The 124,512-nt window shown below is 38.4% G+C and overlaps 2 protein-coding genes, 1 long non-coding RNA gene and 1 other non-coding gene across 7 annotated transcripts; 3 read left to right on the top strand and 1 right to left on the bottom strand.

The window, feature by feature from the left end:
• Positions 1–23,824: 23,824 nt before the first annotated feature.
• RPRD1A (regulation of nuclear pre-mRNA domain containing 1A) lies at positions 23,825–92,338 on the top strand. Of its 4 annotated transcripts, XM_045459550.1 has the most exons (8): positions 23,844–24,164; positions 47,395–47,524; positions 50,444–50,550; positions 50,631–50,728; positions 53,658–53,784; positions 53,893–54,068; positions 88,836–89,033; positions 91,550–92,338. In XM_045459550.1, the coding sequence occupies exons 1-7, from the start codon at positions 24,014–24,016 to the stop codon at positions 88,983–88,985; spliced, it is 939 nt and encodes a 312-aa protein (XP_045315506.1). In that variant the 5' UTR covers positions 23,844–24,013; the 3' UTR covers positions 88,986–89,033; positions 91,550–92,338. The 4 variants fall into 4 exon arrangements, with proteins under 4 accessions (XP_045315507.1, XP_045315506.1, XP_045315509.1 ...); XM_045459551.1 differs by having other exon boundaries at positions 23,825–24,164; positions 88,836–92,338; XM_045459553.1 differs by lacking the exons at positions 88,836–89,033; positions 91,550–92,338 and adding an exon at positions 66,905–68,090.
• Positions 92,339–97,393: 5,055 nt separating this feature from the next.
• LOC123588097 lies at positions 97,394–106,297 on the top strand. Its single transcript, XR_006707698.1, has 3 exons — positions 97,394–97,404; positions 103,844–103,848; positions 106,078–106,297. It is a non-coding gene; the product is annotated as an uncharacterized LOC123588097 (long non-coding RNA).
• Positions 106,298–110,233: 3,936 nt separating this feature from the next.
• Positions 110,234–117,466, bottom strand: CD3H18orf21 (chromosome D3 C18orf21 homolog). Its single transcript, XM_045457033.1, has 5 exons — positions 117,288–117,466; positions 117,185–117,207; positions 114,774–114,973; positions 113,339–113,535; positions 110,234–111,362 (listed from the first exon to the last, which is right to left on the bottom strand). Exons 1-5 carry the CDS (start codon positions 117,362–117,364, stop codon positions 111,212–111,214), a joined length of 648 nt encoding a protein of 215 aa, XP_045312989.1. The 5' UTR covers positions 117,365–117,466; the 3' UTR covers positions 110,234–111,211.
• A 2,655-nt stretch (positions 117,467–120,121) lies between these two features.
• Positions 120,122–120,232, top strand: LOC123588616. The gene has a single exon (XR_006707938.1). It is a non-coding gene; the product is annotated as a U6 spliceosomal RNA (small nuclear RNA).
• The last annotated feature ends 4,280 nt before the right edge of the window (positions 120,233–124,512 follow it).

The raw sequence follows: 124,512 nt of genomic DNA, 5'->3' as shown, positions 1-124,512 counted from the left end.
TTGGTATCAATTGATATGATAATGTAATTTCAATATGGTAGGTTAATTAATTTTTAAATGAACCAGCCTTGCATTCTTAAAATAAATCCCATTGTAGATGATATGTTATCTTTTTTGTGTATTGCTGAGTTCAGTGTGCAAATATTGAGTATTTTTATTCTGTATTTGTTCATGATGGATATTGGTCTGTAGTTTTCTTGCACTTTCCTTGTCTGGTGTCAGTGTTAGAATAATGCTGGCTGCATAAAATGAGTAGGAAAGTGTTTTCTCCTCTTTTATTTTCTGGAAGTGTTTGTGTAGAAATGGTATTGATATTTCTTCCTTAAAATATTTGTTAGAATTCACTCCTAAAACAATCTGACCCTGGAGTTTTTAATCTCTGTATTCAATTTATTTAATAGATACAAGAATATTCAGATTTATTTCATCTTGAGTGAGTTTTGGTACTGTGTGTCTTTCAAGGGATTAGTCCCTTTCATCTAAGTTGCAAATTTATAGGCACAGAGTTGTTCAAAGTATTCACTTATCCTCCTAATAACAGCAGTAGGTTAGTAGTGATACCATTGCTATTATTGATAACGTGTCTCTTCTTTTTTCTTGATCAGTCTGACTACAGGTTTATCAACCAATTTTTGTGATTTTCACAAAGAATACACTTTTTTGTTTCATTGATTGTCTCTATTGTTTATCTGTTTTCAATTACATTAATTTTGGCACTTTTTAAAATAAGTTTTGGGTTTATTTTGTTGTTTCCTAATTTATTTAAGTGGAATTTTAGATTATCGATTTGAAACACGTCTACTTATCTTCATTTAATATCATAAATTTCTCTCTGAATACTGCCTTAGCTACAACCTACACATTTTAATATGTTGCCTTTTCATTTTTAGTTCAAAATAAAGGATCAAGGAAAACTATATTCACAAAAATTTGGCAACTTAGAGCAAATAAACCAATTCCTAAAAAACTACAAATAAACAAAATTCACCCAAGATGAATAAGCAACCTAAATAGTACCATAACTGTTAAAGAAATTGAATTTGTGGTTAAAACCTTCTGAAAACAAAACAAAATGAAAAACAAATAAACAAAAAAACCTTCTGAAAACAAATATTCCATGCTGAGATCATTTCAGTGGTGAATTCTCCAAAATATTTAAAAAAGAATAATGCCAACAGTAAATGATCTCTCTTAGAAAATAGGAGGGAACACTTCCCAACTCATTTTATGAAGCCAACATTACTCTGATACTGAAACCAAGAAAACTACAAGAAAGAAATGATCATATCAATTGATGCAGAAAAGATATTTGACAAAGGTTAACAACCATTTATGATTAAGAAAAAACAATAAAATGATAGCTTACATCATACCTATTAGTCAAAGAATGAATGCTTTTCCCCTAAAATTGGATATTAGGCAAGGATGTCCACTCTCAGCACTCATTTTCAACATCTTGCTGGAACTCCTAAACAGTACAATAAGGCAAGAAAAAAATTAAAGTGCATATGAATTGGAAAATAAGAGATAAAAATTTTTCCTAACCACAGATGACATAATTATCTACATACAAAATTCCAAGAAATCTACAAAAATGTTTCCAAGAACTAATAAGCAGTTTCAGCAAGGTTACTGTATACAGTGTCAACAAACAAAAGTTAATCATATTTCTATTTTTGGCAATGAACAATTGGAAACAAATTTAAAAATAAAATTCCACTTACAATGGCTCCCCTCAAAATGCAACCCTTAGTTACAAATCTTAACAAAATATGCTGAAAACTAGAAAATGCATTAAAAAAAGAAAAAAAAATAAGAAACATACCATGTTCATAGATTGGAAAGCTGGACATAAAATTAAGTCCATTTCAGTCAAAATTCCAGCAGGATCTTTTAAGGTAGACAAGCTGATTCTAAAATTTATATACAGGCCACCTGGATAGCTCAGTCGCTTTAAGCATCCAACTCTTGATTTGGGCTCAGGTCATGATCTCGCGGTTCATGAGGTCATGCCTTGTGTCAGGCTCTGCACTGACAGAGCAGAGCCTGCTTAGGAGTCTCTATACACCCCTCCCCCACCTATGGGTGCGTGCTCTCTCTCTCTCTCTCAAAATAAATAAACATTAAAAAATAAAATGTCTATAGAAAGGCAAAGGAACTAGAGTAACCAAAGCAATTTTGAAGAGTAAAGTTGATGGAATCATACCATCTGACTTTATGACTTACTGTAAACCTACTATAATAATTACTCTGGTATTGGCCAATGGATAAACACATAAATTAATGCAATAGAATAGAGGGTCCAGAAATAGACCCATACAAAGATGGCCACTTGCTATTTACAAAAGTGAGAAGACAGTTTAATGGAGAATAGAGTAGTCTTTCCAACAAATTGAACATTTGGAGCAAAAATAAATAAATATCTACCTAAACCTCACAGCTTGTACAAAAATTTATCTGAAATGGGTCATAGACATAAACCGATGAAACTTATAGAAGAAAATCTTCAATACCTGAGGTTAGGCAGTGTTCTTAGACATGACACCAAAGCACTAGATAGATAGATAAATAGATGGGTAGATAGATAGATAGATAGATTTTTAAAAAACATAATTTGAACTTCATAAATATTGAAATATTTTGTGAGAATGCAAAAGAGAAACAGACTGGGAGAAAAATATTTGCAAATCACATGTTCAAAAAGTTACTTGAATTTAGAGTGTGTAAGGAGCTCTCATAACACAAAGGGGGAAAAAAGCAAAAATTTTTAAAGTGGATAGAAGACTCGAACAGATATTTCACCAAAGAGGATGTATGGTGGCAAATAAGGGCATGAAAAGATGTTGAACATAAATAATCATTAGGAAAATACAAACTAAAACCATAAGTAAAAACCAGTGACAGAGAAAATAGACCAATAATAGATAAAATCAGTAAAACCAAAAGCTGTTTTTTTTTTAATTTTTTAATTTTTTATTTTAGAGAAAGTGAGTGTGAGTGGGGGTGGGGGGAACAGAGGGGTGGAGAGAGAGAGAGAGAGAGAGAGAGATAGAGAGAATCTCAAGCAGGCTCCACACTCAGTACAGAGCCCAACTCAGGGCTCCATCCCATGACCCTGGACCATGACCTGGACCGAAATCAAGAGTCAGATGCTCAACCAACTGAGGCCACCCAAGCGCCCTAAAAGATCTTTCTTTGTAAAGATCAGTAAAATTGATAAGCTTCCGGGGCGCCTGGGTGGCATAGTCGGTTAAGCGTCCGACTTCAGCCAGGTCACGATCTCGAGGTCCGGGAGTTCTAGCCCCGCGTCGGGCTCTGGGCTGATGGCTCAGAGCCTGGAGCCTGTTTCCGATTCTGTGTCTCCCTCTCTCTCTGCCCCTCCCCCATTCATGCTCTGTCTCTCTCTGTCCCAAAAATAAATAAACGTTGAAAAAAAAAAAATTGATAAGCTTCCTAGCCAAATTGATCAAGGAAAAAAACATGACAGAAACTCCCAATGTTTTAAATTAAAGTTAGATCCTATGGAAGTCAAAAGGATAAGAGAATGTTATAAGCAAAATATGGCGATAAATTAGACAATTTACATAAAATAAGCAAATAGTATAGAGTAGTGGTTCTCTAATAGTCCAACAGTAATGTGTCACATTGTTACTATTAGTTAAGAGCCTTTCTGCAAGTAACATGTTTCCAATGATGGTTAAAAATAATACAATCTGGAAGTAACTTACTTTTCAAAAAAATTTTTTAACGTTTTATTTATTTTTGAGAGAGACAGAGACAGAATGTGAGCGGGGGAGGGGCAGAGAGAGAGGGAGACACAGAATCTGAAGCAGGCTCCAGGCTCTGAGCTGTCAGCCCCGATGTGGGGCTCGAACTCACGAATCGTGAGATCATGACCTGAGCTGAAGTCGGACGCCCAACCGACGGAGCGACCCAGGTGCCCCAGTAACTTACTTTTCAAAAATAAATTGGGGGGCGCCTGGGTGGCGCAGTCGGTTAAGCGTCTGACTTCAGCCAGGTCACGATCTCGCAGTCTGTGAGTTCGAGTCCCGCGTCAGGCTCTGGGCTGATGGCTCAGAGCCTGGAGCCTGTTTCCGATTCTGTGTCTCCCTCTCTCTCTGCCCCTCCCCCGTTCATGCTCTGTCTCTCTCTGTCCCAAAAATAAATAAACATTGAAAAAATAAAAAATTTAAAAAAATAAATAAATAAAAATAAATTGGGAGTAGATTCATAGTCAATACTATAACATTATGAAATTACATTTAGTAATTTATGTACATACAGTACTGAGAAAGATTAAAAGCCATAGTCTATCTTATTCATGTCTCTGTTACTACTTGAGAGAGTGTCCCACACATGAACATCCTCTATCATGAGTTGTAGCAAAAAAAATTGTTCGAATATCTCCCAACTATGGAAGTATCCTATACAAATTAGTAAATCATGTCAGGGGTAGAACAATGTTTTTGAAATGTTATTGGCTGTTTTGGAAGAAGTTCTTACTGAGTTCTGAAACTAGTAGCATATTTCTAGTGGCAAGGCTTAAGAAATGCCAAATGCTTATATCTAGAAAAAACTAGAAATACAACCATAAATGCTGTATACTAAGTTGAAAGAGTAATGCTAGCCTCTTAGAAATATTTCCTCCTCTGCAGTTTTCTGGAACAGTTTGTGTAGAATTTGTATTGTGTCTTTTTTATTTACAAAGCTTTTTTTACCTTTGTTTATTTTTGAGAGACAGAGCACAAGCAGAGGAGGAGCAGAGAGAGAGGGAGACAGAGAATCCCAAGCAGGCCCCACGCTGCCAGCACAGAGCCCAACGTGGGGCTCGAACTCAGGAAACCATGAGATGAAACCGCGAGATCATGACCTGAGCAGAAACCAAGAGTCAGACGCTTAACCAAATGAGCGCGCCGAGCACGCCAAGCACGCCAAGAAAAATTATTTCTTATCAAAATATTCCCTTTAAAGATCCATAGCACACAACTTTTAAAAATGATTTTTAAGGGGGTCCTGGGTGGTTCGGTCAGTTGAGCATCCGATTTCAGCTCAGGTCATGATATCATGATTCATGAATTCAAGCCACACACCAGGCTCTGTGCTGACAGCTCGGAGCCTGGACCTTGCTTCAGATTCCATGTCTCCCTCTATCTCTGCCCCTCCCCCGCTTGCACTTTTTGTCTCTCTCTCTCTCTCTCTCAAAAATAAATAAACATCAAAAAGTTAAAAACAAAAAATGATTTTTAAAAACCATGATATAGGGGCGCCTGGGTGGCGCAGTCGGTTGAGCGTCCGACTTCAGCCAGGTCACGATCTCGCGGTCTGTGAGTTCGAGCCCCGCGTCGGGCTCTGGGCTGATGGCTCAGAGCCTGGAGCCTGCTTCCGATTCTGTGTCTCCCTCTCTCTCTGCCTCTCCCCTGTTCATGCTCTGTCTCTCTCTGTCCCCCAAAAAATAAATAAACGTTGAAAAAAAAATTAAAAAAAAAAAAAAAAACATGATATCACTACTCACCTACTAGAATGGCCAAAATAAAAAGTATTGGCAGGACACCTGCCTGGCTGAGTTGACTCTTGATCACAGGGTCGTGAGTTCAAGCCCCACGTGTGGTGTCAAGTTCACAATAAATAAATGAATAAATAAATAAATAGCAATTACTGGCAAGGATATAGCACAACTGGAACTTTCATACATTGCTGGTGGGTATGCAAAATGGTATGCGCCACTATGGAAAACCTTTTGGCAATTTCTTATGAAAGTAAACATGCACCCACATCATGACCCAGCAATCCCTCTCCTGTGTATTTACCCTAGAGTAATTGAAACACATTTTCACAAAAAGCTGCATAGCAGTTCTATTCATAACTGCAAGAAACTGGAAACCACCCAAATGTCCCTCAAGTGTTGAATGAATAGCCAACACTGGTGTATTTGTTCAATGCAATACTGCTCAGTAATGAAAAGAACGAACCATTGATACAGGCAACAACTTCCATGAATGTGAAAGGCATTACGCTAAGCAGAAAAAGACAGATACAGAAGGTTACCTATCGGACGTTGCCATTTACATAACATTCTGGAAAAAATAGTAAGATAGGGAGAATACATGAGTAGTTTCCCAAGGTTAGCATTCAGAGGGAAGGTATGACCATGAAGTGGTAACACAAAGAGTTTTTTGAAGTGACAGACCATTCTGTATTCTGATTCTTGTGGCAGTTACACAAATCTATATTGTATTAGAATGAATAGAACCGTACTGAAAATTTTTAAAGTAAATTGTCCTGTATGTTAAACTTTTTTGGTGGGGAGTGGGGGGCTGTGGAGAGGGTGGGCAGTGCCTGGGTGGCTCAGTCCTTTAAGCGTCTGACTCTTGATTTCAACTCAGGTCACGATCTCACTGTGAGATGAAGCCCGAGTCAGGCTCTATGCTGACACCAGAGCCTGCTTGGGACTCTGTCTCTCCCTCTCTCTCTCTCTGCCCTCCCCCACTCTCTCTTTCTCTTTCTCAAAATAAATAAATAAAATTAAAAAAAAAAAAAACAGAACAAAACACAACAAAACTTTTTTAAAAAGATTTTATTTTTCAGTAATCTCTGCACCCAGTTTGGGGCTCAAGCCTACAATCCCAAAATCTAGATTCACACGCTCCACTGACTGAACCAGCCAGATGCCTCAAACTTTTTTTTCCAAAACAAGGGTGAGGTAGATTTTTGTCTCTTAAACTAGTTACCCAATTTAAAATGTCAAGTTTTCGGGGCACCTGAGGTTCAGTTAGGTGTCCAACTCTTGGTTTGGGTTCAGGTCATGTTCTCGTGGTTTCAATGTAAAGTTCTATGATTCTATTACAACTAATTTAATGGTAAAAGTTGTCAACTAGATTTGTAAAGTTGTTTCTGGGAGAAAATACCTTCATAGATTCCCTTTGTTGGCTTAAAAATTTGTTTTATACTTGGGGATGCCAATATTGGGAATATCTAGAAGGTATTTAAAAATCAGTGCATTGAGGCCAATTTAATGGAACCAGTCTGCCGCCTTGTGGAATTTTACTGCAACTTAAATTGTACAAATTGAGAGGATGACTAGAATTTATAGATGATGCTCTCTGTGTTCAACTATTAGGTTTTTCTCCTGTGTTAAATTTAAAGAACCAGTTTTATTTAATGTATCTGTGCAAGATCTATGGGAAGATAAAAGGCTGCTAATGGACACAAATATTTGAATAAACGTAAAGGTATTTCCTGTTCTTGGCTAGGAGGAAGTCACAAATGACATGAATTGTGGGGTCACGGGCAAAGATTCAAATCGCTCTTCATTGTATAAAAAATGACGTATTGCAAAATTTCTCACTCATGAGAAAAAATACAACTCAAAAATTTCACTGTCTACAGTATGGATGAACCATGATGAGAACATTATGCGAAGTGAAATACACCAGACACAAAAGGACACAAACCGCATTTGTGCCTTTTTATTGTATGATGTTACTGGAAAAAAAAAAAAAAAAAGCTCTCTGCTTCCACTTTATCATGGCTGAAGACACTTGGCAAATGGGAAGGGGTTATGAAGTAAAAATGATAGCGTTTATTAAAGTCTCTTGTAGGCTTATTCATAATCCTCTCAATCTTTATGACAACCCTGCTGTATAGACCTGATCAGTTACAAGTCGCAGATGAAGAAAATGAAGTTCGGTTAGATTCATTGGTTTGACGAAAGTCTCAATGCCACGTGATGCCACAGAAGAGGCTTAAACTCCCATTAGCCTCAAAAGCTGAAAAATTTGGGAGTTCAGGTTGGGCACCCTTGTCTTAAAAGAGATTTCCCCATCTGATGTCCAATGTCTTTTTTTCTCCATTTCCTCTGAAACATGTGATTCCATTATTAGAGATGAGGAACATACCCTGAGCTCTGTGGGGTTGGCTGGCTATGGATTTGTTTTTCTTCAGGTCAGTAGAAGTACACGGTGCCAGATAGGGAGGCATGAGGTTGCAAGGCGATTGTCCGCCAGACAGGCTGAGCTTGCCATAAAATGCGAGGCTATAAACAAAGGAGAACCACCTTAGTATTTTAAGACTTATCTAGAACATATTCTAATAGCTTCAGAGAAACATTGCCAAACAAGCGTGTTCATAAATGTCAGACCAACATAATGATGGATCTGAAAACCATTCATTCAACAAATATTTATTGAGCTCCTACTATGACCAGATGCTGCTCTATGCAGTATTTTGTTATTTAGCAAAATAGATAAAAATTCCTGCCCTAGTATTTATTTTATTATTCTAGCAAAAATAGACAGACAAGAAGATAAATAAGCAACTTATGTAGCGTATTAGAAAGTGATATTTGGGGGCATCTGGCTGGCTTAGTTGGCGGAGCAGGTGACTTGATCTTGGGGTCATGAGTGTGAGCCCCATGTGGGGCACCGAGCTTACTTTTTTTAAAAAAATGATATTTTACAAAGAAAGGCGGGGGGGGGGGGTGGGAATAATGGAATAAAATATTCTCCTGAAAAGAAACGTCCCAAGGAAGATAGTGCTAAATCTCAACTCTCATCCTTATCTTGGTCTATTAGCAACATTTGACACTTGATCATTCCCTTTCAAATGCGTTCTTCTGATTTCTAGGATTCCACATTGCTAGTTTCTTATCTCAATGGCAATTCCTTTGGATATGTTTAGCTTCTTTCTTTGCCTTTCCCCAACGTCTAAATACTGGAGTGCCCTGAGTTCAATCCCTGACCTTCTCTGTTACCCTGCATTCCCAACTGGCTGCCCTCATGCAGTCTCAGGACTTTAAATACTGTCCATCACCAAACTCAGAGGTTATAACTCCAACCCAGATCTCTCTTCTGGATTCTGGGCTATTCGGTTGCCTGCCCAACATCTCCACTGGTAATTGCAAATGTTATGTGAATTCCTATTCTTTCCTCCTAAAAAACCTGCTGTCCCACTATTCTTCCTCAGTCAATGGTAACTCCCTGCCTTCCAGTTGTAACTCTTCTCTCTTTCACTCCTACCCCCTACCAGTAAATCTGGCCTGCTCTACTTTCCAAATAGATCTAGAATCTGTCAGCTTTTCATCTCCTGTGTTTCTAGCCTGGTCCAAAGCACCATCAACTCTCACTGGGTTATTACAAGTACTGGTCTCCTCGCTTGCTGCTACCCCTCACCTGGTGACTCCTCAACTTAGCAGCTAGAGTGTTGTTGTTGTTGTTTTTCATTACAATGTAAATGGGGAGCCTGGGTGTCTCAGTTGGTTGAGAGTCCAACTTCAGTTCAGGTCATGATCTCAAAGCTAGTGGGTTTGAGCCCCGCATCAGGCTGTGTGCTGACAGCTCAGAGCCTGGAGCCTGCCCCAGATTCTGTCTCCCTCTATCTCTGCCCCTCCCCTGCTCGTGCTCTGTCTCTGTCTCTCTCTCTCTCAAAATAAATAAACATTTAAAAACACTAAAATTTTTTTTTAATGTTTATTTATTTTTGAGACAGAAAAAGACAGAGCATGAACGGGGGAGGGTCAGAGAGAGAGGGAGACACAGAATCTGAAACAGGCTCCAGGCTCTGAGCTGTCAGCACAGAGCCCGATGCAGGGCTCGAACTCACGGACCACGAGATCATGACCTGAGCCAAAGTCTGATGCTCAACTGACTGAGCCACCCAGGTGCCCCTAAAAGCATTTTTTAAAAAAATAAAATAAAATGTAAATAAGATCATGTTACATTTCTGTTCAACACTTTCCCACAATTTTCCATCTCAGAGTAAAAGCTGAAGTCCCTGCAGTGGTCTGCAGGTGCTGTATGCTCGTTCTTCCCCGCCCCCGGACTTCATCTTACTTTCTGCCTCCTCTTACTCTCTGATCACCCCCCCCTCCAACCCTAGGACTTCTCCTTGCTATTTCTTGAGCCACAACAGGCACACTCCTGTCCTAGGGCCTTTGCTGTTGCCATTCCCTCTGCCAGGAACACTCTGAAATAGTTGCTTGCCCCTTGCTTCCTGTCCTTCAGATCTCAAAATATCATCTTAGTAAGGCTTTCCCTGGCTAAGCAATTTAAAAATTCTAACACAAGTTGTCGAGGATGCAGAGAAAGAGGATCTCTTTTGCACCCAAGATAGATAGATAGATAGATAGATAAATAAATAAATAAATAAATAAATAAATAAAATTCTAACATAAGCTACCTCCCCCCCATTTACTTTTGCTCATGGCCCTTACTCCACCATGCCTTGTATTACACTTACATACATGGCTCATTATTTACCTCCATGTAAGTTCTATGAGGGGCAGAGTTTTTTTTGTCTGTTTTATTCACTGCTGTATCCGCAGCACCCGGCTCATGTTAAGTGTTTCATATCTCAATGTCCTCCTGCCAAAGACCATGAGGAATACAGCGGGTAGTTGATCAAGTTGGGTTTTTAGCTGTTGTAATGAGGGAGAATGTACACTAGAGGGAACCAGGGAGCGGCTCACTTAGAGGGCTTAAAGCATTCAGACTTTTTGTTAGGTAATTTGGGGTAGGTTTCAAGGAAGAGAGGCTTTTTTCTTGTTCAAGTAGGTATATGTTTGAATGATTTAGTGAATAAATATAAGGGTGGTTTTCACATACCTGAAGGGCTGCCGTATGAACCTGACTGAAATCAAGTTCATTTCATAAGAATTCAGAGGATGGAGTTGAGACAATGGATAAAGTAACAGAGTGAGCAAGCTTCCACTCACCCTAAGAGTTTTAACAAAATGAGTCCCTCTGCAGGAAGATGAATCCCAATGACTTGACTTCTTGAGAGACGCTGCAGGAATAGTGGACTAGGATATTGTAGAAGTAACTAAGGCTAGACCTAATAGCTTCAGATTTTTGTGAAGTTCCGTGAAGATCTACCAAAACTCACTTGGCCTCCCAGCTTTCTTCCTACGAAGATCCCAGTAAGAATCAGACACTGGTGACGCTAAAATGAAGAAGAAGCTGTCTATGTCATTAAGGATTTCACAGTCTAGAAGTGAAGACAGACATGAAACAAACATAGGCAGTGTAGTTCTTTTTTTTTTTACAAGTGCCCTCCCCAGTGCCCTCACCCCCTTCCCTCCTCTTCGGCCCCACCCTAATCAACCCTCAGTTTGTTCTTTGTATTTAAGAGTCTTTTATGGTTTGCCTCCCTCTCTGTTTGAAACTGTTTTTCCCCTTCCCTTCCCCCATGGTCTTCTGTTAAGTTTCTCCAGTTCCACGCATGAGTGAAAACGTATGATATCTGACTTTCTCCAGTTCCATCCACATTGTTGCTACTGGAATAATTTCATTCTTTCTCAATGCCAAGTAGTATTCCATTGTATATATAAACCACATCTTCTTTATCCATTCATCAGTTGATGAACATTTGGACTCTTTCCATGATGTGGCTATTGTTGAAAGCGCTGCTATAAACATTGGGGTCCACGTGCCCCTATGAATCATCACTCCTATAGCCTTTGGATAAATTCCTAGTAGTGCAATTGCTGGCTCATAGGGTAGTTTTATTTTTAATTTTTAGAGGAATGTCCACACTCTTCCAGAGTGGCAGCACCAGCTTGCCTTCCCACCAATTCTGTCATTATTTGAAGTATTTCTTCCAACATTCTCTTATATACTGTATCCACCTTCTTTTTCTTTTCCTTTTTGTTTTATTCTGCTGTTGTCATCAACACGAGAGTTCCTGTTACATTTTGGTTTGAGTTCCTGTTACATTTTGGTTTCAATGCTGGTGCACAGGGAGGGGTGGTTTTTAAGTAGGTGGGCCTTCTGCTCTGCATGAGGCACAGCTCCCTGGTGGCAAACTCAGATGTTAAAAGTGGAAATATTTGTGCCACAATCGGCAGTTAGCAAAATGTATCACTATTTTCAGCCATAATCTTTTTTTTTTTATTATTATTTACATCCAAGTTAGTTAGCATATAGTGCAACAGCGATTTCAGGAGTAGATTCCAGTGATTCATCCCCTATGTATAACACCCAGTGTTCATCCCAACAAGTGTCTCCCTTAGTGCCTCTCGCCCATTTAGTCCGTCCCCCCTCTCACAACCCCCTCCAGTAACCATATGTTTGTTCTCCATATTTAAGAGTCTCTTATGCTTTGTCCCCCTCCCTGTTTTTGTATTATTTCTGCTTTTCTTCCTTTATGTTTCATCTGTTTTGTATCTTAAAGTCCTCATATGAATGAAGTCATATGATATCTGTCTTTCTCCGACTAATTTCACTTAGCATAATACCCTCTAGTTCCATCCACATAGTTGCAAGTGGCAAGATTTCATTCATTTTGATTGCCGAGTAATACTCCATTGTGTATATATACCACATCTTCTTTATCCATTCATCCATCAATGGACGTTTGGGCTCTTTCCATACTTTGGCTATTGTTGATAGTGCTGCTATAATCATTGGGGTACATGTGCCCCTTCAAAACAGCATACCTGTATCCCTTGGATAAATACCTAGTAGTGCAATTTCCTGGATCCTAGGGTGGTTCTATTTTTAATTTTTTTTAAACAATTTTTTTTAACGTTTATTTATTATCGAGAGACAGAGAGACACAGAGCGTGTGCAGGGGAGGGGCAGAGACAGAGGAAGACACAGAATCTGAGGCAGGCTCCAGGCTCCGAGCTGTCAGCACAGAGCCTGACGCGGGGCTCGAACTCACAAACCGTGAGATCGTGACCTGAGCCGAAGTCGGATGCTTAACCGACTGAGCCACCCAGGCACCCCTTTAATTTTTTGATAGTCAGTGTTGTTCTTAAGGGTAGTTCTGAAGAAGTTGTTTTCACTGGGGGCAGTTTTGCCTCCCCATGGGACATTTGACAATTATCTGGAAACATTTTTGGTTGTCACAAAGGGGAGGGAAATGCTACTTGTATCTAGAAGTAGAAGCCATGGGGTGCCTACGTGGCTCAGTTGGTGGAACACAGAATCTGAAGCAGGCTCCAGACTCCAAGCTGTCAGCACAGAGCCTGATGTGGGGCTTGAACTCATGAACCAAGAGATCATCACCTGAGCTGAAGTCAGATGCTTAACTGACTGAGCCACCCAGGTGCCCCAAGACATTATTTTAGAGGGAGCATCTAAAGTATTTATTGATGAAATGATATAATGTCTACTATTTGCTGCAAAATAATTCAGTGTATGTATGGTGAGGGGAGGGTGTGAGAAAGGGTAGAAGTTTGGCCAGGGATTGATAATTGTTCTGAGAGTTGATGGGTACATGGAGGCTCATTAAATTTTTCTCTTAATTTTTGTATATTCCTGAAATTTTGTATAATAAAATTCAAATCAAGTTTTTTCTTTTCTTATTGTGGTAAAATATACATTGCATAAAATTTATCATTTTAAGGGGTGCCTGGCTGGCTCTGTTGGTTAAGCATTCAACTCTGTCCCAGCTTAGGTCTTGATCTCACCATCTTGAGTTCAAGCCTTGCATTGAGCCCTGTACCACGTTGGGCATGAAGCCTACTTAAAAAAATTTTTTAGGGGCACTGGGTGGCTCAATTGGTTAAGTGTCTGGCTCTTGATTTCAGCTAAGGTCACAAACTCACAGTTGGTGAGGCTGAGCCATCGGGCTCTGTGCTGACAGCATGGAGCTGGCTTGGGATTTTCTCTCTCCCTCTCTCTCTCTCTCTCTCTCTCTCTGCCTCTCCCCTGCTTATGTTCTCTCTCTCTCTCTCTCTCTCTCTCTCTCTCTCTCTCTGTCTCAAAATAAATAAATAAACATGAAAACAAATTTTTAATTTTTTTTTAATTAAAAAATTTCCATTTTAAGGGCACCTGGGTGGCTTAGTTGGCTAAGTGTCCAACTTCAGTACGGGTCATGATCTTATGGTTTGTGGGTTCAAGCCCCACATTGGGCTAACTGCTGACAGCTCAGTGCCTGGAGTCTGCTTCTGATTCTGTGTCTTCATCTCTCTCTATACCCCTCCCCATCTCTCTCTATACCCCTCTCCTGCTCATTCTCTTTCTCTCTCTCTCTCAGAAATAAACATTAAAAATTTTTTTTAATTCCATTTTAATCATTTTTTAGGGTATAATTCAGTGGCATTATGTATATTTACAATGTTGTACAACTATCACCACTATTTCCTGAAATTTTTAATCATCCCAAACATAAATTCTGTACCCATTATACAATAACTCCCCATTCCTTCCTCCCCCTAGCCCTTGGTCATTAATTTTTTAAAATTATTATTTTATTTTTAAATTTTAATTTAATTTAATATTTTATTTAATTAAAAAAATTTACATCCAAATTAGTTAGCATATAATGCAAAAATGATTTCAGGAGTAGATACCTTAGTGCCCTTTACCCATTTAGCCCATCCCCTCTCCCATACCCCTTCCAGTAACCCTCTGTTTGTTCTCCATATTTATGAGTCTCTTATTCTTTGTCCCCCTCCATGTTTTTATATTACTTTTGTTTCCCTTCCCTTATGTTCATCTGTTTTGTCTCTTAAAGTCCTCATATGAGTGAAGTCATATGATATTTGTCTTTCTCTGACTGGCTAATTTCACTTAGCATAATCCCCTCCAGTTCCATTCATGTAGTTGCAAATGGCAAGATTTCACATTCTTTTTGATTTCCAAGTAATAATCCATTGTGTATATATATACACCATATCTTCTTTATCCATTCATCCATTGATGGACATTTGGGCTCTTTCCATACTTTGGCTATTGTTTTTTTTTTTTTTAATTTTTTTTTTTTTTTAGCGTTTATTTATTTTTGAGACAGAGAGAGACAAAGCATGAACGGGGGAGGGTCAGAGAGAGAGGGAGACACAGAATCTGAAACAGGCTCCAGGCTCTGAGCTGTCAGCACAGAGCCCGACGCGGGGCTCAAACTCACGGACCCGCGAGATCGTGACCTGGGCCGAAGTCGGCCGCTCAACCGACTGAGCCACCCAGGCGCCCCTGGCTATTGTTGATAGTGCTGCTAGAAACATTGGGGCGCATGTGTCCCTTCGAAACAGCACACCTGTATCCCTTGGATAAATACCTAGTAGTGCAATTGCGGGGTCATAGGGTAGTTCTATTTTTAATTTTTTGAGGAACCTCCATACTATTTTCCAGAGTGGCTGCACCATCTTGCATTCCCATAAAATTATTATTTATTTTAGAGAGAGAGAGAGAGCACGAGTGGGGGAAAGGCAGGGGGGCGCAGGACAAAGGATCTAAAGCGGGCTCTGCACTGACAGCAGAGAGCCCGATGCAGGGCTCAAACTCACAAACCATGACCTGAGCTGAAGTCTGACATTTAACCTACTGAGCCATCCAGTGGCGGTCACTTTTTTTTTTTAATGTTTATTTCTTTTTGAGAGAGAGAGAGAGAGAGAGAGAGAGAGAAAGACAGAGCGTGAGCAGGAGAGGGGTAGAGAGAGAGGGAGACACAGAATCCGAAGCATGCTCCAGGCTCCAAGCTGTCAGCACAGAGCCCGAAGTAGGGCTTGAACTCAAGAACCATGAGATCATGACCTGAGTGGAAGTCAGACACTTAACCAACTGAGTCACCTAGGCGCCCCTGGTCACTTCTATTCTACTTTTTGTCTCTATGGATTTGCCTATTCTAGGTTCCTGGTATAAGTGGAATCATACAATATTTGTCCTTTTGTGTCTGGCTTATTTCACTTAGCATAATGTTTTCAAAGTTCACCTATGTTGTAACGTGTCAGAATTTAATTTCTTTTTATTGTTGACAATATCCCATTGTATGTATGTATTGCATTTTGTTTGTACATTCATTCTATTGATTCAAACCATTGTTTAAGTTTATTTATAATTTTTTTATTTTTTTTAATATTTATTTATTTTTAAGAGACAGAGAGACACAGAGTGCCAGTGGGGGAGGGCCAGAGAGAAAGGAAGACACAGACTCTGAAGCGGGCTCCAGGCTCTGAGCTGTCAACACAGAGCCTGATGCGGGGCTCCAACTCACAAACAGTGAGATCAGACCTGAGCCAAAGTCAGACGCCAAGCCAAATGAGCCACCCAGGCGCCCCTATTTATTTATTTATTTTGAGTGGGGAGTGGGACACTCATGGGGCAGGGTCAGAGAGAGAGAGAGAGAGAGAGAGAGAGAGAGAATCCCAAGCAGGCTCCGAGCTGTCATCACAGAGCCCAATGTAAGGCTTGATCTTACAAACCGGGAGATCAAGACCTGAGCTGAAATAAAGCGTTGGATGCTTAACCGACTGAGCCACCCAGGCGCCCCAGATTCAGACCAATTTGAAACCAATTTAAACTTCAAAAGGAAGTTCTTCATTGTGGGGGAGAACAGGCAGGTGCAGGAAGAATATTGTTTGCATGTTTAAATGGGTAGAAAGCAGTGGAAAATGGAATTGCATAGGATTTGGGAAATAATTGGGGAGTCTGACACAGCTAGAGGCTCGAGAACATAGGGGAGTTGTGACCAACGGGGCTGCCAAGACTAGTAGAATTCAATTAATGTGAACCTTGTACGCCAGACTAAGGACGTGGTTTTTTTCTTATAGCAAAGGGAGCCAATGGAGGTCCCTCACCTGCCCCAATCAAAATATACTTATTATTTTTCTCAGTGCATGCTTGTGGTCAAAAACTTAAACCTTACTGAAATGTCTACATTGTAAAGAAGACATTACCTGTTTTCTTACCCAGAGAGCTAACCACTAGTTAACAGTTTGATGTATATCTTATATTAAAGCTGTCTAGCTGAAAGACCAGAAGAACCACATCAAGTTAAAGTTCGGTTGATTTAGCTTGCTGCAACTGAAGAACACACATCAGAGACACTGTGGGTGAGTCTTTAGGAAAGAATTGGGAAGGGCTGATAAGATTTGAGCTTGAGTTGGGTGATTCTATGGAGATTTTAGGGAAAGGAGGGATCTGTTCTGGATTGGATGCTGTCAGGAAGCAGGGAGAATTTGGTGAGTGGGTAGATCTTTGGTAATTTCTATCTACAATGCCAAAGGACTAAGGTGGGTGGGGTTAGAGATATCATTGGTAAAGGAGCTGTAATCATTTATGTTTGTTATAAGAGGAAGACGTTAGTGATTTTTGCGGTTTCAAGGTGGCCTTGACTCTGTTTTGTTCCACAACAGTCACAGAATGACCTTGTCCAGTTACTCTTTATATCCTATGAGGATAGTTGATGTTTTGTTAGGAACACTACAGTCCGGCTATCAGTTTCCAGGGTTATCTTTTTCCTTTCTCAGTTCCCCATGTTAGCAAGGGCAAATGAAGTCAGCCTGCAGGATATGTTATTCTGTGATGTTCAGACCCACTGTCAAGATTTCATTGATTGGAAGGTTGCTTAGAGAACATTATCTGTTATTGCACTGAAGTCAGTAATCATGTTTCTTCTGTTGGAACAGGAGCTGTTGAGTCATCTGATGTGACCATGGCTGTATTTACACGTACGGGGAAAAACAGCCAAAGTACCCGATCTCCTAATTTCTTTGTTTCCTGGAACATTTTAGTAATATTAATGATTTCAGAGAAGTCTATAGGGATATAAGTACAGTTGACCTTAAACAAGGCAAGGTTTAGGGGTGCCAACCTCCCTGCACAGTCAAAAATCCACACATAGCTTTTGACTATAACTAAAACTTAACTACTAATAGCATACTGTTGATTGGAAGCTTTACCAATAACATAAACAAATGATTAACACATATTTTGTGTTTGATGTATTCTATACCATATTCTTATAATGAAGTAAGCTAGAGAAAAGAAATTGTTACCAAGAAAGTCATAAGGAAGGGGGCGCCTGGGTGGCTCAGTTGCTTGAGTGTCTGACTCCATTTCAGCTCAGGTCATGATCCCATGGTTGTGGGATCAAAACCCACATTGGGCTTTGTGCTGAGTGTGGAGTCTGCTTAAGATTCTCTCTTTCTCTCCCTGTGTCCCTCTCCTCCTGCTCATGAGCTCTTTCTCTTTCTGTCTCTAAAATAAAAAAAAAAATTTGGAAAATATGAAATAAACCATTAATCTAATTATTTCTATTAGACTTCCCCCCCCTTTTTTTAGTACTGAAGTGAAATGCACATAACATAGAATTAATCATTTTTATTTTTTATTTTTTTATTTTTTAAGTTTATTTATTTTCAGAGAGAGAGAGAGAGAGAGAGAGAGAGAGAACTCACACATGAGCACATGAGCAGGGGAGGGGCAGAGAGAGGAGGGAAAATCCCAAGCAGGCTCCGTGCTGTTAGTGCAGAGCCCCATGTGGGGCTCTATCTTATGAACTGTGAGGTCATGACGTGAGCTGAAATCAAGAGTCTGACACTTAACCAACTGAGCCGCCCAGGGGCCCCTATTATTTATGATTTTTTAGTAATCTCTATGCCCAACATGGGGGTTGAACTCACAACCCTGAGATTAGGGGGTCGCATGCTCTTCCAACTGAGCCAGCCGGGCATCCCAGAATTAACCATTTTAAAGTGTGAACTTTAGTGGCATTTAGTACATCTACAACGCACTGCAACCATTACTTCTACCTAGTTCTAAAACATTTTCATCACTGCAAAAAACAACTCCGTTAAACAGTCACTTCCTTGTTCCCCCTCCCCCCCCAGCCCCTGGCAACCATTTTCTAGCTCTGGATTTACCTATTCTTGACATTCCATATAAATGAAATCATACAGTATGTGCCTTTTGTGTATGAGTTCTTTCATTTAACATAATGCTTTTAAAGTTTATCTATCTTCTAGCATTTATTGCTGCTTCATTCCTTTTTTTCACTTAATAATATGCCACGCTGTTTTGATTTCTATAGCTTTGTAGTAAGTTTTGAAACTCACTTTGCTTTGCTTTTTCAACATTGTTTTGGTTATGCAGTCTCCTTTGCAATTCCACATGAATTTTAGAATCAGCTTTCCTATTTCTGCACAAAAGGCCACTGGGTTTTAACATGAATTGCATTGGACTTGAAGATTGTTTTATGTAACATTGTTATATTAACAACATATGTCTTTTAATCCATGGACAAGTTATGTCTATCCACTTATTTAGGTCTTCTTTGATTTCTTTCAAAAATATTTTTGCAGTTTTCAGTGTATACCTGAAAATATCCTTGGTTAAATTTATTCCTGTGTTTTATTATTTTTTATGTTATTGTAAGTGGGATTATTTTACTAATATCATTTTCAGATTGTTTATTGCTAGTATATAGAACATAGAACTACAACTGATTTTTGTGTATTCACCTTAGTCCTGTTTTTTTGCTGAATTAATTTAAAAATTATTTAAAATGTTTATTTCTTTTTGAGAGAGAAAGAGAGACAGAGCATGAACAGGGAAGGGGCACAGAGAGAGGGAGACACAGAATCCAAGGCAGGCTCCCAGCTTCACGTTGTCAACACGGAGCCCGATGTAGGACTCAAACTCACCAACCATGAGATCTTCATCTGAGTGGAAGTTGGATGCTTAACCGACTGAGCCACCCAGATGCCCAATGATGAATTAATTTATTAGCTCCAGTGCTTTTGTGGATTCCTTAGGTTTTTTGTTTGTTTGTTTGTTTGTTTTTAGCATTTTCTTATGTGTAAGATCATGTCCTCTGTAAATAGAAATAATTTTATCTCTTCTTTTACAATTTGGATACCTTGTATTTCTCTTTATTGCCTAATTGCTATGGCTAGAACTTCCAGTATAATGTTGAATAGAAGGTGGCAAAAATTTATATACTTGTCTTGTTCCTGACCTTAGGAAGAAAGCTTTCAGTCTTTCATCATCGAGTATAATGTTAGCTGTGGGTTTTCCCATACATTTTATTATGCTATATATATAACATTATATATGTATTATTATTATATAATATTATGTTCAGGGGCGCCTGGGTGGCGCAGTCGGTTAAGCGTCCGACTTCAGCCAGGTCACGATCTCGCGGTCTGTGAGTTCGAGCCCCGCGTCGGGCTCTGGGCTGATGGCTCAGAGCCTGGAGCCTGTTTCAGATTCTGTGTCTCCCTCTCTCTCTGCCCCTCCCCCGTTCATGCTCTGTCTCTCTCTGTCCCAAAAATAAATAAACGTTGAAAAAAAAAATTTATAATATTATGTTCAGAAAGTTCCCTTTTATTCCTGCTTTGATGAGGTTTTTTTTTTTTTAATCATGAAAGTATGCTGGATTTTTGTCAAAAATTTTTGTTTTTTCACCAATTAAAATGATCACGTGTTTTTTCCTTCATTCTTTTAAATTAAAAAAAAATTTTTTAATGTTTATTTATTTTTGAGAAAGAGAGATGGGGAGGGGGGAGAGGGGCAGAGAGAGAGGGAGACACAGAATCTGAAGCAGGCTCCAGGCTCTGAGCTATTAGCACAGAGCCTGACAAGGGGCTCAAACCCACAAACTACAAGATCATGACCTGAGCCAAAGTCAAATGCTTAACCAAGTAAGTCACCCAGGTTCCCTACCTTCGTTCTTTTAGTATGATGTATAATATTGATTGGATTTTGTATTTGAACTACCCTTGCATTCTTGGAATAAATCCCACTTGGTCATGATGTATAATCCTTTTAATAGGATGATGGATTGGGTTTGCTAGTATTTTGTTAAGGATTTTTGCTTCCATATTCATAAGTGATATTGGTCTAGTCTCTTCTTGCAACAATCTTCTTTTTTTTTTTTTAGTTGAAGGAGCGCATCTCTTTGTTACTCAGTGGCCATTCCAAGAAAGCCAAGGATAGTTTTGTCTTTAATTTTTTTTTAAAGTTCATTCATTTTTGAGAGAAAGAGAGAGACAGAGCATGAGTGGGAAGGGCAGAGAGAGGGAGACACAGAATCTGAAGCTGTCAGCACAGAGCCTGGTGTGGGGCTTGAACTCACAAACTGGGAGATCATGACCTGAGCCAAAGTCGGATGCTTAATGGTTAGAGCCACACAGGTGCCCCAAGCCAAAGATAATTTATGGGGGGAAAATGCATCATTCTGATTTAAGATTTTTTTTTAATTTATTTTGAGAGAGAGAGAGAGAGAGAGAGAGAGAGAGAGAGAGAGACTGCAAACGGGGGAGGGATCTGAAGCAGGCTCTGCGCTGAGAGCAGTGAGCCCGATGTAGGGCTCCAACTCACAAACCGTAAGATCATGACCTGAGCCCATGGATATTTAACCATTGAGCCGCCCAGGTGTCCCAACATTATTCTGAATTTGAGCCTGTATTTGGAAAGACAAATCAAGAAGTATAGTCAGAGGAGGGGTGCCTGGGTGGCTCAGTCAGTTAAGCATGACTTTGGCCCAGGTCATGATCTTTCTGCTTGTGAGTTTGAGCCCTACATAGGGCTCTATGCTGCCAGCACAGAGCCTGCTTCAGATCCTCTGACCACCTCCTCTCTGCTCCTCCCCTGCTTGTCTCTATCTCTCTCAAAATACATAAATAAACTTAAAAAAAAAAAAGAAAGTGACATAATTTGAAGTTTTTTTTTTTTAAAGAAGTATAGTCAGAGTATATTATGAAAACAAGTTATAATTATCTAAGGGCATATGCAGTTACAGCCAATATTTTTAAAACACAGCAATAAGTACCAATGTCAGTAAATATAGAACTAACAGCTTAGTGTGGAAAGCCATGTCACATACATGTACAGAATACTGTAGAAGTTCAGAGCAGGAACAGCCAAATCAGACCAAGGACTAAGGCAGACGGAAGAGTTGGTGCTTTTACTGGGTCACTGAGAGCAAAATCTCACTGGAGAGAGAACAGATAAACTATATAAGCATACATAACATAGATTAGTAGTGTAAGTGCTAAAGAAGACATTCAAATCAGTAAAGGAACTTTTTACATGCATTGAACTGGCTGGGAAGGAAAAGAAGGTGGAATTTAAGATGGTCTTTAAATTTCAGGTAGAATTGAGGTAGAGAAGGAGGGAGTGGGAAGAATCAGAATTTTAGGTGAAGACATAATTTGGGAGATGATATGTAGGAATTCTGGTGGCTGAACGAGAATAGTGTAGAAGATACACTGAGGTCTCAGAAGACAGGTAAGTTAAACCTGAACAAAGTGAAGGCTAAAAACTAGACTAAGTAGATTGGAAAAACAAAAGGATGTACAATAGGGAAAGACAAGAGTGTAGAGACAGGCATAGACCTAGGAGTGAGAGGAAGAGAAAGAAGTCATCTCACCTTTTGAGGTATGGCAGAACCTCAAGCTGTAGTAACATTAAAAATGGGGGGGAGGGGCACCTGGGTGGCTTAGTCGGTTGAGCATATGACTTCGGTTCAGGTCATGATCTCACAGTTCCTGGGTTTAAGCCCCGCGTTGGGCTCTGTGCTGACAGCTCAGAGACTGGAGCCTGCCTCATATTCTGTGTCTCTCTCTCTCTCTCTCTCTCTCCCCCTCCCCAACTTGTGCTCTGTCTCTGTCTCTCAAAAATAAATGCTATTTTTTTTTTAATGGGAAAGATAAACTCTACTTACGATCAAACAAACAAAAAACGTATTTGATGCCCAGTTGGTGCAAAATTCTTGAACACTGCTTCTCAAAAGATAAGAATTCCTGTGTTTTTTTATGTATCTTTCTAGAAGTTTGTATTAATGTTTAGAATGTGACAGTACCTGTTTCTTTTGTGAACTATTGTAGTACTATGTCAAAACGTATGGATTTGTCACACATCATGTCATTTGTCATATGTCAAAATGCTAGATTATGGGATTTCTTTTTTTAAAATTTTTTACATTTATTTATTTTTGAGAGACAGAGAGACAGAGCACAAGTGGGGAGGGGCAGAGAGAGAAGGAGACAGAATCTGAAGCAGGCTCCAGGCTCTGAGCTGTCAGCACAGAACCCGACAAGGGGCTTGATCTCACAAGCTGTGAGATCATGACCCCAGCCGAAGTTGGACACTCAACCAACTGAGCCACCCAGGCGCCCCAATTATGGGATTTCTGAAATTAGTTTTTAATTATACAAGGAATATGTGAAACCATTCTTGTAAAAAAAATGAAAACAATAGAAACATAGCTTAAGGACTCCGATTCTGATCCTCCCTTTGACACCACTATTTAAAAAAAAAATTTTTTTTTTAGCGTTTATTTATTTTTGAGACAGAGAGAGACAGAGCATGAACAGGGGAGGGAGAGAGAGAGAGAGGGAGACACAGAATCTGAAACAGGCTCCAGGCTCTGAGCTGTCAGCACAGAGCCCGACGCGGGCTTGAACTCACAGACCGTGAGATCATGACCTGAGCCAAACTCGGACGCTTAACCGACCAAGCCACCCAGGCGCCCCGACACCACTATTAATGTAGTGTATATTCTTCCAGACTTTTTGCCCTGCATTTACATACTTATGAATTCATATAAAATGTACACTTTTATATTAAAAAAACAAATGCTATACTGTATTTTCCCCCAGGAACTTAAAAAAAAAAAACAACCCTCCAATTCACCACTGGATTTATTAATCTTTTGAACTGCTGCATGTACTCTGTAATATGCAGTATTACAATTTTTAGCCATCTATCTGTTGTGAATGTCCCATCTCTTTAGGGTTAGTAAGCCTGACAAGAAACTAGCATACAGCTCCTTGGGCAAGCATGCGATTTCCCTAGCACTGAGGGCAATTAGCGAAAGTGCAGGGTCACAGGGAAATTGTAATTTTAAAATGTAATTATCACGCCAAATAGTCTTCCAAATTGGCTATGCCAATTCCCACGCCTATGTAGATATTTTTAATCACTCCTTTCTTGGCAGACAGTTTCAACCTGCGAGGGTTCCAGACTGGGCAAACCCACTCCGCCCCAGCCCGGCCCAAGCGGCACGCCCCCACATGCCTCCCGTGCGCCAGTTTTAGCCCCGCCCTTCCGCTCAGAGGACCTGCCGCTTGCTCTCGCCTCTTCCGAGGGCGGGGCGTGGGTCGGCCGTGACGTCACTGCCGGCTGGACGCCATCTTGCTGGTTTGCAGCCGGTCTTGGATGTGGCGGCAGCAGTGGTGAGGGCGTGGGGAAGGGTGGGGTGAGGGGGCGAGGCCGCGGCGCGGGCGGCGAAACTCTCCTCCCCTCAGCCCCACCGCGTGGGACGGCGTGAACGCGGTGTCGGAGGGATGTCAGCCTTCTCTGAGGCGGCGCTGGAGAAGAAGCTGTCGGAGTTGAGCAACTCGCAGCAGAGCGTGCAGACCTTGTCCCTGTGGCTCATCCACCACCGCAAGCACTCCCGGCCCATCGTCACCGTGTGGGAGCGGGAGCTGCGTAAAGGTGAGTCGCCCCGCCACCCGGCCTGTTCCCTGGTGCCGCCGGGACCCCCCTCCCCGCGAGCTCCACTTCCCCAGCTCCCCGCTGCCCGGCACCGCCCTACCCAGCGTGCCCGGCTTCCTGGCGTCGGTGGTCCGCCGGCTAGGAGGAGCGGCGTGCACTGCGCTTCCCGCAGAACCTGCGGTTAGTAGGTATTGTTGCATAAGAAATGAAGGATCAAAACAAAACACAACTCCTTCTGATTTAACACAGAGGCCGTAGCCAGGAACTCAGGATTCTGCCTCTAATTAGGGCCAGAAATTCAGGCAGTCAGGTATCTTTTTCATTCTGTGGGTTATAATGGAGGGTAAGGGTGAAAAAAGGGAAGTGGAAGGGAAAAGATTGGCGTGCGGATGGGAGTTAATTCCATCATTTCTATAACACATCAACTCAGTCTTGAAAAATTAATAGAGGAATCGGAATTTTAGAATTGGGGAATGTGAAATTGCATCCATGCCTGATGCAGTGAAGGAACCCTGAATTTGTAGATTTTAGAGGACTAGCATTCGGTGAATTTATTATTAATTTCTGGATTGCGGTTGCCTCACCTGAAAATGAGGGAGTTACATTGAGTCATCTAAAGTCTTTTCTTGCTCCATGATTATGTACTTTCAGGGCAGCATGTTTGTTTTGCAAAAACATCAGTCCTGTAAATGAAGTTAACTTTTTTGAGCTAGTCTGCTCTCGCTAAAACACTCAGAATCATTTCACTTCTGCAGAGCGACTTTATCTGTAAGAACTGATTGTCAGTGAGACTAAATCATTTGCTTAGAGTCTGGGTTTTAACCGTAATTCTTAATTCATTGCGTAGAAAGAATGTGCGCTTCTCGTTATTGCTTCAGACATTCTCATGTATCGATATGCTGGTTATTTATTAATTAGGGGTTTTAACAGTCATTATTAATCAAAATGGATGCTTGTTTACTGACCTATATGAAAGCTGTATGATGTGATGTATTAATATGAGAGCCAAAATGTGGCATTGGCTATAGGGAATGGAAACAAACTGTCCTTTTCTTGTGTATTTGCTTGTGGTTAATCTCTTAAGAGAAATGGACCTTGGAGTGAGGTTTTTCAGTTCATATGTGTGTCTCTGTATTGGTGCTCAGGGAGGAATTCATCTTCTGTGAGTGACCGGAAAGGTTTGAGAAACATAAGATATAAAGGTCTGGAAAATAGCTGAACTCTGAGAAGGAAGTAGTTGTCTTTGCTCCTATACTTTACTAGATTTCGAAATAAGCAAAAGGCTTATACTTTTTTGGGGTTAGGGAAGAGTATTAGAAACACATAATCAATAAAGGATTGGTACCCAGACTATCTTAAGAACTACCACAAAGCAGTAGAAAAATGGCAGTACTATTAAAGGTGTCCCATGAGTGGAAACCTGAAAGGCCAATGAATGATACTTAATCTTACTGATCAGGAAAGAATAAACCAATGAGGTACCACTTTATACCCTTCAGTTTGCAAGAATTGGTGAAGATGAAAAAAAAAAAAAAGAATTGGTGAAGACGGGGAGAAACAGGAACTCTCCTACACTACTGGTTGAAGTGTAAAAAGGAGATAAACTCCATGACTTCCTAATGAAGTTGAAGGTATATATCCTTTGACCTAGCAGTTCTTCTAGGAATGTGTCTTAGAAACTAATACATGTCCTCAAGGAGTTATGTTTATTGTAGCTTCTTAGTAACAAAATTAGAAACAGCTGTGGGCGAATATATTGAAACATTCATGGACTATAATACCGACCAGCAGTTTTCGTGAACAGACTAGAGCTCCATGAAACAACATCACTGAATTAAAAAAACAACAACAAACAAGCAAAATGTTGAGCTAAGAAAGCAAGGTGCAGACCAGTATGCCATCTGGTAAAGTTTGAAAACATGCAGGAACAATACTCTGCTTCGTTCACAGATACCTGTAGTTACAGTTAGAAAAACATGCATAGTGATGATTAACATCATGTTGCAAGATAGTGCTTACCATAAGGGAGAGAGGAAGTGAAAATGGATCTGTGGTATCTTACATTTCGTATTTTTTTTTAATCATTTGATACCTGGGGGAAAATGATGAGATGTGCTATTAACTGGGCTTGGGGTTATTTCCATATGTTTAAACGATTTATAATTAGAAAAAAAATTGAAGGCATATAAATAGATACTGTAGGAGGCGAGTGGTGTTGGGTGATGATGGTGATGATGGTAATGGTGGTGATGATCATGCTGCTGCTGCTGCTGTTTTGTTTGGTTTTGCATTATCTGCCAGAAGTTTCCTTTCCTTGACATGACTGTACCTTTGTAGGGTAGAGCCTTTGTGTTCCCCCACCTTTGCAGTGTTTTGCTCATCAACTTTATTTTTTTTTAGTGTTTATTTTTGAGAGAGAGAGAGAGAGTGAGTTTGTGTGCGCACGCATGCGCGCAAGTTGGGGAGGGGCAGAGAGAGAGAGAGAGAGAGAGAGAGAGACACACACACACACACACACACACACAGATTTCAAAATAGTCTCCAGGCTCTGAGCTGTTAGCACAGAGCCTGACGTGGGACTCGAACTGATGAAGTGAGGAATCATGATCTGAGCCAAAGTTGGACTCTTAACTGACTGAGCCACCGCAGCGTCTCTCCTCATCAGCTTTAGGATCCTCCATGGCCTGTAGCATAATGATAAGGGGAATAGTTAACTGAATATCAGCATTGTTTTAGCCATCTTACTGTGATATTGTGAATCCTCACATAATCTCTATAAAATAAATATTTATAAAAGGAATTGGTCGAATTTGAAATAAAGAAATCAATAAGTAAAATCAGTAGAACATTTTGTATTAAGCTTGGCATTCTTTAGTTTCTTGAAGTGATTAAAGAAGACAAATGTGACATGGGTAGGAAAAATTACTGTTCAAAATATAAGAATCAGGTAAAATGGTAATGTCACACATGGTAATTATCCAGTTATGAAGATTTCCTTTTTTGTTCTACCTTCATTATTTTTGCCTCTTTTAAAGAATTTCTGGGGTGGGGACAAAAAAAGAATTTCTGTTTGCAGGTATATATCCCAAGGCCTTTATGAAGACTATAAAGTAGCCATATTTTCCCTGAGAAATGTGATAGAGTGTAACCAAAAAACGTAAGGATTTTGTTGTTTTCTAACTGCCTTATTGAGATACAATTAACATATCATACAATCACTCATTTAAAGTGTATAGTTCAGTGGTTTTTAGTGTATCGTAAAGTTGTGAGACCACCACCATAGTCAATTTTAAAACATTTTCATCACCCAGAAAGAAACTCTATGCCTTTTAGCCATTATCCCCCAAACCCCTCCACTTTCCCTAGCCTTAGGCATCCATTAGTTTGTGTTGTCTATAGATTTGCCTATTCTTAGCATTTCACATAGTGGAAGTATACAACATGTCATCCTTTGTGCTTGATTTCCTTTGATTAGTATAATGTTTTCCAGGCTCATCTGTGTTGTAGCATTTTTCATTCCTTTTCATGGCCAAATAATAATCCATTATATGGATTTATCCATTCATCAGTTGATAAGACATTTGGTTATTTCTGCTTTTTGCTATTATGAGTAATACTGCTATGAACATTTGCATACAGGTTTTTGTGTGAATGTTTTTTCATTTTTTTTTGAATATATACCTATGGGTGGGATTGCTAGGTCATACAGAAACTCTATGTTTAACCTTCTGAGGAACTGCCAGACTTTTCCACAGTGACTGCTTCATATACTCCTACCAGCAGTGTATGAGGATCCAATTTTTCTACACCTTTGTCAGCACTTGTATTACCTGTCTTTTTTGTAGCCATCCTATTGGGTTGTAAAGTATGATTGTGGTTTTCATATGTATTTTCCTGATGGCTAAGGATATTGAGCACATTTACATGTGCTTAAGGCTATTTGTATGTTGACTTTGGAGAAATGTTTGTTCAGATTCTTGCCCGTTTTTACATTTTTTTAAAATGTTTTTTTTTTTTTTTATTTTTGAAAGGGGGGAAGGGAAGGGCAGAGAGAGACACACACACAGAATACGAAGCAGGCTCCAGACTCTGAGATGTCAGCACAGAGCCCGACACAGGGCTCGAACTTATGAACTTTGAGATCATGACCTGAGCTGAAGTTGGACACCTAACCGACTGAGCCACCCAGACGCCCCAAATTGATTTCATGTTAATGTAAAATAATATTTAGTAAAAGATAACGATTTCCTAAAAATATTAAGGGTTGGAGTGATTTACATTTTTGCAAATCTTTGTATCTCTCTCTTTTTTTAAAATTTTTTAAATGTTTATTTATTTTTGAGACAATGTGAGGGAGTAAGTGCAAGCAGTGGAGGGGCAAACAGAGGGAGACACAGAATCTGAAGTGGGCTCCAGGCTCTGAGCTGTCAGCGCAGAGCCCGACACGGGGCTAGAAGTCACAAACCATGAGATCGTGACCTGAGCTGAAGTTGGACACTTAACCGACTGAGCCACCCAAGCACCCCTAAGATACATATTTTTTAATGTTTATTTATTTTGAGACAGAGAGAATCTCAAGCAGGCTCCATGCTCAGTATGGAGCTGGACTTGGGGCTTGATCTCACAAATTGTGAGATCATGACCTGAGCTGCAATCAACAGTTGGACACTTAATGGACTGAGCCACCCATGTGCCCCTAAGATATTTGAAATTTTTATGTTTATAAAATGTGTTAGGAGGATTATAATGAATTATTTAGTTACCTTGCTGTCTTCTAGGTCATTTGGTCATCTTTGGTTCTGTAGCATAACTCTTGGCTGCTCTCAGGTACCTATAATCTTCTTTTTATAATTTTTCCTTAGTCCCTTCTTTAATAACTGAGAAATTAAGTAAAAATTTTACTGTGCTTACATTAGATGCTTGGACTTTCCAGGTGTATTAAAAAATACATAGATATATCTTAGTAATAACATGCACATAATGTAAAATTCAAAAGCGAAAAAGGGTTATAAAGAGGGGTAAGACTCCTTCCCATTATTCTTCTCTTCTTTACCCACAGATTTTCCCCACCTAGAATCAGTTTAACAGTTTATATATTTTTCCAGAATTTTCTGTGTATATACAGTCATATATATAATTTTTTTCTTTCTTGTTTAGGCAAATGGTAGAGTATTACATAGACCAACATGTAGACTTTGCTTTGCTTTTCTTCCTTTTAATATATCTTTCAGATTGTTGCATATTGGTAAAAATGGTGTTGCTTCGTTAAAAAAAAATTACTGCATTGTATTCTGTTTTTTGGACGCACCAAAATTTATAACTGTTTCTTTATTGATGAACATATAGGATGGGTCTGTTTTTAATATTAATATTTATATATTAATTTTTGTTACTAAATATTCTAGTGTTTTTCTTAATGGTTTCAGCTGACTTAAGAGACCATAATAGAGGGGCCCCCTGGTTGGCTCAGTCAGTTAAGCCTCCGACTTCGGCTCAGGTCATGATCTCACGGTCTGTGAGTTCGAGCCCCGCGGTCGGGCTCTGTGCTGTCAGTTCAGAGCCTGGAGCCTTCTTTGGATTCTGTCTCCCTCTCTCTCTGCCCCTACCCCCCCAACTCATGCTCTGTCTCTCAAAATATGAATAAATGTTAAAAAAATGTTTTTTAAAAGAGTAATTTCATTAAAAAAAAAAAAGAGAGAGAGAGACCATGATAGAAATGGTTAGGCATTAGTGTACTGTACCATTTTTTTTAATGTTTATTTATTTTTGAGAGAGAGAGAGAGAGAGAGAGCGAGCATGAGTGGAGGAAGGGCAGAGAGAGAGAGAGAGAGACAGAATCTGAAGCAGGCTCCAGACTACAAGTCAGCACAGAGCCTGGTGTGGGGCTCGAACTCACAAACTGTGAGATCATGACCTTTTCAGTTTATATATTAGCTTAAAGAGAATTCACATCTTTTTAATGGTAAATCATCTTAGGCTGAGAATCATGCTGTCTTACTCTAAATGTATTTATTGTAATTCTTTAAATAAGTGGTTCTCAAGCTTGTTTATATATCAGTTCTTGATATTTATAAAGGTTTATAAAGACTATTGTGCAGTGCACCCTTAACTTTAGAATAACTTTGTGCTAAATGTATCTTGTTTAATTCTAGTACAGACTAACAGAAGGATGTGTCAAAGGATTAAGCCACATTACACAGAAAGACTTAAAACTGAAAAAATATTTTTTGTAAATTGAGAAAATGGCTTGCCTTAGTTGATTTTTGTGATGGCATGCTTTGGTCTAGCTCAGGGAACATCATTCTGCTTCAAGAGCGTGACTTAAAATCCTCATCTATTCAACAGTGTTTGTTTCATTAGTATTTGTGCAAATTGTACTGTGTACTGTATTCTGTTTTATATATTACTTTTTAAAATAACTGAAATTTATTTGGGTAGTCAAGGACCATATTTTGCTTATCAGAAAATTCAGTTTTCTTAGCAGAGTATCATGAATTATTATCTTTAACAGCACTTAATGATGGTTAATTTTATGTGGCATGCCGACTGGGCCACGAGGCAGCTAGATATTGGGTCATACAGTATGTTTGTGAAGTAATTTCTGGAAATTTAACATTTGAATGTATAGACTGAGTAAAGCAGATTGCCCTCCTTTAATGTGAGTTGACCTCTGTCAGTTGGAGGCCTGAATTAAAAAAGGCTGACTTTCCTGTAAGTAAGAGGGAACTCTTCCTGCCTGACTGTTCTTTCTTGCCTTTGGACTCACACTGAAACATGGACTCTTCCTGGGTCTGGAGCTGCTTGCAGGCAGGACCCACGGGACCTAGCTGCAGATCTTGGGACTTGTCAGAGTCTATAATCTTATAAGCTACTTCCTTTTAATATTATAATCTCTTTATATGTATATACACACATATTTTATTGGTTATGTTTCTCTGGAGAACTCTTATAACATAGCAGCTTTATCTGGATTTACTATGATTTCGTTAGTAAATCAACTATATTAATTGTGGATTTAATCCAAATAAGTCTCTGTTTGAGAATTTTTAAAAAGCAGTTGATATGCTATAACTAACATATAGCACATAGAAAACTCTTCATGACTAGAAATAATTTCATTTTATGTGTTTATAATTTGGTGCTTTAGATGTTAAGTGATGGTAGAAACATCAATATGCTGATCACACTTAGTGATCCCTTTTTTTTAGCCCCTGTTTCAATGTTACTGAATGGTATTTCTTGAGCACTACAAACTCACCTTGCACAAAACAACCCTTTATGTCATCTTTCCCCACTCTCATCCCACTGTTTTTTTGGTTTTGTTTTGTTTTGGGCCGGGGGGGGGGGGGGGGGAGCTTTCCTGTTCTGGTGAAAGACATTACTGTCCACCAGTTGCCTAAGCTCAGAACTTTAAGTTTGGCTTGGCCCCTTGCCATACGTGCCTCACCTTGAGCTATTTTGTTGCTATTTTAGCACTATCTCTACTGCCCAAGTCCTCATCTTTCACTAACACCCTTGTAATAGCCTCCCATCTAATTTCCTTGTGTTTAGTCTCTTCAGCCATCTGCTTGTCCTCCTTACCAGTGTTAGCATAGAATTACCATATGACCCAGTAATTCCACTTTTAGGTATATGTTCAAAGAGTTGAAATATTCAAGGATTCAAACATATATTTTACAAGACTGCTTATAGCAGTGCTATTCAGAGTACCAAAAGGTGGAACAACCTGAATGTCCATCAATGGATGAATGAATTTATATGGTGCAGTGGAATTCATGCAGTAGGATAGTATTCAGCCAGTAAATAAAAAGGAATGAAGGGCTAATTCTGCCACAGTGTGAATGAACCTCAAAAACATGTGAAGTGAAAGAAACCAGAGACAAAAGGTAACATTTTATGATTGTATTCATATGAAATATTCAGAAGAGATAAATCCACAGAGATAGAAAGTGGTTGTCAGGAGCTGGGAGGAGGGGAGGAATGGAAAATGGATGGCTTTAATGGGTATGAGGTCATCTGGGGGCATGACAAAAATGTTTTGGAACTAAATACTGTATAGGTGATGGTTGTGGAACTTTATGAATGCACTAACTGCTGCTGAATTAGATACTTTAATGTGGTTAATTTTGTTACGTAATTTCCTAAAAGAAAAAAAGTCATATAAACACCTTGCACTTTTATGTGTCTCTGTGCTTTTATATACTCTGTTTCTATTTCTACTCTGTCTCCTAGCCTCTAAGCTCTGGTGTCTACCTACTCCTCTCTGCAGCTTCCCCTAGTCCTCAGGAAGAGTTAATTGTCCATTTATAGTCCCTAATCCATTTTTGGGAATAAAAATTCCAGTTAACATCCTAAATTTATAATAATCTAGTTTGAATCGATACTAACTTTTCTTCAATAGCATACAAAAACTGTTCCTATAGAGCTGTCTCCCCCCCCCCTTTGTTATTACTGTCACAAGTTACATCTTTGTAAGTTGTGTGCCCATTAAAAGACTTAAAATTGCTGTTTTATATATTTGTCTTTTAAGACATATAGGAAACAAAAAGAGGGTTACAGATTAAAACATCAATTAATACTGGCTTTTATATTTAATTATATAGTTACCTTTACTGATGATCTTTATTTATATGTCTTCTAGTTACTATCTAACATCCTTTCATTTCAGGCTGCTGGAGCCTCTTTACCATTTCTTGTAGGACAGATCTGCTAGTGACAAAATCCCTCAGCTTTTGTTTAGGTTAATATGTCTTATTTTCTCCTTTGTATTGAAAGATAGTTCTGCCAGATTTCTTTCAGTATTTTTTGGCATCTTTTGGCCTCCATAGTTTCTGATAAGTTGGCTGTCCTTGTTACTCAGTCTTACTGAGTCTCTTTTGTGCGTGAAAGTGAGTCATTTCTTGCTGTTTTCATAATTCTTTGTCCTAAAGTTTGATTCTGTGTCTCAGTGTGGGTCTCTTTGAGTTTATCCTACTTAGAGTTCATTGAGATCCTTGGATTTGTAGATTCATGTCTTTCCTAGATTTGGGGACATTTTTGGCCATTGTTTCTTCAGATATTCTTTATGCACCCTCCTCCCTTCTGGGATTCTTGTAATGTGTATGTTTGTTGTATTGATGGTGTGCCACAGAACCCTAAGGTTCTGTTCATTTTTCTTCATTCTTTTTCTTTCTGCTCTCCACACTCCCATTTCAGGGGTCTTCTCTTCAAATTTGTTGGGTCTCCGAACTCTGACATCAAGTACTTGCTACTGCTATTCTTATACTACTTATTGTACTGTGTTTTAATGGTTCTGTGTTGAGTTTCCTATTGCTAGAGGACTGAGCCTATTTCTTTGTTGCCTCAGAATCTAGCATGAAGTAAAATACGTGATGAGTTACTGAATGAATGTTGGAAAGTGTGTAGAATCTGAGATTTTTAGAGCTTGGAAGGAGTATTAAAGAATGTTTTGCTTTTAAACAGTTTCTTTTAAAGATAGTGCCTGACTTAGGAACTTCCAACATTTTAAGACAAATAATGAATTCCAGTTGTGAATATTTCCCTTAATGAGAAAAACTTGGAAAATTTCCACCATTTTCAGTCTGTCATACTGTTCTGCTTTTCCCATATTTATCAGTTCTTAGGGTAATGGTTCTTAAAGTGTGGTCAGTGAATCACCAAGACCTTTTTAGGGAATGTAGGAGTCCACAAGGTAAAAATTATTTTTGTAATACTTCTAAGATATTTTCCCCCTTTTGACTGTGTTGACGTCAGTGTAAAAAGCAGGTGTGGATGAAAACGGTTAGTGCCTAAATATTAATAAAGGTAGAGGGACCATTCTACTGAAATTCATTGTACCTTTCACATGACATTCACAGCTGAAAAATATATCACATTCCTGACTGCTTATCAAAGCAGCGCACACTACTAATTTTGTTGTATCTTGACCCTTGAGTGCATGACTCTGTGTGTGTGCACACACGTGCACATTTCTTTATTGTGGTAAAGTATATGTAACATAAAATTTAATGTTTTAATGTTTTTTCTTGGTCTTTTGTGCGGTAGGTTATATATAATATACATTTACCATTTTAACCATTTTTTAAATGTGCAGTTCAGTGGCACTGTGTATTTTCACATTGTTTTGCAACTGGCATCATCATCCATCCTAGACCTTTTCTCAGCAGGGAAGGGGCAGAGAGGGAGACAGAGAATCTCAAGCAGGCTCCACGCTGTCACCACAGAGCCCCATGTAGGTATCAAACCCACGAACCATGACATCATGACCAGAACTGAAACCAAGTCAGATGCTTAACCAGCTGAGCCATCCAGGCGCCCCTGAATTTTGCTTTTGATAACAAGTTTAAGAGCTTTGCTTGGCCCTGTATTTTGAAGATTTCTTCTACATTTTGTTCTAAAATGTTTATATAGTTTTACATTTAAGTCCATGATGCCTTTTCAGTCGATTTTTGTGGAAGGGGTGAAATTTAGGTCAAGGTTCAGTTTTTGTATGTGGATGTTCAGAATCTCCAGTACAGTTTGTTCAAAGGCTGTCTTTCTTTCATTGAATTACTTCTGCATCTTTGTTAAAATTGGTTTGGGCTTATTTGTATGCGTCTTTTTCTGGGTTCTCTATTCTGTTGATCCATGTGTCTTTCCCTGTACCAATAAATACCACACATAGTCTTTATTATAACTATGTAATAAATCTTGAAATTGAGTAAACTTATTTCTTCTATATTTTTCAAAATTATTATAGCTATTCTAGTTCCTTTGTTCTTCTATATAGACTTTAAAATATTCTTGTCTATATCAATAAAAATTATTTTGATGGGATTTTGATAAGGGTTCTTTAATCTTGTATATCAGTGTAGGGAGAATTGACCTTTATTACTCTGAGTCTTCCAATCTATAAACATGGCATATCTTCCCCTTTCTTTACTCTCTGTGCAGAGCCTGCTTGGGATTCTCTATTTCTCTGACCCTACCCCACTTGCGTGTGCACTCTTTCTTTTTTCCAAAAATAAATAAGCTTTAAAAAAAGTATTTATCTTGTTTTGTGTGACCTTGCTGAACATACTTATTAGTTGTAGGAGTTTTTTGGTAGGTTTCCTTGGGATTTTCTGTGTAGATAGTCATGTCATCTGCAAATGGGTATGGTTTTATTTTTTCATCTTTGACCTCTGTGGTTTTTTCTTCTTCTTACCTTATTGAACTTGCTGGCATGTCAGGCACAGTGTTGAATAAGAATGATGAGTGGACATCCTTGTCTTTTTCCTTAGTGGGTAAGCAGTGTTTTCACCATTACGTATAGTGTTAGCTGTAGTTTTATTTTTAGATTCTGTATCAAGTTGAGGAACTTCCTCTCTGTTCCTGGTTTTTGAGAGATACTAAAATAAAATGTTGATGAAATTTGTCAAAAGCCTTTTTTGCATCAATTTGATCATGTGATTTTTTTTTCTTTAGCCTGTTAATATGGTGTATTATGTTCAGTTTTCAAATCTTGAACCAGCTGTGCATCCCTACAATAGATCCCACTTGTTTGTGGTTGTTAATTCTTTACATATATATATAGCTGAATTCTGTTTGCTTAATTTTGTTAAGGGTGTTTACATCTGTATTCAGGAGGACTGTTGGTCTATTGTGTGTGTGTGTGTGTGTGTGCGTGCGCGCGTGCATGCACATGTGTGTCTTGTTTTGAAATCAGAGTAGCACTGACTTCATAAAATGAATTGAGGTTTGTTCCCCTGTTTTCTGGAAGAGGTGTAGAATTTTTAAAATTCTTCTTTAAATGCTTGGTAGAATTATTTGGCAGAAACTATCTGGATCTGGAGAGTTCTTTTTTGGGAGTTTAAAAATTGCATATCCAGTTTTATTAATTGTTACAGGGCTGTTTAGGTTTTCTGTATATTTTCTGTATATTCATATATTTGGTTTTCTGTATATTTTCTGTATATTCATATATTTGGTGAGTTTGCAGTGGTTTGTGTTTTTCTTGAGGAACTATAGTCCATTTTTTCTAAGTGTCAAATTTACGTGTCCGGGGTTTTTCATTGTTTGCCTTTATTATCCTAATTGTCCTTTCATACCAGTGGTAATCCTCGTATTGAAAATTTGTGTTTTCCCTTTTTTCCTTTGTCATTCTTGGTAGAAGTTTATCATTTGAATTCATATTTTCAAGGAAGCAGCTCTTTGATGCTCAACATTACTAATCATTAGGAAAATGCAACTCAAAACCACAATGAGATATCACCTTACACTTGTTAGAATGTCCATCATCAAAAAGAGAAATGATGGAGAGGATGTGGAGGAAAGGGAACCCTTGTGCCCTGTTGGTGGGATTATAATCTGGTACAGTTACTATGGAATTAAAAATAAATCAAATAATTAAAATTGGAGGGGTGCCTGGGTGGCTCAGTTGGTTAAGCATCTGACTTCAGCTCAGGTCATTATCTCACCACTCATGAGTTCAAGTCCCTCATAGGGCTTTGTCCTGACAGCTCAGAGCCTGGAGTCTGCTTCAGATTCTGTGTCTGCCTCTCTCTCTGCCCCTCTCCTGCGCGCACTTTCTTTTTCTCAAAAATAAACGTTAAAAATTTTTTTTGAAAGAAAATTAAAATTGGAATTAAAATAGATTTAAAACTTAAAAAATAAAACTGCCATATGACACAGCAGTTCCCCTTCTGGAATATATCCAAAGGAAATGAAAATGCCAACTTGAAAAGCTGTCTGCACCCCCATGTTAATAATATCAGCATTATTTACAATCGCCAAGACAAGGAAACTACCTAAGTGTTTATCATCAGGTGAATGGATAAAGAAATTGTTTTATATATACACAATGGAATATTATTCATCCATAAAAAATGAGGAAATGCTGCCACTTGTAACATGGATGGACCTGGAGGGCTTTATGCTAAGTGAGATAAGTCAGAGAAAGACAAATACTATATGATCTTATTTATACATTAACAAACAAACCCAGATTCAGCAAAAAGAGATCAATCGGGGCGTGGTTACCAGAGGTGGGAATGTGGGAAGGGGCATTGTAAGGAGATGATCAAAAAGTACAAACTTCCAGTTACAAGGTAAATAAGTACTAGGGATATAATGTACAACATGGTGACTGTAATTAACTTTGCTGTGTTATATAAATCAAAGTTATTAAGAGTAAATCCTAAGAGTTCTCATCCTATGGAGAAAAAAAATTTTTTTGCACCTGTATGTGATGATGGATGTTAAAACTTATTGTAGTAAGCATTTCACAGTGCAAGTCCATCCATTGTGCTACACACCTTAAACTTGATGTACAATGATGTATGTCAATTAAATCTCAATAAAACTGGTGGAGAAAATAGCTCTTTGTTTCACTGATATTTTTTTTCCCTTTTAATTTCTGCTTTTACTTTTATTTCCCCATTCTGTTTCCTTGGGTTAATTTTGCTCTTATTACTCTGTGTTTTTGAGGTGAGAGTTTAGATTAGTGATTTGGGACTTGTTCATTTTTTCCATTATATGCATTTAGTGCTAAAAGTTTCTCAGCCCTCCTTCCGCTTTATCCCACAAATTTTGGTACGATGTCTTTTCAGTTTATTTGCATATGTTAATTGAAGTGTTCTTATGATGGATACCTTAAAATAATTCTCATACCTTTGTCATTGTGGCGTTAGCATCTATTGATTGACCTTTTTCATTCAGTTTCACATCCCCCTGGTTCTTGGTATAATGAGTGATATTTGATTGATTCATACTTTTCTTTTTGAGAGAGAGCGCGTGCCTGTGAAAATGGGAGGAGTGGAGGAAGGGGAGAGAGAGGGAGAGAGGGAGAATCTCAAACAGGCTTCATGCCCAACTTGGAGCCCAACTCAGGGCTGGATCTCACAAGTGTGAGATCATGACCTAGGCCAAAATCAAGAGTCAGACACTTAACTGACTGAGCCACTCAGGTGCCCCGATTCATAATTTTTTGTATGTATTATGTTTTGAAACTCTGGACTTTATTTAATCCTGTTTTATCTGGATTTCTATGATATTAACCCATCAGGGGAAGGTTAGGTACTCTTTGTTACTGCTGAGTGCAAGTGAGAGTTTGGCTGACACCACAGAGTAAGGGGTTAGGAATGTGTGGTGTTAGTATTGCTGGGCCATGGTGAAAATCCTGACTCTTCACTGGCACATCCCAGGGGGAGTGCCTTCTTACCGCGGGGTAAGGGTGGAAGTCCAGGCCTTTCTGACTGCCTTCTCTGACACCACTCTTGAGAGGTGTTAGTCTCTATATCACAGCCTGGTTTCCTACTTAGCCTTTGCTGGTATGGATGTGAGTGGGGCACTGTTTTGTGTTTTTGGTTTTCCCCTGTCATGTTTGGCTGGAGTAGATTGGTTATTGTCTAAAAGTTTTCTGTCTTTCTAGGCTGTCCTTTTCTTGGTCCTTTGGCTGGAATGAGAAGGTTTGTGTTGGAACTCTTTATGTCTGCACCTGTTAGGATTTCTGGGTTGCTGACTTTTTCAACTCCCAATCTGAGATAAAGGCAAAAAGAAAACCCCGAGAGCTCATTTTGTATTGTTCTTTGGGTTGCAAGGTCCCTAGCCTGTCTGCTGCCTTTTTTGTTCTTGTATTTGTTTTATTTATAATGCCCAGGATTTATAGTTGTACTTTCCAAGAAAAATAGGGAAAACTACATCTGCTCTTATCTTCCTGGAAGCAGATGTTCCCTACAAAACTGGTCTTTATATTGGAACTGGGACACATCAGTTTTACTGGTATTTTTACTAATATTTTCTTGTCCGAGATATTATAAGATACTTTCTGGTTTGCATCTGGTATTAGTATTTTAATAAGCTTATTTTAATATAACTGCTAAACAGTTCTACTTTTTATTGTTTTAAAATACACACTTGTAAAATTTAAAACAGCACAGTAGTATGTAAATTGCTAAGTAAAAATGTATTGCAAAGAGGCCAGTTATCCCCAAATTAATTTATAAGTTCAGGGCAGTTTATAAGAAATGTGTTCTTTTACAAGACATTTTACAAGGCAAGGTCTTTTATAAGACCTCTAAATCTAGGGGCACCTGGGTGGCTCAGTTGGTTGAGCATCTGACTTCGGCTCAGGTCATGAGCTTGCCATTCGTGAGTTCAAGCCCTGTACCGGGCTCTGTGCTGACAGCTTGGAGCCTGGAGCCTGCTTCAGATTCTGTGTCCCCTTTCTCCACTCCACCCCTGCTTGTGCTCTGTCTCCCTCTGTCTTTCAAAAATGAATAAACATAAAAAGGTTTTAAAAAAAAAAAAAGACCTCTAAATCTAGAGATCATTGGGAAAAGTAAATGTGGAGGAACAGCCAAGGCAATTTTTAATTTTTGTTTTGTGAATTTTGACAGTTTTGAAGGGAAAACAGTAATGGAGGTATTGTGCACAGACTGTGAAGGCACTGAAGGTAGAAGAGTATCATGTTGATAACAGAAATAAAAATATATATGGAAGGAACAGACCAGAGATTTATGAGGAAACCCATTTTATGTAGTAATTTGGTAATCATTAATTTGGTAAAGTAAGCACTTTAAATTCATGCGGAAAAGGCTAGAATATTAAATGATTCTTAGGTTTCTACTTGATACCATACATAAAGTTAAAGATATAACACTGAAAAAAAAATCAACTGTGGAATCCTGTAAGGAAAACATGTTTATAGTTGTTTCTAGTCTTGCACTGTGCAAAGATTTTCTAAATAAGGTCCAAGAGGTCTTGTAGGAAATAGATTTGGCTAATAAAATTATAAAATCATTGAATATAGAAAATACCAAATTTCAGTGCCTAGTTATAAGGAAATAGTCAATGCATATATTTTTTAATACAAATATAATTAACATACAGTGTTTCAGGTTTACAGTCTGATGATTCAGTAATTCTGTATATTTCTCTGTGCTCATCGAAATAAGTGTACTCTTAATCCCTTTTATCTATTTCATCTACCCACCCACTCTCTTCCCCTTGGCAATCATCAGTTTGTTCTCTGTATTTATAAGTTTGGTTTTGTGTTTGTCTCTTTTTTTCTTTGTTTCTTAAATTCCATATATGAGTGAAATCATATGGTATTTTTCTTTCTCTGACTTATTTAATTTAGGATTATACTCTCTGGGTCCATCTGTGTTGTGAATGGCAAGATTTTATCCTTTTTTTATGGCTGAATAATACTCCATAGTGTATCCATCATCTTTATCCACTCATCCACCAGTGAACACTTGGGTTGCTCCCATATCTTGGCTATTGTAAATAATGCTGCAATAAACATAGGGGTGCATAGATCTTTTTGAATTAGTGCTTTTGTTTTCTTTGGGTAAATACCCCCATATTGTTTTCTACAATAATAAATAATTCCACAATATTATTTTTAAAACGTTATTCTTAAAGGAGCAAAAAATTTTTAGTCTCCATCCTACTGTAGTGGCATAATGTGAACAAACCATATAGTGTGTATTCTAACAGAACTCTTCCATTTGACAGTGTCCTTTATAGTGGTCTGATGGTTCAGGATGAAGTTTGTTCTTTTTAAGATTTAAAAAATTCATTTGTTGCATATATCAAAGTAAAAAAATTTAAAGTTACTTCAGGAACTTGAATTGATTTTAACCTATTAGACTGGGAAAGGTGTCCTTTTGTTTGGGTGTAGGTGGAGGTGTGCCTGTTTGTTTGTTTGTTTTTACCAAACATTGAAATAGGAGAGACCATTGATAAATACACCTACAGGACAAAGTCATATTGGTGGAGGAGCACTGAGTCAGCACAACCCAAAAGGCGTTTTCAGCATGTAGGTTCAAGTTAATTGTTTAATATACCAACACATGAGTTGTTGGTAACTCTTGACACACACGCCTCCCCAAATTACTTCTTGGTCTTCCCTCAAAGTAGGTCTGTCTGTTGTGTGTTTGTGTTTGTGTGAATATGTATAACTTAACACTACGTCTGAGGTGTCTGTTTGAGATAATTTTGCATATCAGTATGTAAATATCTCATTTTTGAACAGTTGTAGAATATTGGATTATATGGATATACCATGATTTATTTAGTTATCTTTTTCTTGTTGTTGTCATGAGTGTCCTTAATTATTTCTGTGTGCATTTATGAGAATATATCCATAGGGTAAATTCCTAGACATGAAATTTGCAGGGTCAGGGGATTGTGTGTTTACATTTTTCATCGATACTGCCAAATGATTTTTCTGAGAGGTTGCACTAATTTATTTATTAACCACCAATGTCTGAAGTTGTCTAAAGGTGATAATGTTACTCGTGCTTTTGCCAACTTTAGTGTCAGACTTCCATCTTGGTCATTTTAATAGGTGGAAAATGATGTTGGTTTTAATTGCTTAGTATTTGTGTTTCTTTGACCTTTCCATTCATACTAGCCCATTTTTCTATAGGTTATTGATTTGTGAGAACTCTAGAATGGAGGGGGAGATAAAAATATTTGAATTCAATACATTGAAAATAAGCAAGATTAGCTAGATCTGTAAGAAAGTTTGTCTTTCATAATCTGAATTTGAAGTTGAGGTTTATGAGAGCAGTGTGATTTAATAATATCCTTGTTCCCATCTTCTGTTATGTTGGGCAAGGTAAAGACCAGGAGCCAACTTAATAGAACAGATCATTAAAGGCACAGGTCTAGGCCAAAAGTTATTTAGTAAATAGCTGAACAAATTTTGAATCGACTGCTGGGCTTGATTCCATAGATTGGTAGATGAGAGTGACAGTTGTTGCTTTCAATGGAACTTAGTTTTGTTGGGAAGCATTAGATTAAATAAAAATGATATCGTTGGGATTAAGTGTTCAAAGTAAAGTATGGGGTGCTCCGAGAGCATATCAGGGTTGCCTGACCTGTGTGTACTAGGTGGTCAAGGGAAACCAGAAGAACTTATTAACTGAGGTCTAAAGGATGGGTAGGAGTTGGGGAAGTTAGAGGAGGCATTGTATTGGGCATGAAGAGAGTAGTATAGACGGCAGAGACAGACATTTTTGGGCCTTTGGTTCATATTAAGGATTTAAAATATTATCTGGAGAATAATAGAAAATCTTTGAAGGATTTTAAAGCAAATGGTGGGCTGCCAAAAATCTGAGGCATTGTGGCAATGGTACAGGAATACGCTGGCTTTATCCACCTCGTTTTTCACCCACCTCAGCTGTTAAGCAGCCAGCTGCAGCTGACTGAACTCCGTGGTCCTGTCTGGGACAGATAGAATTCATTCAGGAATCACCTGTGGATTATACAGTTTCTGTGACAAAGAAAATTAGTTTCTGCCATATAACCAACTATTTATCTATATGAGCATGTCTTCTAGTCTGTAGTGATAATCAGTTTACCAGGGAAATAAATGAGGCTGTCCAACAGTCAGTAGTAAGTCTTTAATAGAATTTTATTTCAAGGTAATGGCTTTTCTTCTGATTTCTTTCTGTAAGACCTATAGTAATGCTCATTGGTGTGTGTGTGTGTGTGTGTGTGTGTGTATTCAGTTATTTTGTTTAGAGAGAGAATATGAGAGCAGGGGAGGGACAGACGGAGAGAGACTCTTAAGCAGGCTTCATGCTCAGTGTAATGCCCCACGTGATCCCACGACCCTGGGAATGACTTGAGGCGAAGCCAAGTCTGATGCTCCACCCACTGAGTCACCAGACACCCATTTATTCATTTTTTTTGCTGCTTCTCCCATTTATAAGGCTTCCTCTGTAAAGAGTGTTCTTGTGTTAATAGGTAACACAGTAAAATTTTATTTGTTGTATTTATTGGCATTATTATCTGTGATTTTAAATTTCAGTCCCTGTAAAAACATGGGTGATTAAATTATATTATAATATTCTGTATTATGTCAAAATGAATAGGTATATGGTTTGTACAGTGTAAGAAAATAAGTAATGTTGTTGGTTCCTGATTATGAATAAGTAAAACTGAATTCTGAACTGATTATGAATTAGTGAAACTAGGTGGAATTTATGTAGTACTTTGACTAATTAAGTTTGTTTCATATTGTTTATCTAATAGCCCAGACTCTTCTTTTTGAAGCCTTGTAGTTGATCTTTTTTTTATTTGAATTATGTGAATTATGTAACTCTTTCTTACTTGTGTGACGAACTGAACTTCTGTTGCCCTTTAGGGGATATGCTAAACATTTTAGGTAATATTATGTCCTCACATATTAGCCAGATTTTATTATTTTTATTTGTTTGTTTTGACGTACCTGTTTACATACAAGGTCCGAGGAAAAGGGGCTACACTTAATACCCATAGTAGCTTAAAATTTATAGTTCAGACAGGTGAGATATAAGAAAATGGTTCCTCACAATATAAATATTGACCGGTCCTTAATTGCTTATACTTTATTGGTGCAAATATAACAGTACAGACACATACAGATACACTGGGACATAATATTGTATTTAAGATTGTTTCCAGTGTTAGTGTGATACATCGTCGGAGAGAAGGAATAAAGAAAGAGAACTTACATTTTTAGTGATGTGACCTATCACGTACCAGTTTATATAGAGCTTACAAGCTCTTGATTGAATAGGAAAAGTTATTTTTGATCTGTGCCCAGCATGGGACACTATTTAAATTGAATGGAAGATTTGAAAAATAAGGAACCCTGTGACAGTAGAAATAAAGGAAGTGACTAGATCAGACTCGGTTTTAAGCCTTATTGCCAACAGTTTTTCTTTAAGGAATTATGAAATGGTTTGTTGCTCTTTCTGTTAATTTTGTATGCCTTAATAAAAATTTATGGCCCTGTTATTTTCAAATTATCAAAATTCACTTGAAAGTCATTTTTGTAATTTTCTTCTGGAATTGCTTGTTTTGATTAGTTCCTTTAGTTTAATTTGCTCTACATAAAGGTACACCTAGCTTTAAATGAAAGTAAATTTTTTCACTGAAAACTTGGAAAAGAGTATACATTACAGTAGTTTCTAGGTATGTCTCATATTTTAGCCTGGATTCCACAAGGGAAACAAAATGGAAATAATGTCTTGACATTCGTACCCCATACCAAATCCACACTCCTGGTATTGTTTGTTTTTGGAATACACTGGGAACTGCAGTTTGAAATCTTGTGAATTTTTGCTTTAATGTATATTGTAGTAACTTTTCTGCATTAATTTTAAGAGATGGTAGCCCATGGATTTAAAAAATACTGTAAAATACACATTTTTTAATTTGCATCGTAAAGTACACATAACAGAATTTACCATTTTAACCATTTCTAAGTGTTTGGTTTATTGGTATTAAGTACATTCACACTGTTACGAAACCATCATCACGATCCATTTCCAAAACTGGAACTTTTCATCTTGCAAAGCTGGAACTCTATACCTATTAAACAGTAACTCTCTATGCCTTTCTTCCCCCAGCCCCTGGCAATAACCATTGTACTCTCTGTCTCTGAATTTAACTATTCTAGGTACTTCATATAGTGGGACCATATAGTATTTGTCTTTTTGTGACTGACTTGTTTCACTTAGCGTAATATCCTCTAGGTTCATTCATGTTGTAGCCTGTGTCAGGATGTCCTTTCTTCTTTCTTTCCTTTCCTTTTCTTTCTTTCTTTCTTTCTTTCTTTCTTTCTTTCTTTCTTTCTTTCTTTCTCTCTTTCTCTCTTTCTTTCTCTCTTTCTTTCTTTCTTTCTTTCTTAAAATTTTTTTTAAATGTTTATTTGTTTTTGACACAGAGACACAGCTTGAGCAGGGGAGGGACAGAGAGAGAGAGGGAGACACAGAATCTGAAGCAGGCTCCAGGCTCTGAGCTATCAGCACAGGGCCCAACGCGGGGCTTGAACTCATGAACCGCGAGATCATGACCTGAAGTCGGCTGCTTAACTGACTGAGCCACCCAGGCGCCCCAGGATCCTTTCTTTTTAAGGCTGAATAATATTCCATTTGTATCGATGTACCACATTTTGTTCATTTATCTGTCCGTGGATACTTGGGTTGTTTCTACCTTTTGCTGTTGTGAATAATGCTGCTAACATTTTAAAATATTTTGATTGAGTTGCTCCTTGATCTTTTCCAAAGGTAACATTCTCTTTCATGTATAACATAGTCATAAGAGGCATAGTCCAGTTATTAAGAGGGAAGCTTGGGTGTTGGACTTTGGGTTCAAATCCTGGCTGATCCCTTCCTGGATATTTCACTGTGGGCAATTAACCCTTCTGATGCCAATTTGTTAAACTGCCAAATGAAGGTAATAATGGTACCTCACATTCCTTGGATTAAATTAGGTATTAAATGTAAATTATACGTAAAGTGCCTAGCGTAGTGTGTAACACATAGTAGAAGTTTGTTGAATGTTACTGTTATTTAGGAAAAGGAGCCCATTGGTTCAGGTACCCATTCAAAGTACTGCAGATGCTCTCCCAATTGGGTAATAACACAAATTTGAATTTTTAAAATCATTTTTATGCTGAGAAGGCAAATACTTGGATTAAGTAATATTAACCTTTCCTTTGGGTAAGATTTTCTTTGGGCAGGGTTAGGTAAAAAAAAAAAAAAAAAAAAATAGGGTTGAATATTGGGAAAGTTGACATTATTGTCATCTTCATGGGAAAAGGTCCTAGTATCTTCACCAGTTATACTGTATAGTTTATCTAACCAGACAAGCCAAAAAAAAAAAATCAGAAGTTGGTCTTTGTTATTGCCATCTCTTTCATATCTCTATTCTATTCCAAGACTTTGAAAAACATGAAAAGTGTGGGGCCACATCTTTAGATAGGCAAACAAGATTCTGCAGCGGATAGCATAGGTTTGTAAAGTCTGGTCATCTCTAACTCAGTATTTTAGTTTCTTGTAAGATCGTGTTACTAGTTTCCCCTCAAGAAAGATGTGAACTCAGAAATGGCTTTTAATGCATTGAACACTTAAACTGAATACTCAAATCTAGAGGACCAAATATAGCCTGCTTGTTTTTGTCTTAAAACCAGTAAGTGGCCAACATTAATGGTGCACTGGATTATCATTCCTGACCAGAAGTTTCCTCCATCATTGAATGTGGATGCCACAAAGTACAGTGTTTCTGAATATGATGGTACAACTTTGAATAATTTAGATTTAATTCTAATAAAATTACGTTATGAAAGTAGTATAAAAGATTATGTTCAACTAACTAAATTTTACCCATTTGTAAGACTCTTACTTGAGTCATACTTAATAATAAGCCACTTAACCTTGTAACCAGTAAAAATGTATTCTGGCCCATAATTGTTGAAATCTTTTCTTTTTAGAAGGATGACTACTCCCACAGAATATAGTGAGTAGGGACATATTTTTGTCAAGATGAATTCGGTTATTTAAGGTCATGTAATTCAAAGCAGGGGAAAATCTAAACCACCCATTTGGTCTCTCTAACATTTAGTCCGTTAGCTTGGGAAATATTTATTTCATAAATAAAAAATCCATAATTATTGAAGTGATGTTTCTTTCAACCTATTTTATGTTTTGTACTTTTGTTTCACAGTAACTTAATGATCGACTGTAAAGTCAACGTGGGTATTAAAACAGTCAAATTCAAGATTTAGGGTACCATTTTAATGGTACCAGTTGCCATCTTACTTTATTTATTTTTTAAAAAATGTTTATTTATTCTTGAGGGAGAGGGAGACAGAGCATGAGTGGGGGAGGGTCAGAGAGAGGGACACACAGAATCTGAAGCAGGCCCCAGGCTCCAAACTGTCAGCACAGAGCCTGATGGAGGGCTTGAACCCACATATCATGAGATCATGACCTCTGAGCCAAAGTCAGACGCTTAACCAACTGAGCCACCCAGGCGTCCCATCTTACTTTAAATAAGCTTTATTTCAGGTAGTGTTTAATAGTTTTAGCAAAATTTAGTACAGAAAGAGTTACAGAGATGCAGTTTTACAGAGATGAGGATTCAGTGTATAAAACTATTAATTTGGGAATTGTGATAAGACTAGGAATCAAGGGTAAGTATTTTGGGCAGTTTGGTAAAAGTGCAAGGAAACAGATTAATTACTGATTTTCTCTGCCTCTTGAGTCCTCTTTTTTCCTCACATGATCCATCTCCAGAAATTATAGAAACCTAGTGAGGTAAAGAATTGTGACTTTGGTAGTAGAATGAGAAGCTAGAGTTGAATATATTACATAAAGGTTAGTAGCCATGTTGTAGTTCTCAAACTGCTTCATTCAGATATTGAGAATGTTTGTCTAACTTAAATGAGGATATTTTAAGTAGATTTTTAAATTTTTTTATTTTTCAGCCAAACCAAACAGGAAGCTTACTTTTCTCTACCTAGCCAATGATGTCATTCAGAACAGCAAAAGGAAGGGGCCGGAGTTTACAAAAGATTTTGCGCCAGTTATAGTGGAGGCTTTTAAACATGTTTCAAGGTATGATAATTGTTTTGGGTACTAGGTAATGTTTTAAATGCATAATATGTCCTTTTGTTAAAGTTTACTGTAAGCCATTCAAACAAAAAACAGAGAATGTATTTCTTTGAAATTTTCACTTGAAAAGACTTAACTATAAATGGCATTTGTAAATGTGTTAAATACTTTCTGTAAAGGAAAATTTTTGAACTGTCACAAAGTGGTAGGCTTTTGGAGTACTTGAATTAACAATTTTCCTTTAAGAGACCAAAAAAAGCAACTGCCATTTTGGAATGGACTTCATTAAGAATGAATGAGTATTGAATTGAAAACTTGTGTGCTTATAAAGCTGTCTGTTTTCCAGCTATTATTTCTGGATAAACGTTGTACCCTTTACTTGCATATAATTTGAAAGTTTTTTTAGTGTTTGGGTATATATCATAATACTTTTAAAGTGTTTTGGAAGTATAGGAATTTATTTAGAATAATTATAAGCCTGTTGAAAAATTTTGCTACAGAAAAGTTCTAAGGGTAAAAGTTGGTGCTTTGGCTTATGCTCTTTTTAAATGCTTATTTCCAAACATATGCAAATATTTGGTAGATTTCTGGGTAAACATTATTGGGGTAGACTGTTAAATCAGTCTAAATTACAGAATTCAGTGGTAAGTGAAGATCTGTGTTGAATGATTTAAGGATGAAAATATGCTCACCACATGCCCAAAAACTTCAGTCATAGTGGATGCATTTTTTAAAAATTACAGTGTATGAAATACTACCATATGTTACTTTCTTAAATGAATATTATTTATCTTTCAATTTAGATACTGTCTTACCATCTTTTCAGATGTTGCCATTTTTTAAGAGTTCAGTCCTAGTCCCTCTTCCTATGGTCATATTCTTCGCTTGACCTTTGGGTGATTTCATACACTGCATATATTTAGTTATTACACACCCTAATAACTCAATTAACTGTGAGATCAAGACCGGAGCCGAAGTTGGACGCTTAACTGACTGAGCCATCCAGGGGCCACTGGATGTGTTTTGTTTTAGACCTGTGTGTCTAATTGCTTAAGGAATTTCTAGTTGTATGCTTCCAGACATCTCAGATGGACTCTGTCTCATATTGAATTCACGTCACTGCGCCCTGTCAGACTTGCTCCTCCTTCAGGTTTCACTCTCCCTAGTGAATAGCAACTCCGTCTATCTGGATGCCCATATGAGAAACTAGGTGTCATCTTAAACTTTCTTTGATAGTGTAATTTATAGTGTATCACATTCTCCTTTCTCTTTCACTCCCCTTATCCATGTAGTATGTATGGTTCCCACAGTTTAGATTTTTTCTATAATGTCATTTCTATATAATTTGCAAGAACCTCTAGTGTTGTTTAATCCATTTAGGAAACTAGCCACAGTTGCAGAGCTGATCACAACACTCCCTTGCCTTTGAGTTCTCAAAACTTGATCCCAGAGATCAAGTCTGAAGTCCTGAGCAGGACTTAAGGTGATGATGCTTCTTCATGGCCCTGTCTACATCTTCAGACACATGTCTCACGTTCCTTCCACACACACACGTTTTATAGTCCACAGTTGAAGCTAACTGAACCTCTTTAAGTTCTTTCTCCCTTAAGGCTTTTATATATGTTACCTCTCCCAAGGAATTCAATAAAATATTTCTTGACCGCCTACTGTGTGCTAGCCCTGACGATACAGTAGTGAATAAGATAAAGTTCTGTCCTAGTGGAGCTTACATTTCAGTTTTTGACCAAAGTAATAACTAGGTGGACAGATGAATATATATTATGCCAGTAGATAAGTAATGTGAAGAATCAAAGTAAAGAAGAACTAGAGAGTATGACAGTGCTCATGAGAACTTTATCTCATGAGATAAAGTTTTGGAGAGGTGGCATTTGAAGGAAAGGATGAAATGAGTCACTTGAGCGTCTAAAAGACAAGGATTCTAGGTAGAGGGAATACTTGGCAGAAACAATGAGACAGTTGTGTGCTGGGCATGTTTGAGCATCAGCAGGGAGAATTGTATGGCAGAAGGTATTAAGGGAATGTGGACTGAGAAGTAGCCAGAAAGCAGAACATATCTACCTTATGGTCTGGGATAAGGCTTTTTGGTTTTATTTTTGGTATGATTGATAGCGCTTAGCAGATTGAAGAGCATTATGATTTGATTTACAATAGTAGAGCATAGAGTGAAGAGTAAGAGCTGAGGACACCAATGAGAAGACTTTAAAAATCCAGACAAGAGGTAATAGCAGTTCAGTCTGCAGTGGTAGTGATGAAGGCAGTAGGACGTGGTTGGGAGTAGTCTGTTTGCCACTTCCTTGATGTTCCAGTCCTCAGGTCTCAAATACTGCTTGCTCAGATACTTTTCTAATCTCTCTTGAACTGGGCCAGATCTCTGCATGATGCTTCTCTTTAATACTTGGTTCTTTTTTGTGGCACTTGTAAATAACAGCTGCCATAAAGCTCCATTTGTGTCTCCAGTGTCAAAGATAGTGCCTTGATCAATAAATATTTGTTAAATAAATTTAAAAATCACCTATTTGAAATCTTCTTGGCCTCATAATCAGCCGCCATTAGGTTAAGGGCATCTTCTCTACAAACACTTGTAGCTTGTACAAGCACTTTTTTTGGTTAATTTTTTGTTTATTAAGATGTCTGGGAGCACCTGGCTGGCTTAGTTGACAGAGCGTGTGACTGTTGATCTCAGGGTTGTAAGTTTGAGCCCTATGTTGGGTGTAGAGATTACCTAAAAATAAAATCTTAAACAAAAATGTCTGTAAGCTTTTAAAGGAAGCTGGGAGTATGTCTGTCTCAGTAAAAATTTGGACTGCTTTTTCTCAGAGAATGAATGTCTGACTGTATTTTAAATCACCATTGCCTTTTCAGTAACACTGTTAATTGTTAATATTTTTATTTTTTCTTTAGTGAAACTGATGAGAGTTGTAAGAAGCACCTTGGAAGGGTATTATCTATTTGGGAAGAAAGGTCTGTTTATGAGAATGATGTGTTAGAACAACTTAAGCAAGCTCTGTGTAAGTGTGTAATCTTTTATCGTGATCTCTCCATTAAAATGTTTCCTTTCATTAAAACTTTTGATGTTCTTTCAATTCAGATGGCGATAAGAAGCCTAGGAAGCGAACTTATGAACAGATAAAGGTGGATGAAAATGAAAACTGTTCCTCTCTGGGATCTCCAAGTGAACCACCACAGGTAGAAGTTTTTCTCTGTTAAGGGAGTTGTGTTACTATTACTTCATGTGGCCACTAAGCTTTATTAATTTTGAGGTTTTACTAATATAAATTGACTTTTATTATAATTCTGAGTGCAAGAAAGAAGCTTTGTGAATATCTCTTCTGATTAACAGAATGCTTATGTTTATTATAGTATGTTGTATGTTTTATATTAGGCAGTTATATTTTACATAGAAAGAGGTTATCTGATTGCTAAGTATGATTAGGTCTGGTGAGATATCTGTCACTTAAATAGTTTCCTTTTAAATAAATAAAACATTGTATGATAAGACCCTTTGTTGTATGATTTAAGTACACTGAGAATGCCATTCTTAGAGATATACAACTGCCCTTTACTGAATTTTTGCTTTCAAACATGTAAAAATGAGTGTTATAGCAGCAAGCATGTACTCATACAGTTCTATGTAACTATATAGAACCATATAGTTCCATGGTAAAATAAGACAGATTAGAGTTATTATCTTAATACCCCATGTCCTCCCAGGTTGGTACAGTATAGCATTCCTTAGCCATCAAATGATTCCAGAAAAACATTTTTAACTTTTAATTATGTGGGCATTGAGTGTTAAAGCTTCCTCCTTCTATGTTTCAAACATATAGGAGGGACAGATAAAATTTAAAAGGAGAAAATGAAGACATAGCCATACTCATAAAACAAGGTAAATATCTTTGTGGACTAGAAATGGTACAGAAGCACAATTCAGTATGTGGGCCAGAGCCTGGTTCTTGCTGAGCTTTGGTCAGGAAACAGACATGGCTTTCCAGAAATAAGTATCCTGTAGGGTAATAAGAACTCACAGTGCTCCATGGGAGTTGGAGGACTGGACCTGAATTCACTGCATGCAGCCAGAGGCTGGTTGAAACTCTTTCCCCAGTGAAAGGAGCTAGAAAGAAAGATAGAACCAATCACTGCCTAGAACTTTGTGTGTATATTCGTAGTAGTACTGGGGAAGCAGAAAGAATCTGACCAAGGTGCTCAGCTGGGACCTGAACCAAACTGCCTGTTCACTCATTGATAGGAGGTACTGAAGCCCATATGATCACCAGGGACAAGAGCTTGAATAAAAAAGTAATAAGAACATAATGTTTTGAACAACCAAACCTTAAGGTGTATATTTTTTTCTATTTGGTAATAATTTAAGACAAAGCACTTTGTGCAACAAGCCCTTTTAAGATTCCATGAACAGTATTTTATCTGAGTTTTAGATACAGAGTCTGATCCTTTTTTATTTTCCCTGATGACAGACTAACTCCAGTTGTACTTCTTAGGAGTATCTAGTACTTACATAAAACACTGTTGCTTTTCATTTTATGATGACTATTTTCAGATTAGTTGTACTGCTTAATTTTCAGTGGTTCAGCTTTGTAGTTACCATTTTGTGTCATTCTTTATAAGAATGACTAAAATTTCTCTTCGTAGGATCCACTTGAACTCATTTCATTCTCCTCTATTAGAAAGTTGTAGGCTAGTGTTGTTTTCAGACAACTGTGCTTTTTTATCTGATCTTTGACCCAGCACTAGAAACTTAGAATTAACTCATGTGGGAATGTGAATGTGAGATGAAAGCATGTGTATCGGGACCATAAAGCCAGATGACTTTTCAGAACTTCAGAAAGCTTTAGAACTTCCTAGGACTCATTAAGAAATGACAGCATAAAAGTTAATTGGGGCCCACGAGAAAAAAAGCTTCATGGTAATCGTCATTGCTCTTAAGCTCACTTTCATTTGTAGGGGGGATGTATCTTATAACAAAATTATTTTGTAAAATATTAGAATTTTAAAAACATAGTAATGAATTAAAAGCATACATGGGATAGTATATTTATTAGGTGTCATTCATTGTTATCATGCTGGATCATCTGTGTGCTAGACCCCAGTGATAGCATTTTTTTTTTTTTTTTTTTTTTTTTTTTGGTCAGGGAATAGCTTAAAGAAAAATCAGTAACTATCTATCAGTGTCATCTCAATGTATTCACAGAATTGGTTATATCCTATATTTTTCAAGTGTGTATAATTTCCTACTGTTCCAGGAACTAGTCTTAGAGATTAAAAAAAAAAAAAAAGGAGGTGGACGGGGATGGAAACCAGTAAAAATAAAATACTCATTTTTCTTTTGAGTAAATTTATAAATATTATGAATTGTGAAATTATCAGCAAAGACTTGCCCTTTCTTCCTAATTATATCTTATATGAAAGCAGTATAAGTAAAATATTCTAATGATAAAATAATTTTTACATTGGTTAAGTGTTATATAAGTATTAGCCGTCAGATATATGGAATTTTGTGATCTCTTGATCTTATTAGCAAACTGTAGGATAGTTGAAGATAACCATATTTGAACATATTCCAAAACTACATTGCTTTTGTGCTTTAAGTACATCATTTAGAAATAGACTTTGTGAGACCCTTCTGTGTTGTAGCAGAACATGATTTGTATCCTCCTTCCCCCAATATCTAATTTAGTATTAAAAATTCTCATGTATAATAATGTAATGAATATGTCATGTAAAACGTGTAACGTCTAGGTTGAAGTTATAGCCTGCTTTCCCTTCTACCACTGTATGTATTTGGCATATAAATCAACCATGTCACTTTCAGAGCCCAGTAATTATTTTTACACTGTCTCCATTGCTTGAGTATGACTTCCTCAAAGCTGAGGGCCATGTCTTATTTAATTTCCAATTTATATATTTCCAATGACTAACATAGTATAGTTTCTTTTTCTTAATATATAAAAGAAATGGACTATCTTTAAAAGCAGTTTATACTTGAAACTTTAAACAAGTATATAGCCCATAAGGATAAAGGAATATGAAATAAAATTGAGGTCTTTTGTATTTGTTTAAGCTTCATTTATTTTGGTTCTAAAGTTGTGTAACTTTTTAGACTCTAGATCTTGTTAGAGCATTACAAGATCTAGAGAATGCAGCTTCAGGTGATGCAGCAGTTCATCAGAGGATAGCGTCTTTGCCTGTTGAAGTCCAAGAAGTATCCCTACTAGATAAAATAACAGGTAAGAAAAGAAAATGTGATCTGGAACTTTGTGGAAGTCAGGGTGAGGGAACGGCATATGGCATTGTTTTTGTTGTGTAATAATTCTATTATTCTGTGCTTTTCTTAGATAAAGAATCTGGAGAAAGGCTTTCTAAAATGGTAGAGGATGCTTGTATGTTGCTGGCAGATTACAATGGCAGATTGGCGGCTGAAATAGATGATAGGAAGCAACTCACTCGAATGTTAGCAGATTTTCTTCGTTGTCAAAAGGAAGCCCTTGCAGAGAAAGAGCATAAATTGGAAGTGCGTAACCTTTTCCTTCTTTAGTGCTTATTTGTTTAATTTATTTTTTGGTAGGAATTTCAAAATATTTCTGTTCCTGTACATTTTGCATATTTTTAGACAGTGGCCCAGGTAAGCTTCTCCTTGCAGGAAAGGGCTTCTTTCTACTTGGACCAAGTCAACCTAAGTAAACTTAGAAATGTGGAATTACAGAAACGGGCTGCTTTTTAAAATTATTGATGTGAAATCCCAGTAATAGTAATTCATCATAAGAGTTTAAACTCTTCAAGAACAAAACTAGTGGGAAAATAGCAGTTAGTATGAAGTCTGGTGTCATCTATAGTAAATTATGGTTGGATTTATTGAATTCCTGTTCAGAGTACATGCAGGCTTTTAGGTATACAGTTAAGAAATAAAAAGAGTTTTTTTGGCATAGAATTTGTTGTGGGTATGCCAGTCCCCCTCTCCCAGTCCCTGAACAATTCATCAGTTTTGTTCACAAAGTCAGTCTTCAGGTTACTCTTTTGTTCCATCCCTGATTCTGATGCTTAACATATTCCCACCTCACTCCTGGCTCATACACACCCTTAGGTAGAAAGTCGCTCCTTTAAATTAAATGGTGATTGCTGCAGTTGATGAATCTGGAGGTGCAGGGTGAAAAAAGAAACATTCTCATACTTTCTTTGAGCAGAGTAGCTGTTGTTGGGTAGATGGGCCAGATTTGTTTTTGTTTTTGTTTTTTTTTTTTAAGAATCTTTTTTGACTAGTTCTTGTTTAAATTGTTTATTGCTGTAACAATTTCCTGTTGTAATTCGATGTAATAGAATTTCTAACTTATCTGGATCCCTTTATTTAAACCGTTCTCTGTAAATTTGTAGGTCTGTTAGGATACTGCCTCTATTAAGTTGCTTTTTAGTGTTCTTGTTTTAGCAGTCTCTATGCCAAAGAGGATTGTCCCTTCTACTTGTGAGACCTGCTGTTTGATCAAGAGCTTTCCCACCCCAAATTCTCAGCTCTTCATTTAGCGTTACCCCTTTTCAGTGTGGAGCAAAGTTGTTGGCACCATGCTCCACCTTTAGAAAGGTTTCCCAATTGTACATAAAAAGGAAAAGGTAAACAATTTTAAAAAGATACATGTGATACGTAACTTGCCAGTTTTGATCTTGTGATGCAACTTGTCTTAAACCTACTGTACTTGATTTACTGTTAGCAGAATTAAGGGTAAGTAATGTGCAATTCTTGTCTTTAGTCTTTTGGTATGGTTTCTTTAACTTCTATTGAGCTTCTGTTGCAGGTATTGGACATGGGCGTATCTTCTAACGATGTCATCATCATTAGCATATTCTTCCTGCTAAAAATAAATATCAAACTCCAAAGCCTGTATCGTCTCATGTTTTTGAAGATTCAAGACTGAAACTTTGTTTTTCTACTGTATGCTTTTTCACTTAAGTTGGTTATTTATTACTGGTTACAAAAATAGAATTTATGTTTGAAATGTAAGTGTAGGAATAGATCAGATGTCACCCTCCAGTTACCTCTTTTCCCAGTTCCTTTCAGCTAGATTGCGTAGTTGATAGTTCTGGTGATGAGGTTGATGATAATAATAACAGTAACATTTACCATGTGTCAGGTGCTATTGTAAGCATGTCACATCTGTCAGCTCATTTAATCCTACATAGCAGGAAGAATTATCCCCAATTTACAGGTAAAGAAACTGAGGCACAGGGAAATTACATAACTTGCCCAAGGTCACAAAGAGATTGTAAATTGTTAAGAACCCGGGGACTCCGCCTCCAAAAGACACATTTGCTTCCGGGTTTTACTTAAAGAAGTGTAAGATCAAAGCAAAAACTGAAACCCTATCCAGTTCTTTCTGCTTCCTCTCTCTTCAGAGGAATCTACTCTTCAGAGAAATCACTGTCTTAAAGTATTCTAGGAACGTTTTTGTTTTTCAGCGTGGATATTATCATAGTAAAAAGAGATGACCTAAATTATGCTAAACATTTTTTTACAAGTAAAAAAAAATTTACATCTCTAATAAATCAGGAAGTCATTCTACAGAACTCTGTAAATTATCATTTATAACTGATTTCTTTCTCAGAAGATTATGGAAATGATTTTAGATATTTAGACATTTTTTGTGTCAAGTAGGTGGCATCACTTTGAAGTTGAGACAGAGAGGTCAAGATTTATACTTCCCATGTAAGCTGTGATGTCATCAAACAGTTTTCAGTTATCTGCATCTTTGAGCATCACCTGTCATTGACCAGGTATTGATGACTCATTGGTTTTTCGTTTTTTGTTTTTTGTTTTTTTTTCTTTAAATGGAACAAAAATTTAAAGTATCAGTTCAGGGATTGTCTATTTCATGTTTTTTAAGGAGGTTGCTGTTAAAGCATTTGTAATGAATGAAAAGATAAAGTGTTTTTAAAAATTTTGGGTATTATGAATCATTTTTGGAACTTTAGCTGGTTATTAAGCAGATAACTATCTAAATGGACTATTAATCTAATTTGTATTTATAAAATCCATGTCATAGATTGTTGTAGAAATCATATTTCACCATTTAGAAGTTAAAATTATTGCATTAACTTTTGTTCACCTAGCTTATTTTGGAAGGCATTCATGGATAGAAAACGTAAAGTGACATTTTGATTTTGATACTGTTGGAGAGGGAAAAATACAGAGATCAGAAATTCTTTCACATTCAGTAAGGTAATGTCTTTGATGCTCAATTTTGGATTCTTTTTCATGATACAGTCAGTATAAGAAAACATGCTTTTATCAAATCCCTATCTATGTCATTGTACACTGACAGTGTGCTAGGATTCCATAGAAAATTGTCTAGTTTATGGAGTAGTTTTACGTAGAAAATTGGAAATCACAATTTGATTGATGGCTCTTAAATTATAGTTCTAAGGTTTGGAAGTCAGGATGGACTTCATAGAGGACTGTGTTTATCTTTTGCAGTCTTACATCAGAATATTCTTATTTAGCTCATTTTTTTAAATGAGGCATAATATTAATTGTATGAATGTTGTTTATTTAAGTCTGTCCCTCTTCTCATGGCGATAGATTGCAGCCACTGAGTTGCTTTTATTAGTTTTGTGCATTGTATATAGTGCTGCAGAGAACATCCCATCCTGGTGATCAGGCCTGTATAATTGTGAAGGTATATCTGTGGGATTGATTCTTAGAAGCAGAATAAAATAATCTGGGTCCAAGGGAATGTATGTTTAAGTGTTGACAGTATACTCAAGCCCACCAAAGCATTCTGCCGTTTCAATTTTTTAAATTTTTTTGTGCTGCATCTATTTATGTGTGTATGTATGTGTGAATATAGTTGATGCAGTGTTATATTAGTTTCAGGTGTAAAGGCTCTGCGTTTTTTTTTGTTTTTCTTTTTAATGTTTATTTCTGAGAGACAGAGAGACAAGAGTGTGAGCGGGGGAGGGAGAGAGAGAGAGGGAGACACAGAATCCGGAGCAGGCTCCAGGCTCTGAGCTGAAGTCGGACGCTTAACCAGCTGTGGTATCCAGGTGCCCCGGGTTCTGCCTTTTTAAACTCCGTATCGTAGGAGTACATCTTTTCCTGTGTAACCTAGCACTTACTATCAGTGATCTTTTAAATTTTTGCATATCTGATACTTTACAAATTATTTTTTTGTTCACTCAGATTGGTCATCTTTTAAAAATATTTATTGGCCCGGCGCCTGGGTGGCTCAGTTGCTTGAGCATCTGACTCTTGATTTCAGGGTCGTGAGTTTGGGTCCTGTGATGGACATGAAGCAGTGTCAGGCATGAAGCCTACTTAAAAAAAAAAAAAAAAAACCTAGCCGTTTTATTTCCGTTTCAAATTTCCTATATCCTTTAACTACTTTTCTCTTTGGTTCTAAGTTTGTATGTTAATATTTGTCTTTGTTTTGGTAGATTTTGGACTTTCTGGATATAGTTAAGGTGGTCTTCTCAATTCATTACTGTAAAAATACTTTGCTATTTTTCTTTGTTTTTTCCCCTAATATTTTTATCCATTAGGATTTTTTTTTTGTTTATGATGTGACATAGAGATCTAATTGAAAGTGATAGTGAATGTCCCTTGTCATGTATTAATGATTAATCGATGACTCAGTCTGTCTCTTATTATGTTATGAAGTGCCATTTCTGTTATACTTAATTCGTGTGTGTGTGTGTGTGTGTGTGTGTGTGTGTGTACACATGGGAATGTAGTTAGTCCCTTTTCTATTCTATTGGCCAATTTGTCTTACCCACCTTTACTTATGCAGATTTTTGTTTGTATTATTTTTGGTATTGTTTGTATCTACAATTTAAATCATGATTATTGTATACATGAATTTTTACTTTCTTCCCACTTTATACATATTTAATAGCTTTCATACTTGATATTTCTCATGCCATGTTGCTAAGTAGATGTTTTTTTTTTTTTTTTTTTTTTCAACGTTTATTTATTTTTGGGACAGAGAGAGACAGAGCATAAACGGGGGAGGGGCAGAGAGAGAGGGAGACACAGAATCGGAAACAGGCTCCAGGCTCTGAGCCATCAGCCCAGAGCCTGACGCGGGGCTTGAACTCACGGACCGCGAGATCGTGACCTGGCTGAAGTCGGACGCTTAACCGACTGCGCCACCCAGGCGCCCCTAAGTAGATGTTTCTTAATTTACTTGGCCTTTTACCTGTTTCTGAATGTACTGTTTACTCTTGTTATCCTTCCCCTGTATCTGCTAGATGGTATTTTCCTGGATTTTCAAAAGTATTTAATTTCATAGAACTTTGTTTTCTCGGGCACCTGGGTGGCTCAGTTGATCAATTGTCCAACTCTTGATTTTAGCTCAGGTCGTGATCTCAAGGTTTGTGGGACTGAGCCCCCCGATGCTTAACCTAATTTTTATTTTTTAAATGCTTAAGAAAAATTTTGTTTTACCTGAGGCATTTATTATTTGTTTGTTTGCTTTTAATTTATTTATTGTGAGAGACAGCAACAGTGCAAGTGGGTGGAAGGGCCGAGAGAGGGAGAATCCCAAGAGGGCTCTGCGTTGTCAGCACAGAGCCCAATGTGGGGCTCAGACTCATGTGAGATCGTGAGCTGAGCCAAAATCAAGAGTTGGACACTTAACCAATTGAGCCACCCAGGTGCCCTTTCCCTAAGATATTCAATGATTAGAAATTTCTAATATTAATTCTCTTACTATAGGAAATAATGTTTTAAATAGTACTGAAAATTTTAAATTAAAATTTTATTGCTGGAGGTGTTTACCTGCATGTAGCAGGTTGAGCTGCTGGTTGTAACAGTCCAAAGGATGGAGAGGAATGGTGGCAGTGGCAGTGTTTGACAGCCTGATTGAAGTTGCTGAGTGGATTACAATGGGGACAAATTTCAATAGGGAAACAGAGCTTAATTAGAAAGTTTTATATTGCGGATAATGTAGGCCTGAACCTTACTTGGTGATAGCACTGAGAAAACAAAGGAATGGGCGGGATGGGAACAATTGAATCATAATTTAATTGGGTCTGAGCATAGAAAGTAGAAGGAATCAGTGATAAATGAAATTTTGGAAACCATGGGGCAAATGAATCTGGCATTGACTAAAAGGATACTAAAATAAGGGACTAGTTTTGCTGAGGAGGATGATTTGGTTTTAGGCAGGTCAAATTTTTTAACTTTTTCACTTTCATTTTTGTGCAGTGAGGTATATTATTATTTTTTTCCCAGCTTTATTGAGATAACTGACATATGAGTGAATTAAAGGGTTTTTTTTTTTTTTTTTTTGCTTTCTTAAAAAATTGAAACATAGTTGACACCAGAGTTTTTCTAGTTGTAAAACTAGTACATGTTCCTCGTAGTTTAGAAGCCATTCATAAGCACACACAGATGCCACCTAAAATCTCATTACCTCCTAAAGAACCATTGATAAGATTTGAGAGATGGAATCCCAGTGTATGCTATTTTATGTAGTCTTTTTTACACATTTACAGTAAACATTTTCTCATGATTATATTCTCATCTAAAATGAAGTATTTCTTTAACCAGCTATTTATTGTTTAGCGTTTGTTTTTTCCAGTTTCTTGTTATTAGAAAAACATGGTTTTGAATCACACTTTAGGTAAATCCTTGCTTATTTTTGATAATTTTTTCTTTTTTTTAATGTTTGTTTATTTTTGAGAGACAGAGCATGGCTTGGGGATGGGCAGAGAGAGAGGGAGATACAGAATCTAAGCAGGCTCCAGGCTCTGAGCTGTCAGCACAGAGCCCGACGTGGGACTTGAACCCACGAACCGTGAGATCATGACCTGAGCCGAAGTTGGACGCTTAACCGACTGAGCTACCCAGACACTGTGATAATTTTTTCATAAATTCCTAGATGTAGGGGGAAAAAATGAAAGCAGTGAGGCAAAGGTAATTTTAATGCTCAGTCTTCTAGAATTTAAGAAAACAAAATGATATTCTGGTGACAAAGGGAGGTGGAAGTGGAGACGTCTCAACTGCATATTAATTGATATAAATTCATAATGACACAACCTGTGTGAAGACAGTTGATAATAAGTATCAGAAACCCTTATTTTTACATAATTATTTTTTCTGCTCTTTTCCTTTTACCAGGTCATTTAAATTGCATAATGCTCTCAAGAGTAGCTAGTTGGTAGGGAGAATTCTGGGAGCCATTAAGTGATGGTATATTTTTTGCTTTTGTATTTTAAAAAACCGTAGTTGGGGCACCGGGGTGGCTCAGTTGGTAAGCATCCAACTCTTTGGCTCGGGTCATGACCTCATGGTTCCTGAATTTGAGCTCCACTCTGACAATGTCTCCCTGTGTCTCTGCCCCTCCTACACTTCCTCTCTCTCTCAAAATAAATTTAAAAACTTAAAAAACATGTGGTAAAATACACGTAAAATTGACCATCTTAACTATTTAAAAACATTTTTTTTAAGTTTTATTTTTTGAAAGAGAGTGTGTAGAGGGAGGGAGAGAAAGGATCTTAAGCAGGCCACCATGCCCACCAGGGAGCCTGATGGTGGAGCTTGATCTCGTGATTGTGAGATCATGACCTGAGCTAAAATCAAGGGTCAAGGATGTTTAATCCACTGAGCCATCCAGGTGCCGTGACTATCTTAACCATTTTTAAGTGTATGCTTCAGTAGTGTTAAGTACATTCTCGTTGCTGTGCAGCGTATCTCCAGAATTCTTTCATCTTGCAAACTGAAACTCATACCCATTACGCAGCTCTTCATTCCCTACTGTCTCCAGCCCTGACAACCACCATTCTTTCTGTCTCTGAATTTGACTAGGTACCTAATATAAGTAGAATCATGCACTTTTTGTGATTGGCTTACTTCACTCAGCATAATGTACTCTAGGTTTATTGGTGTTGTAATGTGTGCCAGAACTTTCTTCCCTTTTAAGGCTGAAATACTCCATGGTATGTATATACCACATTTTGTTTTCCCATGTGTCTTTTGGATACTTGGGTTGGTTCCACTTTATTGCTGTTGTGAATAATGCTGCTATGAACATGGGGTCTTAGCATGTATCTATTTTGAGTCCTTACTTTCAGGTCTTTTGGGTTTATACCCAGAAATGGTATTGCTGGATCATATGACAATTCTATTTTCAAATTTTTTGAGAAACTGATGTACCATAGCATACCATTCATAACAGTTGCACCATTTTATGTTACTACCAAAAATGCACAGGTTCTCATTTCCTCACATCCTTGACAGCACTTTTTATTTGGGTTTTTGTTGATAGTAGCCATCCTAATTGATTGGCTATTTGTTTATCATCTTGGAGAAATGTCTATTCAAGTCCTTTGTCTATTTTTTAAATGGGCTGTTTGTTTCATTGTTGTTATAAAGGGATGATAGATAGATAGATAGATAGATAGATAGATAGATAGATACAGTCTAAAGTTGATACTTGTTATTAAAAAGAGTTTGGAGATAATTTAATGCACCAGTGCTGGAAATTATTTTAGAACATTTCCCAAAACACATTCTCTACTTGAATGTTTCTGATGTAAAGGGAACACACTGTTTTAAGAGCAGTCTTTTCCATTTTCTGGAAAACTGCTAGAACATATATACTTTTTTATCTTAACATTTTTACAAATGTATTTGCTCAAATATATATATTTGTGTGTGTGTGTGTGTACATACATAACACATTTATGCATTGGGGAAAATGGGAAATACCAAAAATCCAGAATGGAAGATAAAAACCAAAATCTGCTATTGATATTGAAAATGCATAATTTGAAATAATAGCCCCTTACTCTCTTCCCTTCCTTTTTATAGACCCAATTTTGTTTATAGGATCTTAGATCCTTTTATTGGTGGGTAAAGAATCCTATTTTTTGTGTGTTATTGCCATTATTCATGTATTATTTGTCATGAAAAAATTTACATGAATAGCTATTTCTGTCAACTATGTCAAAATAAAGGACAGGATATAGCAGTTATGAAAAGTAACAAAAAGTCCTTGCATGTCTGAGAACAGCTTTCTTTTTTGCTCACCCATCACTGACTGCTTCACTGAATGTAGAATTCTTGGATCGTGTCTTTTCTTTTTTTCTTTTGGCCTAGTTAATGTATTTTTGCTTTCTCTTGCACATTTAACACTTTGCCTACACATACATAGGATATTGGTCTTTTAATTTTGCCTGATGTTTGAGGGGTGCCTGGATGGCTCAGTTGGTTGGGTGTCCTGCTTTGGCTCAGGTCATGATCTCACAGTTCACGAGTTGGAGCCCCACATCAGGCTTTTGCTTAGGATTCTCTGTCTCCCTCTCTCTCTGCCCCCCCCCCCATTCAAAAATAAATAAGCATTTAAAAAAGTAATTTTGTTTGATGTTGGTTGATGTTCCCTTTAATTGCAAAGATCTAAGTTGCCTTTTATTTTTGCTTCTGATTTTTTTATGGTTTCTCCTTTTTTTTAAGTTAAAAAATATTTTAATGTTTGTTTATTTTTGAGAGAGAGGGGATGGGGGATGGGCAGAGAGAGAGGGAGACACAGGATCCGAAGCAAGCTCCAGGCTCTGAGCTGTCAGCACAGAGCCCGATGTAGGGCTTGAACCCATGAACTGTGAGATCATGACCTGAGCCGAAGTCAGACGCCAAAAAGACTGAGCCACCCAGGCACCCCTCTCTTTAACTTATGTGTATATTGAGTATTCTGAATCTTGACTTCATGTTTATCTTTTTTCATTTTTCCTCATGTCTATAATCTTCCTTTAGTTTCCCTTGAGTGTTTAAAAAATAGATGTTTTAGTGTTTATTTATTTTTGAGAGAGAGAGAGAGAGAGTTAAGAGTGGGGTAGGGTCAGAGAGAGAGGGATACACAGAATCTGAAGCAGGCTCTAGGCTCTGAGCTGTCAGCACACAGCCTGACACAGGCTCGAACTCAAACAGGGAGATCAGACCTGAGCCGAAGTTGGATGCAGGTGCCCCATCCCTTTTATTTTTTTTAAATGTTCATTTTTGAGAGCGAGAGCATGCATGCAAACTGGGGAGGGGCAGAGAGAGAGGGACAAAGGATCTGAAGCTGCCTCTGCACAGACAGCCCAGAGCCTTGTGCGGGACTCCAGCTTACAAATAGACAAATAGTTAAAGTCTGACACTTAACCAACTGTGCCCCCAGATGCTCCAAACTTTTTTTTTTTTTTTTTTTAGAGTATGCGGGAGAGGGGCACAGGAAGAGAGTGAGAATCCTAAGCAGGCTCCACACTCAGTGCAGAGCCTCACATGGGGCTTGATCCCATGACCCCAGAATCACAACCTGAGCCAATGTAAAAACTGGGTACTCAACTGACTGAGCCACCCAGGTGCCCCTTCCCTTGAGTTTGTTGTTTTTGTTGTATTCTTCCTTACAGCCTGCTTGTCTGGTGTTGGGAGTGGAGATTGTTTTCTCACCTTTTTATGGGACTCTGTTGAAATAAAGGGATTTATTATAGCTTTTACTTGGACAACTCACAGATCCTCCCATTCTGGGACAAGTCAGAAGGAAATCAGTCAGAGGAGATGGTAGTGCCAGAGTTTTGTGAGTTTGACAAGTCAGCCCAGATCTGGCTGGAACCTTACCTCTGTTTTGCCAGCACACCAGTACTGCAGCAGCATTCAGTACTGATTTGGTTATTGCAATCCCTGGATCATCATGGTATTGGGAGTTCCAGCAGGCACAGGTTCCCTGTTGAAGTGACCCATAGGAGAATCAAGTATAAATGTTCCTAACAAGTTAGTTACACCTCGAAAAGCTTGATACAATCTGCAGTAGTGTTTGGACCTATTTAATGTAAATGTAAAATACTGTTTAATTAGACACTAAGTTTCATAAACCTTAATGTGTTTTTTTTTTGTTTATCTTTTTTTTGTTTTTTTTTCTGCAATGAGTGCTTAAAGCTTTTGTTCTCCCTGGTTTTACATTACTTTTTCTAATCCATGGGTTTAGGAATTATGCAAGTAAATATGTGAAAGTGTATGTCTGATGAAAGCAGTGGGCTCTGAGAAAGAATCTAAGCATCATTTCAGTAAACAACATGTAACTACAGTAAGACCTATAATGTGTCTTTATATTTCTTATTTTTAAAATAAAGAATATTTAAGTAAGGTCCAGTAAATACACTTTTTTACTACAGCATGAATAATTTATGGTGTTTATTTCTGCTGTGTATAAGCTTTACTTCTAAGCTCTGAAGTATTTTTTTTTATGAAGTGTAATATTTTTGACAATGTAGCATCAGCATTTTTGATCATGTTAATTTTAGTACTACTTCATCGCTTTATTTTTTTAAGTTTGTTAATTTTGAAGGGGAGGGGCAGTGAGAGAGAGAGAGAGAGAGAGAGAGACAGAGAGAGAGAGAATCCTAAGGCTCTGTGCTGTTGGTGCGGAGTCTAACACAGGGTTCCATCCCACAAACCGTGAGGTCATGACCCAAGCTGAAATCAAAAGTTTGGGGATGCTTAACTGTCTGAGCCATCTAGGCACCCCTAAACCTCTTTATTTTTTTAACATCAGCCATTCTTGGAAGATGTTCATCAGATTCTTATAAAATTAATTTTTAAAATAATATATCTTTCTTAGTGTTTCATCCTATGGGATTTCTTAAAAACTTGACTTGTCATTTCTTATTTTGGCTTGCTTTCTTTTTAGATTTCTTAAGAATATATTTATTCTGAATTAAAGATTAAAATGTTTTTATGTGTTAAAGATATAAGGCCAGGACATAGGTCTGTGGTTAGAAGTTTTTCTTAGGTGACTTTGGCCTTAGAGTAGTGAACACTTCAGGAAGCACTTTAGCTTTGTGATGATGAGTGAAGACTCTCGAACTGGATTATAGGAGTTTAAATTCTGGCTTCAGCGCTTATTAGCTCACTGACACTCAGCAAAGCATTTGACCTCTTTGTACATCAATTTCCTCGTCTGTAAAATAGGGATAATACTTATACCTGCTTTATATGTTTATTATGTGATTTACATGAATTGGGTGCTTAAAACTGCCCAGCTTATAGTAATTACCTCAGAAGTTCCGGCCCAAACAAGAAAACGTGGAGGTTTTCTAGCCAGCCTGTGTCTTGTCTTACTGTATCTATAGTTCCTCTCAAAAAAGGAGATGTTTATATTGCTAGTTATATTCTTAGCATCTCAGGGATTGTGCCTGGATTCCTAAACTCTTAAACAATATGTTTAATCATTTTTTGAGATTCTGATTTATCTGTATCAAGGCCTACTTGTCTGTTTATGGAATCTACCTCTTTAAAATTAGGTACCAAATAAATAAATAAAATTAGGTACGGTATTTGCAATACTGTAATAATTTGCAAAATTAGGTACAATTCACCCTTTTGGTGATTTTTCATGATTTCTTGAAGGTAATTGTCTCAGAAATTAAGTTAGTCTAAAATGTTTTCTATATTTCACCCCAGTGTTCTGGAGTGTAGTTGATTATGTTAAGAGACTTGCAGTCAGAGTGTCACATGATTTCCTTGATGATTTAGATTTTCATTCTATTCCATAGAAAAAACAAAAGCAGGATAGTTGTTCAGACATTCTACCCATGACTTCTATTTTAAGATGTTAGAATAAATACATAAAACTTAGTGTAACTAATAAAGATGTATATAAAGATACATTATATATTATGTTACGTAACTTGTTTGCATAAACGCAAAATAAAAAGATCTAATGAAAAGAGGGTAAGCGAGGGGAGAGAAATAAAATGGAAAGACAAGATGAAGGAATTGAGGTGAAATATAGAGAGATAGCTGCATGCACTATTCAGTAGGCCCCTTGCTGTTTGTGCTATTTAAATTAGTTAAAATTAGGGGCCTGGGTGGCTCAGTCAGCTAAGCATCTGACTCTTGATTTCGATTCAGGTCATGATTTCAGTTTGTGGGTTTGAGCCCCGCGTCAGGCTCTGCTCTGATGCTCTGGAGCCTGCTTGGGATTCTCTCTCTGCTCGCTCTCTCAAAATAAATAAACAAACTAAAAAAAATAATTAAAATTACATAAAACAAAGTTTAAATCCTCAGCACTATCCAGATTTCAGATGCGCAATAGCCTCATGTGGCTTTTGGCTACTTTGTTGGATAGTGTAGATACAAAACATTTTCATTGTCACAGAAAGTTCTGTTTGTAATGATTGATCAGCCTTGCTTAAAAGATAGGTATAGATAAAATGGAGAGATATATGAGAAATGAAGAAGTTTTATTTACTATATGTAAAATATGTAATAGCTCTGCTCTAATAGAAGAAATGCAGTTGGTGCCCCCTATGGCAGTATTCTTAGAAGGCAGATACTGAACAGGAATTGAAGAGAGGAACCACATCTTGGCATTTACTCTTCTTCAGGTGGGAGCGTTTACACAAATGCTCTTTGCCCCACATTGAACACCTGGAAGCAGCAGGAGGTTGGAACTAAGAGTGCTCCAGTGGAAACAACCAGGAGGGTCAGCTCCTGTGCATCTCCTTTCTTGGACCAGATTGCAGTGGTGAGGAACCTGTCTGTATGGGATCTTGGAGCAGAGGAAAAGCAGTGTTCCTTTTGCCTGGTGAGGCCCAGGAGTGATGGTGATCATCTGTATCTGGAAAACCACTCACTGCTGTAATCCATGTTGGATCTTGCCCACTTTACTGACAACCCAGGCAGGTTGTACTTACAGTCTGTAGTTACATAAGATAATATCCCCAGAACCACCAAGCATTTTCAGAAAGACAATGTATAAGTAGAATCAGAGGGAAGAAATTTCCCCTAGGAAATAGTTCATAGAAACCTGTCTCCTTTTTTCTCTCTCTCTCTCTCCCTCTCCCTTTCAAAGTAAGTAAACTTGACGGGGAAAAAAGGATGCGCCTCGTGGCTCGGTCAGTTAAATGTCCGACTCTTGATTTCAGCCCAGGTCTTGATCTCATGGTTCATGGGATCAGGCCCTGTGTCAGGCACTGTGCTGACCATGTGGCCTGCTTGGGATTTTCTCTCCCTCTCCCCCTGCCACTCCCCTCAGCCACGGTCTCCCTCCAAATAAATAAATAAATAAATAATAAATAAATAATAAACAAACAAGCAAACTAACTAACTAACTAACTTTAGAAAAAAGAAAACCTAGCCTTGTGTGTGCTGAAAATGCCTAAACAACTAACTAACTAACTAACTAACTTTAGAAAAAAGAAAACCCAGCCTTGTGTGTGCTGAAAATGCCTAAACACCTGGAGGTCCCAGCCCGCCCCTAATGAGTAGCCATCAGCAGATAGAGTGTCCTCATAGCCCTGTTAGGGAAAGCTCTCTACTTTTTTTCTTATCAACAAAGGAATGGTTGGGAATTCTAGGCAAGTAAGCAAACTATAAGCAATAGCATTAAAGTCATAATGGCTGTAAAATGGGAGTATAAGACAAACAGTGGGACAAGTGAGCTACTTCGTGAGATTCTGAAAAAGTAAAGCTACTGATGAAGTTTAAACTTAATATAGTAAGTCAGTGCTCCATCCTTCCATGTAACGCATTCCTAAAAATGTGAATAAAAGTAAATTACATTTTAGAACAGAATTTTTCTAAGTATTGGTCCGGTTTTTATTTGTAGCTCTATGAGGTAGATAACTATAGTTACACATGTTTTACAAATGAGAACACTGAGGCTCAGAAATATTAATATATTCCAAGGAAATTTGAAAAATCCATTTAAATGAATACATTAAAACCACTTAGCTCCTGAGAACATTTTCATACATTTTCTTTTGTCTTATGAAAATCATAGATTTGAAACTATTGTAAACTGTAATAAAAAATGGGGGCGGGGAGCGCCTGGGTGGCTCAGTCAGTTAAGCATCCCAACTCTTGCTCTTGGCTCAGGTCATGATCTCATGGTTTCATGAGATTGAGCCCCATGTCAGACTCTGTGCTGACAGTGTGGAGCTTGCTTGGGATTCTGTCTCTCCCTCTCTCTGCCCCTCTCCCCCCCCCCTTCTGTGTCTCACTCAAAATAAGTAAACAAAAAAATTTTTTATCTTGAAAAACAGTTAATAGCCATACTGTATGTACAAATTTACATTCTACTTGGATATCTTAGTCTTCAGTGAACAGAGTATGGATTTAGAATAATGAACCTAGAACTTAAGGGTTATGGGTTCTAGAATTTACTATATGAACTTGAAGAAATTGTATAGTATCAAACCTGTTCTTTTCTCAACCTTAGGATTGAGGTCTACTAAAGTTCTAAAGTTCAGTGCTCTTGACTTTTCCCCGTATTCCTTATGTTATACTTGGGAATTTCTAAGTACTTTGTCTTAATTCAACTTATAAAAGCAATATGCCATTTTCTTCATACAGTAGTCTCCCAGCATAAAAACAATACATGTTTATTATAGAAAGTAGGGGCGCCTGGCTGGCTCAGTCGGTAGAGCATGTGACTCTTCATCTCAGGGTTGTGAGTTCAAGTCCCACATTGGGCGTGGAGCCTACTTAAAAGGAGAAGAAAAAATCCAGAAAATACTGAAAAAGAAATAACAAAAAAACATTCACTGGTTTACATGAACCAGTGAAAACATTTCATATTTTGATGTACTTGTTCCACTCTTTTGTTTTTAAGTAGTTGTGTATATTCAGTTTCATTTATTTAAATTGTGTAAGTGATTTTCTAAACATTGACAGCTGCTGGCCAGCATTTTTTTTTTGTTTTTGTTTTTGTTTCCTTCATTTCAAATAGGAGTGGAGCTTTAAGGGGGAAAAAGACCATTTATCCTTATTAAGTTAAATAAGTTATACCTGTTGGACCTATTTAAAGAACTAGGTCTCTGTGACAAAATTGTGGAGGAATATGTACTATCAAGAATATTTCAATTTTAATAAAAGTCATTGCCTCTTTATGTCTAATTCCTTCAGCACGCCATTGTAATTAGGGGAGTAGTGGTATTACTTGTAACTATGCCATTTAATTTATCCGCTTCTTGCTTTTGAAGTAAGATTTGTGTTAGAACTAGAACTTAAGTCTTGATAATTTTAATACCATTGCAAACATCAGACTTGTTCAAGTAAAATGTGAACCTCTCATGTAGTTCAGTAAATGAAAAGTTTAAGGAGAACTGTGCATCATTTATACTAACAGTCTCCTAGAGCTCTGTCAGACTTAACTTCCTAACATGAGAATTCTTTTTTAAGCATCTCCTGAATCCGGTCGTGTTTAGATCAGTTTTTGGAGAAAGTAACTGCTTCAGAGCAAAGCCTGTTCTTCTTGGAACCTTCCTAAGATCCAGTCATCTGACTCTAATATAAAGTAATATTCTTGGAAGGTTTTAGGGTTAATAAGCAATACATTTATTTAACAATACATTTTAAAACAATGCACATACAACAAAATGCATAGATATTAAGGCAGCTCATTATCAGTAAACTTGATCAATTTGATGACTTACTAGATGCTAGACCTAACATTATGCTGCAGTTAATATGTTTTGTATTCTAATTCTTCATAAAATTCTAGTTACCGTTTGACTTTTGGGAATATGGTTAAGTGTGTTTAGGGTTTTTTTATTTAAAAAAAAAAAAGGAGTGTTCATGAAAATCGGGAAGATTATAGAATACAAGAAGAACATAGACGTTGTTAACCTTTTTTGAGTTGCCAGCATCTTTGAAAAATCCACATATGCACATAAATTTGCTTACAACTTCAGTCGAATTAGGGCCACCTCTGAGACGAACAGTGATTCACAGTTTAATGACCTTTGTTCCATAACCAGTGCAAAATTAATGGGGATCTGTGGGAATCTTGCATTACTTTTTCTGCTTAAAAACTTCCAGTTATTTCCTCCTAAACTCACTGCATCAGTACAGTTAGGACATGGCTTGGCATCACTTCATGAGAGAAAGCACTGGTCATGTAGCAGTTAGCATTGCGACGTAGCTGGTATAAACAGTGTTAAGCTACACCAAGTTTTCAGAATATGCCAAGTAAGTTCTGTTTCTTTGAAAGCTGGTTCAGTCACAGCTGGGTTTCTGTATTCAACTCTGGATTGCACATTGGCTAATGGAATTAACTACAGCGTATCCAGAGGTACGGGCCAGGATGGCAAAGAAATAGAAACACAGTACCTTGGAGAACAGTTGAAGTAAATGGGGATATCAGAGATCAGACTTGTGCTACCTATCCTCACATGCTTTGAAAACTATCAGAAGAGATGAGTTGGGTTTAGGCAAGAGCGCAAAACTAGGACCAGCGGGTATGTTACAGGTGACAAGACCATTCTGCTAGTTAGAAATGACATTAATATGAAAGAACTATTAAAGTAATGAGTTTCAGCCTCTGCCGTCTGTATCTACAGCAAACACAGCCCAACTCCTCGCCAGATTAAGATAAAACCTCACAATAAAGGCCTACTTACCCCAGTTCCTGATAATCAAGTTCAGCTTTTGAAAAAATTACAGGGCATGTCAGAAGTCACGAAACGGTCTGAAGAGACAAAACAGATTCATGTAGGACACGACTTTTGGAGATGTCAGACCAGGCGTTTAAAGTAACTGATTAATATGTTAATAACTCTAATGGAAAAGTAGGTACCATGCTAGAAATGAGAAACAATGACAAATGAGTGCCTTTGGTGGTCACCTCGGTAGATTGGACATTGCTGGGGAAATGACCTATCAGCTATGTAATAGGTCAATAGAAATTTCCAAACTGAAATGCAAAAAGGAAAAAAAAAGCCCAACACAGAAGATTCAAGAATTATGGGATCATTTTGGAAAGATGTCATGCATATTCTTGCAACACCAGGAGAACAATTGAAGCAGAAGAAGTATTTGAAGAAGTAATGGCCAAGAATTTTCAAAATTAATGACTGACATCAAACCACTGATTAGGAAATTCCAAGAACAAATACGAGGCAGGATTACAAAAAACGAAACAAAACAAAAAAACAAACCCACAGTCTACACTTAGACATATCTTCTTCAAACTGTAGAAAACCAAGATAAAACCTTGAAAGAACTGGATACCTCTTACCTATAGGATGAGAATTAGAGCAGGTTTCTCAGCTGAACCACTCAAGGAAGAAGGGAAGAGGAATGAAAAGTGTTGAAAGAAAACATCACCAACCTAAAATTCTATATCCAATTAAACTATTCTTCAAGAATGAAGGTTAAATAAAGTAGTGCATTTGCTGTTGGAAGTTGTCAAGAAGAGGTTGAATGACCAGGACAGGAGAAATGTTGGGTCTCTTGTTTGTATTCTATATATAAACTATTAGCCCTGCGAGATGGTAGGATGTATTAATCAAAAATGTGTTTCAGTGATTTTGAGGAATTTTACAAAGCAGATTCTGCTCTTGGAGCTTTGCCCTGGACATGAGCATATTAAGGGTTGGAGCAGGGATGTAGCTAAGAAACTTATTTTTTGCTTCAAAACAGCCCAGAATCTCTGAATTATGGTCTGCCCGTTAAAACCTTGTGCAGCAGTGTTCCATGAGACACCCAATTTGGGAAGCCCCAGATTAGCTGATCTTTATGACCCTGAGAGTCCTTCTTTAGTAACTGGATAATACATACTAAGGGAGTGAGGCTAAAAACTTGACAGGAAGACGAGAATAAAGATAGCATGACTAAGTCTACTTCCTCATTTAAACTTTAGTACAAATAGAAAAAATCACCTTGATTGTTATAGCTCATTTACTTAAATTTCTTCTCCCCACTTGGTTTTTAAAATTTATTTATTTTGAGAGCGTGAGCAGGGAAGGGGCAGAGAGGAGAATCCCAAGCAGACTCCGCATTGTCAGTGCAGAGCTTGATGGCATGAACTGTGAGATCATGACCTGAGCCAAAATCAAGAGTTTGACACTTAATTGACTGCCACCCAGGCATCCCTCCTTACTTGATTTTTAGGTTGTTTAATCAATAGAATCAGCCTAAGTTATATGCTATTAGCTTCTGGACAGCCCCTTCCCCACCAAAGTCAAAACATCATCAGCAGGTTCTGCTTTCCTGGAATGTTCGTCATCATTCCTAATTGGACTAGCCCCTTGTGTCTTTTCCCTTGTGTCTTTGTGTTGCTGTTTTTTATTGGTCTCTTGTGTTTAAAAACATTCGTAGGCCCATGTGCTATAATTCATAAGAAAAGGACAACTCTCCACTATTGGGAATTCCAGAGATTTTTTTTTTAATTTCTGTTTTTGAGAGAGAGACAGTGTGTGAAAGAGGGAGGGGCAGAGGAAGAGAGAGAGGGAGGGAGATGCAGAATCTGAGCTGTTGACACAGAGCCCATGGCAGGGCTCGAACTCCTGAGCCAGCATATCGAAGTCTGAGCCAAAGTCAGATGCTTAACCGACTGAACCACCGGGCACCCCCTCCAGAGATGTTTTAATGGCAGAATTAGACTACCTAATACAAGTCACAATTCGTTTAGTTACAGGAATTTGTTTTATGGATATGAATTAGCCCTCTCACTGTGGTGGTCCTGTATTTGGTATTAAGTAGCTTTCAGTTGGATAACCTACTTCAGAATACCCATCCCATTAATAATTCCAAGATATGAAAGGCAGGGTAGCTTAATGGTTAAGCATGAAGACTCTGAACCCAGACTGTCTAGGTTTGAGTTCCTTTTTGCTCCTTAATCTCTTGACTTTGAGGAAGTTTCTTAATCAATGGTTGATTGTGCTCTAGTTTCATTATATGTAGTGCATGGTTAATAATTCTTATGAAGATTAAATGGATCACTTAGAACAATGATTGGCATTTAGTAAGTATATCAAAATTTTAGTTAGGGTCACAGTATACTAAAAATTACATCTAGAAATACATAAACTTAATTATAACAGTATCCTCATTTCAAGTTAGCATTGATTTTCCAAAACTCAGTTGCTAGCCAGGTGGGCATTGGGTTCCTTGCAGAAAAATTAGTGCCTGAGTAAACTGTCTTTTCCACTTGTTTGCTAACAATTTAGAAGGCTAATGAACCTTTGCAGTAATAGAATTGAAACTTAACAGGTGGAAATTGCTCATTTCAAGGATATTTTTAAAGTAAATCTGTCTTTAGAAAACTTATTTAAGAGAATGATAGTAAGCCTTCAAAGGATGTCAGAGGGTGTGTAGAGGTTATTCATTTACCCTAAGTATTTCCCATTAAATGGTAAAGCTGCACACTGCAGGGAAAAATAACTCCCATCAGAGAGGACTGGGATGTGAGAAGAAATGAGAGAGGATTTGATACCTGTGTTTTATATTTTAAAAAAAATTATCAAAAGCAGGATTGGATTCCAAGCTAAATTTGGGTATTTTTATTTATTAATTTTTTTTTAATGTTTATTTTGAGGAGAGAGAGAGAGAGAGAGAGAGAGAGAGAGAGAGGGAGTACGAGTGAAGGAGGGGCAGAGAGAGGGAAACACAGAATCCGAAGCAGGTTCCAGGCTGCGTGCTGTCAGCACAGAGCGTGATGTGGGACTTGAACTCACAAACCGTGAGATCATGACCTGAGCTGAAGTTGGACACTGAACCAACTGAGCCACCCAGGTACCCCTGCGTATTTGTTTTTAGAAGATAAGTTAGAGCAAACCACTGAGATCTTCCCTATTTCTCCTAGAGATGATGGCAACCGACTTGACTAATCAGTCTCCAGAAAGTCCCCAACATCATGGAATTTTTTTTGCCTTAAAAGAAAAAAACTGCCCTTTTTTGGGTTTTTATTAACTTTTTGTATCCTAGGAAAGAGATCCAATCTGAGAACCAAAATGAAATAAATTATAGTGGATCCTGAAAAATGAGAATCAAAGCTTATAGTTTAATTGAAGAGAGAGGCTTAAGAAAAATGTTTGTGTTAACTTTTTAAGAGAGGCAAAGGACATAAATACATGTCAAAGAACAAAACCATTTAGGGGTTTGCAAGAGAACAAAAGGAACCACGATTGTGAAAGTGGGGTTCTGTAATATAAAGATTATGTCTCGATACTTATTTTGAGTGAAGATAACTAGCCTTATCTTCAACATTAGTTCTTTTGTGACCCAAGAATTCACTAAATTCTCAAATATTTAGTTATAATAAGGACTAATAATAATGATAAAATAGAGAAATTTTAAATAGAACTGAATCATATTTCAGTCTAATGATACATATATTGAGATATACAGGGAGAAATTAAATTGCTTAGATATTTGCCTTCTGGAATATGTTGGAAATAAGGAGTTATGAGAATACTACAACCCTATCTCTATCTTTAAGAAATACTTTTGGGGTGGGGTGGTCTTTAACCATCATGCTCAGATGTTCCTGTTTGCTGAAAAAATATCCTAGTATATCTTTTTTATTTTTATTGGGTGTTTTCCAGTCCCATCATACTGTTCTACTTGAAAGGGATCCTGAAGATTGATTTTACAGGGGTGTCTGGGTGGCTCAGTTGATTAAGTGTCCGATTTCACCTTGTTTTGTGAGTTCGAGCCCTGCGTCAGGCACTGTACTGACAGCTCATAGCCTGGAACCTGCTTCAGATTCTGTGTCCCCCTCTCTCTGCCTCTCCCCTGCTCTCACCCTGTCTCTCTCCCTCTCAAAAATAAATATTAAAAAATTTTTTTTAAAGATTGATTTTACAAATGAAAAGTGAGAGAATGACTTCTCAAAGCCCTGTTTTCAGAGCATTCTGAAACCTGGACTCTGCTCAAACTTGCATCCTACAAACACTGCACAATTTGCTCACTAGAATCGGGATTTGGTTTCCTTGCTTGATGCATTCTTCCTGCTACAGCGGCTCTCAGGAAGTGTATAGGGAGCAGGGGGCTGTGACCTGGTAGGCATGATGCTTGTAGTTGTTGACCATGGTTTTTAATGACCGCATGTGGAAGCAGTTGAAATTCTCCCAAGTCTTTTTTTATTTTATTTTTAAATAATTTATTGACAAGTTAGCTAACATACAGTGTATACAGTGTAGTTTTTGGCTTCAGGAGTGGATTCCCGTGATTCATCACTTACATACATCAAGTCTTTTTTTTTTTAAAAAAGTCACAGTCAAGGCACAAGAGAGGAATTATTAGTAGCATATGCAAGAAAAAGGCAGCCATATAAATATTTAAATTCAAAAAATAGTTAAAACATTGAAAGCAATTGGAATTTTGAACAACTGTATGTGGGTCAGCCCTAAAATGAATAAGAACAAATTTTGGGACATTTGTTTTCTTTTTTTTTTTTTTTTTTTTTTTTAATTTTTTTTTCCACGTTTTTATTTATTTTTGGGACAGAGAGAGACAGAGCATGAACGGGGGAGGTGCAGAGAGAGAGGGAGACACAGAATTGGAAACAGGCTCCAGGCTCTGAGCCATCAGCCCAGAGCCCGACGCGGGGCTCGAACTCACGGACCGCGAGATCGTGACCTGGCTGAAGTCGGACGCTTAACCGACTGCGCCACCCAGGCGCCCCTGGGACATTTGTTTTCTTTGCACTTCATAATTTAAAAACTTGTGCATTAACTTATTTAATCCTCACAACTCTATAAAATACGTACCCCTATTTTATAGAGAAAGCATTTGAGGCTTAGGTAATACTAGGGAGTCTTGAATAAAATCGTTTGGTAGTAAATTGAGGAAGCAGTACTTGCACCCAGATCTTCTGACCTCACGCCCAGAAATATTGACTGGGACCTGTTCATACCCAGTGCTCTGCTGGATGCAAAGTGTGTTTCCACTAGTAAACCCTATAGTAGTATTTAAGTTCAGAAATAACTCTAATAGTAGCAGAACATAGGAAGTTAGTGTGAGACTAAAGTAGAAAAAGTTCCTGTGGCAGTGTCTGGCGTTAAAGTAGGTCTTTTAAAATGGGGAAGATTGGGCACTCAATATACACTCCGCTGTAAAGAAAGCGTTTTCTTAAGGTTCAGATTAACCCACTTTGAGTGTACACAAGGCGGATCAGACCTCCTGATTCATTAATGTTGAAGTACTTGGTGCTATAGTTTTCAGTCCTTGGGATGGAGTCAGACAGGTATGTGTCTGTAAATGAAAAAACACAGAGATAGTTTCAGTAAATTAAAGACAGAAATATGGGCCTTGTTAAAATGAAGGAAGTAATGAAGGAGATGTAAATGACTTATATAAAGTTGACAGGAGTGAGTTGTAAAGCATTCATTCCCAAGGTGATACTCATGCCATGCTGGTGCCTGAGAACATTTATTCTAGTAGTTGTGTTTATTTCAGTGTGTGAGTTAAATCCAAAGTAGCCCAACAGAGCTGATTAAAAGTTGGAAGAGGGTATGAGGAAGCCTGGGGTTCTGAAAAAAAATCTATCTTTTGATGTAGAGTTTGGGATACATAACATATACACTAGCAAGAGTATAGTGTGTACTTAATATACTTATGGGGACACCCAACTAGCTCAGTCAGTGGAGTGTGTAACTCTTGATCCTGGGGTCATGAGTTCAAGCCCCACATTGGTCGTAGAGACTACTTTTAAAAACTAGTTCTGGGTTTAAGTTGTGTCTCATTTAAAATATTGTAGGGGGTATCTGGGTGGCTCAGTCAGTTAAGCATCTGACTTTTGTTCTGTTCAGGTCATAATCTCACAGTTAGTGAGTTTGAGTCCCACATTGGGCTCCATGTTGACAGTGCAGAGCCTACTTGTGATTCTCTGTCTCCTTCTCTCTCTGTCCCTCCCCTGCTCACTCTCCATCTCTCTCTTCTCTCTCTCTCTCTCTCTCTTAAAATTAAATAAAATATTATAAATAGCTGTTGGCTAAACAAAGGTGGTTACGATGGAAAAGAGGGCAGAATTTGTAGAGGAAAAAGATGTAAAGTTTGCCTCTGGTTAATTTAAGTATGTTATTTGTTCCTAGTAGAAAAACACTCAGGTAAATTTTTTTATTTCTATCCTCTTCTCAAAACTTTTTTAGAGGATGTAACTCAACCATTATATGAAGAAAAGATCTGTATTTTCTTATGAATATTGCATTTCTTCAGAAACGTGTATATATATTTGTGTGAAAGGGCTTTAGCCATTCAGATGATTCAAATTTTTTTCTATTATTTTTTGGTGTTCTCATTCATCAACGTTTTAAGTGTATCCTATATGTAGTATGGGAATAGTTAGCATGTCAAAGCAGGATGTTGTTGAGTGGTCAACAAACAGTAGTGAAAGTTCAGTGTGGGAGAAGTAATCAGGGAAGGTTCATTTGGACGGCTTGGGGTTTAAGCTGGCACTTGAAGGATGGATAAAAATGGGATGAGGATCCTGGACAGGTAAAAGAGGAATAATTTGGACAAAAGATTCTAAAGATGCACCATTTTTGACTTCACAAAAATTTTGTATCCAGATCAGGCTTAATATTATACAGTTCCTCATATTTTTATTAATAAATTTAGTATATTACTCTGTTATTCAGAATCTGAAATTACAATTGGTTTTGCAATATTCTTAGCAAATCTGCATCAGAATGTGAATAATACAAATGGTATTCTACAAAACATCTTGAAAAATTTTTGATTATATCATCCTTTTGCATGCTGATTGTTGTAGCATTTGACCAAGAATAACTAAGATCTATTAGTTTATTATTCATTAATTTTGATGAATGTTATTAAACAAAATGTGTTGTATGGCTGGCTTCTGGCATTTATAACTCGAGTAATTTATGCTTAGTCTTCTAATTCTTAGTTTTTTCATCCATAAAACAAGGATAGTGATACCTCTTGCAGGATTTTTGTGAAGTTTAAGATAAGAATGTATGCAAAGTGCCTTTGGTAATCTGTGAAAATATTTAATTTGTCCATTAGACTTCTTTTTAAATAAACTATTTTAGGCAATTTTAAGTTCACAGAAAAGCTATGAAGATAGTACAGAGTTCTCATATAGCCTATATCCATTTTCCCTTATTTTTTAATGTTTATTTTTTGAGAGAGATACAGTGTGAACGGAGGAGGGGCAGAAAGAGAGGGAGATACAGAATCTGAAGCAGGCTCCAGGTTCTGAGCTGTCAGCACAGAGCCCATCACAGGGCTCGAACTCATGAACTGTGAGATAATGATCTGAGCCAAAGTCGGACACTCAACCAACTGAGCCACCGACTGCCCCTCCCTTATTGTTAATATTTTATATTAGTATGGTACCTTTGCCACAGTTGGTGAACCAATATAGATATATTTTATTAACTAAATTCCATAATTTTTTCAAATTTTACCTAATGCCCTTTTTCTATTCCAGAATCCCATTTGGGTTATCACATTACATTTAATTGTCATGTCTCTTTAGTCTCTTGGCTGTGACACTTTTTTAGACCTTCCTTGTGTTTGATGACCTTCATAGTTTGGGGGAATATTGCTCAGGGATTTTTAGCATGTCCCTCTGTTGGGATTTGTCTGATATTTTTCTTAAAATTAGACTGGAGTTCATGCATTTTGGAAAGGAAGAGCACAGACATAAATTGTCAATTGCATCACATTTTATCAGGGATACTTACTCTCAAATGACTAATCAGTGTTGATGTGCCTTTGATCACCTGGCTGAGGCAGTATTTGTCAGGCTTCTTCATTGTAAACTTAGTCGATTTTTTCTCTTTTCATACTCTACTCTTGAGAAATAAGTCACCGTGTGCAGCCCACACTTGAGCAGTGGCAATCCATTAAACTTTTCAAGTTTGAAATGCTTTAAATGGATCTTTTTGAAATCTCAAATTACAACCAATTTGAATTGAATTCTCGTAAGAACTTGGAGAGCAGATATTTTGAGTTGGTTAAGTATGATTGCTGAGTTCTTCAGATGATGAACATAAATGGTATATTGTTCTTCTGAGGGTTGGATAGTCCTAGTCACAGTACACGAAGCATGTGTTGGGAAAATTAGTATTTCCCTGAGGAAAAAAAGTTCCAACCTTTCCATGTATATACTTTCCTGGTTAACTTTGACTGCTTTTTTCATTTCTTTTAAATACTGGGAACATTTCTGCCTTCCATCATTAGCCTACTTCTCTTTCTTCTTGTATGTCTGATTCCCAGCCAAGGATGGGAGGGGACAAGCCATATTCTTGGTGCACATTAGAATCATAGGATGTAGTGTGGTATGGTAGATAATTCAGGAAATCAGGTTTGTAGAGATTTGTTTGTTCTGAAACCACAAAAACCAGAGTTTGACAAAATCTTGGCTGATGGTGGATATGCAAAAGATAGAGTTGTGTTAGGGTGAGGCAAAATGGCTTAAAATGACTCAGAAACATTTCTGTATACACCCATGTAGGCTTAATGGGCCATAGACTTTTTTTTTTTTTTTTTTTTAATTTTTTTTTTTTAACGTTTATTTATTTTTGAGACAGAGAGAGACACAGCATGAACGGGGGAGGGGCAGAGAGAGAGGGAGACACAGAATCAGAAACAGGCTCCAGGCTCTGAGCCATCAGCCCAGAGCCCGACGCGGGGCTCAAACTCACGGACCGCGAGATCGTGACCTGGCTGAAGTCGGACGCCCAACCGACTGCGCCACCCAGGCGCCCCGGGCCATAGACTTTTTATTTACTGCTGCCCAAGCCGAAATCTTACTTCCAGTTCAGAATGCTAGAAACCATATTTCCATTTCCAAGTACCTACTACCAGAAGTCCTCAAGGATAACTCACACTTCACATGATTAAAACTGTACTGTTTATCTTCCCCAAAGGAGTGTCTGCCTATTTTTGCTATTTTAGGTAACAACACCTCCATCTAGCCACTGATCAAGCCTGAAACTTCTTCATTCCTCACATCAGAACTACAACCAGTGCTGCTGAGTTTTCTTTTTTCTTTTTTTTTTTTTTAACATTTATTTATTATTGACACAGAGAGAGAGAGAAACAGAGCAGGAGCGGGGGAGGGGCAGAGAGGGAGGGAGACACAGAATCCAAAGCAGGCTCCAAGCTCTGAGCTGTCAGCACAGAGCCTGACACGGGGCTTCAACTCACAGACCGCGAGATCATGACCTGAGCCAAAGTTGGACGCTCAACCAACTGAGCCACCCAGGTGCCCCCTGAGTTTTCTTACTACACATTGTTTTTGTCTTTTTAATTAAGGTATGATGTGCATCCAATGTAGTGTGTGAAGTGCATTGCTACTTGACGAACGGTGTGATTTGTGCAGTGCTCTACCACTACAGGCTTGGTCCAGGCCCTAGTCTTTCTTTCTTAGACATTTGCTGTCAACTCCTGATTGGGATTCTTCTTCAGGTTCATCCTCTTCTATACTATATCCAGACTAATTCTCTCATGACTTAAATGTGACTGTATTTGGTAATGGAACTAATTTCTTCACTTTGCACCATGCACTGTCTAATAGTGACTTGTGCTCCTGTCATGCTTTTTATTCTCTCTAGCCTGTTATCTTGCTGTTCCCGTAATCCTGTTGTATTCTCTTCACCTATCCTTAATTCTGAAAACCCTCCCTGAACTGTGGTAAAGTCCTCCGTCCTCCAGTTCTCGTATGTCATAGCGGTTTCACCTCTGATGGAACATCTTATACTTTATTGTAATTACTCATTTGTTTACATGCTTATTAAATTGTATGTTCTTCTCGGTAAGGGTTATGATTCATCTTTGTGTTCCCAGGATAGTGACTGGCACCTTCTATAGTAGATACTCAAGAAATGTTAGTTGAACTGAAGTATGGAGTAGATCACTTGAGACCTTCGAATTCGGTATCAAACAGCAGAATGATGCGTTTGTTTGAAAATTGCAAATAATATGTAGTAAGAGCTAGAATCTCAACTCAGAAAACTGTCACACTGACAGCTCAAATGTTGGTATATAAATCAGTAGGTGTTAGAAGTTACAGGTGATGTATAATACAAACAGTTATTATAAACAATATCTGTTTATTTTGTATGGAATTGCTTTTGTTTGACCCTTTGGACCATCACTCATGTTCATCACTGGGTTTTATGTAATATTTGCATTAACAGATTGGTCTTTCCAAGAAGTCAGGTTGGAATTTGGTGGAGAGTGTATTGTATGAGCTTGGCATTTACTGCACCTAGAATAACCAGCTCACCTTTAATTTATCCTTGAACGGCTTTTTAAATTGTTTTAACATTCATTTTTTTAAGTTTATGTTTTAGAGAGAGCATGAACAGATGAGGGGCAGAGAGAGAGAGGGCGACACAGAATCCAAAGCAGGCTCCAGGCTCTGTGCTGTCAGCACAGAGCTTGATGTGGGGCTTGAACTCCCCAGTGCTGAGATCATGACCTGGGCTGAAGTTGGACAGCCAACTGACTCAGCCACCCAGGTGCCCCTGAGCATTTATTCATTTTTGAGAGACAGAGAGAGACAGGGCACGAGGAGGGGGTGGGGGCAGAGAAAAAGGGAAACACAGAATCTGAAGCAGGGTCCAGGCTCTGAGCTGTCAACAGAGCTTGACATGGGACTCAAACCTACGAACTGTGAGATCATGATCTGAGCCCAAGTCGGATGCTTTACCAACTGAGCCACCCAGACGCCCCTATCCTTAATGCTTTTTTTTAAGGGAATTTTTTTGTAAAGTAGCAAAACTTGGAATCCATTTGCCATTAAAAGCAATACTGTTTGTGGCACTGAGGTTCTCAGACTAATTCACAAAGACTTTTTTTTCCCCCTCTCTTTAACATTTTTATTGAGATGTAACTCACATACCATGTAACTTGGTGTTTTCAATGTACAGGGTGTTGTGTTGTTTTTTTTTTAAGATTTTATTTTTAAGTAATCTCTATATCCAATGTGGGACTTTTTTTTTTTTTTTTTTTTTTTGTATTACAACCCTGAGATGAAGAGTCGCATGCTCTACAACTGCACCAGCCATGTGCCCCTACAGTGTACAGGTTTTAAATATATTTACAGGATTTCGTAGCCATCACTACAATGTATAATTTTAGATCATTTTTGTCTACTGTAAAGGAAACCTCTTACCCATTTTCACTTCATCCCACCCCAAACCTAAGCAAACTTGGGTTTGCTGTCTCTATAAATTGGGCTGTTCTGGAGATTTCATATAAATAGAACCATACAGTATATGATCTGTTTAACTGGCTTCTTTAATTTAGCATGTTTTCAAGGGTCTTTCATGTTGTAACATATGTCAGTACTTTGTTTCTTTTTATGGCCAAATATTACATGGTAGGACTATATCATATTTTGTTTCTTTTATCAATTGAGGGATATTTGGATTTTTCCCCCTACTTTTTAGCTATTGTGAACTATGAACATTCATGTTAAAATTTTTGTGTGGGCATACATTTTCATTTCTCTTCTTGTATATTCCTAGGAGCAGAATTGCCGGATTATATGGTAACTCTGATTTTTTAGGAACTACCAGACCATTTTACATTTCCATCAGCACTGCGTGAGGGTTCCATTTCTTCCAGATGTTTATCAGCACTTGTTATTGTCAAATCTTTTTTGATTATTGCCATAATTGTAGTTGTGAAGTGGTATCATTGTGGTTTTGATTTGCATCACAAATTTTTCATACCCACAGAATAGCCAGAGTACTATACATTTGCAGTAAAAGCCATATATATCAGCTCATTATTTATTGCTAAAGGAGAGAACTTAATTTCTTAATGGTTTTGCTCTGGGGAAATTTTTTATCTTAAATCTTAAAATTCGGGTTCCTCCCTTTGGTGCTGGAACACAATTAAGTTCTTTTAGGAGAAAAAAGTTTATACACAAAATAGATTTTTTTAAATATTTATTTTGAGAGAGAGAGAGAGAATGTGAGCAGGGGAGGGAGAGAGAGAGAGAGGGAGAGAGGGAGAGGGAGGGAATCCCAAGCAGGCTCCACACTGTCAGCACAAAGCCCTAATTGGGGCTCGAACTCACGAACTGTGAAATCATGACCTGAACCAAAAGGTCACCCAGGCACCCCAACACAAAATAAATTTTTTGAAAGCTGTTTTTGCAAAATGCAGGTTTAGTTAGAAAAGGATGAGAAGGTTCTGAAAATAACTGATAAACCAGTATTGGCCTTTACCTATTGGTTTACTTGTCAGATTAGGCTTCCACACGCCTGTTTTTACCTGATACAGTACAGGTGTGCCGCTGGGCCCACAGGTATGTTTTCTCTTTCAATGCTTAGGGGTTTTTGTGGGTCTTTTTTAGTTTTTTTTTTCCGGGGGGAGGGGGGAATGTGGGTGGTTTACTAATGTAATAAGAAGAGCTTTCTTTTTTCCCAGCTTTATTGAGATAAAACAAACATAAAATTTTATATATTTAAACTGTACAATGTGATGATTTGATGTATGTGTACTTTGTTGAACTGATTACCATAATTGGGGTAATTAATATCCATCATCTCACATAGTTTTGTGTATATGTGGTAAGAACACTTAAGATCTCTCAGCAAATTTCAAGTACACAGCCTATTATTAACTGTAGTCAACATTTCCCCCTGCCATCCCAGCTCTTGGTAACCACCATTCTACTCAGTTTCTATGAGTTCACCTTTGTTTTTGTTTGTTTGTTTGTTTGTTTGTTTTTAAGATTCCACATATAAATGATACAATATGTATCTTTCTCTGGCTAGTTTTTTAAAAAAAATGTTAATGTTTATTTTTGAGAGAGAGTGCAAGTGGGGGGAGGGCAGAGAGAGAGGGAGACACAGAATCCAAAGCAGGCTCCAGGCTCTGCGTGGTCAGCACAGAGCCCAACACAGGGCTTGAATCCACGAACCACGAGATCATGACCTGAGCCAAAGTTGGATGCTTAACTGACTAAGCCACCCAGATGCTCCTCTGTCTGGCTAATTTCACTTAACAAAATGTCTTCGAGGTTTGTCCATGTTGCAAATACCAGAATTATCTTTTTTCTTATGGCTGAATAGTATTCCATTGTGTGTGTGTGTGAATGTGTGTGTGTGTGTTCACCACATCATCTTTATCCCTTCATCTGTTGATAGAAACTTAGTTGTTTCCATATTTTGGCTGTTGTAAATAATGCTGCAGTGAACATGGGGGTTCAGTTACCTCTTCGAGATAACTGATTTTCTTTCTGAGGCCAGTGTTAGATATCTGACACCAGGACGGCACCTTCCAACTCTCTTATTGCGTTTCTGTCCTGCAAACTAGTTGGTCTTCAGTTTAGCCCCTGTTATGAATGAATCTCCTAATTGCCTTTAACTGTAGCTTCCACTGTTCTTGGCGGTACCCTTAGGCTTGAACAACTTCTTGCTTTGTTGTAACTAAAATCAGTTCCTTTGTGAAGAGATTAGGTTCTGTTTTATTGCCTGTTTCTTCTGTCAGGCAAAAATCTTTTGTGTCAGGGGTCTGTAACTAGGGGTGGGGACCATAGTAAACTTTTCTTTAGGGTTACCCCTGCTGTAGGAGCTGAGCTCTTAGTGAAAATGAGAGGTGGGTGGCAGCCTCTGTTCATCTTAGCTTTTCCGTTTGGGTTAGAACATTACCTCCTGAGTCGGGGGCAAGGGTTGTGAGTGCCCCAGCATTCTCAGCTTGCCACATCCAAGGTAGAGCCTTTTTATCACCAGTGGGGGCTGAGTAGAACCGAGCCCCATGCCTTCTAAACTATCCTGAGGCAGACAGTGTAAGCAACAGGTAGCTTGGGGAGGATTACATGCTAATGGCCTAGCCTTCTCAGGTGGAAAGTCTGTCTGCCGGGGAGTGATCCTTGGGTTCTCAGCGGCGGCAGTCTCAGGGGACTCTGCCTTACTGAGCTGGGAGTAGGGAGGGACGGAATATCTTGGTTTACATACCACAGACGCTTGCCTTTCTTAATGGATTTTCTGGAATAGATGTTTCTTCATAGGTCCTTTGCCTTTAGGATAATTTCCAAAGGCTTGAAATGGCCAGTAGGGTTTTTAAAAATAGTTCTCACCTGGGGTGCCTGGGTGGCTCAGTCGGTTAAGTGTCCAACTTTGGCTCAGGTCATGATCTTGCGGTTTGTGAGTTCGAGCCCCGCGTCAGACTCTGTGCTGACAGCTCAGATCCTGGAGTGTGCTTCCGATTCTGTGTCTCCTCCTCTCTCTGCCCCTCCCCTCTCTGCCCCTCCCATGCTCATGCTCTGTCTCTCAATAATGAATAAATGTTAAAAATAAATTTAAAGATAAAAAAAAAATAGTTCTCACCAAGGAGTGGGGCCTTTGGGCTCCTGGCTGTATCATGCTGGAAGTCAGCCTCCTCTAGGTCAGTAGCTCTGAAAGCTAACACTTTCAATCTTTAATCCTCTCTTAACCCTCCCCAGTATTGCTCCATCATATTCTCCTTTTGCCCAACTTTATTTTCTTCATTGTATTTATACTTGAGATTATGTTTTATGTCTCCTTCCTCCTGATAGGTTAGTTTTGTGGAGGCAGGACACCTCATCTGTTTTGCTTAATGCTGTATCTCCAGTACTCAATAAATATACACTTGCCATATGGCAGGACTGCCGTGCCATGAAAGAGGGGAGTACATTCATGGTGCTGTGAAGATTCTAATCTGAGAGAAGTACTGACGTTATTGTACCGCAGAATCAAAGTAATACACACATCCTGGTGAAAGCATTGTTGCCATATGAAACCAACCTGTGAAATCTTAGAGCCTCTTTCTAGACCACCTAGTCTAGCAATTTAAAACTTTTAGGACTATGGCCTGGTTCATGTAATCGAGTAGTTACAAGGTGAAATCCAGTTTCTTCTTCAGACTCACATCAGACAGCTTGCCACAGTTCCTTAAATCTTCTGGGTAGGAGATCCTGCCTGTGACAGTAGCAGAAAGCTTTGGGAAAGTATGGCTTCACATGCTGATGAAGGATAATAACTTTTCTCATGGGATTATTGAGAGGATTAAATGAGTTCATATTTTAATGCCTGGCATATAATGGACATTCAATAAATGGTAGCTTTTGTTTATATTTACCAATATTTTGTTTGCAGTATATACCAAAAAAGCTGAAGGCTTTTAGTTGCCAGTATCATTTGAATGAAATCTTAGTTGAAGAACAACCTATCTGGATGCTAGAAACTAAAAATTAGGCTGAGCAGTAATGACCACTAACAGCACATATGACATTTCTCAAGTCTCTAGCAGAGAATGATTGCTTTTGAGCATGTTTGAACAACATTTAAATGTGTCATGCTGACCCCAGAGTGCTTTATGTATTATGTATTCAAGAGTGATTCAGCTAAGAACAGTGAGACAGATGGAGACAAGTGTTTGTCCCCATACCGGTGTGTTTTGAGGAAGAAACGTGCTAAATGTGGACGTGTGTTATGAGAGCCTACTGAGAAGTAGGCCTCTGGAATGTGAATCTTTGTATGCCACTCTGAGCTGCTGTGCTAAAACTTACTTGGTGTTCCAGCATGTATCACTGGTGAAGGGGATGGGGAAGAAGAAAATCATACCTTGAGATTACAGATTTCTATTAAACTCTCTTTTACTCCATCTTGATCTTCATGATAAATTAGAATTGCAGGGACAGGTAGACATGGCAAGAATTGACACCTCTCTCAGGTGCCCGAAGCTATGCTTGAACTTTTCCAGCCTTCAACTTTACCTGCTTTGCCTGCCACTGTGCCCAGTCCCCCATGCTTCCAAGGTCTCTTTTCCTCCTTCCTTTAGAACAGTGGAGTTTCAGTAAGTCTGACAAATCCCTTTCCCCACATGGGCTTTTTTTTTTTTTTTAATTTTTTTTTGTTTATTTATTTTTGAGACAGAGAGAAACAGAGCATGAGTGGGGGAGGGACAGAGAGAGAGGGAGACACAGAATCTGAAGCAGGCTCCAGGCTCCAGGCTCGGAGCTGTCAGCACAGAGCCTGATGTGGTGCGTGAATCCATGAACCATGAGATCATGACCTGAGCTGAAGTTAGACACTTAACCAGCTGAGCCACTCAGGTGCCCCTCATGTGGTTATTCTTTAAAGGAGGAGGTTCAGTCATTCAAAGAAACCCCACTAGTTGATTTCATTTTAGGCAGAAAAACTAAAAAAGTGGCTCATAACTCTGTGTATTAGCATCCTTTGGGGAACTTGTGTAAAATCCATGAACTCTGGACCCACTTCTAAAAATTATCCTCATTTAATTGATATGTAGGAGGACTGAGCTTCTCCTGAAAAATTTGTTTCTTCGAGAATTTCTTAGCTGATTCTGATGTATAGAGCTGAGGAACACTAAAGAAGAGCTCTTTGTGGATCAGCCTTCTTCCCAGAATGAAAGCTTATCACTCACCTGTTCTGTCTTGTTTGTGAGATCAGCCTTGGTTAGAAAGAGGATGTTCTAGTTTTTTCTGGAAGGAAGAATACCCATATTCTAGATTACCTCCTTCCTGTCCCACCTCTACTAGGTAATGGAGTATAGAAGGATCCTGTCTCTCCATGTGGAAGTCTGGAAACTTCCATTAAAAGGAAATATTGCCAGTAGAGACAGTGGACTGTTTCCCTCAAAACCAAACATGATCTTGATTGGTTTCCAGTTTCTGAGTCTTTAGGCCACTCTTTGCAAGGTTTCCTAACCTTTTAGGGGGCCACTGGAACTTTTAGTGGTCTGGTGAAGCTTTGGGCCCTTCTCAAGTTTAATATTTAAAAAAAATTTGTTTTAACATTTATTCATTTTTGAGAGAGAGCGCAAGTTGGGGAGGGGCAGAGAGAGAGGGAGACACAGAATCCGAAGCAGGCTCCAGGCTCAGCTGTCAGCAAAGAGCCCAATGCAGGGCTCAAACCCATGCACCATGAGATCATGACCACAGCCGAAGTCGAATGCTTAACTGATTGAGCAGGTGCACCTCAAGTTCAGTATTTTAATGTAGAAAATAAATTGCTTAGCATTACAAAGGAAACAAGTTATATTAAAGTACAGTTATTGACATAATATTTGTACAATAATATATGCTTCTTTATTGACACATTAAATAACATTTAATGTTTGGTCTGAGAATTACCATAATTTCAAAGTCATGATAAATGTCAGCAGCTCAAGATAGCTTTAAAAAACTGTAATGTAATATCATAGCAGCTTGTTTCCATTGAAGACAAATTCACAGTTACTGATAATACTGTGATTTGTTGCTAGCATTCACAATTGAAAACAGTGCTAAATTTCAGTTTAGGTTTGTGAAAACAGGTATGTGGTTTTTCTTATCCAAGCTCAAGGACACGTGAAGATCTTACATGTTGAGGTTAACTATATTGACATGGTAATCTTCTTTTCACAGGTGTGTGACAACTGTTTAAGATGATGGTTTTTCATAATAATAGAGTTTATCTAGTAGTATATTTCCAAAGCCCTTCCTTTGATCTTAATGCTAACTTGGTAATTATCCTTTTTTTTTTTTTTTTTTTTTTTGCATTAACTGATTGAGAGCTAGATAGCTCTTCTCTCAACTCCCAGAATGCTAATGAAAGTGGTTTGATGTTATAGGAATACAAGCGCAAGTTAGCCAGAGTTTCCCTGGTGCGCAAAGAACTCAGGTCCCGGATCCAGAGCCTGCCAGACTTATCCCGATTACCCAACGTGACTGGAAGCCACATGCACCTGCCCTTTGCAGGGGACATCTACAGTGAAGACTGATGACCAGTCTCTTTCCAGGGCCCAGGACTTTGCAAGAGATGGAGACAGGTTAGGTGGACAGTCCTGTAGCGTTATTTTTGTATATGGTTGAGAGAATGACTAACAAAAGAAGTGACAAGTAATTTATAAAATTGTTTAAAATGTTGGTTTGTTTACTATTTTATTGGTAAGTTAACATGACTTAGTTTAAACAAAGTGATGATCTCTGTGTATTAATAAGCTCACAAATAGTGATTATTTTCAAAAGATCTTTTTGTAAATTTTTTTGATCCAGGGCCTTGTGAGAAATTCCATGTTTCTATTTCTTCATGTATTTTCAAGTGTTTTTCTTTTTTTTTCTTCAATATCTAATCACTGTATAGTATGTAATTCCTAAGGGTGAGAACTAATCAGGAGTTGGTAGAGACTTTATTATGGTATAGTTAGGACTTGATTGTAGAAGGGACTAAATGTTCCAACTTAAACTCCACCCTTCTCCCTGACCAAAATAGCAGTTCTGTGCCTCTTAATGCCTTGATTCCTTATTCCTCAGAGGTCAGGAATTGAACACTAAACTGAGGGTCAGATCAAAGCTTAGAGAACTTTTCCACAATAGTACTGTAGGGGTTCCATTCCAGCTGCCAGTGTAGAATAAAAGGAGTATTAAATAGGGACCCCCTTGATTAAACTATTTAGAATTATTTGAGTAGGTTAATATGAAAATGCTTTGGAAATGTAAAATTTGACCTTCTACCGAGACGACAACTTTGATTCTGGAACTGATTGCTATTTTCAAATCAGTCTCCTTTTAACATAATTGATCCCTTTAACATAAAGCTGTCTATGGGATTAAAAGAACCGTAAAATACTTTTATTATTCGCTTAGCCATTTAACTTTAAAAACAATAGTATTTTTAGCTCTAATATCTCAACACAATATTCCTTAAAGTTCAGTAAAATAGCCTGGAACATTTTTAATGTTTCCTTAAGGTTTTTGAATGACTGTATATTTGGAAATTAAGCAGTGCTACACTACAGGGTAGATCTGGCAAATATTATATTTGTATATTTAGAATTACCAAAACAAATGTACTTTTACCTTTTATTTCTAACCCTGTGTGTTAGAGCAGTTGCATGCTCTCCTGCTTTCTTTTTAAAATCACATTGTTAAGCTGTGGATTTGTACTCAATAATGACTTAGGATAAACATTTTTTTTTATTCATTACATATTAGACATTTTGCTTTTCCTTGTAAGCAGATTCAAATTAGATAGTCAATAAAACATCTTTTAAATCCCACAAGCCAATTATGTCTCTCTAGTCTGAATGGCTTCACTCTTTTTTTCTCAATATTAGAAATTATAGTTAAAATGAATTTCTATGTGAAGAAGGCAAATATTTATTTTCAGTAGCCAAAAGTTCTGGAAACAGTGCTTTTAACAGTTTGGCCTCTCTCCAGAACATAGACACATATTAGTAGTCCCCATCCATATATGGCTTATATTCCAAAGTCTTTTAGTCAACTTTTGGGATTCTGGGCACATTTTCTCACAGAAAGAATAGTAGTAGTTAGGTTCCCTATAAACACTACCACACAAAGGTCACCAGGGAACCTAATCCACTTAACCATGAATGTACTTAACTTGTAATGTGGTTGACAATTACTAATAGATCCTGATCAGCATTTGTAACATCACTCTAACTAAGGAAATGGTGTGCAGCAGCCAGATTCACACATTGTGGTGTCTGTCTGTTTTGTGTACCTCTGTCCCTAGGTGTAGATTATATAAAAAGAAGATTCAGCATGGGGGTGGTGGGGTAACAAATGCACAACTATAAAAACCTAGTTATACCTGTTCTAAAAGTGTACCATGTAAGTTAGTTTTTCTTGTTAAAGTGAAAGCAAAAACTTGTATATTAATTTATTTTCAATGTCTTCACCTTATTTATGATCTGTTAAAGTGGTGGTTTATCCATTCAAAATATATTTTTTTCCATTTAAAACTAATTTATAAACTATGTACTCCTGGGAAGATTTGAATTATTCGAAGTTTGTTGGAATATTTTCACCATTTAAGACAGACTTCTGACTTAGATACTGATTTTAATGCCAGTATCTGTTCTAAATATTTATGATAAAAAGGCATTATTTTTTTAAAGAGCTCGATGCGATTTGTGATAAGTGATAGTACTCAACCTGAATCCTGCCCCCAGTCGCACCCTTTGACCAGTCCTCCACAAACCTTTAAGCTGTTGGTTAACTCACTAACTGTAAACACAAATGATACGGTCTGGTTTAGAAGTTGTCTTTTCAGCCTTATGTTAACATGGTAAGCCTTAGCAGTGAATGGTCTTCTTTTCTAAAAGGTAGACTTACATTTTCTCAACAAATGGGGTTAGATGGGGGTACTATAATACCACATTCGAAATCATGAGTGTTTTCTCCACTGTGTATGAACATGAGGCAAATCATGCGTCTTTGAGTGCAGTTTGGCCCGACCCCTCAAGAGAAAAGCATGTCCCCACACTTGCCGCAGGGGTACTGTGGTTTGAATGGATACCATCACTCTTTTCTCCACAAACAGTGCAGAGAGCTGTCTGGAGTGGCCATTTGAACAGATTCCCTGGAGTTCCCTCCGCTCCTTCCATCACTACAGTAAGTAAAAGAACCACATGGGGGAACCCGGGAGTCTGAGAAAAATCAGCTGTGCTCAAAGGCCACCCTCCCCCTCTAGGAAAACCAGTCCAGATGCAGCTATTTTGGTACCTCTTCTCACATGCACTCTGAATCAGGGTTTTTCTATAAGAATTCCTTCAGAATCAGCAAACGCTGGGATGACCTGGTTGTCTTGATTTGCAAAATTAAAAGAACAAAACTAGGTTGTCAGTTGTCACGGTAGATGAGCAGCTCATCTATTAAAGTGTAGTCATTGAACTGGTTCTGAGAAATCTTTAGAAAGAAAAAACTTAAAAGTACAAATTAATTGGGAAAGTTAGAATGCCCTTTCTGAATTTTACATTCTACAAATTTGTATTATATGAAATAACATAAAGCTACAAAACTGCTTTGTATTCTATTAAGAAATAGCTCCTAAAGATGTAGTCTTGTTTCATAGTTGTTGCACTATATCGAAGCTTTTTAAAGTGTAAACCCAGTTCTTCTCTGTATAGAAAGGGAGCATTGTGTTACACACTGAATTTATTTATACAGAGCATTTGTTGCCATCTGTACTTCCAGCCATCCGCACGTGAGTCTGTTCTGAGGTGGCGGTAGCACATGGGAAGATGAAGTTTCCCTGTTTACCCCTTTTTCTTTGGCTGTATCTGATGACAATATAAGATGTTCTTAATAAAGTTTTATGTTGTTTTTGAAATGTGTAGATAATTTCTGTGAATCTGACTGATTGAATGTGACATGGGAGGGGAGAGATTAATGGACTGGGAAGGAAGCAAGGGATTGGAAGTATTCTGTGACTTTCTGGCCGAGAAGCCGCTGAAGGAGATCCCTTTTGCATGGCCTGTGCTTCCCAAACTCGAGCGAACATCAGAATCACCTGGAGGGTGGTTAAACTACAGATTGCTGGGCCCCACTCCCTGAGCTTCTGGGATAAGGCCTGCTGGTTTATATTTTTAACAATTTGATGCTGATGCCATTGAGTTTAGGGACCACATTTTTGACAACCAGTACTCCAGACCAACTTTGAAGTCCATGACTTACTCCACAATTTGTAATTCCAGGTAATGCGATAATAAAGTAAGGGTTTTACAGCTCATCCTATAGTAAGTTCCTTAAGGGGAGGGAACAAGATCACCTCCTCTTTTGTGACCTACTGCCCAGTAATGCTGAAGTGGTTTGGAGTGAACGGATTCATTTGGTACTTTGAACTTCCGGAGCACAGGCCTTCACCACATATTGCATTTAAAGCAGATTGGGATATGCTAAAAATCTGTGGGAATCTCTAGGGCAGCATTTGCCAAACTTCCGTGATAAGACTCACTTGGGACATTTTCATAAAGGGCACGTATCTACTAAGTCAGATTTTTCTGTGATTCTTAGCGTCTAGAAAGTTTGGGAAATGTTGTCCTCTGACCACTGTCCCTGGTTCTCCGTTCCTAGAAGGCCCTCTGGTCACTTTATCTGAATCCATCCCCACTCCAGTTTTCCACCTTTGCAGTGGGACATTTTACACAGTGGAACCTATATCCAAAGATGCTGTTCAGAAGTCTGCATTTTAAGCAAGGTACCCAGGTGATTTTGATTGATGTGTGTCATTCGTAGATGGCACTTTGAGAAACAATGCCCTTCGAAGCAAATGGTAGTCTATGATCTATTATAATGTTCGTTCACATGTATGGTACTTAATATGCATCCGGAACTATTGTAAGCACTTCATACGTCCTTTACTCTGATTATTCATTCCACTTCTACATATGAGGAAACTAAGACACTGTCAATTGTGTGTGCCCCTGAACGGGTCAAATGGTGAAGCTGGGACTCACATCCAGCTCCCAGATTGGCTCTGAGCCCTGTGTTTTATTTATTTATTATTATTTGTTTTAATGTTTATTTATTTTTGACAGAGGGGGGCAGAGCATGAGTGGGGGAGGGGCAGAGAGAGAGGGAGACCCAGAATCTGAAGCAGGCTCCAGGCTCTGAGCTATCAGCGCAGAGCCTGATGCGGGGCTCAAACTCAAGAGTTGTGAGATTATGACCTGAGCTGAAGTCTGTCGCTCAACCAACTGAGCCACCCCGGCGCCCCAGTGAGCCTGTGCTTCTTAACCGCTACATGATGATGCCTGAAACACTGATAGGTTGTGTAGCAGCTCCATGATCACCAAATCCATGTTTTGCATAACGTGTCAAGCTATAGTGAAATTATGACATTATGCAAGTTAAAAACCAACATCTTAGTTAAAAGCACTACTGGAGTGGGCTTGTAAAAAGATGTTAAATCCAGGGAGTTTTTTTGTTTTGTTTTTTATGGAGGTAAAAAACACATAAAAAATTTACCAGTTTTAAGTGTACTTTGCATTAAGTACATTGACGATTAACACTGTTGTGCAGCCATCACCACCATTAATCTTTAGAACTTTTTCGTCTTCTCCAAGTGAAACTCTACCCATTAAACAATAACTCCCTATCCCTCCAGCCCCTGGCAACCACTGTTCTACTTTCTGTCTCTGTGAATTTGACTTCTCTGGGTACCTCATATATGTGGAATTAAAAATATTTGACCTTTTGTGACTGGCATATTTCACTCAGCATTGTGTCCTCTAGGTTCATCCATGTAGCCCGCGTCAGAATTAAATTCCTTCCTTTGTAAGGCTGAATAGTATTCCATTATATGAATGTGCCACATTATGTATATCAATTTGTCTGTCAACGGACACTTGGATTGCTTCCACATTTTGACTATTGTGAACAATACTGCTAATGAACATGGGTGTACAAATACCTGTGCAAGTTCCTGCTTTGATTTCCATTTGTTGTTTTTTTTTTTTTTTTTCCATTTGTTGTTTTCAGAGGAGTTACTTATATTCACATCAACAAAGTGGAGTTAGAATGAACTATTGATAAGGGTATTCTAGATAATATTTAATGAATACCTACTGGCATGGTGTCTAATCTTTTGAGATATAGAGAGATTATTCAACTACATGTCTGCTCTCAAAGTTTACAACCTAGTGGGAATGAAATACAGTGACAACTTAAGCCTGCTACGGATTCTGGGTCTCCTCTCTGCCCCTCCCCCACTCTCTCTCTCAAAATAAATATTTTTAAAATCCAGTTCTGTACTTTATCATGATGCATGGAATTCAAATGTGAAAGGTAGGCTCCAGGCTCTGAGCTGTCAGCACAGAGCCTGATGCGACACTCGAACCCACAAACTGAGATCATGACCTGAGCTGAAGTCGGATACTTAACCAACTGAGCCGCCCGGGAGCTCCTAAAACTGAAATTTTGAAGTTAAGTGAAATTGTTAGAGTCATTAGCTTATTCTGATATCCTAGAAAAATTCAGTACAAGTGAAGTTTTTCGTCCTATTCAGGAAAGAAATTTTGATTTTACTTATGGAAACACAAGTTTAATGAGAGATTTTAAGAGGTTTAAATTGTGCATTAATACATTAGTATTTGTTGTCTCCTTTTCCCAGCTCTTGCTTTTAAGTTATAAAATCTTGTAGTACTTTCAGGAGATCAAGTTAATAGCAGAGTGCTACTGATGCTGTTGGAACTCTTCTTAAGATCTCTTTGTATGATTCAGTTATAATTCCCCTCAGGTGGGAATTGGTTCCGCAGTTACAGACTGCAGCTGGAATGTGCCTAATGGAGGGAAATTAAACTGTTTCATGCTGCTTTTTGAGCTGATGTGGAGCAGTGCAAGAACTCAGGTGAGGTTCATGCCGACTTCCATTTCCTATCCAGCTCCTAGCTCCTACCTCCTAGGAGCTCAGGCTCCTAGCCTGAGGCAAATGTCATTATTTGTGCTTAACATTCTCCCTGTTTGAATTGCTAGTCTCTCCTCCTCTTGGCAAGCTTGATGAAGAAATACCTACTTCCTTGATCTTTGGTTTGTTGCTTTTATATCCATTGATGGACAGAACGGTTACAATCGTGAAATTTTGTGTCAACAGCACAAAGCTCCTTTTCCAGTTGGGCATAATTTTCCTCACCAGGAACCAATAAAAAGCTAACTGCCAAGGACTGAGTTTATTGACTGATTAAAGTGGAATTTTTTCTTAGCAGTTGCAACATGGCAGAGAGGAGGGTTTTTTTTAAAGGCTAAATATCTCTTTTAAAGCAGATGACTTGAAAATAATATTAAACAGAAAACCTATCTTCTTATGTTTTTTGTTTTTTTTTCAATTTTTGGGGGGAGAGAGAAAGGGAATCCCAAGCTGTCAGCGCAGAGACCAAAGTGGGGCTGGAGCTAAGAACCATGAGAATCTGACCTGAGCCGAAGTCGAGAGTTGGATGCTTAACCGACTGAGCCACCCAGGAGCCCCCTTTTTTATACATAATTTTTTTGAGCGGAAAACCTATCTTTTTAAATATAAAATGTTTTCAGTGTGAATTTTTAAAGAGCTCTATATTATTTAAATTAGTCTAAAAATCCTTGTAGTTCTATAATGAAACAACTAGTTAAAATAACCTAGGGCAGTAAGTATGGGATTTTATTTTCAGATGTTACTTAGTCATAGTAATATTTGAAATACAACATTCACTAGATATATTTCTGGCAGCTTAATAATTACCTTTGAATACTTTAATGAGATTAGATACAGTAAGGAGGTTTATTAAGTGCTTGTTTGCTGTCATTTTACAAATTCTAAATAGTTATTTTTATTATAAAAATTAGCACCAGTCTTAAGCGTCATGTGGTAAAATATTCCTGTTCCATTTTTAGTTCTGAACTTTGATTTGGTTTCTATTTTTGTTACATTATTCAGTGCATCATATGGATATGACAGCGTTCGGTAGGCACGTTAAAACCTCTTTCCTAGAAATCTCATTTGTTATTAAAATAGTGTTAAGGATGTACAGACTTGTTTCATTGTATGCCACTTAATGAAATGGTAATTTGTATTTTATGTTCTCTAAGAATGCTTCTGCACAATGTACTTTTGTTTTCTAAAGGAAAAAACTGAAACCTGATTTCAGCAATTGTTCTCAGAGGTCATCAGATTAAAAAAAATAAGTAGTCTCACTTTCTAGAAAGACATACCATCTAAAGTACTCAGTAGAAGCCAACAAAATAGTTGTAAACTCAAAGTTGTATCATTTTCAGTTCTTCTGATCCTTGAAGAAAATTTATCAAAGAACTCCGCAAGTGTTCATTGTGCCCGAACCCATGCCACGTTTTCTTTAGAGCAGGGGTGACAGTCTATATGTCCTACATGCCCTTTTCCCCATAAGTTTCTTCCTCTTGCTTATGGCATATATTTCTAATTTATGAAGCCCCATCAAAATCAGAGCTTCATGTAGCCATCACCTGGTTTTTTTAGTTTGTTTAATTTTTTAAATTTACATCCAAGTTAGTTAGCATAGCATATAGTGCAACAATGATTTCAGGAGTAGATTCCTTAATGCCCCTTACCCATTTAGCCCATCCCACAACCCCTCCAGTAACCCTCTGTTTGTTCTTCATATTTAAGAGTCTCTTATGTTTTGTCCCCCTTCCTGTTTTCATTTTTATTTTTTGCTTCCCTTCCCTTATGTTCATCTGTTCTGTGTCTTAAAGTCCTCATATTAGTGAAGTCATATGATAGCTGTCTTTTCTCTGACTAATTTCGCTTGGCATAATACCCTCTAGTTCTAGCCACGTAGTTGCAAATGGCAAGATTTCATTCTTTTTGACTGCCGAGTAATACTCCATTGTATATCTATACTACCTCTTCTTTATCCATTCATCCATCTGGACATTTGGGCTCTTTCCATAGTTTGGCTATTGTTGATAGTGCTGCTATAAACATTGAGGTGCATGTGTCCCTTCGAAACAGTATACTTGTATCCCTTGGATAAATACCTAGTAGTGCAATTGCTGGGTCATAGGTTAGTTCTATTTTTAATTTTTTGAAGAACCTCTTCCAGAGTGGCTGCACCAATTTGCATTCCCACCAGCAGTGTAAAAATGTTGCCATTTCTTCGCATGCTCACCAACATCTGTTGTTGCCTGAGTTGTTAATGTTAGCCATTCTGACAGGTGTAAGGTGGTATCTCATTGTGGTTTTGATTTGTATTTCCCTGATTATGAATGGTGTTGAGCATCTTTTCATGTGTTGGTTGGCCATCTGAATGTCTTCTTTGGAGAAGTGTCTATTCATGTCTTTTGCCCATTTCTTCACTGGATTATTTGTTTTTTAGGTGTTGGGTTTGATAAGTTCTTTATAGATTTTGGATGCTAACCCTTTAACTGATAATGTCGTTTGCAAATATCTTCTCCCATTCTGTGGGTTGCCTTTTAGTTTTGCTGATTGTTTCCTTTGCTCTGCAGAAGCTTTTTGTTTTGATGAGGTCCCAGTAGTTCATTTTTGCTTTTGTTTCCCTTGCCTCTAGAGACGTGTTGGGTAAGAAGTTGCTGCAGCCAAGATCACAGAGGTTTTTGGCTGCTTTCTCCTCGAGGATTTTGATGGCTTCCTGTCTTACATTGAGGTCTTTGATCCATTTTGAGTTTATATTTGTGTATGGTGTAAGAAAGTGGTCCAGGCTCATTCTTCTGCATGTCACTGTCCGGTTTTCCCAGCACCACTTGCTGAAGAGACTGTCTTTATTCCACTGGATATTCTTTCCTGCTTTGTTAAAGATTAATTGGCCATATATTTGTGGGGCCATTTCTGGGTTCTCTATTCTGTTCCATTGATCTGAGTGTCTGTTCTTGTGCCAGTACCATACTGTCTTGATGATTACAGCTTTGTAATACAGTTTGTAGTCTGGGATTGTGATGCCTCCTGCTTTGGTTTTCTTTTTCAAGATTGGTTTGGCTATTTGGGGTCTTTTCTGGTCCCATACAAATGTTAGGATTATTTGTTATAGCTCTGTGAAGAATGCTGGTGTTATTTTGTTAGGTATTGCATTGAATATGTAGATTGCTTTGGGTAGTATCAACATTTTAACAATATTTGTTCTTCCTATCCAGGAGCATGGAATTTTTTTCCATTTTTTTGTGTCTTCTTCAGTTTCTTTCATATGTTTTCTATAGTTTTCAGTGTATAGGTTTTTCACCTCTTTGGTTAGATTTATTCCTAGGTATTTTATAAGTTTTGGTGCAATTGTAAATGGCATCGATTCCTTGATTTCTCTTTCTGTCGCTTCATTGTTGGTGAATAGGAATGCAACCAATTTCTGTGCATTGATTTTATATCCTGCAACTTTGCTGAATTCATGAATCAGTTCTAGCAGTTTTTGGGTGGAATCTTTTGGGTTTTCCATATAGAGTATCATGTCATTTGCAAAGAGTGAAAGTTTGACCTCCTCCTGGCCGATTTGGATGCCTTTTGTTTCTTTGTGTTGTCTGATTGCAGAGGCTAAGACTTCCAATACTATGTTGAATAACAGTGGCGAGAGTGGACATCCCTGTCTTCTTCCTGACCTTAGGGGGAAAGCTCTCAGTTTTCCCCAGGATGATATTAGCGTTGGGTCTTTCATATATGGCTTTTATGATCTCGAGATATGATTGTTCTATCCCTACTTTCTTGAGGGTTTTTATCAAGAAAGGATGCTGTATTTTGTCAAATGCTTTCTTTGCGTCTATTGAGAGGATCATATGGTTCTTGTCCTTTCTTTTATTGATGTGATGAATCACATTGATTGTTTTGTGGATATTGAACTAGCCCTGCATTCCAGGTATAAATCCCACTTGGTCGTGGTGAATAATTTTTTTAATGTGCTGTTTGATCCAGTTGGCTAATACCTTGTTGAGGATTTTTGCATCCATGTTCATGAGGGAAATTGGTCTATAGTTCTCCTTTTTAGTGGGGTCTTTGTCTGGTTTTGGAATCAAGGTAATGCTGGCTTCATAGAAAGAGTTTGGAAGTTTTCCTTCCATTTCTATTTTTTGGAACAGCTTCAAGAGAATAGGTGTTAACTCTTCCTTAAATGTTGGGTAGAATTCCCCTGGAAAGCCAACTGATCCTGGACTCTTGTTTTTTGGGAGATTTTTGATTACTAATTCTACTTCTTTACTGGTTATGGGTCTGTTCAAATTTTCTATTTCTTCCTGTTTCAGTTTTGGTAGTGTGTATGTTTCTAGGAATTTGTCCATTTCTTCCAGATTGCCCATTTTATTGGCATATAATTGCTCATAATATTCTCTTATTATTGTATTTATTTCTGCTGTGTTGGTTGTGATCTCTCCTCTTTCATTCTTGATTTTATTTATTTGGGTCCTTTCCTTTTTCTTTGTGATCAAACTGGCTAGTGGTGTATCAATTTTGTTAATTCTTTCAAAGAACCAGCTTCTGGTTTCATTGATCTGTTCTGGTTTTTATTTTTGGTTTTGATAGCATTAATTTCTGCTCTAATCTTTATTATTTCCTGTCTTCTGCAGGTTTTGGATTTTATTGACTGTTCTTTTTCCAGCTCTTTAAGGTGTAAGGTTAGGTTGTGTATCTGAGACCTTTCTTCCTTCTTTAGGAAGGCCGGGATTGCTGCATACTTTTCTCTTATGACCGCCTTTGCTACATTCCAGAGGTTTTGGGCTGTGGTTTTATCATTATCATTGACTTCCATGTACTTCCATGTACTATAGCCATCACCTATTGACTGGAGCTGGAATGGGAATTGAAATGTATTTCTTTGCTGTCTAGGTGAACATTTTGATGAGTTCTTCAGTTTCAAGAATGGTGCCAACTGAACTATAGTAACCAGTGAGAGGTATATGTTCTCAGAGTTGTAGTTTCCCAAGAATACCTAGTCCATAACTTCCTCAGCTTTTCAAGATTTTATAGACCTAAGTTGCCAGAAGCCCAATTAATATATCTAAATAAATACCCCTTTTCCATTTAATAAAGCAAATATAGTTTCTGTGGTTTTTGAATGAATGTGTTATGTTGAGCCTTTAACTTGTGGCAAATACAATACCAGAAGCTGAGAGAATCGAAACAGAGAAAGATACAGTGTTGCCTTTATAGAACTCAGAATCTAATGTGGGAGACACACACTGACTATATTAAAATATCATAAGTTCTACAGGATGGTGTGAAAAAATGTTATAGAAAAGGTGAATGGCATTTGAACTCATCTCTGAAAGTTGGTTAACTGACCATGGGTTGAAAACATAATTAAAAGATTTTTTATTTATTATTTAAAACATTTTTTTAAATTTATTTGAGAGAGAGAGAGAGCACAAATGGGGGAGTGGCAGAGAGAGGGAGAGAGAGAATCCCAAGCAGGCTCTGCACCGTCAGTGCAGAGCCTGATGAAGGGCTCGAACTTAACTAACCATGAGATCATGGCCCGAGCTAAAATCTAGAGTCAGATGCTTAACCAACTGAGCTACCCGGGCACCCCTATTTTTATTTTTTTTTTAATGTGTTCTTTACCTGGTGTCTCAACAATACTGATGAATTAAGTGAAAAACTAAATGGGATAGTATATATAAACAAACATAAACATAGATTTTTGCTCGATGGAAATCTGAAGGCATTAACTTTTACTCATGTTGAATAAAATGGCTAAGTTTAGAGTAGGTCTACTGGATAGAAGACTAAGGTTTTAAAGAACAATGAGTGTAGTTGCCTGATTTCAAGCATGTGTTACTTCGGTCAAACAACACAAGCTGTCTTTAAAATTGTTCCCTGTGCCCCCCAACCCCCACGCCCCAAGCCACAGCTGTGTATTTATTTTTCTCTTCTCTGTGGCTAAAAAGGCAATACAGTTTTTTATTCTGTCCATGTAGTACAAAATGCTGTGATGGCTAGAACATGACTCCATTATCTGAAATCAATTGCAATAATTGTAATAGTATGGACCAGTAAAGACCCTCACAGGAAAAAATGAAATGATGGGCAATCCAACTTCTTTCACTATACTGTTGCCATGGCTGGGATTGATTGTATTTGACAAAGGGACAGTGGGACAGACTGTCTTAGACCAAGGACCGTGCCACTTTCTCTTGTTGCTAAAATTAGTAGATTTACTCTTGGGTGAATGCAACATCTAACTTTGTCTAACCACATCATTTGAGGAATGCCGTTTGTGACTGTGTAAAGCATCTGAAGCAACAGCCAGAACTATATAGTAGCTGAAGCAAAATACTTGAATACTAGAGGGGCATCTTTCACCCAGCTTTGGCTGTGTCTCTCAGACCTGGACCTTTATTATAAAGACCTGAGTGATGGTTCTGTTTATGGTTTTAACTTAAGGACTGGCTAGTTTAACCTAAGGACTGAGAATGTATTCTCCTGCTTTTATTAAAGTTAATAACTCTTCTGTGAGCCTAAAGCACTCACATGTTAATTGAGGTTATCAAATTCCCCCAGGTAAAACTAAGACTACGAGTATTTTTCTCTTATGCACTTAAGTACTATAGTTTTTAGGGAAATGCTTAAGAGAGAATATTAGCATTTTTGATGCACATATATTAAGGCTGGTTAGAAAGTTCCTAAATTCTTTAGAATAGAATTGAAATGCCAGCAATATTTTAGACAAACCATTCTGTCTAATGAGGACTTTTATCCTAGACAAGATAGTACGTCTTGAGGTATATAGGTATATTCACGGGGAATAGTGAAAGTCCTTACTGAATTGATATGAGGAAACAACACAGCACTTAACAGAAATCTTAGCAGAGGAGTACGCTCCCTGCAAAATCCCTAAGTCCAAATGAGAGTTTTAAACAGTTTAAGCAGGGGCGCCTGGGTGGCTCAGTTGGTTGAGCATCCGACTTCAGCTCAGGTCATGATCTCACAGTTCGTGAGTTCAAGCCCCGTGTCAGGCTCTGTGCTGATGGCTCGGAGCCTAGAGCCTGCTTCGGATTCTGTGTCTCCCTCTCTCTCTGCCCCTCCCCCACTCATATTCTGTCTCCCTCTCTCTCTCAAAAATAAGTAAACATTAAAACGTTTTAAAAAAATTAAACAGTTTAAGCAGTTTAAACAGAATCTTGAAGGCAGCCACCCAACTATTCCTTTATATTCCAGGTGTCTAAAAGGTATTTGATCAATGCAAAGGCAGAAGTTTGAGTATATATTTAAAATTCAGAAACATTGCTTGTATTGACTTGGGAATTCAACATAAAACTACTTTTAAAAAGATAAAAACTGTCACTAGTAAGTAAATAAAATAGGTATGCTTTTGCTACAAAGTTAAAAAGTTACAAGAAAATTTTAGACCTAACTTAAAAAACTTCTATTTGTCCCTTTTTATTAGTCACATACAATCATATTTAAATACCAGGTGTCCTGCTTGGTGTTTCCTTGAGGGTCTATGAAAAAAAGTAGCTGGTAGTATAGCTAGCTAATCCTAACAGGCAGAATTATTATTTAGATCTATACGCTGTAAATGTAATTCCAAGATACTGAAACAAAATCCCAAAACATAGATACTTAACACCACTATCTAACCTTTACATGAGTTTTGTGTAATCTTTTTCCTCAGTTCAGAATGAAATGATGAAACAACCAATCTCAAATTAGTATGATTTCCTGGTTTTTTTTTGGGGGGGGGGGGTTGGTTAAAAAATTATTTAAAGTTAAGAGGTGCATGAAAGAAAACTGAAAAACACAAGAAATAAAGAACAAAGTCATCCATAATCACAGTTTGACTTCTAGGTCCCATGTGTGTATCTACACAACTAAACATTTTCATGTAATTAAGATCGTACAGTTATGTGTCATGCTTTTTCACACACCATGAACATTTACCATTTCAAAGTCCCCAAACCATGAGTATATTGATAACCAAGAACACACTACAGCAACTCCATCTGAAAGAAAAAAAAATGTAATCCTGCTTTTCTTGGTGACAAAAAATAAAGGACAAAAATGGCAACAGTCCTCTAGATAAAGATACTGACAGAGCTATAATTAAAATACTGCATTCCTGGGGCACCTGGGTGGCTCAGTCGGTTGAACAGTCAACTTGGGCTCACGTCATGATCTCGTGGTTTGTGAGCTCGAGCCCCACGTTGGGCTGTGCTGACAGCTCAGAGCCTGGAGCCTGCTTCGGATTCTGTGTGTGTCTCTCTCTCCCTCTCCCCCATTCACACTCTCTCTCTGTCGCTCTCTAAGTACCACATTCCCTTAATGTTCAATTAAAACTGAGACATAAAGTAACAGTACATAAAGTATAATACTTCTAGAAGAATTCATTATCCAATCAGTACTATTCAAGTATTAGCAAGGAGGTATGTTTCCACTGAATTGTTTGTTTTTTAGAGAGAGCATGAGTGGGGGAGGGGCAAAGAGAGAGGGAGAGGATCTTAAGCAGGCTCCCCTCCCAGCGCAGAGTTCTACAAGGGGCTTTATCTCACAACCCTGAAATCATGATTTCACCTGAGCCAAAATCAAGAGTTGGATGCTTAACCAACTGAGCCACTCAGGAATCCCTGAATATTGTATATTTTTCAAAGTTAAGGATTTAAAGACATACTTTAAATATTTTAAATTATATGTATGTTTGATGCATATGTGTGTATGTAATTGCATATTAAAGTTAGTAAGGAAATGTTCTCTAAAAAGCTAATTGGTCAGGAAAGATAAATTTAAAATATTTCATATCAAAACAAGGGTAAAAGGGCTTAACAAATTGAATTGAATGTATTAAAAACTGTATACTTTAAACTTTTGTCTGTTAACTTTAATGACAATTGATCATGGTACCCAGGTTTAAAACTAACATTTTGGGATGCCCAGTTTCTAAAAGAATTTGTTAATTCCAAAAGTGTTGCTACAGTTTCTGTCCTTGAGAAAAGTAAAAGATGATTTGGAATTATTCCAGAGAAACTTGTGTATAAAAATCTTGTACTTCCAACTACGCATTGAGCCACTCCAGGAGGATGCAACTGCTGTGGCAAGGACCCTTAGACAGAACTTTGGAGACTGAACCACTGGATTTTCTGCATTTCTTGAGGTGAATTCACAGATCAGACTTCCCTCAATCTCCACTACTTACATGCCACCTCAAGGAACCAAGTGCCAAAGTAAGTTTCCACTTGTTAGAACACTGAACTGCTCTGAACTGAATGTGAATTTAAACAATTAGACGAAGAAATACTTGACAGGTGTTGATATTGTCCAAGAAAAAAATTATTCTAACACTTGTTAAAAGGGTAAGAAAGACTTTTCTTCAGGACTTTTGTATTATGTAGCAAGATTATCCCCATGGGAGACCTATGGGGCTCAACTCTGAAGATGTCAAAGACAGCTTGGGATTTATAGCAAAGGAACAGATCGAGGGGGTTAATGGGTAGCAAATCAGTAAAGGGAGACATCAAGGGTAATGGGATTCTCGTCAAAAGCAGGCCACGATGATCAGATAAAAAGGGTGGGGGAATTCTTGCTTAAACGGGGCTAGGCAGGTGGAAGAGCCCAAGGAAGATGCCTCGTCAAACCTGGGGCTCTGAGAAGCCTGTGTAATGTTTGGTCAAGAAGAGAGTGTTCATCAATATAATCGCAACGATTTTTTTACAAATACCTCACAACAGTTTGCCTACATCAGTGAGATGCATTCCAAGGACAACCACCTTAGGATAATGCTAGACCTTATTCTTCTTCTATTATGTTTTTAATTGATGTTGATGTTCATATCTTACAGATTTGGGGGAGTCCATTACGATAACAGCACAAATTGCTTGAACACTTTCCATATGCCACTCTTCTGGGTGTTTTTCATGTACCATCGCATTGGGTCTTCACAGCATCCTCATCAGGTAAAGTACTATTATTAGTGTCGCTTTACATATAAAGAAACAAACTCTCAGAAAGTAAGAGTGCCAAAGATTGCACCGTTAATTAAATGGCACTGCCTACTGCAAAGACTACAGTCTTGACCAGCAGGCTGTACTGCCTCCCAAACAAGTAATTCTTGGTCAGAATTAAGAATTATAATTAAAGGAATAATTTTATGGTTTATAAGATACTATCATTTGGTTGAAGGGCTAAAACATGTAACTAAGCATTTGGTGATGATGTCAGAGGTAAATTTTAAAGATGAGAACTCAGGGGCACCTGGGTGGCTCAGTTGGTTAAGCATCCGACATCGGCTCAGGTCATGATCTCACCATTCATGGGTTCGAGCCCCGTGTTGGGCTTTGTGCTAACAGCTCAGAGCCTGGAGCCTGCTTTGGATTCTGTGTTTCCCTCTCAGTCTGCCCCTCCTCTGCTCATGCTGTCTCTCTCTCTCTCTCTCTCTCTCTCTCAAAAATAAGTAAACGTTGAAACAATTTTTTAAAAATATGAGAACTCAGGATTTTTAAGAATTCATCTTTTCCAGCCCTTACTCTGGAGGGATCTGGTAGCAGTACCATTACTGTCCCTCAGTAGAATTATCTCCTGTTTCTGGCATCACTACTTTCTGCTCGAAATTAGCCTGGTTTCTGGGAAAGTGGAAGCCTCCATGCCATAGGCCTGAGAGAATGAAGACGGTCCTGGAAATTTCTTTGTAAGACAGCAAGGAGGGCACTTTCGAAGTTCTGTTGGGGTTGAAAGAATAAAGCTAGTTTAAAGGGGGCTCCCATTGGCCAAGATATAACAATTTAAACATCAAAATAGAAAATTAAAATTGTACTTAATTAAAGCAAGTAGTCTCTGGAAAAATTTGTCTCCCTAATTTCTTTTAAAAGAAAATATGTGGGGTGCCTCAGTCAGTTAAGCATCCAACTTCAGCTCAGGTCATGATCTCACGGTCTGTGACTTCAAGCCCCACATTGGACTCTATGCTAACAGCACAGAGCCTGCTTTAGAGTCCCTGTCTCTCTCTCTCTCTCTCTCTGCCCCTCCTTCACTCGCACTCTCTCTCTCTCAAAAATAAATAAACATTTCAAAAAAAAATTAAAGGGCACCTGGGTGGCTCAGTTGGTTTAAGCATCCGACTTAGCTCAAGTCATGACCTCAGGGTTCATGGGTTCGAGCCCCACGTCGGGCTCTGTGCTGACAGCTTGGAGCCGGGAGCCTGCTACGGATCCTGTCTCCCTCTCTCTGCCCCTCCCCCACTCACACTCTGTCTCAAAAATAAATATTAAATATTTTTAAATTCTTTTTATGTTTGTTTATTTTTGAGAGAGAGAGACAGCGTGAGCGGAGGAGCAGCAGAGAGAGAGGGAGACACAGGAACTGAAGCAGGCTCTAGGCTCCAAGCTGTCATCACAGAGCCCGATCTGGGGCTCTAACCCACAACCGAGAGATCATGACCTGAGCCGAAGTCAGACGCTCAACTGACTGAGCCACCCAGGTGCCCCTAAAAATTTTTTTTTTAAATTAAAGAAAAATTTTCTTTTCAAATTGCTAGTATGATTATACAAATTTATTTTTATTCATAAAATTCCTGTTGTAAGTTTAGTCCCAGTTGGTGGGGAGGTGGTAGTGGGAATGAGGGTTTATTTTGTTTCTTAGTAATGGCGTCTGTGGGGATGTACCAGGAAATACATCAAGCTGTCCACAATCCCTGTCCTTCCCCATCTGGGACACTTGGAGGTGGGGGTGGAGGAGTGAGAGGGAAGAAGCAGGGTAGGATTGATGAGCAGACAAAAGGCACTGGTAAATTAGATCTTAGGTCTGTGAGAGGGAGGGCATGGGCCCTGGGTTCTTGGCATCCAGACCTGGCTGCTAGGACTTTCCCTTCCCTTTCTTGGCTTTGGCCTTGGGGGTGCAGGACTTGGTCACGGGAATGGTCTTCTGACACTGGGCATTGGTCTGTGCCTTCTTCACAGTGCCTTGGCGGGCTTTGGCGCCTGTGCCCCATCACATGCCCCCCGCCCCCAGCTCAAACTTGTACTTGCAGTCGGCTCCAAGCCGCTTCTTCCAGTTGCAGGCACCCTGCACCGGATGCGCAGCGTCTCGGCACCACAGGTACCCTTGCAGAAGCCCACGCTGAAGTCCTTGTTGCTGGGGGTGCCAGGCCCCCAGATCCACTCCATGCACTCACTCCTGGGGCCGCCCTTCTTCACTTGTCTTTTTTTTTTTTTTTTTTAAGTTTACTTAGAGAACAAAAGAGAGAGAGAGAGAGAAAATCCCAAGCAGTCTCTGCACCGTCAGCGCAGAGCCCGACTGGGGCTCTGTCTGACCAACCGTGAGATCATGACCTCAGCAGAAAGCAAGAGTCTGACGCTTAACCAACTGAGCCACCCAGGCACCCCCACTTTTTCTTTCTTTTTGGCCACCGTGCTGGTGGTGAGCACCAGCAGGGTGAGGAGGGCAAGGATCAAGCCTTAGCACTGCATCTTGTTCACTGCCTGCGCTGCTACGCTCCCTCCCACGCCAGGCCCAATACTATCATGTTCATTTAAACCGAAGTATCCACACTGTAATCTGTTTAGGTAATGTTTATTTTCATTTTTTTAATGAAAGCTTTACTGAGATAAAATTCACCCTTTTGGTGTAGAATTTAGTGGGTTCGAGTATTCAGAGTTGTGTGATCCTAATTCCAGAACCCTAATTTTCCTCACCCTAAAAAAACTACATACTGGTTAAGTTATTCCCTGTTCCCCCAGGAACAGGTAGCCAGATTAGTAGCCTCAGGCAGCCACTAATTTATTTCTATGTATTTTCCTATTCTAAGCATTCCATATAGATGGACTCATACAATATGTGGCCTTTTGTGTCTGCATTCTTTCAAATGACATATTTTCAAGGTTCATCCATGTTCTAGCATGTATCAGTTAATTCACTTTTATAGCTGAATGGTATTCCACCGTATGGATGGAATATGTTTATTCGACAGTTGATGGACATTTGGGTTGTTTCCACTTTTTGGTTATTACAAATGTTGCTACGAATACTCCCATGTAAGATTTTGTGTTTTCAGTCCTCTTGGGTATATAATGTGGGTCATATGGTAACTTTATGCTTAACTTCTTCAGGAACTGCCAAATTCTTACAGTGTGGTTGCACAGATTTTACAATCCCAGTGATGTGAGTTTGAATTTCACCACATTCTCATTAACACTTGTTACGGTCTTTGTTATTTTTGCCATCCTAGTGGGTATGAACTGGTAGGTATCTCTGTTTTGATTTGCATTTCCCTAATGAGTGTTAGATAGAAGATGTTCAGCATCTTTTCATGTGCTTGCTGGCCATTTATTTTCTCTGGGGAATTGTCTGCTCAGAATCTTTGTCCGTGTTTTGTCTTATTATTGAATTTTAAGAGTTTTTATAATTCTGGATATAGGTCTTTTAAGAGATCCATGATTTGCAAACATTTTTTCCATTCAGTGGCTTTTCATTTTCTTGATGGTGTCCTCATTTGAAACACAGGTTTTGGGTGCCTAGGTGGCTCAGTCTGACTTCAGCTCAGGCCATGATCTTGCAGTTCGTGGGGGTTTGAGCCCTGCATTGGGCTCTGTGCTGACAGCTCAGAGCGTGGAACCTGCTTCTGATTCTGTGTCTCCCGCTGTCTGTGCCCTTCCCCTGCTCGTGCTCTCTCTCTCTCAAAAATAAATAAACGTTAAAAGAAAAAAACGAAACACAAGTTTTTAACGTGATGAAGTCCAATTTATCTATTTTTTCTTTTGTTGCTTGTGCTTGATGTGATAACTAAGAAACCATTGCTTAATCCAAAGCTATGAAGATTTAGTTCTAGGTTTTCTTCTAAAGTTTTATGTCTGCAGTATAATTTTAATATTCTCATTAGAGATGCCCAAAGACCATTCTACCAAACACAAAAGAAAGAATCCATGGTTTTTCATTTGCAACTGAGGTAATAACTCCCCACCTAGAAGTTCCTTTTACTACTTTTTATTTTTAATGTTAACATTTATTCATTTTTGAGAGACAAAGTGTGAGCAGGGGAAGGGCAGGGAGAGAGGGGGACACGGAATCCGAAGCAGGCTCCAGGCTCCGTGCTGTCAGCAGTGAGCCTGATGTGGGGCTCAAACCCATGAACCATGAGATCATGACCTGAGCTGAAACCAAGAGTCTGACACAACGACTGAGCCACCCTGATGCCCCTACTTTTACTACTTCTTATCCATTTCCCAGTCATGTGATTAAAAGGACCTTACTTCTAAACCTGGTAAGGAATTCAAATGTAAATGTGGTGGCTTAGGGATATTTGGAAAACTTGTGCTATGTGCTAGGGGCAAATCAAATGAGATTATCCAGGCCTGCAAAGAGCTCACAGGCAGTTGAGGACACAATCAGAAACAGGAAACTACCGGGTCACCACTTTTATAAGAGTGGCCCCTCATAATGCAGTGGGGTTGGAGTGAAGGACAGTATGCAAAAGCATGCCAAGGCCCAAAGCTGACGAGAAAATGATATGTTCTAAGAACTACAAAGAGCTCACTATGGGTGATCAGGAATGGTGTGGTAAGGAAGCAAGAGCAAGAAGAGAAACATGTTCCAGTGAGAAGTTAGCCAGAAAGGTAAAGCACCATGACCAAAGTATTGTGCGAGGTGCCCTGGACACAAAGGGAAGGTCCAGCTTCCCTATGGCTAAAGAAGTTCAAAATGATGACTCTTGCCATCCCTCTCTGACGCTGGCACTAGTTAGTATAATTTCACTTCATATAAGACCAACTCATTAATAACCTTGGCCTTTCAGTCTGCCAAGTGCTCATGGGAGAAACTTAAGTTTAAAATTTTTAAGCAGCAGAAAGGCTTGGAAACAGTTTATAGTTTAAAATATCTAAATTATTTATTTAAAGAATTTTTAAAAGACAGGTTGAATACAACCCCAGCCTTTCATTTTGGTATATCTATGTTCCAGAAAAGGTTTAAGATAGCTAAACTGTTACTATGTTATATTCTGCTGTAAATTTTAGGCACAGAAATAAGTCTTCACCAAAGCAAATGAAATGCCACACATTATAAAATATTACTAGGATATTACTAGGAACAACAAATTTGTAAAAATGAAATTTTGTGTATATGAATGATTTAGAATCAAGAATGTTCCATATATTTACTTTTGCATGCAAAACAAGAATCATGTTCAGCTCTTCTAATACAGTTATGCAGATGATTGTGGAAAACAACGACACTTGATCCTTTTCCCGAATTAGCAATGACAGACACCTAGAAAGGAGTGAGTAGGCCCTTTCATAAAGGTCTCAATTTCCTTATGAAAGAAAACTGCTAATTAAGGGAAGAGAAAATAATAATCACTCAATGTCCATAATATCTTTGCTATTGACAAGGACCTTTCATATATTTTTGATCCTCACAGCCACCCTGTGAAGTAGACAGGTTTCAGTTATTAATTTTAATGAAGCATTTTCTCCATCAACACTGAAAAGAGCCCAGAGAAGTTTGCTCTTGGACCTTAGTTTCCATGTATTTAAATAATCAAAGTTTTAGAAAAGATGTTTTTGTGACTAACTTTAGTTTCAGAGTTGCATTAAACATTTATTTTCACAGGGGTGCCTGGGTGGCTCAGTTGGTTAAGCGTCTGACTTCGGCTCAGGTCATGATCTCGCGGTTCGTGAGTTCGAGCCCCGCGTCGGGCTCTGTGCTGACATCTCAGAGCCTGGAGCCTGCTGCAGATTCTGTGTCTCTCTCTCTCTCTGGCCCTTCCCCTCTTGAGCTCTGTCTCTCTCTCTCAAAAGTAAATAAACGTTAAAAAAAAAACAAAACATTTATTTCACAGACTATCCTTTACAAAGACAATAAGAAATTTCTGAAGTCCACCTTTGAATTCTTTTGGGATTCACTCCGACTAAGCAGCAATTTTAATTTAGAGAAGTGTTTCTTAGTTTTGCTCACACTCTTTGAGCAGGTGGGTGTTGACTGTCCAGATGTCGGTGTCCTGAAAACAAACATAAAACCACACTTAGGTATACTGATAAGTAAGTTTTAAAAGTGTTTTTCCTGCTTAGCCTAGATAATTGCTACTAGAATCCTTTTCTACCCTTGTGTATTATGGCCACATATGAGCAGTGGCTGGACCCAGCATTCTTTTCCCATTTTGTTAAAATGACTGACTACAGAGGCTCTAGGCAATATTCAGGAGGTATGCTGGGTGGTTCTGGAAGTTTCCATCAAACCTCAAGAAGGCTACAGGTAAAGTGTCATCGGGTCTGAGTTCCCTTTAAGTCTGACATTGGGATTCCTGACAATTCTAAGGACTTTAAAAACCTGTTTCTTCACAGCTCAAGATCACTTCCTTTCTCAAAACTGAAGAACTCAACCTCCACACGCAGGTGCCACTCCCTCGTATCTCCCCGCCTGCGTAAGCTCCCCAGGGTAGACTGTGTACTACTAGTCGTGCATTCCCCCGCTACTTAGCAGTGCCAGGCACAAAAGGGGTCTTCTAAAAATATTCCCTGGATAAATGGTTCTCCAGCTGCTGTGTATGTATTTAGCTTCCTTCTATTTCATGCCCTCCAGTTGTGTTCCACACCCACGAACCCTTATTGGGGTTTGTCAGTCTGATCCCTCTTCCACTCCCCATCTGTATGATAAATGTGAAACATCTTTCCCATTCCTGCATATATCTAAAAAGCAGTCTGGTCTAAATACAAGTTAATTATTTTAAATATGCCAAATCCTCTTTTATCTATATTTGTCCAATAAAGTAGAAACTTCTGTGATGAATTCCTACCAGCCAGATATCAAAATAATTAAATCAAAATATGGAGAAAACTGGACTTGAAATTTTAATTCTTACCCAATTTGATAAATGTCAACACCAATATAAAAAACTCAATTCAGTAAACAGAGATAATTCAGTCCTTGCTGACTTATGTTATTTATATTCAAGAAACTACCAGACTGTTTCTCTTTCGGCAAAAAACGTCCAAAAATACCTTTCCCAGTTTCTACGAAACTAAATTTACTGACTATCAAAGTGAATATAGTACTGTGAACTACAAAAATAAGACATGTGCTCAGTCATACAGTTAATTTAGTAGCACCTGACAAATCCCTATTCAGCGAGATTTCCATAGGAACTTCTGACAGAGGAAATCAGAGGAAATACCAAGAACAAAGGTTTAGAGCAAGAAAGTAAACTGAGTGGTTCAGTTTTGCTGACACGTAAGATGAATTAAGGTAAAAGTACAACAGGCAGACAGATTGGTGCCAGGTAATAAGGGCTGAGAAGCCAAGCTGGAACATCTGACCCAAATGCTACGGAGGTGAAGTGTGAAAGGCTTCTAATCAGAGCTGTGCGTTAGGGAAATGATCGGGCTAGGAGGGTTTGAAACTAGAAGCAAGAAATTACTATAGTAATCCAGCAAAATAATCCATTTACTGGATAATACAGTAATCCATTACAGTAGAAAATCCCAGCAAAAGGTGGATACAGACCTGAACACAGCAGTAGGAAAAAAGGAGAACAGGTACAAACACCATGGAGGTAGGACAGATGGAAAGTGGCAACTAACTGGACAAGGACCAAGGGAGTAGGAGCTGTCAACTCTACTCACCATGTCAGGTCAGAATGTCAAGGGCATGTTCACTGACAGAATAAGGAACTTAGGAGGATGAAGAGGTCTGAGTAGTCAGCTGTGGGGACATGGTGGGGGGATAAAATGGATGTATTTAGCAGGCAGCTGGGAACGGGCCCAGGAGAGGTTGAAGTAGAGGAATATACCTGGAAGTTATAAAGAGAGGAGAATGAAAAACACGGGAGCATAGGACATTAGAAAAGGATATGGAGGGAAAAAAGGGGCCAAGGCCTAACCTGTGTGGCAAATTTAGGGAGTGTATATTAAACAAAGGAAATTAGAAGAAATAAAGAGTTAACACCAGCAATTCAAATAGCTTAATGAATTCAGATACCTGAATACAAAGGCTGGCCTCTTGCCTTTGGAACCACACGGGTGATTTAGGTTTGTGGAACTCGGAGTCTTTCTCTCTGGTGTCTTGGGGCTGAGTTTAGTCGTAGGAGTGGTAGGACTGCTCTTCAGTGTGGATAGAAAGCTTCTACTTTTACCATGATGTTTAACTGTTCTGTTGCATGTTTTACAAGTAATCAACTGTCATAAAAAAGAAGAAATACTGGGCCTGATTTCTTTTCCAATTTAATACAATAAACTACATGTTCATTAAATTCTTGTACATAAGGGACTACACCAGGTAATACTGGTGAGTAACAGGGGCTCCCCTGAGGGAGTTTATAATCTAGTGGTAGCAATCAGACAAGATACAAATTTAAAATGAGAAAATCTTCGATAAAAAGTTACTGGTTAAACATTTGTATTTAATTCAAAACACCTTTTTATTTTCATTTGATTTTTAAAGATTTTACTTTTAAATAATCTCTACACCCAATGTGGGGGCTTGAACTCAAAACCCTGAGATCAATGAGCCAGCCAGGTTCCCCTATCTTTGTTAAAGATAACAAAGCCTCTACGTTCTCAATATAAAACCATGTTTGGGGAGAATGGAGGAGACTGTGATTGAAACCCTTTGACATCTGGAAGGATGTTCTTTACAACAGCAGTTGACATTTAACATTTGTTGCAGACAAACTCCAAGTGGTTTTCCAATAAAACATGGCAAATTATCACTGAAATTTTAAGTGACCCCTTCAAACTCTTAGTGATTCTGCAAATATAGGTCTAAGTTAATTTATAAAACCAAGCAAATGAATTCTCACATTCTCCTACCTCTTCACTCCATTAGCTCCAGACGCTGACTTATAGTAGGAATTTCATAATGTAATTGTCAAATCACTATGTGTAAACTTGAAACTAGTATGTCAACTATATACTTCAATCACAAATTTTTTAAAAATAAGCTTTACTGGGGCGCCTGGGTGGCTCAGTCGGTTAAGCGTCTGACTTGGGCTCAGGTCACGATCTCACTGTCCGTGAGTTTGAGCCCCACGTTGGGCTCTGTGCTGACTGCTCAGAACCTGGATCCTGTTTCAGATTCTGTGTCTCCCTCTCTCTCTGACCCTCCCCCATTCATGCTCTGTCTCTCCCTGTCTCAAAAATAAATAAAATAAAAAACATTAAAAAAAATTAAAAAAAAAAGATTAGTGACAACAGAAATAAATACATTTAAAAAAAATAAAATAAAAAATAAATAAAAAATAATAAGCTTTACTCTTGATGAAACATCACTAGAAGAAAAACTTATGTATATATTTTGACAATCTGAATGTATGATCACAAACTTCTGACTTATATGTAGTCTGATCTTTAACCAACTTCAATTTAAGTAAAAGAAAATTCTAGTTTATTTATACATACTAGAATTGAAATCTTACCAATACACTTCTGGAGTCTTTGTATTTTTTCACAATTTTTGCTTCTTTAAAATTGAGTGTACAATTTCTTGCCTCTCGGTTAAGAAGTTTCTGTATTTTGGGTGTCAGTTTGGATTTGGGTTTGAGGCGCACTCTAGAGTTATCGGAGACCAGCAACTGGAAACAGTATGGACATGTTCCTTCAAAAGTGTTGTTATCATCTGAAATTATACAAATGAAACTCATGATTTAGTCCATCAGAGTAGTTTGTTACCTCAAGCCAATATTATGTGAAAAAGTGTATTGTTTAATATGAGCAGATATATATTTTCCTTAAGCAAACTCAAAATAGAACTTACAAGAAGATAAACTGGCAATAATTCATTTTGCAAAACACTAATTCTATCCATTCATTCCTTTTAGTGACAGGTTAAGTCCCCACTCTTTGCAATGTTACTCATTACTTGTTACTAAGTAAAAAAGACGATCTTGCCAATTTTACATATTTATCATAAAACAATAAATTATACTGATTGTTTCTTTTTTAAACAATTAGCATAATTTTGTGATTTGTGGGCCAGGCTTTCTGCAGATAACTCTCAGTGCAAGGTAAAAGGACAACAGACTTGCTCCAGACTGTTTATGCAATCAAGATAGCCATCTACCACACTGGGCTAGGGAGACATAAATATGGAGTAAGAGAGTTGCTATCTTTAAAGAACTCACATTCTAGGTGAGCCCTAAGCAAAAGAAAATACAGTTCTGGTAAGAACTGTAATAGAGTATAATTAAAATGTCCTGGAAATTATTAAACTCTGTATAGACCAGCCAGAAACACTCCAAAAGAAGTGGCCTGAGAGAGGTCAAATACCTATATTTAGAGAATGGTATCTATTATTAGAAAAGGGCTTTCAGGCAGAAGTACTGTGAAAAAGAAAGCATGGCTATTAGGGAAAGGTGAGGTTGGGGAAGTGATGCAGCTGGAAAGGAAGGTGGGTACACCATCAATTTATTCAACAAATACTTATTGGCGAGCACTCTACATATACAACTAAAGACCATGCTTGTAACCCAGCTCTGCCAAATGTTAAATTCAATCATTTATTAGTGACTGTAAAGTGACAGGAAGAGTTCTGGGTGCAAGAGATAAAACAGTGAATAAAGGACAATTCATGGAGAAAGAAAGTAAATACGGCAACACCAAATACTAAGTGCTGGGGAAAAAAGGGGGAATAGGGAGTGGCAATGGAGGTGCTGAAGTCCTTTTTTTTTTGTTAGAGTTTATTTTTACGTATCTTGAGAGAGATAGAAAGCAAGCAGGGGACGGGCAGAGAAAGGGGGAACCGTTCCTGTCAGTGCAGAGCCCGACTAGCAGCTCGAGCTCACGAACTGTGAGATCACGACCTGGGCCCAAATCAAGAGTCAGATGCTTAACCAACTGAGTCATCCAGGCGCCCACACAGCTGCTGTCGTCTTAAATAAGGTAGTCACGGAAAGCTTTGTGGAATGACATCTGTAGAGAGCAGAAGGAAGCAATTGAGAATGGAATCCATGAAGATACACGAGGTTAAGAATTCCAGGTAGAGGGAAGGACAGCTGCAAAGGCTGCGTTAGAACAAGGAGGGCTAACAGTGGTTGGAGTTGAGTAAACAAAAGGGAAGAGCAGGTTGGAGAGGCAACCTTGACCTTTGATGTAGGTCCTTGTAGTCCATTTAAAAGATTTTCACTTTTACTTTGAGATGGTAAGTTATTTGAGAGTTTGTAGCAAAGAATAACATGATCTAGCTTAGGTTTCTACTGGGCTCACTCTGGCTGCTCAATTGAGAATGGACTGTAGTATGCATGAGAGCTTGTTGACGTGGTCCAGGATAGTAACATGATAAGTGATGGTGATAAGTGGCTAGATTCTGGATATATTTTAAAGCCAACAGGATTTGCTGGCATATTGGCTTGGGGAGGAGAGCTGTTAGGGAGTCAAAAATGGCCCCAGAGTTTGGGGGCTGATAACCCTAAGGATGTAATTCCCACTAACTGAACTGGTAAGAACTAGAGGAAGGCTGGGTTGGGAGGTAAAGCTCGAGTTTTGGCCTAACAGACACTCAAAAGAAATTGTCAAGAAGGCTTCTGGATAGAAGTCTAGAATGCGGAGAAGTCCTGGTTGGGTACAAATCTGGAAGTCCTCAGCATACAGAATTTAAAAGCCATGAGACTGGATGAAAAGCTGTCACAAAGAAGTGAGGTTAACGAAAAGAGATCCAAGGAAATTGGAACTTTTCATGAAACAGAAGCCTCTGGGGTAGTTGCGGGGGGAGGCGGTGAGGAGGGCAGTGGGTCGATGAGATTTCTCTTTTGGGTCATCCTGAGCGCTGTGCGGAATGGAGGGGAGCGGGGCGACGAGCGCCTGACCCGCAACCGTCGGACGTTCTCCCTACCGTGTGACGAACTGTAGGCCCAGCTGTAAAGGAGGAAGAGAACCGTGAGCGAAGAGGGAAGACCCACCACCGCCGCCCGCATCCCCTCCCGCCCCTTTCTTACAGGAGATACCGGGCCTGGCCCGGACAGCTCTCGTAGAGTTGCCGCGCCGCAGCCTCAAGGTAATGCTTCTGCCTCATCGCTCCCACCGCTCCCACGCCGCTAAGCCCCGGAGACGACAGCGGACTCCGGAAGCCGGCTTCCCAGCGCACCGGACTTTGACCTCGGACTCCAAGCTCCCCCCGGAAACAGGCGCCCGGCGCAGAGGCGTTCCGGTTTCCCTCGAGTCCCGCCCGGCGCGCAGGCCGACCCCCTCCCCGCCCTTGGCCCTGCCCCCAGGCTCCGCCCCGTCCCCCCCGGATCCGCTTCAGACCCACGCCTGCGCGGAGTGGCGGGAGCCGGCGGTGGTTTCGACGCTGGAAGAGTGACCGGCCGGCCTGTCTTTGGCTCCTGATGACGTCCTATGTGATACCCCTGTTGTCGTTTCCTCAGCCCACGCCGCCTTCTAGATTCTCCATCGAGGATGTGGACTTGGGTCCGCAAGGAGGCCACCGGGGTAAGCGCGACAGCGGGCCAGCCTATTCTCTCAGTGCACAAGCGAGCTTACCTTCACCCCCGTTAACTGAAGTGAAATACACATAGGAGAGTGTTGACAATTCAGTACATTCTCAGTGTTGCGCAAACACCACTGTTAACCTAGTTTGGAAACATTTCTATCATCCTAAAGAAAACCCCTTCCCCATTTAGCAGTTGCTTCCCATTCTCCCCTCCCTGCCAGGCCCCGGCGACCACTAGTCCGCTTTCTGAATCTGTGGGTTTATTCTCGCCATTTCTTGTAAGTGGAATCATACCTGTCATCTTTTGTGTCCGGATTCTTCCACCTAGTATAATGTTTATGATGTTCATTCGCCTTGTAGCTTATATCAGAACTTCATTCCCTTTTATGACTTTACGTCGTATGTATACCAAGTAGTCTTTATTCGTTCATCAATGATAGACAGTTGGATTATTTCCTTTTGGCTGCTGTGGATAGTGCTACTGTGAACATGTATGTTTTCTATTTTGGGGGGGGGGGGTAAATGGGAGTGAAAATGCTGGATCCTAAAGTAATGCCATGTTTAACAAGGATTCCAATTGCTCCTACATCCTCACCATCCTCATTTTCCACTTTGGTTTTTGTTTTGTTTTCTTGTATTTTTATCCTAACCATCTAGTGAGTGTGAAGTGGCATCTCACTGTGGTTTTGATTTGCATTCCCTAGTGAATAATGATGCCAAGTATCCTTTCATGTGTTTGTTGACAACTTGTATATTTTCTTTGGAGAAATGTCTATTCAAGTCCCTTGCTCATTTTAAAATTGGGTTGTTTGCCTTTTGTTGTTGAGTTGTTAGAGTTTTAAAAGATATATTCTGGAGACTAGACCCTTATTTATCCATCATTTTCAATATTTGAAAGGACTCAAATTGAGATAGGGAAACTGAAAAGATTCCATTTTTAGAAAGGCTCCATCTCTGCTGTTTTTCTGCAAGGCCCCATTTACTCATGTTCTGTATTTCACCTTGCGTCTGACTAAACCAAATAACCTATGTTCTCACTCCAAGAAGGAGGCTAGAAAGTTAATCATTCTTTGAGTTTGTTTTAGGCCTCCAAATGCCTGATAACATCTAAGAAGAACTGGATTTCAAACATGTTTCAGGACATTAGCTTCAAACAAATCTCACCCACCGCTGGCATCGATATCCCCTACCTGCGATGATTTTTGAAATAACAACTATTACTCACCTGTCACTCACCCTCGAATCCAACCCTACCCTGGATTCCTGGAGGAACACATACCCTGGACCCTTTCAATATAAACTCTTAACCCCAAGTGGTGAAGAGACTCACTCTCATTTCCTTTCCGAGTCTCCCACTCTGTCTGCTATACTCTGTCACTTACACTGTTCAATAAACTCTGCTTTCACTTCCCACTTCCTGATTTCTCTCCTGCACAAAGCCAAGGACCCTCTTGGCTTGTGCTGTGGGACCTCCTCTGTGTTCCTGGACCTGGCTTGTCTACGTCAAAATGATACAGAAGTTTGTAAAAAGAAAGTATATATTTACATCTGTATAGATGTATTTTAATTTTTCAAAGGAAAAGTTATTACATCTGTTCTTCCCACCTTTTCATCCTACTTCTCTGGTTGATGGACGTTTAGCAGATAGGTATCTTCTCCTCTACGTCCACACATAAGTAAATGGATGCGTGTATAAACATCCCCTCTAACCACTGTCCCCACTACCACGAACACATACACACGCACTAAAAAACCAAAACATACATTAAAAAAAGCTAAGCGAAAATTAGAAAGTTAGTCCCTTACTACATAACTTTCCTTTTTCCTTAACCAAAGACCGCAGACATCTTTCCAGGTCAGTACATATATTTTTGCAACAGCAAAAAATCTTGTATGAACTGGTACTTTTTATTTCTTTTGTCTGAATTCCTAAAAGAGAAATTACTGAGTGGAATGATGTGCGCATCTGTATTTGTCAGACCTCCAAAACAGGTTGTAGCAATTTGTACTCTAAGCATAATATCTGAGAAAGTTGGGTTCGACTGTATGGGTGAAAATGTGAAAGCCATTGGTTCTCCTAAATACAAGTGAGATAAAGTCTCTTTTCATATGTTCCTTGATGCTTGCATTTTCTCTTGTGAAGAGAAATCTCTTCTAGGAGATCTTTGTGTCTTGGGGAAAATTATCCTCTGCTTGTCATATAGAATGCAATATTTTCTTGCTTACCATTTTTCTTTGGCATGGTTTATAGCATTTTTGCCATATAGGATTTTGTATGTGGTCAAACGTTTTTCGTTACTGGATCTGGGTTTCCTGTGTAGCTTTAAAAAGCCTCGCTTAGTGCTTGCTTCTGCAGCACATATACTAAAATTGGAAGGATACAGAGATTAGCATGGCCCCTCCCTGCCCATGCAGGATGATATGCAAACTTGTGAAACATTAAAAATAAAATAAAATAAAATAAAATAAAATAAAATAAAATAGCCTCATTTATGCCAAGGCTAAACAACCAACTATCCATCCAAATGTTTTTCTCATACTTTTCTAGTTTGACTTCTTCCATGCACACCTTTAATCAATATGAAATGTATTTCTACTTAAGTATAGGGTAGAGCATCTAACTGACATTTTTTCCAGATGGTTAGCAAGTTACGTGAATAACTCTTACTAGGTAAATTACTCTTTTTCTATTGGAATTGAAATTTAAACAATGCAGTGAACACTGAATGTGTGCCAGGCATTTCTAAGCATCTTACTTGTAACTCATATAATCCTCATACCCCATGGCATTAGGTGAAATGCCAGTTTATCACATAAGGTTTTGTTTTTTTTTTTAACACAGTTGCATCTGTTTCTAGAGTCTTTATCTGCTTCACTAACCAATACAGCAGAAAAGAGGAGAAATGCACTGTGTGCGCACGTACACCTACTTCCCCTGCCCTCCACCACACTTTCCTTCAGTTCTTCTCTCGCCTCTGAGCACCACACTCCTACTTCCAGATGCCGCCTTAGCAGCTCTGCTTGCGTTGCAACTTGTCTTCTCAGACACATCGTGGCCCAGATGGCACTCTTGATTTCCCCCACCAGCCTGCCCAGCCACCCAGTCTTCCTCCGTGTCAGCCCCACCAAGCACCATTGCTGCGTCCTCTTCCCACCCCTTGTAGCCAATCCACTCTGGGGTGCCAGCTCCCCACCAGGAGCAGATGGGGACTCTTCACTTCTCCGCACACCTTGGCTACCCTCTCCTTTTGCCTGCATCCCTAGCATGGCCCCCTACATTCTTTTCCTGCGTCCTCTCTCCCAGCCCATTCTTCACAGGGCATAGTGGCCTTCTTAAAATGTAAGTCATTTTTTTGGATGTGGAATGTCCTTGCTCAGAGTCTCCAGACTCCTCATTGCACCTGGAACAAAATTGCCTAGCTGTGCTCTGCAGACCTCTGTTTCTCTTTCTGCCTCCTGCCATTTGGCCAAAGATGGGAGCAGTCACAGAGGCACATGACCGTGGAGTAACTTTCCAGCTCCAGCTTTCTGGTCATAGAGCCAGAAAGGGGCATTGTAGAAAAGTACTGGAGAACTGAACTAACAGACCATCAACCAGGCTCCAGATGACCACTGAGTAGTAACTTGTTCAGGGTCTATCCAAATTGTACTGCAAAGGCTTTGGAAACAACTTAAATGTGAACCACAACTCATAAAAGGCAGGTTGAGCTTGTAGTATGACCCTAAGCAGGTCTATTGCCTAAAACAAAAATATGTACATACTGCATAGGATTTAAACAAGACCCAGGGTCTCATTACAAAATATAATTTCCAGGAGACAGTCCAAAATTCTTGGCATATGAAAAACCAAGAAAATCTCATCTCACGTGGGAAAACAACGATCAACAGACATCAACAGTAAAATTGACACAGATGTTGGAATTATCTGGCAACGACTTGTCCACAGCTATTGTACGACCGCTCCACCAAACAGTCACACCCTTGAAAACCAGCTTTTCTCATGAAGGGCTTGGTAGTAAGTATTTGAGGCAAGACCTATGGTCTCTGCTGCCTCCCCTCCACTCCGTGAAAACAGCCACAGACAGCCGTCCACAATCCATAAACGAGTAAATGTGGCTGTTTTCCAGTAAATCTTTATTCATGGGATTTGCCCCATAGACCATAGTTCACCAATTCCTGATCTGTATTGTTTTTTAGATATTCTATTGATTTTTTTGTGTGCATTTACTTGTTCTATATATTATCAAGAACAGGGTCTTAAAGTCTTTCACTGTGATTTTGGGCTTGCTTATTTCTCCCCTTAGTTCTGTTTGTTTTTCTTAAGGTATTTTGAAGCTCTGATATTAGGTGCATAAATACTTTCATTGTTATGTTTTCCTGATGCATTACCCATTTATCATTATGATATTTCCCTCGTTATCTGTAATAATGTTCTTCCTTAAAGTCTATTTTGTCAAATATTAATACAGTCACTTCAGATTCCTTTTTTAAAATTGAGGTAAAAAACACATAACATAGAATTCGCCATCTTAATCATTTAATCTTTTTTTTTTTTTTTTTTTTTTTTTTTTTTGAGCAGGGGAGAGGGGCAGAGAAAGAGACAATCTTAAGCAGGCTCCACGCTCAGCACAGAGCCCGATGTGGGGCTCGATCCCACCACTCTGGGACTATGACCTCAGCTGAAATCAAGAGTCGGATGCTCAATCGACTGAAGCACCCAGGCGCCCCTTAACCATTTTTAAGCATACAGTTTAGTAGTGTTAAGTATACCCACACTGTTGTGGTATAGATCTTTAGTACCATTTCATATTGTTAAACTGAAACTCTATACCCTGAAATGCTAGTAAACCCTCCTTCTCACCCTCTCCAGCCCTTGGAAACCACTTTTCTATCTTCTATTTCTATGATTTTGACTACTGTAGATACTTCATATTAGGGGAGTCACACAGATTTTGCCCTTTTGTGACTGGCTGATTTCACTTAGCATGTCTTTGAGGTTCCTCCATGTTGTATAGCATGTGACAGGATTTCGTCATTTTATTTATTTATTTTTGCTTCTTATTAACATTTTTTTAAGTTTATTTATTTTGAGAGAGAAAGAGAGAGGCGGGGGAGGGCAGAGACAGAGAGAGAGGGAAAATCCCAAGCAGGCTTGGTGCTGTCATGCAGAGCCTGATGCGGGGCTCCAACCCATGAACTGTGAGATCATGACCTGAGCTGAAATCAGGAGTCGGACGCTTAACTGACTGAGCCACTCATACGTTCCAGGATTTTGTATTTGAAAAGCAGCATATTCCTTTGTGTGTATATACCAGATTTTCTTCATTCATTCATCTGTCAACAGACATTTGAGTAGCTTCCACTTCTTGGCCACTTTGGATAATGCAGCAACGGACGTGGGTATGCAGACATTTTTTTCAGATCATGTTTTAAATTATTTTCTTTTTTAAAATTCCTTTTAGATAAATACCCAGAATCGGGATTGCTGGGTCACATGGTAGTTGTATTTTTAATTTTTGGAGGCACCTCCAGAAATTAAGTATCTCCCACAGCAGCTGCCCCACTTCATAGTCCTGCCAACAGTACACAAAGCACTTCAGTTTCTCCACATCCTCACTGTCACTTGTTATTGCCTGACTTGTGTGTGTGTTTGTTTAGTGGTGACCATCTAGTAGGTCTGAGAGGATATCTCCCTGTGGTTTTGATTTGCATCTCTCTTATGACTTGTGAAATTGAGCATCTTTTCATATGTTTGCTAGTTGCTTCAGATTTCTTCTTTCTCGCTGCCTGGTATAACTCTTTCCGTCCTTTTACTTTCAATCTACTTGTGTCTTTGTACTCAGGGTCTTTTTTTTTTTTTTTTTTTTTTTTTGTATATAGTGTGCAATTGTTTTTTTTTTTTTTTTAAGTTTCTGTTTTGTTTTTAATCCATTCTGACAATCTCTGTCATTTAATTGGCATGCCTAGTGTATTTAAGGTACTTCCTGATACCAGGAGGTGATCTTTGAGGGCAGAGGGCAGACTCTGTTAGCATAATGGCCCACTGAAGATGTTTGTGACCTAATCACAAGGACCTGTGAATATGTTGTTTTACATGGCAAGAGGCATTTTGCACATGGGATTAAGGTTACTGACCTTAAAATGGGGAAGTTATTCTGGATAATCTGGGTGGGCCCAGTCTAGTCACATGATTCTTCAAAGCAGAGAACCTTTCCTGGTTGGTCAGAGAGATGAGACAGAAGAAAAAGGAGGACAGATTTGAAGCATGAAAGAGACTCAACCCAAAGTGGTGGCCTTTGAAGATGGAGTAAGGAAGCCTCGAGTCGTGGAATGCAGCAGTGCCTTGTGGGAGCTGGGAATGAGCCTTGCCGACGGCTAGCAAGAAGGCAGGACACTCAGTCATACAACCTCAAGGAACTGAATTCTGTCACCAATCTGCGTGAGCAGAAAACAGATTCTGCCCTACAGCCTCTACAAAGCCTGTCAACAAGTTGACTTTGGCCTGGTGAGACCTGTTCAGGACTTCTGACCTCCGGAACTTTAAGATAATAAATCTATTGTTTTAAGCCACTAAGCTTGTAGTTTCTTATGGCAGCCATAGAAATCTAATACAGTGTATATTTAGGGGTTCATCCTCTCCACTGATTCCTCTCTGAATTCCTCCCCTCCCTTTCTAGTTCTCCTCATGGCCTCACACTGTTTTCTGTCCTCTTCAAGCCAGTCAGGCTGTG

Source organism: Leopardus geoffroyi, chromosome D3 (assembly GCF_018350155.1).
Source record: "Leopardus geoffroyi isolate Oge1 chromosome D3, O.geoffroyi_Oge1_pat1.0, whole genome shotgun sequence".
Lineage (NCBI taxonomy): Eukaryota > Metazoa > Chordata > Mammalia > Carnivora > Felidae > Leopardus > Leopardus geoffroyi.
The sequence above is the reverse complement of the archived record's forward strand: the minus strand, read 5'-3'. Positions and strand labels throughout refer to the sequence as shown.

Excerpts from the sequence above, each read along its gene's own strand:
- RPRD1A (XM_045459551.1), top strand. The coding sequence starts at position 24,014 with ATGTCAGCCTTCTCTGAGGCGGCGCTGGAGAAGAAGCTGTCGGAGTTG. Across the intron at positions 47,525-50,443 it reads GCTTTTAAACATGTTTCAAG|TGAAACTGATGAGAGTTGTA; the intron begins GTATGATAATTG and ends TTTTTTCTTTAG. Across the intron at positions 53,785-53,892 it reads CCTACTAGATAAAATAACAG|ATAAAGAATCTGGAGAAAGG; the intron begins GTAAGAAAAGAA and ends TGCTTTTCTTAG.
- CD3H18orf21 (XM_045457033.1), bottom strand. The coding sequence starts at position 117,364 with ATGAGGCAGAAGCATTACCTTGAGGCTGCGGCGCGGCAACTCTACGAG. Across the intron at positions 117,208-117,287 it reads GGCCAGGCCCGGTATCTCCT|CTGGGCCTACAGTTCGTCAC; the intron begins GTAAGAAAGGGG and ends CCTCCTTTACAG. Across the intron at positions 114,974-117,184 it reads GGCCTACAGTTCGTCACACG|ATGATAACAACACTTTTGAA; the intron begins GTAGGGAGAACG and ends GTATAATTTCAG.